General features: G+C 45.9%; 3 protein-coding genes, 1 long non-coding RNA gene, 1 other non-coding gene and 1 pseudogene across 5 annotated transcripts; 5 read left to right on the top strand and 1 right to left on the bottom strand.

Moving 5' to 3' along the window:
- The first annotated feature begins 8,250 nt into the window (after positions 1-8,250).
- LOC142570810 (uncharacterized) lies at positions 8,251-15,964 on the top strand. The gene is made up of 3 exons (XR_012825688.1): positions 8,251-8,288; positions 12,954-13,016; positions 15,930-15,964. It is a non-coding gene; the product is annotated as an uncharacterized LOC142570810 (long non-coding RNA).
- Positions 15,965-36,946: 20,982 nt separating this feature from the next.
- Lipt2 (Lipoyl(octanoyl) transferase 2) lies at positions 36,947-38,453 on the top strand. The gene is made up of 2 exons (XM_075679828.1): positions 36,947-37,526; positions 38,207-38,453. The coding sequence occupies exons 1-2, from the start codon at positions 37,061-37,063 to the stop codon at positions 38,431-38,433; spliced, it is 693 nt and encodes a 230-aa protein (XP_075535943.1). The 5' UTR covers positions 36,947-37,060; the 3' UTR covers positions 38,434-38,453.
- Positions 38,454-40,790: 2,337 nt separating this feature from the next.
- Positions 40,791-118,797, bottom strand: IntS4 (integrator complex subunit 4). Its single transcript, XM_075679827.1, has 20 exons — positions 118,642-118,797; positions 118,421-118,570; positions 107,378-107,656; positions 102,238-102,396; positions 96,575-96,714; positions 95,801-95,921; positions 93,651-93,722; positions 92,953-93,127; positions 92,680-92,885; positions 86,656-86,798; positions 86,479-86,594; positions 86,259-86,392; positions 80,949-81,100; positions 78,731-78,824; positions 76,592-76,672; positions 64,899-65,083; positions 59,835-59,999; positions 55,236-55,404; positions 49,378-49,498; positions 40,791-41,010 (listed from the first exon to the last, which is right to left on the bottom strand). The coding sequence occupies exons 1-20, from the start codon at positions 118,693-118,695 to the stop codon at positions 40,841-40,843; spliced, it is 2,886 nt and encodes a 961-aa protein (XP_075535942.1). The 5' UTR covers positions 118,696-118,797; the 3' UTR covers positions 40,791-40,840.
- On the top strand, positions 80,183-80,254 carry TRNAS-UGA (transfer RNA serine (anticodon UGA)). The gene has a single exon. It is a non-coding gene; the product is annotated as a tRNA-Ser (tRNA).
- LOC142573316 (uncharacterized) lies at positions 82,306-84,589 on the top strand (annotated as a pseudogene).
- A 3,621-nt stretch (positions 118,798-122,418) lies between the features above and the next one.
- Positions 122,419-125,673, top strand: Cse1 (chromosome segregation 1). The gene has a single exon (XM_075679826.1). It carries the CDS (start codon positions 122,500-122,502, stop codon positions 125,410-125,412), a length of 2,913 nt encoding a protein of 970 aa, XP_075535941.1. The 5' UTR covers positions 122,419-122,499; the 3' UTR covers positions 125,413-125,673.
- The last annotated feature ends 18,506 nt before the right edge of the window (positions 125,674-144,179 follow it).

The raw sequence follows: 144,179 nt of genomic DNA, 5'->3' as shown, positions 1-144,179 counted from the left end.
GGATGAATATACTAGATAAAAATATTCGGATCTCAAGCACTGTGTGAATCGGTGTAAGCGAAGTTTTATGTGCTGTTTGCTTTGATTCACGATAATTAGCGGTGACATGTTGTGTTTAATTTCTTCAATGTTTAGTCTTAGACAAGAGTGGTGAATTAATATTAGATGTTGCCTTGCTTTCACCACTGCTTTTTGTCTGCGTAGTGCACAGAACACACAGGGGGAGGTGTTTGCTTGAGTCGTCGTTGTGCGCTATACTTCATAACCTCTGTGAGGTTTGGGTTCCACTATGGCAATAGTATTAAATTTATGGGGCTGCAGAGGCCAAAACAACAATAGGATTATGGGACACGCCGTAATGGCGGACTCCGGATTAATTTTGACACCGGAGTGTTCTTTATCGTGTCCCTAAATGTTAAATCTAAGTGCACGAACGTTCTTCATTTTGCCCCGCCGAAATGCGACTGCAGTGGTCGGGATCATATCCGCGACCTCCAGCAATGCCACAGCCGTAAGGTTACCGCGGTGGGCGCACCAGAGTCGATTTGACGTGTGAACGCTTCCGTGGTGTCGCCTAGACCGTATACGTCTGCTTTAATGCGGCTCCGCTTCTGTACGCCTTGCGTAAGTTGTCGGCTTGACAAATTTACATAGTGTTTATTTTTAAGAAATTGCAGAAACGTACCGTGCCGTACCGTACCTTGAAGCCGTTTGCCCGCAACCACTGTAGTAGCGTTTCCTTGCCTTTTCACGTCACCTTTATCCTTTCCCTAACCCTTGCCCCTTGTATAAGAACTGCGAGGGAAGAGTGGCAAGGCTGTTATTCAATCGTCTGGCGACTGCGTCCGTTCTACCCCCATTCGCTGCCTCCTCTTTCCCCTCTTCCCTACCATTCTATCTAGCTTCCCTCTGGACTTACACGTTAGTAGATAGGTAAGCGCTGCAAGTTCTGCAATGCTTTTGCGAGGGGTCACGGATAATTACAGCTGTCAAAAGGCTAATGTGGTGGCATGCAGGGAACTCCAGAGGGCATTGTGCGCATTCGACGCAACGCAAAGGTCCAAACGAGTTTCTCGCGTCGCCTATCGTCTCTGCCGCGCTCCTGTCATGTATTCACACACTCTGATTCGATCATTTATTACATCTTCTAATAATGAAACAATATCCGCTTGCGGTACTGTTTTAGTTATCTATGCATTCAGATTGCTCCACGCGCAAACAACACAGGGTAAGAAGGAAAACTGTAAGATTATTATTGCAAAATAACGCGCCTATGCCAGCGGAATTTAGAAAAGGAAAGATATGTTGAGGCATCTGTTCTCACTATCTTGTGCATGTGGCATATGAGTGTGCTGGTGTTCGCGAAGACAGCTTCGTATGCAGTGCGTGCTGCCCTCGCTCACTGTTATACGCTACAGCTATATAGCACACAAGATGCCTTCACAGCGAGCCGTCGAGGCAGCATCACACTTCCTTGAAGTCTGCCAGTACCTTTCCTTCTTTCAAAAAAGAAAAAGAAGGAAAACCCTAAGAATAAAAAATCGGCAGGACCCATCTCACGATGCGTTTATCTTGCTTAGTCACGTGTGCTGGACATCGTCAAGGTCCACCATATTTCAAATTATGTACTAGTGGCAGCATTCCGAGCTAATCAGAGAGCGTGCGGCAACCCTCCGTGTCAATAAAAGTTGACAAAATGACAAATTTCACAATATGCCGGATTTTGAGGATGTCTGGTATAGTATAATCAATCTGAAATATCATGTCAGTACGTCCTCTCATGTGTTAGGTCGCACACGTACATGCTTTGGGGTTCGTTAAGATGTGTTCGACCGGGAAGGCCGCAATAATTCGTTTCAACTAGGTGCTGCGGAACAGTCGTATCGAATCGACCTGCATTCAAAAGGGGGAATGATTTCGTTTAACGCTCTAGAATAATATAATACAGTAGTTACAAGAGACGTCATGGAAGGTAAAGCGAATACTTTTCTTCCGCTATTTAACCAGTTTTCATGGTTGGTGGTTGGGCTTCTTTTTGCCACTAGAAAGGCGCCGATGCAAAGGACGCGTGCTCTTACTCTTGCGCGCAACCAAGTTGCAGGGTTTTGCGTTCCTTCAATACGAACCTAGTTTTCAGAAGTTCTCGATATGGAATTCGCAACGGTAACATAAACATTTAATCGAATTTCATTTTATCCAACCTTCAAGGCTGTTCCGGGGATTGTGACTTGGCTTCGTTGTAGCAAGGACCCTGGCTGTAGTTACGATCATCGTTACTGGACTACGTTCAGTTGTTTAACTCTCCGTAGGCGCCGTATATCGCGGGCGCCCTCGAGCCTTGGTTTGCCATCAGAGGGCGGGAGTGCCGCAGGTAGCTCTACTCAGGTGCAGCTCTGCATTGGCGAAGGTGCATGGGTCCTCCGACTGCGCAACTTACGAACGCAGCAAGTGTTTTAACCGATGCGTTATTTAATGTCCTTGTAGTTTTGCGTTTAGCAGATTGATTGAACTTTACGTAGTTGTGAAAATGCTGCTGCGCTCCCCCGGAATGCGCTGTGGAGTCCTTAGTCCAAGGCCGCAGCAGCCCCGGACGTCCACTGCGCTTTACTAATCAGCTCTTGCTGATGGGTAAATGTAAGTAGCTGATTAGTATAAAGCTGTAATCAGCTGTTGCTGATTAGTACTAATTAATTATTAATGCGAACGCATTGTATGATTCATGAGGCGGCATTAGCGCGACCACACAATGGTCCAAAAAGTCAAGGGAGTCCAAGTGAGCCAATCAAGGCAGTTGACGACGCCAGGTAAGGCAAAGTGAATTAGGCGAATTAAGGCAAAGTTAACTAAAATATAGTTAAGGCACTCCAACCCACGACCAGTGGTGGAAGTCGAACCCGTGACCGTTGGTGTTAATTAGGGCGATGTTAATTAATACCAGTTTTTAAATTATAGTTAAGGCACTCGAACCCGGGACCTTTAGTAGGAGTCCAACACAGTGCCTTTGGTGTTCATTAAGGCGAAGTTAATTAAGGGAGAGTGAATTAAGGCGCATATTTAATTACGATAGAGTTTATTATGACACTCGAACTCACGACCACTGGTAGGAGTCGAACCCACTTACTTTCGCGATAATTAAGACGAAGTTAATTAATATTGAGTTAATTAAGGCACTAGCACCCACGATCGTTGGTGAGAGTCGAACCCTCAACCTTTGGTGGTGGCAATGCTTCCGCAGTCATCCACGTAGGGTAACTCTTTCTTTCTTTATTAGAACATAAGATATACACATAAGATATTTCGTCAACGCAGTGCCCCTCGAATTTTCATTATTTGATAATGTAAAAAACAATTAGCTTATTAGTACTAAAGTTGTGTAATCAGCCGTTGTAGCTGTCAGCAGGTCAATCGGGTAAATTACTAGTACTAATGGGTGCTACTCATCAGCAGTTGCAGTGGTCAACAGGTCAATCCCCGCACACTTAAAATAGTAGGAATAAATCCAAGGCACCTTCTCTCGATATACGAGGTGTCCCAGCTAACTTTAGCCAGAGCTTAAAAATATGCGAATGCCACGTAGCTGGCCAAAACCAAGGTAATGCTATTTGCCATCGCTCGGAGATACTCAAATTATTATTTTATCACGCCTAATTAGATAATGAGTCCTAATTATTTAATGAACTTCGCAAATATTATAATTAGATTTAAAGTGTCAATGAGAAAGTTGTAGAGCGCCATGGAAAACTCCCGACACAGATTTTTGTTCCTCAGTACGTGCTACATAAAAGTTTTTCCAAGCGTGAAACCAGCCCGGGAATACATGCTTAAAGTGCCTCGAGGGGCGGGATTCTTTCACACTCGGAAAAACACTTATGTAGCACGTATTGAGGAACAGAAAGGTGTGTCTGGAGTTTTTCATGTCGCGCTACAATTTTACCATTGACACTTATCATATAAATATATATTTCAGAAATTTATGAAATAATTAAGACTGATTACCTAACCAGGCGGAATGAAAAAAAATATTTGAGCATCTCCAAGTGACGGCAAACAACATTACCTTGGTTTTGTTCAGCTATTTGGCATTTGCATATTTTAAAACTCTGGCTAAAGTTAGCTGGGACACCCTGTACATACAAACTGTCAGAACTTCATTTCGAGTTGAAAAAAAAAATGAAGCTAGCGCCATTTCTTTCATCAGAGCACCACATTCACAAGTGCAATGTTAAAACCTACGTGGGCTTTGCTCGCTTGCGAGCATACTTGCGCATTCAAGACAGGTTCTCGCTGCAGAAACGGAGCATAAATATGCATTCGCGTCACCAAATAAAATTGGATGACATGGGCCGTAAACTCGTCAAATTGCACACGGCATTGAAAACGCACAAGAGTGTCGCAAAAAGCATCGAGACCGCGGCAAAATACGCGTGTAATAAACACCGCCAAAACGCGCGAACAGCCGCAGACAGCGCTTCGCCGCCACGTTGCCATACGTTGCTTCGCTGCCCCGTCATAGAATAAGGCCCCTGCAGTCACAGGAGTTTGAAAACTGAACCTAGGACTTTCAAATCTCCCGCAAAAATAAAATGGCGCATTGCAGACAAGCAGCGTCATCTAGTCATCTAGGTTAAAAATAAAGTTGACCATTAGTTGGTAACGTTGGTAGGATGTTGGTAGGCATCATGGAGGAAGAGAAAAGGAAGCATCCTATCAACGCCTCCTCTAGAAAGATGCCTGCGGCGTCGCCCGCTTACCCATTGTAGCCGTCGCGCCTTGAGTTGCGATCGGTTGTCAAGAGATGGCGCCACCTACTTTCCTATCTCCGCCAAGGGGGCTGGGGTGGTGTGGTTAAAGCCCCTCCATACACGTTTCCGCCGACCAGGTTAAGTACCGCCAACTTGCCCTCCTCCTCCACGCTCCTCTCCCACTCACCCCCTTAGCTTCCGGCGCCAAGCGGAACTTACGTAGCTGCAGCTTCCTGTTCCGAGTGGAAGTGACATTTTGTTTTTTAGCGTTGTTTACTTTCGCGTCGCCGGAGAGGCTTTAATTGTATCAGCTGCGGTTGAAACTGTGAATGTGATTCCATTCAAGAACAACCGCCTATTGTAACCAGCAATCTGCTCGTGTTCGCTGCTTCGCGTCAACCTGCGACCGGTTGTGGCACGAGCGACAACGTAGAGTGGAATGTAGTGCCTGGGCGCTTGGAGAACACTGCCGTTTTTCGTGCATTTGGAAAACAGTGACCGCGAACTACTACTTCAGCGGAATACAACAGCTTGTCTCCTTTGCATTCTTCTCATGGTGACTGCCGCAGCTCTACTAAGCACGCGCGGGCGTCTCACCATCGTCTAACAACAGTCAAAGCGGAAATTCCCGCAGCGCAACTCCAGGAAGCGGAAACGCCGGAACCGGAAATTTTTTAAACAGGAAATGCCGGAACTGGAAATACCGGAACCGGATTTGGTGTGAGGAGAAAAGGCGGCGCGCAACAAAGGTTGTCGCTACTTAAGAAAGCGGCGGTGGCGCGTGGATGCAGGGGCTTTAGGTGTGGTGTCGCTGCGGTAGGGGCGGCAGCGCTGCCATGCGGTGATGTGCGCATGCGCGCATGTCTTGCAAACGACCACCGCAAAGATCGCTAGCTACCACCTCAAGTGGAAAGGAGAAAAAGGAGAAAGGTAAGGGCAGCGGGTTTTCCGCGCACGCGGCAGGCATTTTTTGAAAGGAGGCGTTGATCCGGTTGATCCTCGTAAGGAAGGAAACTCAGGAGAGGCCCTACCTCACTCTTTGTGAAGCGAAAGTGAAGCCGAAAGTTGGCGTTGCTCCGCCTACCGGGTCAGTTCTCCTCTCTTGTTTACATTTCTCACGAAACCACGCCGCGCTGCGCGCAACCGTGCTGCTCGGACCCGCGTACTCCACAGCAATACTAAACAATCGTTAGCACGTTAGCATGATTCCGCCAAAGAGGGCAAAATTTCGCGCGGATATTCCTTCGTCCGTTGCCATTGCCGTGGCGCGGTACGGCATCGTAAAGCATCGTAAAGAAAAACTGACGTATCACTAACACAGTTCGGACCCGAAGTTTCTATCGCGCCTACTCTGATAAAACCTTGTACTCCATGTTGCCTTGTACGCATGCGCGGTGTTTTGGAGGGCTATATATGTCGAGTGTTTTTCACCCTCATTAAACAGTTAAAGTAGCGCCCGTGGTGTCGTCGTCTTTCTTCTTGTGTGTGTTGTTTTTTGGCGCAAAATCCTTTCAGTATGCAAGATCACCAACTAGCCCAGCAGTTAACTCTTCTAATGTCTAAGATGCCCTCGGGCGAAAAGAATAAAGCTGTTAAAGAAGCACTTCCTTGGTATCATTCCGATAAGACACAGCGTGATTTTTACCCTTTACAAACGAGGCAGGGTGAAAACCTCGCAGCTCAAAAGAATCAACAAGAGTTATGCATGGAGCAACTAGCAACAGTTAAACATGTGCGAAGCCATGCACAAAATAGATGTAAAGACATGAAGTGTGCGACAGCTGGTGCGATGATTTACCGGGCCACATAAAACCAACCAATTTCAGTTCTTGCAAACTTCAGTAGCTTTAAAACACAACACAATGCGCTCGTGCAGTCGGGCTGCCTAGTTAGCGCAACGCGGTAAAGAAGCGAAAAACAATATAAGCGGCAAACGGCATTCGAAACTTGAGCGAAATGCCGTCTGCATTGCAGACGAAATTCGGCGCTTATGCGTTGTGGAGTCTCTCACACCGTGCTCTTGGGACAAAGGAACGACAACACAGTAGTGCAAACAATCACAAGGGCATTTATTGCACCTTTCATAAATCAATGCCTGCTAGCCGAGTTGCTATCCACAAACATGACGATGGGCGCGCGACAAATCTAGAAGTCTGACTCACCGCGACCGGAAGCGAGCGAATATGTTCGCCCCATGCTGGATCCCAACGCCTGGTCCTTCGCGTGTATGGTCACGCGAATCGTGGCGCGTTCGAAGGCGGCCACGCGAGGCGGTCTCGCAGAAGCATCGGTCGCCGCGCGCACAGCCCGCCGGGGAAGAGGGTCGCTGCACGTGCGGCACGGCACGTCCGTCCTGCTTGCTGTCTCGAACCCCAAGGGAGCAAGCGCCTTCCTTTCGGCGCCCAAGTAACCTCGCCTGTCGGCGGCGTTAGCAGCGCAACACTCGCGCCATCTCTCGCACTGCGCTTCAACCACATCGACCGCCGCTGACGTCACGCAGGCCACGCGGCGAAGTGGGATTACAGGAGACGCGCTATGCGGGAAAAACATCAGGGGACGCGCGAGAGTCGCGCATCCCCACAGCGTCTAACTATGATCGAGTGAAAAAAAACACACACACACACACACACCGACGGAGACAAGGGAAAGGTTGAGAACAAGAAATTTCCCGCCGAAGCGACGATACGTTCTTGTGTTGCTCCCGTTGATGAGGCTTTGCGGGAAATGATTAGAACCGTATCGTCGGCACGTTCTCGCCGGTATTTGAGCACCCCACCGTGCAACAATTCTTTGACACTCCTTGAAGCTTTGCCCACCCCGCACATACGGGGTGGCCTATTTTGCTATGAAAACGTGAATAAGACGGAGAAGCACCGTCAACGACACAACAAACTACGGCGCGCGCCTGGCTCCTCTCCCGTGTGTTCTGCGCAAGGCCGCCACCAGTGGCGCGTCCATCGGTGCGCACTACGCGTATAGTACAGTGCTCTAGAGTATTCTAGAGCACTCGTGATCACACGTCAAAGTGCGCGGCTGGTATTAGCGGTATTAGTGTCCGTGTATCCCCGCTCTGCAGGCAGAGCCACAGCAGGGCAGCTGAACAAGCGCGCCCCGAATAAAAACTACTGCCCTAGCTACTGCAGGAACCAAACGTCTCAGCAAATCTCGATTCTTGCCCCGTGAGCTCGACGCAAGAGGCGACGTGTTGGGCCACCAATGTGCAAAGGGCTGGCTTCTCGGAGCGTTCGCTTGCCAATTGAGGCTGGCTGCGTGGCGTAATGCTCTTTCCTGACTTTTCCTTCCTCCATGATGATGTAGGTAAGTATGGCGTCTTTTGCCGCGCGCGCCTCTAAAGTGGTAATATTGCACTTTAGTAACACCTAACCAACGTAAAAGTAGGCGGGCAAGCCTGTCGATCGCCTGTGCTGCTCATTTTTCCGACCTTAGCAGAAGTGATGACTCGAGTGACCATGTGGGGCCATTAGATCTTGGTTCTGATGGTGACAATGCAGCTCAGCGTCCTGGAATGTCAACAGGTGTTCGCAGGTGAGTTCCGTTTTTGTTTGCGCGTTGTAGTTATACAAACACGCCCTTCATATTTGAAGAGTGGAATTCACTCCCCCACCCCATATGTTTAGGACCTCAACAATGGACAGCCAAGAAAAGTTCCCAAATGAATTGCGTTTTGCCCGTGTCGGCGTAGCGCTGCTGGCTTGGCTGCTGAGCGACTCGCGCCGGTTTTGAAAAGATCTCTCTCTCTCTCTCTCTCTATATATATATATATATATATATATATATATATATATATATATATATATATATATATATATATATATATATATACATACACACTTTTTTCACCACTGAGGTCATAAATTTTGCGTGAGAAGACAAACAAATATGCCTGGATTCACATTTTGGACCGACAGACGTACGCTCGACCTGACAGCTCCCGGGAGCAAGTTCGGTTTATTGGGATTAGCATCTGCATGGATTTGTCCAAGTGCCGCGACTGCACTTACACTAGGAACGACAGGGAGTTCCGCGGCTTTCTTCCACCAATACGCCTGGTAACCGACTGTTCGCGCTATTCGCGTTTTTACACGTATAGCGGAACCGTTTATGACTTTGCAGCTGCTGCAGTTGGAAAGGCCTGCAGGAGATCCCGGCTTCAGAAGCACATAAATCTAGAATCAGTAAATTTATTGTAGCCACAGCGCGACATCTCCGTCGTCTGACATGCCCGATCAGGAATAAGGCAATACATCAGATACAATTGACTACTGGGTGCTGGCAGACTCTAGAAATGGATAGACGTGCACTTCTTTTTTTTTTATTGTCACATCAATTATAGAGGCACTCCAGGCGCATTTCTGCCGTCGGCGTCGCCGTGAGGTTCCTTACAAGGTGCAAGGGCGATAAAATCGTCGCCGCGCGCCGTATGCTGTTCGTGCGAGTGAAAGCTTGCGAGGATGAGCCGGCGAACGCGGTTCAATGGGCGCGGGCCTCATCTTCAAGGTGATCCATAGAGAAATTTCTTTCTCTATGGGTGATCCGCGATGATTGCATGCAGAGTGCGCTTAGTGCCGGTAGCTTCGTGTGCGCAGTGCTTTTTGTTTCGTTCGCGTTGAAGCGAGAGATGCACGAAGGTCAATTCGCTTACTGCTGCCACCGTGATTCCGCACTCACGGATTTTGACACCTAGTTTCTGCACTCGTCGAGCGAGATGCGTTCATGTTTACCTGTGCGCGCGTGACAACGCGTGCTTGCTAATTTAGTTAGAGCCAGCAAATTGGTTTGAACCTATGATAGAAAGTGCAACTGTCTCTATGTGTCTTTCTACGTATCCTCATTCAGTCGCGCGCTTACACATTCTATCATTGTTAATTAGTAAGCGAATGTTTGCAAGTTAATGCGGCCGATAAAACTACTATCCTTACTTCGTATAGCGATCTGCCAACTTGCTATCGCAGTCGGTGTTTCGTCTTTCGGGTGAAACTGCGACTTTTTTGTAACTTGTTTGGGCAGTAACTAGCGTATGTAATGCGTTCCTGTACAAAGTGTTGGGGATCAGAGACCACATTTTCCTAAAATTTGACTGGTTGCCCGGATGTTCGCGTTTGAGTGCCCAGATAACACCTCTGGCTTTTGGTTCAGGTCACATTAAGGTTGCCGACAAAGGGAACTTAAGTTGGTGATTTTTCCACGGTAACGAAACTGCTAGGCGAAGAACGTACTGTGGCACGGGAGCTTTTCTGAAAGTTTCAGATGCTGTTGAGGAGGGAAGGACAGCTCCCCTCTGCCGCCAGCCTCTCTCCCTATGGCGGCTGCAGGAGAGGGCTCCGGCACCACCACATAGTTTAAAAGGGGCTTTAACACGACAGAGGTACTCGTCAATAACTTTGCGCTTTACTAAATTACGTAATGAAGCAACAAATGCTACCTAAATATCATCAGTACAACTAATCTACACCTCAAAGCGCATCATTCCTTTAAAAAAGTGAATAGATTTCTAGAAGCGTTTAGCCATCCACTTGCATTGGCCATCATCGTCTGTAGTCTCTGCAGAAATTTTAAAACCATGTGTTTTCTTTGACCTGCATCCAAAGCTTGGTAAGAAAGTGTTTTTGCATTCCACTGCTGCCAATTTTAAATGATGCAAACTATTTTGTGTTGTTTAATGCCACTCTAATATAGACTGCCAAGACGTGAATACCTTGCATGCAGCATTTTAGTGCATATTAGCACAATTCTAGAGCGGCAGGCATGAACTATAGTTGCAATCAAATTTACAAATAAATGGTTAATTTCTTTTCGCTGGTGCTGCTTTTGTTTCTCGTTTCTCGCGAAGTGTTTGCCCTTGCTTTTGTGCCCATGCATTATTACTGCTTCCAGCATCGGACTTCACGAATGTGAGTCCACAGACAATTTCTTCTTTAATTTACAAGGTGTTTCCGGGCCACTAATACAAAATTGGACACTGAAGAGTACGTTTTCGAGTACCACGCACACATACACACCAGTAGCATTGCCGGCCCACACCAAAAAGAAACCCAGACCCCAAATACTCTTCAGTGGCCTCAACTGAACGACTGTGAACAGCAGTCCTTGTATACAGTCGAACCCACTCATAGCGATACCAGTTTTAACAATATATCGGTAACAACAATGAAAAGCTGCTGCACCGTCAACTTTTGTATGTTTTCCATGGTGGAATAACTCGCTTACTACAATGCCCCGATGTCACATCATCAGTTATAACAATGGAGTCTGGCTGCTGGGTGTCCGAGCCGAAAGGTAGTGAAATGCGAAATCCTTGAAAAGAAAACGAGAAATTCGAGATGCTGCACAATGGCCCGCTGCTCCTCTGCGGCGCGCCTCTCACGCATCGCCCTTCCGCCTAGAGTGCACTAGAATACAGTTTAGTGGTGCGAACGGCAGCGGCGGCGCATGTTTTGCGGTGAAGCGCGCGATGACGAAAAATGTTGTGGCGGCGCTGCGATCGAAGTGGATTAGGGGGAAGTACAGCGGGGAAGTACGAAGAGGGGAAGGACAGCCTCGGAAGTGATAATAAGCGTACTAGTCTACAGTTGGGAGCCCTGCTCAAAAGAGAAATACAGGCAAGTCAAAAAGAGTACGCAAAATTAAATAACGAACAAATAGCGCAAATAGCGGCCGGCATACCCACGAAACCAGAACCTCTTAAAAACTTCTTGAAACGGCTACAAACGGCTATAGACGTATTGGTCTATGATAAGACTGAAAATAGAATTTCTTCTAAACATAACCTCAGCACTTGAAATATGCTAGTATATATTCTATCTGCGGCTAAACCCACTACTGGTGTCACTAGAGTCTATTTTGGTAAACACATTCAGAGTGCCTAACTCAAGAACTTTTCTAGATCTTTTTGTCTAAAAGTGCATAAAATGCCAAACCACGTGTTAAAAGTGCGGTTACCGTCGGCCGTGGGCGTTAGCGAATAAAAAACGCCACAGAAAAATCGAACTCGTTGGAAGCAACATAAGTTAATTGGCTTTAATGTTAAATAATTTCACACCAGGACTTCAACAATCAAGGGCGTGTTATTGTTTTCCATACGGGGCGCGCACATGACGCCTGGAAACCATTCTATGCTCGCCCAGCAGGTATATGACAGCAGCAGGAGCGAAACGCCGGCGTTGCACAGCGGTGTCACAGAGCAACCGCGCTGCTATCACTCTGGCGGCACGATCCAAATTTGTCAGACATCCCATTCCGTGCTGGAAACACTGGGAGGCAGGAAGTTTGAAAAAACGGCCACTGCCGCCCGCAAATGTCTCGTACGTGGGCTCGTTATGCCAGTTGTGCGTCATTCTAAGCCGTTCTGTACATCTATACTGGATATTAACTGGAGTCATTTAGCTGTGCTGATGCTGTTTGCCATGTGTTTTGCATCAGTGCTTCGTGACATCAGCTGTATTGCCTGTTTTCGCCGACGGCTTACTACCACAATGGCGGGATCTGCGTTCGCCGCCTTCGTGTCTCGGTGTGTCTTTGTATACGTCGCACGTTCGGATAACACTTTTTCCGGTAAGTGAAATACATTGCACTTCGTTTTTCGTCAACAATGTGAATATTTCTAGGTGTTACCCGCGACAATTCTTGATAGATGGGCTTTTCTGCCCTGCGAGTTTTCGTCATCTTTACTTTTATACGAGGGTTCTGCTTGTGTTCAGCCTTTCAGCACTACCGCGCTCCACGACTTCCGCAACACCAGTCAGAACTTTGCCCTGCTTGTTAGTCTTTGTGGTTAACGTAGCACGAACCAACCGAAGGAGTGCATTCGAAGACGACGCGCTGGCTGTAATGCTGAACCAGACTGAATTCGCCCTATTTTGTGTCCTTTTGTTCTTGCGTGTGCTCGCGTGTGTGTCCGTGACTATGCAGTTTGTAGCGTTCCCACTTTATAGCAAAACAAAAATATAACTGCAATGTTTACTTCATCTATACAATTCCAATTTAAATCGTCTGCTGATGTACAAATTTCACTTGTTTTGTTCTAAATAAGCAGCAAAACCTTTAACGTAGTAGGTGCTTCATCTGGGAGTGAAATTACGACAGCTTGGCATTTATTAATGAATGACTGTGACTGAGTCACCTTATTTGTAATTGCGAATCTGCCTTTCAACTGACTTGATGCTCTCTTATTTTGTTCCTTTCACTCTATAGACGGCTGGACATCCTTCTTGTACCTTGGCGCTAGCTCGATGACGGGACCTCGTCGTGATCAGTGTAAGCCAATGTACTGTACCCTCTCTGGTCCTCCCAGTGCTTTTTATATGGGTTAAGGCCAGGGAGCGCTTCGTGATAATATAGCTAGTTGGTGTCTCAAAACGGGCATTTTTTGCACTGGTCCTTTATAAGTTGCCACTATTATAACCAATTTCTCAGTGCCAGTGTACATACACAGTTCTACTATTAATTAGTTTTCCCCTAAGCCTTACAAAATTTAACTGTAGGTAGTCATTGCTATGTAAGAACTCGCAAATTAACTGTGTTGTGTCATACAAGTATTCCATACATGAGTAAAAATTTGCTACAGCAGTGTACATTACACCTTGCTTCCCTAGTGCACAAATGTATCCAAGCCAGTATTTGATTAGTTTGGTGTTCTAAATGTTTTCTGTGTGATTTAGTTTCTTTACAAGAATTTACTGTACAGCATCAGCAAGCAGTCTAATTTAAGATTTATGTGTGCTGTAAAAGGTGTGCTTTGCCGCTAGAATTGATAAAACATGGGCCGAGGCTTCCATACAAGGACAAACTTCAATTTCGCTCCACCACCGTCAGCACTTGGTTCGCGCTTGCAAAATGAATCACATCAGGTAGCTTGTGCCAGACTGTTTTTGAACCTTATTGTGACGAGATCACACAGTGATGTGTGGAGGCACCTGCGTCTGAGATATAGATTGTGCTGCAACAGATGTGCGTGTAGAACAGGCATGATGCTGAGGGTTCCAGCAGTTTGCAGAGGTGCTTTTAAAATTTTCCCATTACTGCAATTTTACCTGTGCTGTTTTTTGTCACCTGTTTCAATAATATAATTTGAGGGGTCAGAATTTAGCAATTTATTTGCCCTGGCCCATTAGCCTGCCACATTTGACTTTTTACTAGGTGGGCAATTATACGCCTTTTTGTATGCAGTGGCTTCTCAATTGCGGGTCAACGTAGATGCTCAGAATTACCTCAGGCTATAGATGCACTGATGAATTTGCTACCTATACGAATCGCTTTGCACTTTCTTGCGCAAACAGCATGTTAACACTTCCAAGACAGTGGACAATGTTATCGTTTGATCACATCATGAGATACTTTCAATTTTGTATGACGCATCATTTGTGTGAGGTATTGCCCTAAGCCAATTAGGGTCACATTAAAATATATCAACAAAAGTGTTTGATCCAGCTAGGAGTGTTGCTTTGGAACACTACTTTATCACCAGTCCTCCTTTGCATGCTACCTGCTTACTCTGTACTGCATCATGTTTAAGTTTGAAAGAAAGGCTACAGCTAGGCAGTGTAAAATGCAAAACGGTTCGGACAAATTTTGTAGACGCGTAGGGTACAGCTTAAGTAGAACATTCGCACCACAACTTAAGTGAAGCGTTACGTATTAATGGAGCTACAAGTGATTAGAAGTTACCCTCCTCCCTAGCTATGCTTTTCCTCCTCAACTCGTTCGCCGAACGAGCGGGGCTAAGCTCCGCCTTCACTGGTTCAGCGTCACGATGCGACGTCACATCGTCCACTTCCGGTTGTTTTGGAGCCCGCCGCCGTCCGCGCGAGACCGCTCCGCTAGCCGCTTGGCCGTCGACCCCAAGCGAGAGCTATCGAAGCAGCGTGCGTTGCGAGCATTCTGTCGTAGCGCCGAACGTGTCTTGTATTCCGGTAACCACAGACAAGCTGGTCATTTCGGCAAATGACTGTAGGCATAAACTCAAGCTTATGAAGGAACTTTAGCGTAGACGTACGTGAGCGGCCTGATCGGTCAGCACGGTCCATATACTTGTTGGTGCAGAGCTTAACCAGCCAAACAAAGCGCTAATATTGCTCTAACCAAGTGTAAAACATTTAAAACATTTATAAAAAAGTGTTCATGATTACACTCCTGCGAAAAATACACACCAGCAGCAAAGAAGAATACACTTCGTTGCTGCTACTGTGTATGGTTGAGCTATGTGCCACCAGGTGGCTGCACCGTGCAGACCATTCGCATTTGCTCTTCTGCTCATCTCATGGCTCATCCCGTTACGGCAAAGTCAAGCGGCCAGACTCTGTCCCCTTGCGCTTGCGTTTTCCCTAATACCGGACTCGGGAAACGCTATTGCGTTAGTAATCTTCCGGTGTAAAGTGACGGCCACAAACGCGCAAATCCTGGCGCCGATCGGATAGCGGCAGTCCGATGCGCAGCAGCCAGTTCCCTCGTACGCTGCCTTGCAGAGGGACACGATGTCGCAGCTTGACATATTGCCAGTCGCTACGTTTGCAGTCCACAAGGCAACAAAGTGGAATCATAGTGCTCGCGAAAAGACAGACCGACTCTGACCTCGGAGCTCTCTTCAAAATGGAGTACGTTGTAACACAAGCAGACGACACACGCTGTGTGCCGGAAGTGCTTAAGTGTACTGAAAAATTATTCTTGTGCATTCTCTTTATGTTACTTTCTTTTCATAAAAACAAATTAACTAACATTCCAACTATTACGAAGATCATTTGCTTACCATAAAATTGGAAAAATTATCGATCACGCGCCCTTGTCAGCCAATCGGATAGTTCGCCCCACTGACGTCGTATGGGTAATTTCGGTCATATGGGTAGGGGCGGCTTAAAATTCCGCCGAGCAGTGTGCTGCGATCGGCAGCGATGTACATATTTAAAACCTTATAATAAATTACACGCTTTACGCGGAGCACTTAGATGTGTCAATTAATGATCAGAAGGACCTACTCTAACGACTCAATACGTTTGTAGTAAATCGTCAAAAGCGTTTCAGGGTCCCTTTAAGATACCCGCAATTTAAGAGGAAGGAGTGCTTAAATTTATTTTTAATGCGAGGCAAACTTCTTACTTAGCACATATTGCTAATTCAAGTTCCAATTTCAATATTCCCATTTCCTCCCTCGCCTTTTTCTCCTCTTCTGTGCAGGTATTGCTTGCCTATGTCTACAAGAACCGTCACGCGTGGCCTGTGACAGCAAGCTTTTGTGGGCAGCAAGTGCTCTCCTACGAAAGCTTGCCTGATCTGGCAGCGGCGGCAATCATCTTCAAGATTTATCCATGATCACCTTTGCTGCTATTTGTCACTCTTGTTAATTACACTTTCTGCATCTTTTCTCATTTATTAGGTAATAAAGTATGAGTATGTGACGTGGTGTGAAGTTGTCTTGCTGCATTTTCGCTTGCAGTCATCTTTTATGCATGAAAAGCTCATCGTACAGTTTATGTAAAAAAATAAAAGCATATTATGATTTATCTTTCAGTTCTGGTAACGTGCAACGTACAAGGAATTCACTAATGGACGATATGCCGAAGAACTGGCCAGCATTTCTGCGTGATGCTGTGCAAGCATGTGGCGTAACCTTACAAGAGGCACCCACAAAGTAAGTTACAATTTACTTTTAAATGAAGCATGGACATCAGAAAAAATATATTTATATTGGTAGTTAGAGTGGTTCGCAGAGTGTTTTTCCAGATGTGTACTATCCTTTATTTCTTAACTCACTGCAGCACAGCGTTCTGTTTCGTATACTGGTGTAAGGCTATTGTGCCCCCTGTAGCTGAATACAGGGTGTAATTCTTGCCTGAACTGCAGCATCACTCACAAAATTTTTCTTTGCTAGAAACTATTTCAATTTGGTGGAGACCCAGCAGGGCGAAGTTTTGTCAATAATGACGTGTTTCATGCAGAGATGTTCTTGTTTAGGTCAATGGGCGAACATTGGAACGATATCAGCATACAATAGAGATCTTCTTTTATTTGCAAACTAATTCTGACAGGCGGCATGCGATTGATTGGTCTAATTAAAAAGCACTAATTGACCAATGAGGCTGTACTACACTATTCCCATGGTTCACATCTGGAAAAACTACCTGTGCATCACTCTATCCGACAATATAAATTTTTTTCTGACGTCCATGCCTCGTTTAAAATAAATTGTAACTGTGGGCGAACGTCGGGTTACTGTAACAGCTGCTGCAAAAATTTGAGGGAATGTCTAATAAAAGTCTTCAGTTGTTCTTGTCAAGCTGTCCATTAGCCAACTTTTAGCGTAACGTTAGCAGGGCTTACTGAAGTACTCTAGACGTCCATGGCTACAAAATGTCTTGATCAAGACAGCTACTAGGCTTTTGAATTAGCCGTTCAAGACATGTTTTAGACATCAAATAGCTGCTTGCGTGTTTCGTGGGTAGAGGAAGCAATAGAGAAACATCCCATGGAACTTTGGGATTATAATCACTTAGAACTACTCATTAGTATAAACATAAAAGTAGTAAAACTCAGTTCACTTCCGGCTGATACATAAAACTGGCCCGCGCAACGTTATTAATAACTACCGTCCCATTTCACTAACTTCTGTGTGCAGTAAAGTTATAGAGCATGTTTTATATACTGCAGTAGTCAAACATATAAATAGTAATTCTTTATTTAGCTCAAATCAGCATGGATTTAGACGAGGATTCTCATGCGTCACACATCTATTAGAGTTCACACATGTCTTAGCGGCAGCCCAGGACGACAAATCATCGGTTCACTGTATTTTTCTTGACTTTCAAAGAGCGTTTGGCACCGTTTCACATTACCCGTTACTGCAAAAACTAACCAGTTTTAGTACTAATCCCCATGTTATTGCGTGGATCGCCGAATATTTACGCGAGATGTGGCAATCATCATCATCATCATCAGCCTGGTTACGCCCACTGCTGGGCAAAGGCCTCTCCCATTCTTCTCCAACTTCCCCGGTCATGTACTAATTGTGGCCATGTTGTCCCTGCAAACTTCTTAATCTCATCCGCCCACCTAACTTTCTGCCGCCCTCTGCTACGCTTCCCTTCCCTTGGAATCCAGTCCGTAACCCTTAATGACCATCGGTTATCTTCCCTCCTCATTACATGTCCTGCCCATGCCCCCATTTCTTTTTCTTAATTTCAACTAAGATATCATTAACTCGCGTTTGTTCCCTCACCCAATCGGCTCTTTTCTTATCCCTTAACGTTACACCTATCATTCTTCTTTCCAAAGCTCGTTGCGTCGTTCTCAATTTCAGCAGAACCCTTTTCGTAAGCCTCCAGGTTTCTGCCCCGTACGTGAGGCGGCGATATGTAGTCGTAAACGGCGAACAATCTGCAGTAACTAATGTTACGTCAAGGGTACCTCAGGGATCAGTTCTGGGGCCCCTCCTCTTCCTACTTTATATCAAAGACATCAATGAATTAATTGACAATGACAATGGCATTAATTAATGACATGATGAGTCCCATATTAGGTTATTTGCAGATGACTGTATATTATACCGTAATGTTACATCTGAAAGTGAGTGCTTCGTAATTCAAAATGACTTATATGTCATACACGAGTGGTGTGAGCGATGGGAAATGAAACTGAATCTCGAGAAAACGGTGTGTATGAGGTTCTCAAGAAGAAAAAAATCCAGGAAAATTTGAATACACGATAAACTGCTCTCCAGTAAAAATGGTGTGTAAATATGAATACCTAGGCGTTTACTTTTGCCCCTCTTTATCATGGAATCGGCATGTCGATTATACCGTGGGCAAAGCTTGTCGGAGCTTGGGATGTTTACGACGAAATACACGTGCGTTTCCACAGCAAACCCGGGAGTTACTATATAAATCATATGTAAGATCTGCGCTCGAATACGCGTGCTCTGTGTGGGACCCTTCATCAGTAACTAACAAAGAAAGAATAGAAAAAGTTCAGTCCATGGCGGCAAAATATGTACTAGATATAGCAATGTATGACTCAATTTAGTGCAACTAAATCTAAGGCAATGCTAAACTGGCAATCTCTCCAGCACCGAAGAGCGTCGTTTCGACTGAAGCTTTTACACAGCATATATCACTCTCATACTCGAATTCCGCCTGACGTGTACATAAACTAGCCTCACTACACATCAGCACGCAAAGATCATGAACATAAGATAAGAGAATACAAATGTAATACATCAGCCTTTAGCAGCTCTTTTTTCCCAAGAACCATCAGTCAGTGGAACCGACTTCCTTCCTCAGTTGTAGAAATTTCTTGTCCTACCAAGTTCTTTTCTGCATTAAAAGCAATAGAATCTTTTGATCCCTAAGGCTTGATAAATATCGCGTGTACGTCTAGCAATCATCATGACCTATAAAGAATCCGTTTCAAATGACATTTTCTTTTAGTGCCTCTTTTTTCACCTTGTCGCACTGTATCTTAATCACAGCTTTTTTTTTCGAAACTTATTATTCGCTTTGTTTATTTTTGCTTTTTCATTATGAGTCTTTGTAATCATCGTGCTTTATGTACTTTTTTTTTTTCACATGTGAGATGTGACATCTGCAACCTGCCTGTGTCCGACGTGGCTGCGTGCAACTTGGCTGTGTGCTTCTATGCCGGCGTATAATAATGTGTTGTTCACTTACACAAATTTATGCAAACCTGCAATTTTTATGCTTGCTTTCTCATCTGTATCCCCCCCCCCCCCACTGTAATGCCTGAATGGGCGCTGTGGGTACTAAATAAATAAATAAATAAATAAATAAAAGGACTAAACCGCTGGATGGGAAAGAGGAAGCCACGAAGTTGGTGGAATAAGGAAATGAGGGAGGCCATCGAACAACGACGGTTGGCATCACGGTAACACAGAGAAGCAAAGAGGGTGCAGTTATTCGAAGAGGAAATAGGTCTGAAATTGGTACCTTATCGACAAAAGAAACAACAAGTGGAGGTCCTCGTCCAGGCTAAAATAAAGCAGTCCTCTGATCGTTGGCTGGCTGAAGTTCGCGATGCAACTAAAGGGGGTTCAAGAAAATTCTGGAGCCATATAAGCTGGCTGGGTAAAGCGAATAACAGAAAGAGGGAACAGGTTCACGATGCCGAGGGAAATTGTTTAGAGGGAGATGACGCTGTGAACTACATTGGTTCAGTTATAGCTGAGTCATTTAGGAAAGACGATAGGGTAATCGCCCTAAATGAGGGAGCAACACAGGATAGCACAATAGAAAACAGCTTAGAAGTGACCAATTTTAACTGGAAAAAGGCGGAAGCAAATGTTCCAAAATGCACGTCCGCGGGGATAGACGAAATTCCAATCAAGTTAATTAATGAACCTGGCCCAAGAAGCAAGGAAACGTTGATAAAAGTATTGGAGGCAGTCATAACAAATAAGCAAATTCCGCACAACTGGAAACAGAGTAAAATGAATTTGATTAATAAAAGGAAAGGCGATAAGACGAACATAAAATCCTTCCTACCAATTACGATAACATCAGTTATATGTAGGCTGGCGATGCAGGTGGTGAAATTAAAGATGCAGTCATGGGTAGAAAGTAATAGAATACTCGGAGAACTTCAAGACGGGTTCAGAAGTGGTAGACGCTTAGATGATAGCTTGTTCGGGCTTACCCAGCGCATAGAAATAGCTAAGGCGGAAAATAGACCTCTGTATTTAGCCTTCCTGGACATAAGCGGTGCATACGACAACGTGAACAGGGAACTCCTGTGGAACATATTAAAAGATGAAGGTATCGGTCATGAGGTAATTAATATCCTACAGGAAATATATTGAGAAAATAATGTTGAAATAACATGGGAAGGAATTAAGAGTACGACAACTGTCGAGGTGCACAAAAGATTAAGGCAAGGTTGTCCTCTATCACCGCTGCTGTTCATGCTTTATGTCATAAGTATGGAAAGAAGGCTACAAGGAAGCAATCTAGGATATAATCTTTCGTACAGACTAGGCGGAACGATTGTTGAGCAACGACTACCGGGTTTAATGTATGCGGACGATATTGTACTGTTAGCAGAGAGCCAGGAAGATTTGCAAACTCTGGTTAATTACTGTGGAGACGAAGGAGACAGTCTAGGTTTCAGTTTTAGTGCAGCTAAGTCCGGTGGGATGTTTTTCAACGATACAACTGATCAGGAACTTACAATACAAGGCCATGAAATACCCCAAGTGGCCGAATACAAATATCCCGGGGCATGTATAAACAAAGGGCAGAGGTACACGGAAAAGCACGAACAGTCTCTCATAGCAAAAGGGCGAAGAAATGCCGGGATAATGAAACATAGGGCATCGTGGGGGTACAACAGGTATGAGGTACTGAGAGGTATATGGAAGGGAGTAATGGTGCCGGGGCTTACTTTCGGTATGCGGTCCTGTGCTTAAGGGCAGAAGTTCAGTCGAGACTAGAAGTAAATCAGAGAGCTGTTGGAAGATTAGCACTAGGTGTGCACGGGAAAACCACAAACGAAGCAGTACAGGGGGATATGGGCTGGGCATTGTTTGAAGCACGGGAAGCTCAGAGTAAAATCCTATATGAAAAACGCCTGAGGAAATTGGACGGTAACAGGTGGGCAGCTAAGGTATTTAAATACCTATACAGAAAGAGCGTTGACTCACAATGGCGGAAATGAACTAGGAAGCTAACCAGCTAGTAAGTATGCCAGAGCATTAAACGACAGGTTAAAAACGCGAAAGGTAAAAATTGGATAAATTCAATGGAAAAGAAGCATAGTGTTGAATTATATCGAGACTGGAAACAGCAGATCAGGAGGGAAGCGTTTTATGATAACTCAAGAGGCAGTGCCCTACTCTTTGAAGCTAGGTCAGGATGTCTTAAACGCGGAGCTTTAAAAAGAAGTTAACGAAGAAGAAGACACATGTACTGTGTGTGCTAAATCTGTATAAATAATAGAACACCTCATATTAAAATGTGATGGCATCCATCCCGACGTCGATGCGGGCACAGTCACGCTTCCTGAGGCCCTAGGGTTCAGATATAACAATAGCCATGTAAATAAATATGCAAAAAGCGATTGGAGGTTTGGTGGCTCAAAAGCAGAAAGGTGACAATGTTAAAACTGTAGGAAGACGTATTTAAAGAAAATGGCGAATTTTAATATCTTACAACACAATTAAACAAAAATATAAAGCTGAGCATGGTGGCAACTGCCATCACCCCGCTTCAAAGGGGACGCTCCTACCTTCCACCCACCCATCCATCCATTGGGCCGTATCAAGGTCGCGCCGTTGGAAACTGCTGGCGATACTTCTCGGAAGGCTCATTCGTACTACTTCGCGCGCTGCTGCATGCGTTCACACTATTCAAGCGGTGTTTATAATTGCATATGACATGTATTCTTGCCTTAGGAATAGATGCCTTTCTTTGTCTTCTTTGTTTAATTTTTTTAATGGTGCTTGGTGATTGCGCCTGCATTGCGGCCACAGTGTCGGCTTTCATTCTACTATGTTATTGTAAGGTTCCCTTTGCAGAACATATATTTTTCTTGTTCGTCAAGCAGCATGTATCTCTCGTGTGTATTTTTGCGCATACTGCTTTACATCAGTATGTCTTGGGAAGCGCAGACGGAAAAACATATGTAAGCTTCCTGCTTGCCACTTCCAACAAATAAAATAGATCTGTTCCATCAGGCGCCCTGTACTTACGTTTACGGGAAGTATTCCTACAGAAAAAGAACTAAAAAAAAACAGCACTGCAACATTCTATTCATGTTGCCGTCTTTCTCGCGTAACAGTATGCGGAGTAATTGGCGTACGGCTTCTTTTTTGGCGGTCGGACGTCGGGCGCCGAAAACAGTTTTAGGTAGCCATTATATACGTTAATATTTAGCCCGCAAGCCGTGTAAATTTTTTTTTGTCCAGTCCTTGCTTAACAACAACCAAAAAAAGGCGGCACAGTAGCCTAATTGATGGCTACATATAGTGGATATGGCGTTGCGCTGTTAAACTCAATCTCACGGTTTCAAACCAGGTCGCCGAATTCGATGGGAACGAAATGGAAAAACACTCGTGTACTTCTGTTGAGGTGCACGTTAAAGAACCCCAGGTGGTGAGAACTGTAGAGGCCCGGGTGCCTCATAATCATATCGCCAGACGTAAAACGCGAGAATTTTGTTGAATTAAAAAAAAAGAAGGTAGCATTCGGCTTTTTTCCAGGGGTGTAAACGAAAGAAATTATTCTCGAGTCTGATTTCTGAGAAAAACATGTTACGCTTATCTTATATTTCATACCTAAATGTAATGCCTTTCCCATCTGTACGTTCGCGCAACTAAGCATCTTCTGTATTATAAATTAACGTCTGCTTTCAGTTATCCGGCGCAATATCGTAAGGACAATAACGAAGCAATTAAACAAACGTCATGCCTCACATACACGTGATGTATTTGTAGATGACGCGATATCAATCAAATTTTTTTACGTAGCTTCATCGTGCAAATAGGCGGCTTCTATGGCAAAAATTACGTGTAACATGTAGGAAACAATGTCAAACATAGCTGTTCACCTGGCTAAAATCGTAATTGCTACCGGCCGACAAGAGCTGCGGGCGCACCAAAGAAAGTAAAACCGTAAAAAAATTTTACTGCACAGACTTTCTCCGAGAACAACTGTGCGTCCGCCAGCGCCCGCGCAACGAACGCGTGCCCGCTAGCAGACGAAGCATTTGACAACGACAGCAAAATTTGAAGACGTCATGTTGTATAATTTATGATTCAAATATGTATACGTAGCAAAATTGTGTCAACATAAATTTGCAGTTGAAATAAAGCATAATTATAAGAGCGTACGCGTGCAATCGGTCTCGGCGCCCGCAGCGAAATTACGTTGAATATGCCGCGAAGCGCGTCGCCACCCCAATCCAGTTCGCTCGCAGCGCCCTCGCAAAATTGTTCGACACGCGGAGCCTTAGCGGGAGAGCGCCTTTCGGTCCACTCGACCATTGTCTAGTACACTCCGCTTCCACCCCTACGAGCACGAATGGGCTGCGCCGATAGATGGATGGTTGTTACGAGCGTCCCCTTTGGTACAGTGTATTGTATAGGTGTTCTGTGCTAGTACACGGTACCTTTGGGATAGAGTTTCTGACTACATTACCTAGAGGAAAATCTGGCGCTGCTGCGATGTGGTATGCATGGGAATGCCGGTATCTTGCGACTTCAGATTGGCATCGTTCTCGTAGAGACAGGACACCTTGAAGACGCGCTTGGCAAGTACCATTCCGTCTGCCACAATGATTTATTTTCTACTAAAACAGCACTTAAAAAGTTCTTTTAGCTTTATTATTACGCGAAAACATGTTTTGTTTAACTATGAGAACTTGTTATTGTGTGTATGACTGCGTGTTACGTAAAAAGTATCAGCGGGCCGCTAAAGTTGGAAGACAGACGACAAGGTTCGCGCTCGCTTTGAAACAGTTGGTCTTCTGTTATTGCTTTTCTTCGCTTGGTCATGCATTGTGGGTGAGTAAAGATGTAAGATGTAATATGCGTGAATGGAAACATTTTATGAAGATTTTACTTTGAGAACGCGTTATTTGCGTAGCCATATCCACGTTTTAGACGAAGCCTCGCCCCCCATAGAGTTTCTCACTATAACACCTAGAGGGTAATCTGGCGCCACCGTCTATGGGAGTTTCTTAAGGGGGCACCGTGCCGTCATGGGAATGACGGTATATGTGTCTGCGAGGCTCGTGTTGGCTGGTGTTGTAAGAGACTTCGTCTAAAACGTGGATATGGCTACGCAAATAACGCGTTCTCAAAGTAAAATCTTCATAAAACGTTTCCATTCACGCATATTACATCTTACATCTTTACTCACCCACAATGCATGACCAAGCCGAGAAAAGCAAGAACAGACGACCAACTGTTTCAAAGCGAGCGCGAACCTTGTCATCTGTCTTCCAACTTTAGCGGCCCGCTGATACTTTTTTACGTAACGTGCAGTCATACACACAATAACAAGTTCTCATAGTTAAATAAAACATGTTTTCGCGTAATAATAAAGCTAAAACAGATTTTCACGTGCTGTTTTAGTAGGAAGTGAATCATTGTGACAGACGGAACGGTACTTGCCAAGCTCGTCTTCAAGATGTCCTGTCTCTACGAGAACGATGCCAATCCAAAGTCACAATATACCAGGGGCCGAATCTTATAACGGTTCGGAATACGAACCGTTCGCTTCGCCGCTTACGTCATTAAATGTGCCACTCCCATAGAGTTTCTCACTATTACCTAGAGGGAAATCTGGCGCTGCTGCGCTGTGGTATGCATGGGAATGCCGGTATATTGTGACTTCGGATTGACATCGTTCTCGGAGAGACAGGACACCTTGAAGACACGCCTGGCAAGTACCGTTCAGTCTGTCACAATGATTCATTTACTACTAAAACAGCGCGTAAAAAGCTGTTTTAGCTTTATTATTACACGAAAACATGTTTTGTTTAACTATGAAAACTTGTTATTGCGTGTACGACTATACGTTACGTAAAAAATATCAGCGGGCCGCTAAAGTTGGAAGACAGACGACAAGGTTCGCGCTCGCTCTGAAACAGTTGGTCGTCTGTTCTTGCTTTTCTTCGCTTGGTGATGCAGTGCGGGTGAGTAAAGATGTAATATGCGTGAATGGAAACATTTCATTAAGATTTTACTTTGAGAACGCGTTATTTATGTAGCCATATCCACGTTTTAGACGAAGCCTTTTACAACACCAGCCAACACGAGCCTCGCAGACACATATACCGTCATTCCCATGACGGCACGGTGCCCCCTTAAGAAACTCCCATAGACGGTGGCGCCAGATTTCCCTCTGGGTATTATAGTGAGAAACTCTATGGCCACTCCCAAGCCGGTGGTGGAAGAAGGGGAGGACGCGACCAATAGATGAGAGGGTGCCACCTATGAAGTATACGTCATTATATGACGCTCTAACCGAGGAATTGCAGAATGTTTCTGCTTGCTAAATAAATGTAAAATATAAATTAAATATTATATGCCAAGTTCTGAACTACAAACGAGTGGTGCCTGGCGTTTACGCAATGCAGAAGTAATTTATTAATGTCATTCTTTTCCACTCTCAGCCGACAGGCGGTATAGCAAGCGTAAATACATTACGCTTGCAACGCTATATCGTCTGCTACCAGGAGCTCGCACGATGCACGCAACAGGAACGCACTGCCAGTACTTTTAAGTAGCGAGCGCGACAAAACCGTGAACTGGTTCTTAGGGACACCTTTACTTGCCGACTATATCAATTTTCCTTCTTTTTTTCGCCCTTCGTCATCGGCTCGGACGTGACTCGCTCGCCGCTGCACTGCCGCTATCCCTGCGATCTGTGCCCCACGGCGCGTCGCGTGATAAAAGCAATGGAACTCGTAATCGAACATTACGATACACGGGCCCTGCATTGCCTGCGCGAAGCAAAATCGAAGAGTGTGGTGCTGACGGTGCGCGCTGGGCCGTGAAATTGAGGAACAAAGTGTTGCACTCCCGAACTAGAAAAATAAGGGCAGCCAAATAAGATATCTCCATAATATATCTTCCTATCCTGACTGTATGGTTTGATCAGCCGAACGAAGGAAGCGTTTAACCAGCCTAGTCTGAACCCTTCTGATTGCTGAACGGTGATCTGCGAGCTATTCACGCTGGCGATAGCACGGGGAATTCGATCTCACCTTGCAAATATCCCCTTGGCAGTGGCTTTGAAGCGGAGGTCATGGGAAAGCTGACTCAGCTCTTCTACCGGCCAACACAGTAAGTGCGAGAGCAACTTTGTGGACAGCGTCGGCAGCAGAGATCTAGGTAATTCCGATGAATGCCTCACGTCCGACCGACCTCTGGGAGCTGCAGGCCGGTGGCGATGAACCGCAGCGCGCAATATTCTTTCCTCTGCGTGGAATGACCACTGGTACGCTTGCACCCGAGTCTCCTCCATTTGATAGCGTAGCCTGCAAAAGGTCTACTTAGAAAACCGGCAGGGGCGGTGCAATTCATTATCCTTCATTTCTTCGAACGCGTATTGCACTTCCAGCCGTGGTTGACACAGAAGGAGCAACGCCGCAACGCCAAGCAGACGACGAAGGCAAGTAATAGCCTCCGAAGCAACCAACGCGCGCGCGCGCTACGCCCGCGCGTCTCCGGGGTCGCGCGACCGGCGCGCGCGGCCAGGGTCGCAAGCCCGCAGCCAAGCCCCAGCAACGGAACCCAAAGCGGACTACCAGGCCCCGCACACTCTCAAGTTCAACAAATGGCCACAGAGGGCGAAAAATCAATCGAGGCGTGTTTCAGCGTGAGCGCGCAAGTGGAGTTACTGTAATTTGGTCGAATACTTTAATTTGTGCTTTTTCTGCTAGGGGCGCTGAACATGCTGAATTTTTTACTTTACACAAACCATTGACATAAACAGTCGAGGTGTCTAAGGATGTTTCTTTACCTCAGGCAAATAGGCAGTTGATTTTTTTTAAATTGGATTGTTGAAGCTGCTTTTTAGTCATAGCGTCAAGGTTTTTGTACTTGAATAACCACCGACAGCCGACAGCCTATTGGCATCGATGTGTTTCCTGGCCGTTGGCGTTCGAATACTACGGCGGTAAAACATTTTCGAAAGCATGCTGGTTTCGTCTGCGAGTCATTACATAGACTTGCTGTAAAGAGGTCTACGCTTGGCAAAAAATAGTGCCTCATTTTGTTTAGGCGTTGATTATCATAATGAATGCGGCGGAGGTTGAGGAAGTACGCTTGAAGGTACGTTTTTATGCCGTTGATCTCCATAACACCGTAACTACGCAAATCGATGTCACAGAACACCCGATGCATCATTGTGTGTTCTCCGTCATCGCTTGTTTGCTGTACGCCTACTAATTCTTCATTTCTTCTTCAAGTGTTGTACCCTCCTTTTTTCCTTGTTCTCTTGTGCTTCTCTTACAGTATGTTGTTCCGTCAGCTGTAATGCGCATTTGCAAAACCAATACGTTTGATAAGACGCAGTGGTTATGATAATTTCACTACACATGTAATAAGCTGGCACATATGGTTCAGATACAGATACCTGTATGCGGAGTTGCACGACGTTGATGCGGAGATTAGGATAATTATGACACTCGTAAGGAAGAGGCAGCTGACGGCCGTAAGCTGTTGCGTTCTTTCCGCCAAACTACCCGGCCTGGTAGTGCTGTAAAGATGCTGTATAAAAGTGACACGCGGTGACAGGGAAATTATTATACTTAGCAGCCGGCCGTACGTTTTGTAGCTTAGGTCTTCTTTCTTGTGCGTTTGTGGTACCCTTATTAATGAGCCATTTCTTGACTATGTTCTTGACTATGTAACCGCGTTTGTGTGGATGCGTAGACGTGTGCTTTTTATTGTACTTGTAAAATGAAAATAAAATATTTTCAGGCTTGCTCAATCTTTGGTGTCGTGTGCGTTTATTCCAGTCGAGGCCATCGTGCCACCTGGAAACCGCATTATGTCAGTAGCCCTACACGAAATGCAACAGCTGGAGCGCGGCGGCACAACTCGGGGCAACGGCGGCGTAATAAACGAAAAACCGCTCGGGATGCCCTTAAAAGTCAGTTCAGAGTGTGCCTTAACTCGATATGACTCAGCGCTACATGTATTCTGCTGCGCCTCGATCGTGCTCCCGCCAGTTTGGTTGCTGTGTGGCAAATGTAGCGCCTACATATAAATTTAGGCGCTAGGTTTGCCACATAGCAACTAAACTGGCGGGAGCACGATCGAGGCGCAGCAGCCAGAAACCCAGTAAAGCCACAGAACACCTGGTAAAGCGGCCATCCTGCGCAAAACCCCGTTTCCGTTTCCGGTTGTACAGCGCCACCTGTGGTCGCATACTTTAGTTCACGGCGCCACCGCTACGCTTATTTCCGTAGCACTGTGGAAGGTACAGTTTCCCTTCTCCAAGTTTGTATAGGTGTTCTGTGGGACTACCCCTTCGCGGGTTCCTACGACCGGTTCGCTTTGAAGATGATTGATAGATGCGTGACGTATTCAAAAATTGCGATACCGCCCCGCTGCCTCTGACGACCTCTGACGTAATCAAAATTTTGGCCAATCAGGTGAGGCCATAGGAACGGTTCCCCAACCGAACCGTTATGAGATTCGGCCCCAGCATTCCCGTGCATGGATGGATGGATGGAAGGTAGGAGCGTCCCCTTTGAAACGGGGCGATGGCAGTTGCCACCATGCTCAGATTTTTATTTTGCCTTTTATTTTTATCTGTGTTGTGTGTTATTGAATTTCTCGATTTTCTTTAAATACGTCTTCCTACCCTTTTAACCTTATGTCACCTCTCTGCTTTTGAGCCACCAATCCTCCAATCGCCTTTTGCTAATTTCCACCGCATATTTATTTACATGACTATCATCTCTGAACCCTAGGGCCTCAGGAAGGGTGACTGTGGCCGCATCGACATCGGGATTGATACCATCACATTCTAGTATGAGGTGTTCCATCGTTTCTACATATTTACCACACACAGTACATGTGTCTTCTTCTTCGTTAAATTTCTTTTTATAGCTCCGCGTTCTAAGACATCCTGATCTAGCTTCAAAGAGTAGGGCACTGCCTCTTGAGTTATCATAAAACGCTTCCTTCCTGATCTGCTGTTTCCAGTATCGATATAGTTCTACACTATGCTTCTTTTCCATTGAATTTATCCAATTTTTACCTTCCGCATTTTTAACCTGTCGTTTAATGCTCTGTCCTTTTTCGTCCTCGTGTCTGGCATACTTACTGGTTAGCTTCCTAGTTCTTTTCCGCCATTGTGAGTCAACGCTCTTTCTGTATAGGTATTTAAACACCTTAGCTGCCCACCTGTTATCATCCAATTTCTTCAGACGTTTTTCGTATAGGATTTTACTCTGAGCTTCCCGTGCTTCGAATGATGCCCAGCCCATATCTCCCTGTACTGCTTCGTTTGTGGTTTTCCCGTGGGCACCTAGTGCTAACCTTCCCACAGCTCTCTGATTTACTTCTAGTCTCGACTGAACCTCTGCCCTTAAACACAGGACCGCATTCCCGAAAGTAAGCCCCGGCACCATTACTCCCTTCCAAATGCCCCTCAGTACCTCATACCTGTTGTAACCCCACAATGCCTTATGTTTCATTATCCCGGCATCTCTTCGCCCTTTTGCTATTAGAGACTGTTCGTGCTTTTCCGTGTACATCTGCCCTTTGTTTATCCATACCCCGAGATACTTGTATTCGGCCACTCGGGATATTTCGTGGCCTTGTATTGTAAGCTCCTGATCAGTTGTATCGTTGAAAAACATCCCACCGGACTTAGCTGCACTAAAACTGAAACCTAAACTGTCTCCTTCGTCCCCACAGTAATTAACCAGAGTTTGCAAATCTTCCTGGCTATCTGCTAACAGTACAATATCGTCCGCATACATTAAACCCGGTAGTCGTTGCTCAACAACCTTTTCGCCTAATCTGTACGACAGATTATACCCTAGATTGCTTCGTTGTAACCTTCTTTCCATGCTTATCATATAAAGTACGAACAGCAGCGGTGATAGAGGACAACCTTGCCTTAATCCTTTGTGAACCTCGACAGTTGTCGTACTCTTGATTCCTTCCCATGTTATTTCAACATTATTTTCTCGAAATAGTTCCTGTAGAAAATCAATTACCTCATTACCGATACCTTCAGCTTTTAATATGTTCCACAAGAGTTCCCTGTTCACATTGTCGTATGCACCACTTATGTCCAGGAAGGCTAAATACAGAGGTCTATTTTCCGCCTTAGCTATTTCTATGCACTGGGTAAGCACGAACAGGCTATCATCTAAGCGCCTACCACTTCTGAACCCGTTCTGAAGTTCTCCAAGTATTCTATTACTTTCTACCCATGACTGCATTTTTAATTTCACCGCCTGCATCGCCAGCCTATATATAACTGATGTTATCGTAATTGGTCGGAAAGATTTTATGTTCTTCTTATCACCTTTCCCTTTATAAATCAAATTCATTTTACTCTGTTTCCAGCTGTGCGGAATTTGCTTATTTGTTATGACTGCCTCCAATGCTTTTATCAGCGTTTCCTTGCTTCTTGGGCCAAGTTCATTAATTAACTTGATTGGAATTTCGTCTATCCCCGCGGACGTGCATTTTGGAACATTTGCTTCCGCCTTTTTCCAGTTAAGATTGGTCAATTCTAAGCTGTTTTCTATTATGCTATTCTGTGTTGCTCCCTCACTTGGGGCGATTACCCTATCGTCTTTACTAAATGACTCTGCTATAACTGAACCAATGTAGTTCACAGCATCATCTCCCTCTAAACAATTTCCTTCGGCATCGTGAATCTGTTCCTCTTTTCTGTGATTAGCTTTACCGAGCCAGCTTATATGGTTCCAGAATTTTCTTGACCCCCCTTTAGTTGCATCGCGAACTTCAGCCAGCCAGCGATCAGAGGACTGCTTTATTTTGGCCTGGACGAGGACCTGCACTTGTTGTTTCTTTTGTCGATAATATTCCCATTTTCGGCCTATTTCCTATAACTGCGCCCTCTTTGCTTCTCTGTGTTCCCGAGATTCCCATCGTCGTTGTTCGATGGCCTCTCTAATTTCCTTATTCCACCAACTTCGTGGCTTCCCCTTTCCTCTCCAGCGGTTTACTCCTTTTACCTCTTTTATTTTTGTACTAATGAGTAGTTCTAACTGATTATAATCCCATCTTTCCATGGGATGTTTCTTTATTGCTTCCTCTATGCCAGCCGCTATTTGCGCTATTTGTGCGTCATGTAATTTTGCGTACTCTTTTTGGCTTCCCTGCATTTCTCTTTTGAGTAGGGCTCCCAACTGTAGACTAATACGCTTATGATCACTTCCGAGGCTGTACTTCCCCTCTTCGTCTATTTCCATTATTGCTAGCTTGCTATACAATCCCTGCGACATTAAGCAGTAGTCAATGGTCGTTTGTCTGTTACGGGACTCCCACGTGATTTATCCCTCACACTTAGTTTCTCTATTTACTATAACTAGGTTGTGTCGTTCACAGAAGTCTAGCATCAACTTCCCATTACAATCTGTGTATCCATCCAGATCCTCGATGTGGTCATTCATGTCACCCAGCAGACAAATATCGGCACCTTCTCCAAACTGCTTTATATCGTCATCGAGACACTTCACTAGATCTTTGTTCTCTTGCCTGTATTTGTCCCCTGTCCCTAAATAAACTACTCCTAGCCATGCCTTTTTACCGGCAATTGTACCTGACACCCAGACATGTTCTTTGCAAGTTAACTTTATTCTTTGCCAATTTGTTCCTTGGTGTATGAGCATACCTCCTCCTCCTCCCTTCCTCTCCGTTGTTGTTCTATTGCTCCCTTCCCAGACGTAGCCTTCAATAAGCGGTGGGTCTTCTAGATCCCTGAGGTGTGTTTCGCATAGCGCGTATACACCTACTTCTTCGTCCTTTAACTGCTGTTCTATTTCTAACCACCTTGCTCTCTTTCTACCGCCTTGCATGTTTATGTACCTGATCCTGGTGTTAAATTTATTTGTAGTTTTCTTCCTGGACCTCCTAGTGGCCATTTTATTGGCGTCAGCCTCTAGTGTTGCACTTTTTACATTGTTTCTACCTACCCCTACGCCCTGAGGCGCAGTGGACCCCCTAAAAAAGCTACTGCCCGACCTGCCAGGCGCCAGCCGATCTCGGCTCCTATAGCCTTCCATTAAAGTGGATGCCATCTCGTGTAAAGCCTCCGCCAAAGCCTGCTCTATGCACTTCTCTGTTTATGTCTGCCACTTCAAATCCTTTCTCCTGGCTTAGCTTTCTTATTTCACAATTTACAGCCACAACGTCCTTGGCAATTGCTCCGTTCCTTCCTTGCACCTCCGGCACTGTGCATACCACGATCTGGACTTGCTGTGCTATCGCCCTTAAATCGTCAACTCCCTCCGCTAATCTTTCCACTACTTTTGCAGCTTCACCATTCAACACATCATTTAGCCCCGCCGCTACCACTACCAAATTGCGCTCTGCAACATTCTCAGAAAGCTCGCTTTTTGTTTCTCTCAGTACTGCGTCCATTGTCCTGCCTGGGAACGTCCCGACTGCTACCCGCTTATCACCCTTTGCACGCTCCATTATAGCTCTTTTGCACCTCCTCATATTTGAATCACCACCGATAAGTACTAGGGCATTCTTTCCCTCCCTCCTAACTTCCAGGTTGTGCTTATCATTGACTATGAGCTCATTCCTTGGGGTTAGCTTGTTCCCCTCCTCTCCTCGCGCTCGCTGGCGCCCCTGTGGCTGCAGCGTCGCCTCCCGCGGGGCGTGTTGCGCTGCTTCGCTATAACTACGCCGATTCACCGGCGGCGAGCTGACTACCGCTTGCTCTGCCACCCTGCCCCCGACTTCGCATGTAGGGTCTACCCTACTTTCTGTGCTTTTGCCACCGGCTTGGTGTCCCGATCCATCATTCTCCTCTGCGCTCGTCTCAAGCGCATCGAGACGCCTATGCAGTTCTGCTCTCCTTTCCCTCTCTTCTCCAAGCTCGGCCACGGTTCTTACTAATTGCGCGGCCTGCACCGCTTCCACCTTGACCAACTCGGCGACTTTCGCCTGCAAAGCTAACCGCCTCTCCCGCTCCTCCCTCAGGTCTGCTTTCAGCTCCTCGAACCTGGCTGTCCAATTTCCTTCCAGTTTTTGGACTGCTTCCCTGACCCCTTCGCACAGCCTGCACGTAAAGCTAGACTCCTCCGCGTCTGCTAAGCTTCGCCGAACTCACCCAGGAGGCGGCAGAGAACGCGGCCCAGCTCGCCGACTCCAACTGGGTAGACCGATGCAATACGGCCGCTCGACAAATGTCGAACCGGAGTACATGGCGTCTTTTCCGCGCCCTAATTGATCCTACGAAAACCCGGACAGAAACCCATAAACACCTCCAGCGAGCGATCCACAACTTTAACGGAGACACAGCCGCACTGGCTATCTCCCTCAGAGAGAAATATCTCTCCACACACCAGGATGCCCGAGGTCACGCGTACTCATATGCAGGCTCTGAGAACGCTGAGCTGGATCGACCGTTCCAGCTTCATGACCTCAAAGCGGCACTTGCCAAAATGAAACGAGGAACAGCTCCGGGCAGGGATAAGGTAACGGTAAAACTTCTAGCCAACCTCCCCGAACCAGCCTATGAGCAGCTCCTCACTTACTTTAATGCAATCTGGCAAGGTGACACCCCACTTCCCATTGACTGGAAAACGGCGTTGGTCACCTTCATCCCTAAACCAGGAAAAGCCATAAACACAGACAATCTCCGGCCCATCTCCCTCACCTCTTGTGTGGAAAAGCTGATGGAGTCTATGGTACGGGATAGATTGTCCACCCATCTAGAGACCCAACACATCTTTGCAGACACCATGTACGGCTTCCGCCCACACAGGTCCGCGCAGGATGTCTTACTACAACTTCATACGGAGATTCTCGAGCCAGTCGAACACCCTAGTGACGGTAAGGTCGTCCTTGCGCTAGACCTAAAGGGTGCCTTCGATAACGTCACGCACGAGATCATCCTAACCCACTTATCCCAGGTAGACTGTGGATTCAACACCTTCAACTACATAAAACAATTCCTCACAGACCGCCAAACCTTTATCCGGATACAAGACACGGAACATGGCCCGTACCAGCTCGGTACGCGAGGTACCCCGCAGGGAGCGGTACTCTCACCACTCCTTTTCAATCTGGCCATGATGAAGCTCCCTGCCCTACTGGGTGAGGTCCCAGGCGTGCAGCATGCTCTGTACGCCGATGACATCACATCGTGGGCTACTCACGGATCGGTTGGAGCAATCGAGGCCAACCTGCAGCATGCGGCGGCTATTGTGGACGAATATGCCCGCCGATGCGGCCTGGAATGCTCCCCGACCAAATCGGAATTTGTGCACTTACGACCCAACCCGAAGTGCACCACTAAACTCAACCTATCCCTATGTACAGGCCCCATCCCGGAACGCGACGAGATCCGAGTTTTGGGCCTTTGCATACATAGGAACCGCAAAATTGATACCACTCTTCAAAAGCTCCGTAAGGTGGGGGACCAAGTGGGTCGTATGATCCGCAGGGTGTCCAATAAAAAGGGGGGCTTGCGATGCAAAGACGCTTTGCGGCTAGCGAACGCATTCGTAACCAGCCGAATACTCTACTCGGCGCCCTATCTCCACCTACGCAAATGCGATGAAAACGCCCTTGAGGTGATTTTACGCAAAATCTATAAGAGAGCCCTCGATCTTCCCATAACTACGTCCAACAAACGTCTCCTCGAATTGGGGATGACGAATAGTTTTGGGGAACTACGCGAGGCTCATCTTAACAATCAATTCTTGCGGTTGAGCAAAACACCAGCGGGAAGCCGCCTCTTGTCCCGCTTGCACATCCGATATATAGCCCACACGGAACCCAGAGTCTCACTGCCAGACGCATGGCGTCTCACCTTAAAGGTGAACCCTCTCCCTTACAACGTGACACGAGATACTCACGAGGGCCGCCGCCAAGCGCGCGCTACAAGGATCACCAGAACATATGGAGATCGCCCGGGAGTATTCTATGCGGACGCTGCCGGCCCTCACCACGGGGGTTGGTTTACGGCGGCAGTCGTCCATCAAAACACACCCGTTAATGGTCTCACTTTCCGGGCCCCCAATATTACTTACGCGGAGGAGGTGGCCATCGCACTTGCTGCCGCAGATCCAGCGTCTCGGGTCATCATCACTGATTCGAGGGGTGCTTGCCGCAATATAGAACAAGGCCAAATTCCATATCGGGCCTTCCAAATCCTTAAGAAATGTGAGAACCAGGGATTCCGACCCCGGCGCTCCATTATTTGGGCCCCAGCTCATCAGGGAATAGAGGGGAACGAAGTAGCCGACGCTACAGCCCACGCGCTTCATTTCCGGGCGTCGCCTCTATCACCCGTCGACGAGGTCCCTGAATTCAGACCGGCAATCACCTTTAAAGAAATCGTACAGCTGTATCAGCTTAATCACGGCCGATACTTCCCCCCTTGCAAAGGCCTCAATAAGACGGAGGAGCGCTGGCTTCTCCGTCTCTACACAAATACCGTACTGTGCCCGGCGGTGCTGAAACACTTCAACCCGGCATTTTCGGGCGAGTGCCCGCACTGTGGGGAGGTGTTTGCGGACACATACCACATGGTGTGGGCATGCCCCTCTAACCCTGCTTTCCCCCCAAACCCCCATCCTACCCGAGAGGACTGGGAGGCCACCCTGCTCGGCTGATCAACCCTCCAGGAACAACGTGCCCTGGTGACCCGAGCCAAAGCCGCTGCAGAAGCCACGGGGGTCCCGGACTAGGGACCGCCCCCTAGACTTTGTAAGGGCTGGGCCCTTAGGGCTCAGCTCGCGGCTCTCTTGTAAATAGAAATAAAGTTTGTAACCAACCAACCAACCTGCTAAGCTCTGGAAACTGGTCTCGTTGAGGGAGCACCAGCGCAGGCACTCGTCGCACTGCACTTGCTCCGCGTCCCCTGCGGCCTTCCCTTTCTTTGGTTTCATCGCTAGGCCTACGTCCTTAGGCTCAACGAGCACGTCCGCCAAATCACTTCGAAGAGCTAGCTGAGATAGTTAAATAGGCGTATCAAATAGGTCCCGCCTAGCACCTAGGCCTAACGAGGGAAACCGCCAGACCTAGACAAAGCTGGTACGTTTACCACGCTTACCACGATTTCAAAATTTGCGCTCCTGCTCCATGCAAAATAAAACACTTCAAAAACATCAGCTAATAAGAAGAAAAAAGAGTACTTAGCTACGAACGAAGTCGCTGAAGCCTCGACACAGGAGCGTCCGCACGCCCAATTACTATTTAAATGCAAAAAAAAAATCAGCAAATAAAAACAGAAGCAAGCTCAAAGCATGCACAAAAACTTATGATTTCGTCGTCGCCACGGAGCCCCGAAAAGCACGTCCATCCGCCACAAAATCCAAATCCAAAGACCATACCATACCACAGTGCATACCACAGCGCAGCAGCGCCAGATTTCCCTCTAGGTAATATAGTGAGAAACTCTATGAGCGCTACGAACGCGCCGGCGGAAGCATTCGGCCGCCGCCGGAAGTTGAAAAGGCAACGAGCGCCGCCTCACGGAATTTATGCTGAACTAAGGGAAACGTGGTTACAATGGGAAAGCGAGTGACGCGGTGGGCATCAGGTAAAGGAGGCCAAGGAGGCATTGAGTTAGCACAAGGAGGCATTGGTTAGCATTGCAGCAACCTCGACCCAAATTATGGGTTCGCTACCATTAGTCAAGTTTAAAAACCTTGGCCGCATGGCATTCGCACAAGCTTATCAGATACAGAGCGAAGTGGCGCGTACTTTACTGGAAGAAGTTGCCAGCAATCGTCACGGCACGGCGACGAGAAACACAGTTCTCGTTGTCGAGCACGACCCAGTGTACACCGTGGGAATCCGATCAAAGCAGTACTCGACTGAAGTTGAAGAAAGACTAAAAAAGTTACAAGCCGACTTTGTACGAACAAATCGTGGCGGTCTAGTGACGTTTCACGGGCCAGGTCAGCTTGTTGCCTATCCTGTGCTATACCTCGGCTCGTTCTTCAACGACAAGAGTATGCGCTCGTACGTTCACAGCCTCGAAAGGATGATAATCAACTTCTGTGCGCGTTTCCAGCTTGATGCAAAGACGACAGAGAACACGGGCGTTTGGATCGGAGACAATAAAATTGCTGCTATAGGTAAATCAATTTTATTAGCGTAGTTTTGCAAAATGCAACAAAACTTCACGTCCTGGCCGCCGTTGTACTCTTTAGCGTTGCGAGAGAGAAAATTGATTAGGGAGGTATTAAGTTGACCTAGAAAATGGTCCACATATGCCCTGTGTACCTATCAAATGACAGCCTGTTCTAAAATAGCTGAGTGTCGGGCCAGATTTTTTCTAGTCGGCAGCTACAAACAGCCGTTCACGAGCCAAATCAGATTAAATGTGCCGCTATGCAAAGTGTAGAAGCCATATTGCTGCGAAAACAGCTTGTGCTATGCCTATTGTGATTCGTGACTAGCGGGCACGATCACCGGTTCTTAAGTTGAATACCTGACAAAAAGAACGCGCCTTTTATGTGGAGCGAATTACCATGGACTACTAGAAACATATATTTGATAGCAAACACGAAATTCGGGCCGTACAAAGAGCCTAGGTGTTAAATTAGCCTGCATGAACAAGCAATACCACCAATAGGATCGAGGCCTGTGACATTGCACCAACCAAACTTTTAAGTGTGAAACTAGCATATGCTGCTGCTTAGAATGAGGCTGGAGCAGCTGAAATAATTTTATATCTGCTTTTTGTACTGTACTTAAAATGTGCCAGATTGCATGCTCAGTGCTCTTAGGATACCTTTCACAATGTTCCTTTCAGGTGTCCATGGCAGCAGGTACATCACAACACATGGCATTGCAATCAACTGCAACACAGACCTTAGCTGGTTTGATCACATTGAGCCTTGTGGCATTGCAGACAAGGGAGTGACATCGCTTAGTCAGGAACTTGGGCGACTTGTCACTATCAGCGACGCCTATCCCGTTCTTGTGGCTGCCTTCGAGCAGCAATTTAAATGCACTGCTATTGGAGAAATAAATGGTTAAAGACTTATTTTCCCTTACAATGTGCCTAACATAACGTTGACTGAATTGTGCATCCTGCACCAAGCAGGTTGTCCACACTGTTCGATTTCACAGCACACCCATCCTCACAGAGTAGACAATCGGCCAAGAGACCATCCCAGCATGTTGCTCTACAATAGGCGAGTAACTCCTTAGTGACAGATGGCAACATTTTTTTGTATAACTTGGGTATGGAGCAACCTTTGCAGTGCACTTCCAAGCGAGAAATACTGCAATTGTAAATGAGATGCAACGCTGTGACCAGACAAATGTGTGTCAACTGCCCTATGGGCCCTGTAGGTATCCAAATAAACAAGCAGGTAACCATCTCTGTATGAACCCAATGAAGTGACAAAGGTTGTCCAAAAATGAAATATAGTTGACTTCCATTAATGCAATCCTGAAGAGAGCTATGAAACTGATCCATACTTCCAGACAACTTTCTGTGGCTATGAAGGGAAAGCTATGGAGGCAAAGTGCGCGCAAGTGAGAGCACTTCTGGAAAGGGTCTTGCATTTTAATTCAGGTTAGTTTAGGTTGGGGAAGACAAAACATGAACACCTTATTAGCAACAGTTAAATAAGACTGAACACCCGATTGAGTGAAAAGGTTTGCTTATATTGCAGCTTTTCTCTTCCGTGTCGGGAAACGCAAAATTGTCGCACGGGGAATCTGCGTCGATTCAGCACCTGTTCCGAGTAACCAAAAGCAGTGTCAAACGTTGCCGGATTACTTGCTGCGGTAACACATATGCAGCAGCCACGCACCCGTAGCTTTCCTTTCATAGCCATGAAAAGTTGTCCGCAAGTATAATTATACAGCATGTCGAACTAAATAAATGGCACAAAAAAAAAAATGCAGAAACGCTGTTCACTTGGCAGTAGTAGTAATAGTAGAAAAACTTTATTATATACAGAAACCAGATTGGCTCCTACCCCAGTCCCCTTGAGGAGGTAGGGGGGTGAAAATGGAGTTTGTCCTGCAGGTTGGTGCCCTGATTCAAAGGCCTCACTGGCACGGGACATCTTCTCAGCTCATTAGATCAGTCGTAGCTGATCTTTCAGGGCCGAGCTAGACAGCAGTGCCTCCCAATCTTTCCACGCACATACGCAGTAATTGCCCTAATTTAAAGTTAGCTTTGCCACCATGCATTATGCACTACATACCAAGAAGGGAAAGGTGGCACTGTTACGGGAGACATAGCACATGCTCCTTAATTTACAAATGCACATGCGCCATCTCTGGTCACAGTACGAGCACCGAGAGGCCTAATAAGTTTACAGGAAGGCCTTCAGAGATTTGGATAGACCGCCGCTCTCATCAGATTTAAACGCCCCCTTGAATTTGGGAGAATTTTTATCTTACCGCCTTCATTTTCGCTAGCTTTTCCAAAACAACAATGGTTTTTCTCTGCTTCTCGGTGCACAGCATGTGCACGCACATATAATTACGGAACGCATACAATGTCCAGTTACAGTGACCTCTTTCCGTTCTTCGAATCCTTCACCCCGTAAGAGCTGTATTGCGGCAAAGCTGACCAGTCAAGTTTGAATTGTCCGATGAAGGCCAATTTTTAGATCAAAATAACAGGCGTTTGGCCCATATATGTGTGTGGCCAATGGCCGGGAGCTTCGGTGAGAATCGAATTAGCAGAGGTCTACTGAACGACATGAAACAATGTCAACCAAAGGACCTAAAAGGCTGGCTAATTAGAACGAAAATTACAATGTGCATTATTTTTGTACATGCTTTCACAAATAGCTGAATCACTAAGATGATATGAAGATAAGAACATAAAAACAGATATAATCTTTGATCATAATGGCTATGCAGTGCTCAGCAACAATGGCAATAAGTTATAGGCGGCTGTTCTGAGTGAATGCTTCCGTCAAGGCCACCTGCGACAAGCAAATGAATTTTGCAAGTAATTGTGGAGAGCGAAATTTATTTGCAGAAAGGCAGAGAGGTCGGCCTGAGCTATAACTTGCTCTGACCTGCTACTCTACACTGGGGAAAAGGGACGGGGAGGGAAAGGGCTGATGAATGATGATGGTATAAGGAAGAGATGTATATATACAAATTCAGAGTTGTGGCATCTCTAAAGCTGTGCGTCCAGCCCAGTGGCTTGGAGGAAAGCTATAGCGGCACTTGTTACCAGGGCTGCGCTGTAACAAAAGACCTAAAAGGAATTCTGGAAGCAACAAGGTTAAACATGTGATGGAGCAAAGCAGTGCCAGTGCGGCATTCAACTTTACTGCAGATGAACCAAGCTACACACCAGACAGCACCATTGCAATGCGTGTTCTCTTCCACAACAATGAAGAGCTGTGGACACGGACAAGAAGTGATTTACGTGATAAGATATTTAATCCACAATCTGTACAGTGAATCACAGTCCCCTCTTGATAGGCTTGGGTGCAATATAGACGCGCACAGGCTTGCACAGCTCGATGGTGTGGTCCTCAGAGCGAAGCCCGAGACCTGATCGTTGGGCCCCCTTGCTGTGGACCTCGGTGTCTGCAAAGTCGAGCACCAGACCCATCTCGACATGCAGCGCCTCTGCAGAGAAACATGCCACTTCATTCCTGGATATGGACAGAGCAAGGAATGGGTGCCAAACGCGAACTGTTCTACATGCATGTTCTGTCACTGCCAAGGCCACTCCATCAGTGACACCTTTACAATTGCGCGGCAGGTCTTTTACTGTGTTGGCAGCACTACAATTGTCCAAAGAGCAAAAAGAAATCTTGTTGTTCATCCAAATATTGATACAACAGAAGACTGCACATACAAAAAATAACTGTGGCTCAGAAGAAACATTTTGACATGAAAGTACCAACTAATGTAGGAAACTGGCCTTATTCAAGGAAGGAAGCTTAATATTAAGCACATGCCTTTGGTTGCTCTTTGCATGGCCTGTTGCAGTTTGTGCTTCCTGTCATGACGGTACCAACGTAGAAATGTTAAGAAAGAAAGAAAAAGTTAGGATCAAGGACTTTCCGATTCACCCTCATATGTATTAGCGAGCATGCATTGGCTTATGCATGTTGGAGTTAATGAATAGATTATGACTTATAGTAGTACCACCAGTTTTACTGCTCGCATACATATGGACCGGGCTGTTAATTTTGACGTTATATATAAGCGCTCGGAGTGAACACATGGTGGCTGTTAAGAAAAAAACATAAAAAGAGAACCGTGTGAGTATTCATCGCTGGCCTAAGTGCACTCTACAGTCACATCTTATATGTCATCATCATCATCAATCTATTTTATGTCCACTGCAGGACGAAGGCCTCTCCCTGCGATCTCCAATTACCCCTGTCCTGTGCCAACCGATTCCAACTAGCACCAGCAAATTTCCTCATTTCATAGGACCACCTAGTCTTCTGCCGTCCTCTACTGTGCTTCCCTTCTCTTGGTAACCATTCTGTAACCCTAATACCTTAATGGTCCAATGGTTATCTAACCGGCGCATTACATGACCTGCCCAGCTCCATTTTTTACTCTTGATATCAATTATAATATCGTCTATACCCATTTGCTCTCTGATCCAAACTGTACTCCTTCTGTCTCTTAACATTATGCCTAGCATTCTTCATTCCATTGCTCTATGCACGGTCTTTAACTTGTTGTCAAGCTTCTTTGTCAGTCTCCAAGTCTCTGCCCCAAATGTCAGGACCGGTAAAATGCACTGATTATACACGTTCCTTTTCAATGATAATGCTAAGCTTCCAGTCAGGAGCTGACAATGTCTGCCGTATGCGATCCAACCCATTTTTATTCTTCTATGAATTTCCTTCTCATGGTCAGGGTTCCCTGTGATTAATTGACCTAGGTAAACATACTTTGACTGGCAATCCTGAACTCTTGTACTTTTGCCTGGTTATTCATCATTATCTTTGTCTTCTGCACATTAATCTTCAACGCCACTCTTACACTCTCTCTGTTAAGGTCCTCAACCATTTGTTGTAACTCATCTGCAGTGTTGCTGAATAGAACAATGTCATTGGCAAACCGAAGGTTGCTGAGGTATTTGCCGTCAATACTTAGTCCTAAGCCTTCCCAGTTTAACAGCTTGAATATTTCTTCCAAGCATGCAGTGAATAGCATTGGAGAGATTGTGTCTCCATGTCTGACCCCTTTCTTTATAGGTATCTTCCTACTTTTCTAGCGGAGAATTAAGCTAGCTGTGGAATCTGTGTAGATATTTTCCAGGATATTTATGCAAGTGGTCTGTACTCCTCGATTACGTAATGCCTTTATGACTGCTGGTATCTCTACTGAATCAAATGCTTTTTCGTAATCTATGAAACGATATATAGAGAGGCTTATTGTACTCTGCGGATTTCTCGATAACTTGATTGATGACATGGATGTGATCCGTTGTAGAGTATCCCTTCCTGAAGCCAGCCTGTTCCCTTGGTTGACTAAAGTACAGTGTTGCTCTTATTCTATTGGAGATTATTTTGGTAAATATTTTATATAATACTGGGAGTAAGCTAATGGGCCTATAATTTTTCAATTCTTTAATGTCTCCCTTTTTGTGGATTAGTATAATGTTTGCATTCTTCCAGTTTTCTGGAACCCTTGCAGTCAACAGACACCTTGTATAAAGAGTTGCCAGTTTTCCAAGCAATATGTCTCCTCCATCTTTGTTTAAGTCGACTTATTCCATCTTCTCCTGCCGCTCTTCCTCGCTTCATGTCTTGCAGGGTGCTTCTGACCTCATCGCTAGTTATAGGAGGAGTTTCTGTATCCTGTTCATTACTGTTTGTAATGCGGTATCCTGACTCCTCTGGGTGGTGCACAGGTCAGCATAGAATTCTTCCACTGCTTTTACTATATCTTCGAGATGGTTGATGATATTATCCTGCTTATCTTTTAGTGCATACATCTTGGTTTGTCCTATGCCAAGTTTCCTTCTCACTGATTTCAGGCTGCGTCCATTTCTTACGGCTTCTTCAGTCTTTCTCATGTTATAGTTCCGAATATCACTTATTTTTGGCTTGTTAATCAGGTTTTACAGTTCCGCGAATTCTAGTTTATCTCTTGAGTTGGACACTTTCATTTTTTGTCGTTTCTTTATTTGTGTTACACATTTGTGTTATTCGCAGACTGTAAGACGGAAAGGTTTAGTGATACTTGCTGTGGACTGCACTTGCCAGCGAGATTGTTCGACAAACTCACTAATGTGCAGCCCTAATAAAAGTGTTTTAAGAATAAATAAGAAAATACTAAATGCCAAGTCGGCACTAATCCTAAGACCACTTTTTTGTGATTTGAAGTGCTATGGGCATTCCGAGGACATCATTGAAGCCAAAAGAAACTTGAACCATTCATTTTCAGCACTTGTCCTATTGTCCGGCGCAGAGTCTGCCATTTTGACTCTCTGGATTTTAGATATGTTCCTTGCTTGCATTGGCTGAAAACAAATAGACATGTTAATGAAATTATAGTACAGTTGAAATCGGTGATAATGAAATCCCGCAGCAAAGTTCTCCTGAGAATGAAATGTTTTCATACCCCTGGCTAGTGCCCATAGGATTCAAAGAATTTCGTACCGCTCAGAAATGAAATGCCGCTGTACTACAATCTCGCATCAACGAAATTTGCCGGAACATAACCACGCATATACTCGTGCAAGACTAGCAGGCTCCAAAATGTGCTCAAATGTAATTGCTTTGCACTAAAATTGCATAAAACACCACCACGTTACATTTGCGTGGGTGCCAACCAAGCGCCAGAAGCATGCCACAAGTGATCGCGTGCACTGGAAACACATCATGGCCACCATTTTGTTTGTTGATTGCCCGTTCGAAGCATGCATGTTGCTACCGACATGTGACACAGCTGTGGCACACCCACTGCAGTGCGTAATGCGGGCCTCGGTGAGCAAAATGCAGAAAAAACAAGGAAATTTACGTCCCACCAGCGTGGAATTGTTTACGGTGCTTTATATGGTGGTCGCAGCATGGAGTGCCACGCATCGGGCCGTGATTGAGCGATCGTCCGGGAACACATATTCTTTGCTTCAAGAATGCTGGTTTTAGTGCCATCTGAATGGCATTGCGTGCACTTTTGACGCCAAATGCAAGATTTACATGAAGGGGCTGTGATCATGATCAATTGTCTTCGGGTATCACTTTTGCACTTGGCACCGTACATGTCGGCATGTATGGGCAACAGCGTGCACTGGAGAAACGCTGCTGCATGTGTGAAGCACTCTTGCTCTGCGTCCAGTGCTAAGCTGCATAAAATATTGCAAAAGTAATCGTATCTCCTGCAGCAAATGATTGAGAATACTGCTCCATGGCAGTGCTGCAACTGCTGATTGGAGCATGCGGCGCACTTTGTACTGTTGGCAATGTGGTTCTATATCCTCAAGCCAAGCTTGCCAAAGTAGGCTAATGGAATTTTGACAGTAAGGTTTCGTTCTGCGATGCATTACCCCATCTGTGTTGTTTCATTTAGCATCAACGAAACTCTTGCGAAAGTGAATTTCTTTGTGCTCCCTGCCAACTTCGTTATTGCCAGGTTCAACTCTATTTGTTTTTTATTGCAATGGTTCTGATCAAAATAAGCATTTCTTTTCGTAATAAATCTGCAACTGTTCCTAAAACTGAAAATGCTAAGAATCATACCAAGCCCTATGGTTTCATAGATTGTTGTTGTCATCAAACCCAAGTGACACTTCATTTTGCAGTCTAGCACCATGTCGCCAAAGTGACACTCGGTGAGGCACAGTGCAGTGGCTCAATATGTCACAATATTTGCTCATCTGACTAGGGTACGAGACAACCTGACTTTAAATAACAAACAGTGGTTGACAGCCACAAGTTTTCCAGTACCTGGGCAAGGAAACTACCAGAACTAAATTTTGCATTAAGTAGTAACATTCTCATAAACGGTGATTTCAGCAATAATAGATTTCATCAATATAGCTGCACCCATTTACTGTTGCTATGCTATGTGCTCAGCACAAAACAGCAATTTGTTTCTACAACAAGGCAAGCAGGTCGGTGGCTCAAGCTTTCATACACTGCGCAGCTCCTGTGTGCTTATGCCTTCTCTTGCAGCTGCCATGTGCAAGGGCATTTGTATCAGTGTGCTCGAAGTTTGATCTTATTTTGAGTTTGAGTGATCTTTTTCAAACAGATGTGTAAATTAAATTATGGGGTTTTACGTGCCAAAACCACTTTCTTATTATGAGGCACGCCATAGTGGGGGACTCTGGAAATTAGGACCTCCCGGGGTTCTTTAACGTGTACCTAAATCTAAGTACACACGTGTTTTTGCATTTCTCCCCCACCGAAATGCGGCCACCGTGGTCAGGATTCGATCCCCGCGACCTTGTGCTTAGCAGCCCGTCACAAACAGATGCGTACATCAGAAAGCACAGTTGCTTGATGCCTAGAGGAAAGGAATGCTAAGTAGGTAACCCCAAGAAACAGGTCTCACTGTGAGCATGTGCACATTGCACACAGAAACCCCAGACTTTCTGTTATTTGTACACCTAATTGCATATTTATTGCAGCAAGCTTTTGTTGCTTCCGTGCCATATCAGTCACTATAGTGCTTCCAGTCACTAATAACTGCAACATTATGTTTATACTATGTGGAAAAGCCGTGGCATGCTAGCCAGTCTCCTCTTTAATTCACGCAACCATCACTATTTTCAAGTTTGGGTACTTAGCATTTCAAAGTCTATTCTGGTGTTTGGCAGTTCTGGCTTCATAGGCATCTTCCACCATTTTTTAAAATTTTTTTTCTTAATGTACATCAACAATGTGGTCTTGGGTATGCTGTGATTTCTGGTGATCTGCTTGCTTGAATTTCCAGCACCAACTACGTGCAAAATTTGAACCTTTACTTTCAGCATGGTACTTGCCACAAAATGATATCGCTAAAATGTGCAAGAACTCAAGGCTGCAACAGCCAACTCACAATGATGCTTCCAAGGCTATGCAATATCTTTGTGACTTTGAAAAGCTCCACTCTGCTGCGTAAGACGCTGCCATCTCACACATTGCCACAGCCTCCGAGACTTGGCGGCAGGAGCTCCTATGTGTGCTTCTAAGTTCACAGATCTCAGAGCGAAGACCGCCTTCATCACCCCAGACGGCCTCTACGAGTTCAAGGTTATGCCATTTGGACTGTGCTCGGCGCCTGCAACGTTCCAGCGCGTGATGGACAGGGTTTTAGCAGGATTGAAGTGGCAGACCTGTCTCGTTTACTTGGATGACGTCATTGTCTTTGCCGGAAATTTCGACGATCACCTCAGGCGGCTTGCAACAGTACTAGAGGCCATCAAGTCATCAGGGCTCACTCTGAAGGCAGAAAAGTGCCGCTTTGCTTACGATGAGCTTCTGTTCCTAGGCCACGTCATCAGCAAGTCTGGAGTCCGCCCTGACCCGCAGAAGACAGCTGCCATCGCAAAGTTCCCGTAGCCCATCGACAAGAAGGCAGTGCGTAGATTTCTTGGCATGTGTGCCTACTACAGGCGATTTGTCAAGGACTTTTCACACATCGCTGAGCCGCTGACACAGCTAACTAAATGTGATGTCGAGTTCAAGTGGGCAACGCTGCAGGCCAACGCATTTCAAGAACTCAAACGACGCATGCAGTCGCCGCCCGTACTTGTGCACTTCGACGAGCTCACCGATACTGAAATCCACACTGACGCCAGTAGCCTAGGCCTCGGTGCCGTCCTAGTCCAGAGAAAAGATGGACATGAACACGTGATAGCTTACGCTAACCAGTCGTTGTCAAAAGCTGAAGGCAATTATTCTACAACCGAAAAGGAATGCCTCGCCATCGTTTGGGCTACAGCGAAATTTCGCCCTTACCTATATGGCAGGCCATTCAAAGTGGTCAGCGATCATCACGCATTGCGTTGGCTAGCTAACTTAAAAGACCCTTCAGGACGACTGGCACGGTGGAGCCTCAGACTACACGAATACGACATCACTGTAACATACAAGTCCAGACGAAAACACTCAGATGCCGATTGCCTATCACGCGCCCCCATTGACCCATCGCCGCAAGATGACACGGATGACGACGCCTTCCTTGGAATAATAAGCGCAGAAGACTTCGCCGAACAACAACGAGGGGACCCAGAGCTAAAAGCCCTACTCGAGTATTTGGAAGGGCACACCGACGTTGTCCCTAGGGCATTTAAGCGTGGATTATCTTCATTCACGCTTCAAAACAACCTACTCGTGAAGAAGAACTTCTCATCAGTCCGCACCAACTACCTTCTTGTTGTTCCGTCGGCGCTGCGTCCAGAAGTACATGACGATCCGACCGCTGGTCACCTCAGTTTCTCCCGGACACTATCGAGGATACAAGAAAGGTATGACTGGCCGAACCTAACCGCTGATGTCGCCCGTTACGTCAAGACATGCCGAGACTGTCAGCGACGCAAGACACCACCGACAAGGCCAGCGGGATTACTACAGCCGATCAAGCCTCCTTACCGACCTTTTCAACAGATCGGGATGGACTTGTTAGGACCGTTTCCGACATCAACATCCGGAAATAAGTGGATCGTCATGGCGATGGACTATATCACCCGCTTCGCTGAAACTAAAGCTCTACCGAAAGGCAGCGTAGCCGAAGTGGCGAAATTTTTCGTCGAGAACATCCTGCTGCGACATGGTGCTCCAGAAGTCGTCATCACCGACAGAGGAACGGCTTTTACAGCAGAGCTCACGCAAGCCATTCTACAATACAGCTAGACAAGTCACAGAAGGACAACTGCCTACCATCCGCAGACGAATGGTCTCGCGGAGCGCCTGAACAAGACCCTCGCCGACATGCTAGCAATGTATGTCGACGTCGAGCACAAGACATGGGATGCGGTCCTGCCGTACGTAACATTCGCTTACAACACGGCGGTGCAAGAAACAACGCAGATCACGCCATTTAAGCTGGTTTCCGGCAGGAACCCGACGACGACGCTTGACACCATGCTACCGCACGTCAGTGACGAGGAAAATTTTGACGTCGCTACCTGTCTCCAGCGCGCCGAAGAAGCCCGACAGCTCGCCCGCCAGCGGATCAAGAACCAGCAGAGGACCGACAGCCGACACTACAACCTCCGACGACGCTTCGTCGAGTACCAGCCTGGTGACCGTGTTCGGCTATGGACCCCGATACGCCGACGAGGACTCAGTGAGAAGCTACTGCGACGCTATTTCGGACCCTACAAGGTCATCCGACGCATTGGTGCACTGCACTATGAGGTCGTGCCGGACAGAATTTCACATTCACAGCGGCGCCGCGCACAATCTGAAGTGGCCCACGTGGTGCACCTTAAACCATTTTACGGACGCTGACGAACTTCCTTATTTTGTTGTTTTTCTTTGCTATGAGTGCTTTTTTTTATTACTTTCATTTGTTTGCAGCATCGGGTCGAAGCTCTTTAAGAGGGGGGTAATGACACGTGTACTTATCTTTATCGGGCGACCACGTTTCACCGCCTAATGAATGTTATCGCACAGCGCGAGACGCGCCTACATGTATCCGAAGTTACTGGAAAGTTATCGATGCTTCTATCCGCTTTCTGTTGTCGCCGAACCTTATGTTATCTGATTTCATCGCCTGACGCGAATGGTGTAGAACTTTGTGGAAGGCACGCGGGTCCCAACGATTAGTCTGGAACATTCGACGATTGATGTATATATAAAAGCAGGCGCGCTTGACCCGTTGATCAGATTTTCGATGATCGCCGAGTGTGTTCGCCGCTACCATTGTTCTTTGAGTGTAGCCTGTTTTTGAGGGCACAAGTTAGCCCAATAAAACGCTCGTTTCGTTAATCACAGTTTTGCTTCCTTCTTAACCGTCACTACCATGTGACAATATAAATAAAAAAGAAAACGAAAGTAAGAAGTGCAGAAAAGTGCTGCTTCTTGGTCTCACCTGACCAGACACCATGCGAGAGCAACACAGTTGTATAGAGCCGGTACTTGAGGTCTTCCAGCTGCCTGAAGTCTGCAAGCCGAGGTAGGATAAGCTGTACCTGTTTGTCTGGGTACCTCACCTGCAAGCAAACAGCACGGCATCACTGAATCTTATCACACAACATGCCTTCTTTTCCATAAATGTTGTACCACGTGGAACACCCAGCAAGAAGGAAGCTGTCTGCTCTAAATTCATAGGGATGAGTCTTCTCACAGATCCTGAATAGCCTCGGAACACAGTGACTGTATCTGCACAAGCATAGCATAATAATCTTTTTACAGCATACAGCAATGCTGTGATTGAGACTAGACGCAGTGGAAAATTCCCGCTCTCTAAATGTTTAGGAAAATTCATTGACAGAACCACTGAAGCTAGTGCAGTGAAATTTTTAAATAATGGCGGACATGTCGAGGGCAACGTTAGAAGTGTGTGGGCTGATCAGGCACATAATAGAAAATCACCAAAGCTTCATTACTTGAGCTCTGAGGCTCTCTGGGGTACTCGACGGTGCAAAAGTGCATCGTTTAAGACAGAACATATTAAATATAGCTTGGGAACGAACAATAAGAATCAAAAGAACCAAAGGGTTTTATTTTTTTCCTTAATAGAATAACCAGATGATGCCTGCAGGCAATGAAACCAAGGAAAGCATCATGGAAAATTAACCCATTAGAGCCTAATATACTCTTAAATGTACAGTACCATTTTCATTTGTAAATACAGTTAAACTTCAATATAACGAACTTCAATATAACGAATTTTATTTATATAACAAAGTATTTAACTTTTCAAAACCTCTCGTCCATAGAACCACAACATAACAAAGTGTGTGTGTGTATACGATTTCCATACAATGAATTTTCACTGCCACCGCAAAGGAATGCTGAGACAATAAATGGAAACTTTTGTGGATGCAGATGGCTAAATGATTTAATTAGAAGCGGCTGCTTGCAAACACACCTCTCCAATTGCGTTCTGAAGTGGAGCCCCATCATGTTTCATATAAAGTCCAAGTGCGATAAGATCCTATCACGCCTTGTGCAATGTGTGCTTTAGATGAGAGGAAAGTGTGTGAGGGTGAAACGAGAAAAATGGTGGCTTCACGAGTGCCGCCTTTCCGTACAAGCAAAGAGAAAGAGGGAGAGGTGAACGAGATCGCAGGAACACGATCAAGCACACGCGAAGGGTCGGGAGGGGTAAGTTGGTGTGCGTCTCCACCTTGGTTGCCTATGGCTGTAAACGTGGCTGAGCCTATACGCAGCCTTGCACCCTGCTTGAGAGGTAACCTGCCGCATGTGCAAAGTGTGGGTGTGCCGCGATGACGCGGCATCATGCAGGCAGTCTTCCCGCGCATTTAGTATTCGATGTTGCGTAACCTCGAGTTTCGATGACCCATTAGAGCAAGAGGCAGACAAAAAATTTGCTGCCTGCTGCCTGCACTTTTCATGATAGCATTGTCCCAGTGCAGGCGACGCTATCAGCCGCAGGGGCGGAGTGCATGCGAAAGCGTGGCTCACTTCGCTTACTTGTACCACCGATGCAACGATATCGATGATGTGGCATGAGACCATATCATTTGTCGCCGACTACCATATTTATCAAAATTAATTGCTTTCTCATTCAAATTTGCTTTTTTCAACTGCTCGATAATTCGGAACATTTTGCATCCCCTTTGTGTAAGAAAAATTGGTCAATGACTGTACTTATTTGCATAAAAGGTTGAATTTCAATACAACGAAATTTCAATATAACGATGACAACTGCCAACTTTACTGACTTCATTATGTCAAGGTTTAACTGTAATTAAGGAAGAAACATACAGTGTTTCTTAGTACGCCATTTTCCTAAGAAGGGTCCTGCCAAGATGACCAGATTGTAATTTCTTGTCAGCTGCATGATGTATTTGATCTATTCATAGCCAAACTTGGAGAAGTGCAGAACATAGCAGGTGTTGATGTATATGCATCTTCTCTTTCTTTTTTGTCACGCATAGCATACGTCTTTTTGAAGCTGAAGTTTGTGCATAAGTTTTAGAAAATAATGGCGTAAACGATGAGTGCATGACATTCCATATACAATACATATTTATAGCATCGCAAGAAAATGAATGCTGGTGTACTTTGTAAAGTATGTTGTGCCTATGTGTACGCTAGAGGGGTGTGCTTGTTCCCGAAGAACACAGAATGATTTTAATGCGATGGTTTTAAGGGCCCCGTGTCTCAGAAAATTCAGCATCAGCGTCCCGCATCCAGCGTTGACGGTTTCGGGGATAATCATTCTGAACGACGCACACCTATCCACACAGGCCCTCCGTATAGCGCAAAGACGTTACTGAACTAAGTGAATTTCTCAAAGTAAAATGCGTTAGAAAAATCGTAAAGTATGACTCATGCGCAACCTACAGACATGATAGCATCAGATTATTATTTGAATATAGGAGAAAACATAATTCTGTTACATGGAAACTCACAAACAAAACAAACACAAACCCCTTCTAACGCTATAGCATTTTCCAGCTACCATTCAAGGTCTGTCTTAGTAAGAGTGGCGTGGCCCCTCGGTTCCTTGCGCGCGATCAAGAAAAGAACCGCAAAGCTCCCCTTCATGCATAGCAGTCGCTGCCAGCATCCCCCTGGTAAACATTACGGTTACAAAAGCTGTAGTTGCCGGGAAGTGTGAGAAGCACTCGGGGATCTTTCAATGCTATCATGTTCCACTCTTAAAGGCAAAGCTTAAGCGTCCTCCAAATTATTTGAGCTGTATTTTGACAAAATATTTTTGCTGGCTACAAAAACATCAGGGACCAGTTGCAGGCAAAAAAAATATTAAGGACTACATCAAGATTTCTATTCTTTTTCCTTGTTCATTTCTTGCTGCCGACAAAGATGACGATGCTCTTATCTTTTCAGTGAATAAAATAGTGAGCAGCGTTACAGTAAATTTAGATAAATAAAGAACTATTAGGTGTCATACGAAGATCATTTAAAACAACAGACAATTTATGCAGCATTTTATTACAAATTTGAAAATAAGTGGGAAGAAACAGAGAACAATGAAGACGATGCATATTCCTCTGCCAATCGAGATGAGCTAAGCAATGAAAGTAGGGTAACCCACATTGAGGAACCAAAGAAAGAAACCATCTCATGAAAGTTCAGAAAATTGTAACGAAAATATCACCAAGCAAATAATACGACAGAATTGTAATGCAAGAACTGACTGTCAATGGAGAAGATGCTGCCAGTCTGTTGAATGTTTCAACAACCAATGAATCAAATGCAGATTCATTTTAGTCTTAAATGCCTGTATTCCTCTTAAAATATCATGTCTAGATCTGCCCCAATAATATATTCTGACCGCATGTGCTTCTTAAAGCAACACCAAAGCCCTTCCTCATTACTTTATGAAATCACGCTACACACTTCAATAGTAAAAACACCTCCCAGCAAAAAATATTCCCCACTAAAATGCTAACTTTGCTACCACAATATTATGTGGGCTTGTGTAAAATTTCATTTTATGCTTCATTGCAAGCCTTTATGATTTAGGATGCTCCAAAATATAGCATATACATTTGATGACCTGCACCAGGTTTTACTCCCATAAAGGCTCAGCATACTTTATAAAGCACGCCATTGTTAGTGTTTCAAAGAATAAAGTGCGACTCATGAAACTTTGACAATGCAGTTGCAGTATGAAAAGATAATGTGGTACCAAAAATCAACAAAATTTAACAGGTAGGCTTTTCTTGGGTAGAAGAAAAGACAACTTGCAACTGGTTGGAACCAAACCCACAACGTCCACATGACATGTGCGATGCTCTACCAATAGAGCTACGGCAGCGGTTGTCCCCACGTTCAGTATCTGTGCTGTTTGTGTGTGCATGAATATGAGTTTGCAAGAAGTTCGGCCAGCAAGCCAGCACCACTCATGGAGGTGGATGTGGAACGTCTTTTCAACTGCAGACGTTACAATGTCGCCACAGCCGCGAAAAAATAAGAAAAATGTTAATTTCAGAGCTTAACTCTTTTCCTACCATGGGGAAAATATGTATTTTTTTGTAGCTTACCACCATACAATTCTTTCTGAAAAACTGCTGCACTCTATATTTCATGTAACACATAAACAAACAGCCTAATGAATGAAATGTCCACGCATAAATGTTTCATTAAGATGTATATCATAAAAAGGATATAAATTGCCAGAATCAAGATTGTGGGATAAAATTGATCAAAGTCTGTAAAGACACGCTTGTATCTATTAAGAAAAAAATGTAAAAAGAATTTTGAGATACACAAAATGTCTTGCCGCCAAACAGGCACTGTTTCCAAAGAAATCTAGATTTTCCATTGTACAGGTATTGCACTACAAACATTTAACTGCAAGCACTACAGTTTGGCCTGCCGAGCTGCAGTTGCCGATGTTCTAGGTTGGTTTGCGTCGTCGTCACTCTCAGAGTCGAAGTCAAAGACGAAAACACAGCATCGTCAGTCTTGCCGCTGCTTGATTCCATTGATAAAATCAGCCGCAGATGCAGCTCTGATCCCATGATCAGAGCTGCATCATGAGATCTGTGATCATTCGAAGCATGCGCACTGCTCTCGGAGGCAGTCACTTATTGCTTTCTACTTTGATGATCGCGAAACCTCAGAGAGCATAAAAAATGTGAACTGCTTAGCAAACAAAAATATAGTTTTCCTCCATCACGTCTGATGATGCAGTGTGTCCGTGAACGGCGTGGAAGGTATCAAAAGCAGTGTTTCAAACCACTGATAGCGGGCTAACAATGCCCAATGGGCACATAGGGAAAGAGTTTTAATGAGAATGTTGTCGCAACGCCAGCAATGGCACAACAGGTTCGGCTTGGCGTGGCATGCCAAAACATTGGGAAGGGGATTCAAAGACCATGAAAAAGTTCCAGAGGAACAAGAAACACCTCTTTGTTGAGGAAACGCTCCGAGGCTACAAGATGTGCACTCGGTGTTCTGGAATTGGAGTTGCCATTCTGTAACGTCGTATAACTCGGCTACCTTTCTTTTCCTGCATGCACGATGAAGTACCCTGTGGTATGTCTGGTACTACGTAAGTGAGAAGAATATGGTGAATCGAGGTGTTTGACTTTATGTTACTTACAACCATACGAAGCAAACAGACAACAAAGCCAGGACAAGCATAGGGGAAGTAGCTCAATTGGTTTTATGAACAAGATGTACAGAAAAGCCAGCTTGCTGCTCCCGTAGGGAGCTTATGGACACATGTGCACAGGAGGGGCCATATTTGCAAGGAAGCAAAATGAAGGGCAGTCATACTACTGCAAAGCCCTTCTGTGCCCTCAACTGCATTACTGCCTCAACACACACGAGCACTACAGTTTCATTGGTAGGAATGGTGCAATGCACAGGCGATCTTGAGTGAGTACACCTCGCTAGGCAAAAACATTCTACATATTTTAATCTCAAAGCTAGAGTTCGCATTATCATATCTGAAATTGTTTCTGGGTTGCCACAAGTAAACTAATGGTAATGAAGCAAGAAAGCTACAACATGTCACAGCAGAGAATGTACACTGGCAAGGCTTGTGCTGGAGAGTTTTCAAATTAGAGAAGAAAAAACTTATTGCAATTTAAGAAAGACAGTGAAAGACAGCTTGTGTAAAGCACATAGTCACAAAGGCTGTTATGACAGCTGATTTTACCACAAAAAACAGTAGTTCAATTTTACTGATTAGGAGCGACCAAGACTCCAAAAATATTACTTGATTGCTTCCATAGATACCAAATTCCCAGGCATTTCCCTGCCTTGTTTTTGTGCACTCACCTTTACACGAACATTCCTAATATCTTGGACACTCTCTATCTCGGCATCCAAGGTGATAGCCAGCACAAGACCTGCTGTGAACTTCTGTGGCAGGTCAGTTTCTCCAGCCGGCTCATACAGGACAGCACGTGTTTGCTTAATGCGCTCCAGTCCTGCATTTGGTTGGGCCCTGGGCAACAGATCAATATTCTTGGTGACACAATCTTTTCACAGCTGCCATTTTAGACCGATGTACCAGCCACATTCTTGACTGTATAACAAATGCAATAAGTGGTACAATCTCATACGACAAGTCAGTAATCACTCAGCACTCCAAGAAATGCTTATTGTAAGCACAGACAAGCTACAGATCGGGACCTTGTCTTGGAAGTACAAATGGTTGGTACAATTGGTTAATTAATCTTGAATTATTATCCATTTAAGCAAAATACAAAAAATAGCATGACACACTACATAGTACTAAAGTGAGCAACATGCATTTGGCTGCATTGTGCATCGGCATATTTTTAAGCTCTGGCTAAAGTTAGCTGAAACACTCTGTATATATATATACACACAGTAGAACCTCATTGATAGGTTCCCATCACGTATGTTTGCCTGGCGCAAACATTCGCAATCGAGAACACAATAAATGACCCAATAGAGTTACGCTCATTTTTTACCGGGTCATACAAGTGGCAAAGCTAATTTTGTGTCTAAAATGGAGATGTCGGCTTCAAATTTCGTTTCCCTCTTGGAAGCTTATCTCAACAGCACCTTTGTAACTTTTGAACATGGCATATTTTTGCAGAAAGAGGGCATCTGCGTTGGTTCACGTGTAGCGCCCATTTTATGTGACATCTTTTTATCCTACTTTGACCACGCACTACAATGTGTTTTTACTTCATCTCATCCTAATGTTTTTAAAGTTTTTAGACACGTTGATGATTTTTTTAGTTGTTATTGACAATAGATGCCCCTTGCCATGCCATGAAATGGTTGAGCAGCTTTTAGATGTTTTTAGAGGAAACGCAAAAGGACTTACTTTTACTAACGAGCTTCCGAAGGACAGTTTGTTGCAGTTTTTAGACCTTAACCGAACACTTAAGAGTGATCCTGTTTGCTGTGCGTACCTCCCTCGAGGCAAAAAAGAACTGCTACGATATGACTCAGCACACTCTAAGACTGTGAAGCGTGGAATCGGCTCTGTGCAAGTCATGTGTGCATGTGATGCAGGCGAGTCTTTGCCATCAAATTGAGAGACTTCTAAAAGCAGGCTACCCTCAGTCTGTCTTAAATGCCGTGGTTGAGTCCCTCCTACAGAAGCTAAAAACTACCGCTGCGAGTGGGAAAATGCACTCGAAGGAAAGGGAGCTAGTAAAACCATAAGTAGTACCTTATGTGCACTGTGTGAGCCATAACCTCAAGAAGGTAGCTACCAGATATGGCATTTCAGTTGTCTTTTCGGCTCCCAACAAGTTAGCTCAATTGTGCCCCCGGATCACACGCGAGGGGCCGCAGGGCTGCCAGAAGCAGCACGCCAAACAATTCAGGGACTGTGTTAAAAGGGTGGTCTACGAGATACCCCTAGATTGCGGCAAGTCATACGTCGGACAAACGGGACGTTGTATTAATGACAGACTGAGGGAGCACGCTAATAGTTTCGGTAAGTGTGACAAGGCGCATCTTCCTGCACACTGCGAAGCCTGTCATTGTACGCCATGCTTTGAACAAGTATTGATTCTTGGCAAAAGTAGGGACCAAACTGCAAGGGAGTTCTTGGAAGCATTTTATATTAAAAAGAAATGGTCTGATTGTGTCAGCAATACATCTATCATATTATTACGACATCATCGAGCAATGCTCAAGAGACGAGCTGCCGCGAGAACGACGAAGAAGTTGGTCGGTGCCCTTGGCACGAGCGAGTGTCAGCCTGGCTGCCTTGCTCCACTGTAAATAGCGTGTAAATAGCACCTTTCGTCTGTGTCTTTCCACACGTAACATCTCTGGTGGAGGTCAGCGATCCCCGTCCTCACCATGGAACTCCGAAGTGGTCGGCACACCGAGCTTGTCATCATGCCTTCCGGTGACGAGCCCGCCTCTGCAACAGCTTCGGCTTGTCCGTCTGCTCCAATTGTCACGGTTGCAAAGTTTCGTCCTTACCTTTACGGTCGCACTTTTTCCGAAGTCACTGACCATCATGCTCTCTGCTGGCTCTCATCGCTAAAAGATCCTACAGGCCGGCTCGGTCGATGGGCTTTGAGGCTACAGGAATTTTCATATACCGTGATGTACAAGTCTGGCCACCTGCACCAGGACGCTGACAGTTTGTCGCGTGACCCTGTTGACGACTCTGACTCCTCCAATATTGCCAGTGCTTCTTGCGTATTCTCTGTATCCCAGCTGCTTCATTTCGCCGATGAGCAACGCCGTGATGCCTACATCAGAGCACTCACCGACCATTTTGAACACTCTCCAGCCGATGCTGCTCTACGCCTCTTCGTCCTCCGCAACGGTACTCTGTACCATCGTAACCTTCATCCGGACGGCTCTTGAGTTCCTGCTTGTAATACCTAAACACCTCCACTCCACTGTTCTAGAAGAGCTTCACGACGCACCAACGGCAGAACACCTCGGCGTATCTTGAACCTATGACCGTGTACGTCGCCGTTTTTTCTGGCCAGGCCTTGCCCGTTCCGTACGACGTTACGTCGCCGCTTGTGAACTTTGCCAACGACGCAAGAAGCCTTCCCAGCTCCCAGCTGGTTACCTGCAGCCGCTCGACATCCCTGCCGAGCCCTTCCATCATGTCGGCTTGGACCTTCTCGGCCCATTTCCGGAATCCACATCAGGAAACAAGTGGGTTGCAGTGGCGGCGGACTACGCAACCCGCTACATTGTAACCCGTGCTCTTCCGACCACTTGCGCAACTGATGTTGCGGACTTCCTTCTACATGATATCATTTTGATGCATGGTGCTCCGCGTCAATTGCTTACAGACCGCGGCCGCACCTTTTTGGCCAAAGTCATTGACAACATCATGAGTGCCTGCTCAATACAGCATAAATTTACCACTTCCTAACACCTTAAATGAACGGCCTCACTGAGCGTTTGAACCGCACCCTTACAGATATGCTATCCAAAAACGTTTCAGACGACCACCGTGACTGGGACCTGGCTCTACCTTACATTACCTTTGCATACAACTCTTCCCGTCTCGAAAATACTGGCTTTTCCCCATTTTACCTCTTGTATGGCCGCGAACCAACACTACCACTGGACACTGTGCTTCTGTCCGCCACAGTCTCAACTAGCGATTATGCCCGTGATGCAATCGCCCATGCTGACCATGCTCGCCAACTTGCGCGCGCTCATCTACAAGTGTCTCAAGACAAGCAAAAACAATGCTACGACCTCCGTCACCGTGATGTCCATTTTGTGCCCGGCGCCCTCATGTTGCTTTGGTCACCATCGCGTAAAGTCGGCCTTTGTGAAAAAGTGCTTTCCTGTTACACAGGCCCATATTGCGTGATACGCAAAGTGACCGATGTCACCTATGAAATCGTTCTAGACACGCCCACTACGTCCTCCGCTGTGACAACCAGTGACATTGTCCACGTTGCCCGACTCAAGCCCTACAACTCTCCATGCACCTTGGATATTTAACAGCACCGTGACGGTGCTTTTGCCGCCGGGGGGTAATATTATGACATCATCGAGCGATGCTCAAGAGACGAGCCGCCGCGAGAACGACAAAGAAGTTGGTCGGTGCCCTTGGCACGAGCGAGTGTCAACCTGGCTGCCTGGCTCCACTGTAAATAGCGTGTAAATAGCATCTTTCGTCTGTGTCTTTCCACACGTAACAATATTATATTCCACAGAAATGTGCTGTATCCAAAGTATGTTATCATGACCATGTTGTTCTGTCACACCTTGGCTCCCTGCGCATGAGTGGAAGTTGTCTTTTCTTCTATACGTTTGTTCAGGCTGTCATTAAACAGTTGGTAGTTTGCCGCTTCACTGTCTTCCTTTCTTCTGTCCCTTTTCAAGAAATGTATTTTGCGCCACAAAGTATACCTAGGAAATTTACAATGAGGGGAATGCAGTGCACATGCAACAACTGATTGCTCTATCACCTCAGAGTTGCATAAACTTCCAACATGAAGGGTATCACCTGAGACTGCTCTTTAAAATATATTTGCCTCTGTACAACTGCTTTATTCGGTAGTTTGTAAAAGGAATCCATCATTTTCGCACATTCATGTTCTCAAGAAAATGTGAAGGCCCTAGAGTTGCATGTGAACATGCCTCAATGGTACTCATTCAGCAACTAAAGCTCAACGCAGACAGCCTCCTATGCCGTCAGCAGCTGTCGATGCTGAGGGTTTCCTGTTGTACTCCAACAGCATCCTTGCCCATAGTACACTCTTTCTGCACTGGCAGAAGCTTGCATTAAGAGGCTCGGAATCAAAAGTTAGGAGTGGCTTGACTAGATTGTTTAGGTGGCTCTGGTGCTTACTGTTTGCATCCTTAATGCTATGATTTTTGGACAAAAGAAGTCTTTCTGCTGCAAGTGGCACACCAATAAAGCACAAGCAACAGAGCACAAACAGGACTGACCCGGTTTGAGCAGTGCAGAAGCGTAGTGTGGGGCAGGCGTGCGCCTGAAGCAGGGGCTGCAGCACACGCGCCACAGCACCTGGCTTGGGCTCCTCGAGTGCGTCCACCTCACGGAGCATGGCAGCTGTGAATGCATCTGGCTGGAGGTTGTGCTCCTCCAGGAACCTGCACAGAAAGCACCACCGATGCACTGTAGTTAGGCCACCTCATAGCCTCAGCCAACGCCACCATCTAAACAGTACAGTTAAATTTTCATGTGACTAAGTCAATGTAACAAAACCCTTGACATAACAAAATTGTTTTGCTTTTATTAATGATGTCCATAAAATGCCATATATCTTTAGCCTCAATATAATAAAGTATGTTTATCTGTGATTTCAATGGAACTAAATTTTCACCAATGCTGAATAATAAGAGTGAGGCAATACAGTATAGCCTTGTTAATATGTTTTGGAAAAAAAGAATCACAAGAAAAACGTACGAACTGGGAAAACGTACAATCTAAAGTAACCAAGAAACTTGACAGACTCAACTGTAGTTGACATCTAGGTAACGCGAAGCATCGCATAAATTGTTGTGGCACGAGGCATGAGATGTGGATGCGCATCGTGCTGGTGGGGCTTTGGCCGCCCGAGATGCGTCTGGTTTTCCTATTCCAAATGTAACGCTCACATCGCGCTGCCTGCGGCGTATTTGGGTTATTGCCTACTAAACATGTGCACTATGCTACCAATGGCACCACGTGCTGTGCAACAGATAGGTGAAGATGCTTATTGCAATAGGGTTGGCGACGATAGCTGTGAATGCGGCGTGCAATGACCCAGGAGGAGATTTCCCGATACCGGAATAAGGAACTGAGTGTACATTGGACTTTTCACATGAGATGGACGAACGAGTATTGCAGTGAAGCTGCTGCAGCAGGCGACTACTGTTCTCTAGGGTGCGGGCCTTGCACATTTTCTTGTTTACATAGATACATGGAATCTGGCAACTGGAAAACACATCATACGATCACAGTTTGGCAATGTATTGAATGTTGGTACCGGTAAAAAATAAGTGCAACTCAAGTGGGTAAATTTTTGTTTATCAAGCGCAAATGCTGGTCCCAGGAAAATGTACGTAACAAGATCCTATCATCAATGTGCAACTTATATTGGAACTGCACAGTGGTTGCCAGGTATCATACGGTGTATTTATGTTCAGCTGTTTGCAGACACATAACACATGGAAAGAGTCAAGTGCCAGTATGGGAGTGACAAAAACACGCTCCACAAACGTGGGCAGTATGTACAGAGTGTAGTTCATGTGCAATGCAACAACAACCAATATAGAGTGCAGCAGGCACTTGCCTACAGACAGTGGCTTATTGTCGTTATTCAATTATCAAGAGAAAATTCAGTTGGGGGAAATAAGAAAAAGAAAATAAGTATCCACACTAATATAGAGCCAAATACAGTAGACCGTCAAATTATTCAGCTCAAAAGACCAATTATTCTGACGCCCGTAAAAACAAATGTACTACTAGCAGGGGAAAAAAAAAGAATGTCTTTGTTTATCAAATGGCCAGGAAAGCTTGGGTATGTGGTGGTGCATGCAGATGTTTACATGCGGCAATTTTCACTCGCAGGATGACCGCCGGTTCGCCTACTTTCAATGCACAGCATTTCTCTCTCTCGCATTAGCACAGATAGCAAGTGGGGAGGCGGCAGACGATTCTGAGTGACAAAAATTCGTAACAGGAGACAACGAAGTCGCCCAAGATAGTGTTGATATTTATTACAAGAAATGTTTCAACGTGCTAGACGCACATACAAGCTAATGTGCTCAGTTGGCAGCCCCAGCTTGGCAGGTTTGTTCTATTGGCTTGGCCAGTTACGACTGTATTCACTAGGCCAGAAGTGTATTTCTAGTTTAGAGGAACTGGTGACCGTGGCACCTGTGTTGTCACACTGTCATGCAGGCATAGTCTGAAAGATTGAATGGTGTACTGTGGGGCTGTAGGGCATCTGAAATTTGAGTCACTGTTGTACATTACATATAAGGGTGTGTGAAGAGAGAGTGGTGGTGTAACTGAACCAAGAGGTCCAGGTGAGGCTATGCAAGGCGCAGTTCTTGGAGGTCGCGCGCGCACAGTTGACCGTAGTTGCCAGGGCATACCTGCCAACCTGGCGATATCAAAAAAGCCAACGAGGGGGGGGGGGGGGGGGGGGGGGGTTGCATTTACTGTTTCATTCAACTTCCGGTGGGACCGAGGAGTGTTTGTTCAAACTTTCAGGCAGTGTTCAATGACTCCTTTTGCAGAGATCTTGCAGCAGCAGACTTTGCTCACTTCAAAAATTTGTCGGAGTAGCTTTGCTCAAAACATGGTCCAGACTGATGGGCCTTCACTAGCAGCAGGTGTTGGAGAGTTGTGTTGCACATTGATGAGCGGAATTCATTCCTAGTTTTTCGCGCCGTGCTAAAAATCCTCTCACACTCTGCCTTGTTATGCGATATCATGAGTAAATCGAGCATCACCTTAGCAACTCGGTGAAACATGTTTTCCATCAGTGTTTTTCATTTTTCCAATCATAGACCACTCCCATCATTCCATCAGTCCCATCATTCGTCACTCAGAATGTCCTCTTGAAGATGTCCTCTTGTCCTCTTCTAGTGTGGCAAACTCAGGTCCGAGAGCATGTAAACCGCCCTCAGCAGATTCGTTGGAATCTCAAGGCAGCAGCTGAGGGAAACTCTGAATAAAGAAACGAAGACTCGAGAGCGATTCCTGTGAAATAAATTTTAGGTTGGCCACCTCTGCATTCCTCAGCGTTGCGTCCACATCCATAACGCTTCGCCTCATCGCATTTCGGAAACATTTTCCATAGAAGAGGCCCAACGTGGTCGCTGACACTAAGGGGTAGGCTGCGTTCGACGAGGAACCCCGTAAACAGGCACTCCACAGGTATGACACTGTCGTCGCAGTTGTTCCAGAGAAAGTTGACTATGTTGTCTTGCTGCTCAGCGGTGCGAACATAGCTTTGATGCTTCGCCGTGGAAACGTGCAGCTTCAAGTCATCTTTGCCACCGTGAGACACGCTAACGTCGCATCCATACGTTGTACAAAATGCAAAATGTTCTCCTTTTCTTTATGTCATAAAGCACGGAAATTCAGAAGTGTAAGATGGCAAAAAATTCTGCAAATACCTTTTCTTGGACTTTGATAGCACCATGGCATCAAGCACACGCGGTTTCTAACTTAACATGGTGCACGCACACACGGCCTAGCCAACACTAATCATACACACAAACAGCAGTAACAATGCACCATGGAGGAATGCATGCATGAAATGCAAGAGCTACATTGGCTCTGGCTTTGGTTGGCTTACTAGGCACCGTAGTCGGCTGCTTAGTCGATGATACCGATGGTGCTAGTGCAGCCGTTGTTGGTGATACTGACGATTACGATGTGGCTACAGATTCCGCGGTGCCGGTTTCACAAAAACCATTATTGCGCGAACAGAGACAACTTTTTGGGAGATATAAGACAGTGACCATACAATCGGAAAGTTCAGTAAAAAATCGGGAGTCTCTTGGGCAAATCGGGAGGGTTGGCAGGTATGCCAGAGGAAGGACCGGGTGGTGCAAGTGCGGCGGCGACTGAGGCAAAAAGATGCAGGTGGTGTGAAGTGTGCGTGCTGCGTGTGGTGTGCGCAGATGAGCACCATGTGGACAGCATGGGGGAAGAGTCACGGAGTGTGGTAATAAAGGGAATGTTTGCAATGAACGTGTTGGCCTGTGGTCAATTGTAGCAAGTGGTGGCTCGTCCAGAATTGACCTGGAGGCTGTGAACATGCCCGAAGAGTTGTTGCAGCACCTACTGGGGCAGACCAATGGCTCTGCCATGCAATGTGAGCAAACCGCAGCAGCAATTCGACAAAGACTTATGGTGGCAGAGGCACTGTCGGCGGGTTCTGTGACAACAGCGGCGGCAGTTCAATCATCAGGCAGCACCGCTCGGCGCTCCGCTGGAGGTCAGCTACCAAAATAAAGCAGATTCAATGACATTAAGTCTCCTGTGGAGATTCTGGCCCGACTGGACAATTTTGTTTGGTCAATGCTATCGCTGTAGACAAAAGGCTTACCCACATTGTGCCCATTGCTCTGGAGGGCAGCGCAACGTTATGGCACTTCACGACCACATTTGCATCATGGGAAGAATTTATTGCGGCCTTCATTGAGAATTTATTTTCTATTGTCGGGAATGGTCGTTTGAAACAAGAACTTGAGCTCATGCAGCACCCAGAAACAACAAGCTCGTCACTTTTAAACAACCGTTCAGTAATTCTGCCTGATAGGCATGGGCACCAAGGAGTTCTACCAGCACTACCATTAATCAGACTTTGGGCTACAGTGCATAAATGCACGTGTTGCCGCTGCCGCGTACAGCACCAATAACATACTTGGAACTATTTGCGTCCTTGAGGTCTAAGAAAAGATAAAGAAATTCAAGTTAATATTAATGTTGTCAGATTGCGTAGAATGGTAGGTTGAGAACACATGCAGATGCGCTAGTTTTATTTAAGTCAAATACGCAGGACTGAAAGCCTATCCTTTCTCCATCTCCAATATGTCCAAATCAACAAGCTAATCATTATAAATGGTAAGTGAATATGCAGCAGTATACAAATGCCATGCCAAATAAGTAGAATGAGCGACAACTTCCAGGCATAGGTGGAAGTGTCTACGCTTTTACTGCGGCAAACAGCTTAACAACTTCTCTGCTACAAAGTGCTGCAAGCATAGAGGCTTAAAAGAAAGCTGCCACAAGTTGATTTTTAAGTTTGACAAGCAGTTGGATATGACAGCATTTAGTCAGAGCTGTAATTCCAAATCCTTGGAAGACAACTTACTGCAGTATGGACATTGAACGGACAGCAATGAAAAAAGAAAAACACTGAGACACAGTGCTGTCTTCCAATCATTGTTTACTTGGAAACACACACCCCTTTACAGGACTACCACAATATAGAAAACAAACAAACAAACAAAACATGCAAATGGGTGCTGTGTGCCTTTGCTTACCCCTGGAGGTTTTCGAGCTGCTCGATGAAGGCCTCACAGAGCCCCAATGCTGAGGCATTGCTGCCCCGGATGACAACAACCAGCTGTAGGGCAAGTGCACGCAGGCGCAGCTGCCGCAGGGAGCCTTCTTCTGCTCGCTCAAGGCCAAGGAATTGGTGTTGCAGCACAAACGTCTGCTGCAGAAGCTGCAGACACACCCAACAGTCAGTGTATCTCTCAAACCCTCTCCTACACAAAGCACACATCAATATGGTAACCTATATGATCACATTATTGATCATATTGTTACGAAAGGATGAACGAAGAGAGGAAGAAGAAGATCGGGAGATGCTGGCTGCTGCGAGTTGTTGGTGGTCAGCCATTTTAACTATGCGGACTCATTTTGTATATATATATATATATATTGTAAATATAATCTCCTACACTCCCAACATTCCCGTAACATATTGGTGACAGGTGCAGGGTACCACGGGTGGAAACGGAGCTCCGCAGTGGACGTCGCATCACCGTCCGCACCATGAATGACGGTGAGCACTCAGGATCAACGTCGTTGCTGCCTCCTACGTCACCACCGTATGCTACGTCTACGAAGAGGAGCTAACCAGCTGGGACTAATGCAAAGAGAAAGTGACAGAGTTGTTTGGCAAACCAGCCGGCCATAAAATTGCTGCAAAGCAGGAACTGGCCTCTCGTGCCCAATCCCCCACGGAGTCCTATGTCTCGTACATCCAGGATGTGCTAGCACTTTATCGTAAGGCCAATCACGACATGACAGAAGCTGAGAAGGTCAGGCACATGCTTAAGGGCATTGCTGACGACGCGTTTAATCTGCTCATGTGCAAAAGCTGCTCTGCAGTTGATGCAATCATTAAAGAGTGCCGACAATTCGAGCAGGCCAAAAGCCGACGCGTCTTGCAACCATTCGCCAGACTACACAATACTGCCGAAACGTTGATGTGTGAAGATCAACCCGCCCAGCAGCATGTGTCGCCATCGTTATACGTGAACGTTAGACGTGAACTGGATGCTATGGCGCCCGAAGCTTTCTGTTCGCGTAGCCCTGATGCTACCACATTTTCAGTTCCTCTCATACAAGCCATAGTTCACCAGGAACTTGAAAAAATTGGTTTACATTCTGTGTGTGCTGTCACCCATCCCAGAGCTAACGAACGCCCTTCTACTATTTTCACTCTACCCTGATGCTTCTCTCCTCGTTATCGCAACCCGACTGAGTGGGGAGCTGAGGACAACCAGCCGATATGTTTCACCTGTCGCCGCATTGGTCATGTTGCCTGATACTGTCGAAACTCGTGGCCCTCAACACCTCACATGCCGACCAACCTGAGCCGTTTTAATGGAAATGCCCGCAATGTTTCGCCCAACGCCGAGTCTAACACCGCCGATAGCTCTGCTAGGAACTTGTGGTACAGCCGTTCACCATCGCCGCGTGGACACCAGTCTCGTTCACCGCAAACATGTCGCCCATCTTCCCATTCACCGCAGCCCCGTCGCCTTTCGTCCCCTGTGGCTTTTGACTGCACCCTTTCGGAAAACTAAGAAATGCAGTTCTTGGAGGTGGTGCTGCATTGCCTACTACCTCAGCAAATCCTCTGTCTGTGCCCACAAGGAGAAGCGTAATAGACGTTAAAATAGACGGCGTACCTGTCCAAGCACTCGTCGACACTGGAGCCCAGGCATCTGTGATGAGTACTACCCTACGTAGACGTTTAAAAAGGGTCCTCACCCCAGCAGCTGCCCGAGTGCTTTGCGTGGCCGACGGCGGCGTGCTGGTTGTTCTTGGAATGTGTTCTGCACATTTAATTATAGCCGGCCGCCCTACTTCTGTTCTCTCTGCTGTGATCAACAACTGCCCTCACAACATTATCCTTGGATTGGACTTTTTATCCACTCATTCTGCTCTCATCGACTGCGTGACCAGCGTTCTTCAGTTGGAACTGCCTCAACTCCCCAATGCTCCGAGAACCGCCCCATCGCACTTGTGCTCACTTCACGATGTGCATCTGTCACCCGAGGAAGTTACTTACGCCACCGCCCAGCCACAGGTTCTCGACAGTGAATATGTGCTTCGCCCCATCATCAACGTGCTTTTGAACCGGAACATTGCTGTCCCACATACGTTGGTCACGGTTACTAACAACGACGTCGTTCTACTGCTCCTGAATTTCAGCCTGTGCCCTCAAGTGATTCCGGCCGGCATGTTCTTGGCCAGCATTTCTAGTGGTTCCGAATTTGACTTGAGAGTCTGAATGCCGAAAGTGGCTTATTAGCGCCAATTGCAGCTCACAGCTCTGGTTCCTTAACGGATGACTTCGTGAAAATGATTGCACCTGACCTCACCTCCGCACAGGCCACGGACATACGTCACCTGCTTGAATCGTACAGTGACATCTTTGATTTCGGCGACAGGCCTTTAGGCCAAACATCTGTAGTTCACCACCGTATAAACACTGGAGACACGAATCCTATTTGTCAGCGTCCCTGTTGGGTATCGCATGCTGAACGTCGAGTCATCGAGCCATCAGCCAGCCCTTGGGCTTCGCCTGTCGTCCTTGTGAAAAAGAAAGATGCTACCTGGCGTTTTTGCGTCAACTATCACCACTTAAACAAGATCATGCAAAAAGACACCTACCCACTACTACGCATCGATGACGCCTTCAACTGCTTGCACGGAGCTAAATACTTCTCGTCCATCGATCTTCGATCTGGCTACTGACAGATTTCAGTTGATGAAATGGACCGCGAGAAGACAGCCTTCATCATGCCGGATGGCTTATATCAGTTCAAAGTCATGCCCTTTGGCCTATGCAATGTTCCTGCAACATTTGAACATATGATAGACTCTCTTCTGCGAGGCTACAAATGGACCACCTGTCCTTTTTACCTTGACGACGTTATTGTTTTTTCTCCCATGTTCGGCAGACACCTTACCCGACTCGCTGCATTTCTTGCCGTCTTCCGAAAAGCCGGCCTTAAACTGAACTCCATGAAGTGTCAATTCGGACGCCGTCAGATTACCGTGTTGGGGCACCTCGTTGACGCATCCGGTGTCCAACCAGATCCAGAAAAAGTTTGCGCCGTACGCAGTTTCCCTGCGCCACGTTCTGCTTCTGACGTACGCTGCTTCGTCGGCCTGTGTCCTTACTTTCGCCGTTTCGTCAAAAACTTAGCCGACATTGCTTGGCCTTTGACAGATCTTCTAAAGAAGAACATGCCATTTTCATGAGGCCCGGAGCAGGCTCATGCATTCGCTGCTCTTATCGGGTTTTGACCACACCACCCATACTTGCCCACTTTGATCCTTCTGCACCGACCGAAGTCCACACTGACGCAAGCAGCCATGGCATCGGCGCTGTTCTTGCCCAACAGCAGAATGGCACCAAGTGCGTGATAGCTTACACCAGCCACCTGCTGTCACCTGCCGAGAGAAAGTACTCCATCACCGAGTAGGATTGCTTGGCTTTAGTTTGGGCTGTCGCCAAGTAACAGCCATATTCGTACGGCCGCACGTTTTCGGTTGTTACAGACCACTATGCCCTCTGCTGGCTGTCTTCCCTCCGGGACCCCACAGGACGGTGGTCAATGGGCTTTGCGGCTCCAGGAATTTTCATTCGTTGTCAATTATAAGTCTTGACGTCTGCACAAGGACGCTGACTGCCTCTTCCATCACCCCGTGGATCCCCCTGATCCTCTTGCGCATGATCCGGTGACCTGCGTGAAGGCTTTGACTGACATGACCGACATGCGCGCTGAACAACAACGAGACGCATCCTTACAGTCCATCATTGCCGGAGTGCAATCTGGCAGCACCAACGGCACGTGCTGCATGTTTGTGCTGCATGATGGCATCCTCTACCGTCGCAATATCAACCCTGACGGCTCTGAGTTGCTCCCTGCCCTTCCTCGTCATCTGTGATCCGTCATTCTCGAACAACCTCACGATGCACCGACGGCGGGAAGCCTTGGAGTTTTGCGTACATATGACCGCGTACGATGCCGTTTCTTCTGGCCAGGTCTCTACCGCTCTGTGTGTCATGTCGAAACTTGCGAATTGTGTCAGCACCGGAAGAAACCTCCCCTGTCAGCTGTCGGCCGACTCCATCCAATTGAAGTTCCCTCTGAACCATTCTTTCGCATAGGCCTTAACCTGCTTCGCCCTTTTATGACAACGACTTGAGGGAATAAGTGGATCGCCGTCGCTACTGATTACACGACACACTACGCGACAACAAAGGCGTCGTTGACTAGTTTGCGCTACTGGCATCGCCGATTTTCTCCTTCACGACGTCGTTTTCCAGCACGATGCACCTCGACAGTTACTTACAGACCACGGCCGCTCGTTCTTGTCTCGAGTTGTGGACGACCTCCTCTGCTCTTGTGCCACTGAGCACAAGCTGTCCACCGCCTGCCACCCACAAACGAATGGTCTTAAGGAACGTCTCAACCGAACAATCACAGAGATGCTGTCGATGTACGTTTCCAATGATCACCGCGGCTGGGACGCCACGCTGGCCTACGTGACATTCGCATATAACTCGTCTCGACATGACACTACAGGATATTCACCCTTTTATCTTTTGTATGGTCATGACCCCACATTGCCCTTTGACACCATCCTACCTTCTGTGCCCCACGTTGCTATTGAGCATGCTCACAAAGTCACTGATCGCACTCACATGGCACGTCAAGTCGCCCGATCTCGCTTGTTAGCCCCGCAGCATCTGCAAAAAGAGCGTTACAACCGGTGCCATTATGATGTTCAGTTTGCCCCAGGTGCTTCAATGCTGCTTTGGTCACCAAGTCGTCGGGTCGGGGTATGATCCATCTTCACGTCCGCCGCCTGTTGACGTCGACCAAGTTTCGCGGCTGAAGCCATACTTCGCTCGCAGTTCTTCGACTACCATGTGCCGAGACAGTGCTTCACCACCCGGGGGTCCTTTTACGGAAGGATGAACGAAGAAAGGAAGAAGATCGGGAGACGCTGGCTGCTGCGGGTTATTGGCTGTCAGCCATTTTTAACTACTCGGACTCATTTTGTATATATATATTGTAAATATAATCTTCTACACTCCCAACATCCCCATAACAATATCATATGATCATCAATATGATCCCTACATGCTACAATGAGCAGAGAGGGTACTTGACTGAATTTCACGCCACAGAAATTTGCAATAAGTTACTATTGAAAAATATTGGCAGAAAAAAAAAAAAAACTCAGACGGATATTCATGATGATATGTGCTACGCAGGACTTAAGTGGATGAGGAAACTGCTCCCAAAACTTAATTGGTTAGAGCATCGCACGCGTGATGCGAAGAAGTGGGATCGGCAAGTTGGTTTTTCATCTACTTTCATTGCCACTAATTTACCATTCCTTTATTTCAATTAGTAAGTACAACTAATTTCCCCCATGCTTTTCTTGGTGTCTTTGTTGGCTTCTCATGATATGATTAATAAACATCGGGCCCCTCGGTTAACTCCCCTTCTTTTCGTTCTTAAGTAATGAGAGTCTCGAATCCGGCAACACTAATGCCTTCAGGTAGCACGTGCAGGTTTATTGACTAGTTGCCTTCACCCAGAAAAATCACGTACTCGTGACGCCTGCAACAGAAAGGATGTTTCACATCCATCGCCAAAGCTTGCAAGTGGTGGCGCTCCCAAGTGGTGGCGCTCCCAAGTGGTGGCACTCCCAAGGTTAGTTCTAATAGTAACACATAAATACCCAAGAAAGTGGATGGGGAAACTGCGCCGTGGTAGCTTAATTGGCCAGAGCATCGCACGCGTGATGCGAAGACGTGGAATCGTTGCCCACCTGCGGCAAGTTATTTTTAAAGCGAAAGGTTTACTGGCCGCGAACTTGCGATTTCGCCGTGGCGGTGCTCCGAGGAGGCACATGACGTCACAATGCGTGCCTCGCCGCGGATATTTCTCTCTCTCTCACTCCCTAGTCACTACTGTGCATGCGCCACTAGTAGCACTGAGCCACAGGTGTTCCGCAGCCGCCGTTTGGTATGATGTCACACTGCGTTCGCCTCCGCTCGCTTCGCCAGCTGCATCGCATGCCTGATAACATGTCGGAGGATTGAAAAGGAGAGCTTGCGTGCGCCGCAACCACAGTTGAGGTGGCAGTATGGACGGCGACAATTCTGATAAGCAGGAGGCGGCCTGGAAACGACATTAGAACGAGATGAAGAGGAAACGAATCACCCAGGAACAGGCGAACAGCGTGCCGAACGACTGGCTAAATGCCGCAACATAGCTAGACAACCAGACTAACCTGGACTTGCAATCAAGATTAACCAAGGCTAACCATGCTATGCTTTAGCTTTTGCTACGTATATCCTGGCATAGCCGAGCTAAGCCACTGCCAATTTTTTTCATCCACTTTCATTGCCATTAATTTACCATTTCTTTAATTCAATTGGTAAGTACAACTAATTTCCCCTATGTTTTCCTTGGCGTCTGTTTCTTGGCTTCTCATGATATGAACAATCGTTTCTTGTAACTCATTCCCAGCGTTGCTGAACAGGACAATGTCATCTGAAAACCGAAGGTTGCCGAGATATTTGCCGTTGATCCTTACTCCTAAGCCTTTACAGTTTAATAGCTTGACTACTTCTTCCAAGCAGGCAGTGAATAGCGTCGGAGAGATTGTGTCTCCCTGTCTGACCACTTTCTTTATAGGTATCTTTCTACTTTTCTTGTGGAGAATTAAGGTAGCTGTAGAATCTCTGTAGATATTTTCCAAGATGTTTACGTAAGACTCCTGTGCTCCTTGAATACGTAATGCCTGGATGACTGCTGGTATCTCCACTGAATCAAATGCCTTTTCGTAATCTATGAAAGCCATATAGAGAGGCTGATTGTACTCGGCAGATTTCCCGATTGCCTGATTGATGACATGGATGTGATCCATTGTACAGTATCCCTTCCTGAAACCAGCCTGTTCTCTTGGTTGACTGAAGTCAAGCGTTGCCCTATTCTATTGGTAATTATCTTGGCATATATTTTATACAATAGTGGAAGTACGCTGATGAGCATATAATTTTTCAATTCTTGAACATCTCCCTTTTTGTGGATTAGTATAAGGTCGGCATTCTTCCAATTCTCTGCGACCTTCAAAGTCAGGAGACATTTCGTATAAAAGGCTGCAAGTTTTTCAAGCCTGATGTTTCCTCCATCTTTGATTAAATTGACTGTTATTCCATCTTTTCCTGCCGCGTTTTCTCCTTTCATGTCTTGCAAGCCCCTTCTAACTTCATCGCTAGTTATAGAAGCAGCCTCTGTAACCTGTTCATTAATACTTCGAATGGAGGTATCGTGGTTGCTCCGAGTATCGTACAGGTCAGTATAGAATCCTCTGCTGCTGTTACTATATCTTGAAATTGCTGATGATATTGCGCATTGTGGTGTTGTCTCTCTTCTGTCCTTGTTTGCTGGTGCTAAATATGCTTTCCAAGTGATTTTACCAACATGACTAACAAATGGCAATGCTGATATTACCCTGCTTATCTTTCAATACATACATCTTGGCTTATCCTATGGCAAGTTTTCTTATTTATTTCTTGCTGCATCCATTTTTTACTGCTTCCTACGTCTTTCTTAGATTATAATTTTGAATATCCCTTATTTTCTCCTTGTTGATCCATTTTTACAATTCTGCAAATTCTATCTGATCTCTTGAGTTGGACACTTTTATTCTTTGTCGTTTCTTTATTAGGTGCTTTGTTGCTTGGGAGAGCTTACCATTTGATTGCCTTGATCCATTACTTCCTACTTCAATTGCTGCTTCTGAAGCTAGCCTAGTTACGGTTTCATTCATTACCTCTATGTCATATTAATCTTGCTGTTCTAAGGCTGCATATTTGTTTGCAAGTACTAGCCTGAATTGGTCTGCTTTTACCCTTACTGCCTCTAGGTTGGCCTGTTTCTTCTTGAACAATCTAACTCTTCCTTTCTTCACATTGAGGTGAATCCTAGACCTTACTAACCTATGATCACTGCACTTTCCCCTAAATAACATTTCTACATCCTGCACTATGCTGGGATCGGCAGAAAGTATGAAGTCAAGTTCACTTCTTTCATTTCAGAGATTATGGTGCGCCTTGAAATCACCAACGAGTACAAAAGGTTCAGGCAGCTCACGAACAGATTAGAAACTCTATTCTTTGGAGTCAATAGTTGGCTGGTATGTACACAGATAAGATTCCAACTAGTTTTCCTAACAGTAAGGCTCGAACCGCAACTGCCTCAAGAGGTGTTCGGAGCTCTAAAGCCCTTCATGCTACACTCTTGTCAACTACAATTTCCACACCACCTGACGAGTCCTTACAAAAAATGGCAAATTGCGGTAGAAAGCCTGTCTGTGTAAGATTTAAATGCGTCTCCTGGACACACAGCACCTTTGGATTATATTTACGTGGAAGTTCCTTGACACTGTGAAGGTCACGCAAAAGTCCCCCGACGTCCCATTGTAATATTTGCGTCTCTATATTAAGAAAGGTGTGTATGCTGTGTTCAGAAAGGAAAACTGATTTAGCTTCTAGGGCGCTTACCAGGCTCTGTAATGTAGGGTTTGTCTTTCTTGCCATGGTCCTGAGACTCGCAGCTGTCCTAAGACTCGCAGCGGTCCTTGGGCGTTGGCTGCGCCAGTTGGCCAGGGCTAGCATCCATTGCCTCTTAACCCTTTGAGGGTAGATTTTTTTCGCCATATGCAAACGGCCAGGGTCGATTTTTTTTTATTACAGAATCCGATTCTTCTTAGGAACTTATGTCGAAAAAAATTTACTGTAATTTTTCTAGGGTGACCATAAAGTGAGAAAAAATATTTTGCGTTGGTATATATTCGCTATTCATTCATGAATAACAACAATAAAAAAGGAAATAAACTTATCAGAATTAAAAATTTTATGCATTTTTATGCACATAGTTCAAGGCTTTGAAAATCCGAACATGAGAATAATTCGCAGGCCTCAAATGTTCCTGCTCTTATACTAATACGTACGTCCATAGCATAATCAAACTGCATAGGTGCGCGCACTCAGGAAAACTGTTTGGTTGTGTGCCCATCAAAAAAAGCAACACGTGCGACAAACTTCCGCTAATCTTCATCTTATCGCCAACCAGCTAGGGCAATTCGTTTTCGCCAGTCTTAAAAAAAAAAAGAAAAGAAACGGAAACGCATGCACGTCAGCATCCTTCCTACGCGCACCCTTGTGAGCACTAAACGAGCGAGAAACAAGCCTTTGAACAATTAGGAACGAGATAGCCATCAGTTTCGCAAATGCAAAAAGCCGAAACCGCCCGCGAAACAAAATTTGAACGGCCGCCCGCCCGCCCGCGCGCCAATGCGCGAGTGGTAGTATATAGAAGCGCTGTAGCAAACTAGCACTAAAACAAACCGTGCAACGAAAACCGAGAGAGATAGGCGCACGAAAAAAATTCCCTGTATCCCCACATAGTGGCAGCACATGACAGAAAAGAAAAAGTTAGAAAATTGGCGCGCTTTTTAAACATACAGACGGTGCCGTAAATATACGGCATTGACCATTTTCGGACTTGTTCGCGCATCGTAAATTTACGTCATTGACCGTCAAAGAGTTAAGAGGCACTGAACGTCCGACCTTGTGAGGGGTGTGGTTGTCGTGAAGGCTTCACCTCAAGAGACGAAGCCTTGGAGCCCTCCAATGCTGAGGTCGATGGGCCCTCCTTCACGGATGGTGAAGCAAGCACTGGCTTGCTTCACCATCCCTTGGCCATCCATCCCTTCACCATCACCATCCCTTCACCATCCCCATCCCTTGGCAATGGTGGCTGTGCCACCATCGCCAAGGGGGCTGGTGGCACAGCCGCGGACACACTTTGTGGGCCGGGCTGATGCCATAGTCTGCTGCGACATCGCCCCCCTGCCGCAACAGCATACCTTGTTGTATGGAAAGCAGAAACACATTTTCACGCTTCTTGATAGGAGATGTTTTCTTTTGTTTTTCAAGGTAATTATTTCTTTCTACTTTTTCCAGTTTCACAGGATCGGAAATATGCCGGGTGGTAGCCTTCACAGTTGACACAGTGGGGTGTGCCAGGACCGTTATCGGAAGTGTGGTTTTTTTCCCGACATTTTGCGGAGGCAAGTTGACCTCGGCAGCTTTGCGAGCCGTGGCAGTACTTCTCACACTTGAAACACCAACGAAGCTTAGGATTGTCAGGTTTTATGTGGGTTTTTGTACAAGAAGTCTTGAGGGTTTCTGGCAGCACACTAGAGGCAAATGTAATGATAAAGTGTTTTGTTGGGCTTTCATCATTCTCTCGCCTGATTTTTAGTCTTCTGACCTCAATGACATTCTGGTTTTGTCAGCCTTCCAATAGTTCTGCTTCAGTTAGTTGTAACAAATCCACATCTGAGATAACACTTCGGATTGTGTTCAAGGAAAGATGTGAAGTTACTGTTATCAGAATGTCAGCAAGGGCTGTGAGATTTGCAAGGTTTTCATGCTGCAGCTTGTCACAAACAACCTCAAGGAGGAGGTCGCCACTTGCCATCTTGCTAGCTTTATAGCCTGGTCCAATGGTGTACGTCAGGGATCTAGAAACAAGGAATGGTAATAGAACTCTTACTGATTTTTCGGATTTATTGCTGTGAATAACATGTATAACAGAAATGAGTCTTTGTGTGGGACGGAAAAGTTCAAGGAGCCTTCAGTGCCTATGTGCTTTGCAGCGGTATGATCAGGTAGCAAAGGAAATGGTGCTCCATGCATGTTGGATGTTGTTGCGTCAGCAGCAATGGCAACCACCCACCACGGAGCCCAGCAGGGGGGCGGTGCAAGTTTGACAGAGCAATGAATTGCACATGCCAGCCGTGCATCGCTGCTATAACCCAATGCGCCATACTCAAGGTTAGATACACCGCACCAGGTTAACCCAGGCTGCCTGGAGAGAGAGAAAAATTGGGAAGAGAAGAACTGACAGGACAGAAAAGGTATGTTGGTAGGAAAGCAAAAGATTAAGGAAAGGGACACGAAAAGACGACCAACGATTTTCCCTGGGAGGGTCAGTCCAGGGGTACCATCTATGTGAAGCCTAGGCCAAAGGGGTGTGTTGCCTTCCCCGAGGGGGCCATAAAGGTCCAAACACCCAGCATCGGCTCAAACCTCAGGATCCCCTTTTCCCCGAAAACAGCTAAGCCATGCACGGTTAAGAGTGGGAGGGTCGAACCCCCATGTGCTAGGTTTTGTGGTGTCGCAACACACCAAACACCTGCTGACCCAGATGACCCTGCGGGGAGAAAATATCTGCTGCTGCATTTTGATACAAATGTATTGTAATGTTCAAAAGTATGGCGCCTGTATAGTTGCCTGAATAGGCAGGATCTGCAAAGGAGACATAACTAATGCTTGGCACTGCAACCTCCACATGGTAGAAATGTCACCTCCACTTGAAGAAATGCGAGCTATTCAAAAACACAGCATTTGTTGATGTGCCAGTGTCTGCAGGCAATCAGGGTTTTTCACAGACAGACGCTGAGGAGGAGTAATACCACTAACTGGCTAACACCAGTGAAAGAATCGACACATTGCACACATTTCCTTTCAAAAGCAGTAAAACGAACTCATACAGCACTAAAAGGTCATAAGGGTGCCACATATATCTAGATAATTTAAATGTACACTTGCCTGTTCCAGCAGGGATTTCAGGGCACAGCTCTGCAACGGTGAGGCAGCAGACAGGTTGAGCCAGCTCTTGTTAGACAGGATCTGCAGAAACAAGCACTGGCTTTATCTTGGGGCTCAAGCAGGTTCTTTTGCAGGGTGTAATGAGTCATATAAATTAAGCAGTCTAAATAATTTTAATTCCTAGCATATGATTATTGGCTATTTCTGCTGTGCCTGTCTTTAACAAATAACAACATAAACTGTGCAGGCATGAGCCTGAATGCTCATGTGTAAGGCATGCTGACGATGCCCGAGAGTATAGGAAAGAACAGAGCAGTGACCTAGACACCATTGACAATAACACTTTTGACATTGGACACTTCACTAGCTAAACCAAGTAAAACTCTGTTGTGAGAGCTGCTGAAGCACACAGCTATAAGGAGAAAAGGTGGATTTAAATTTATTGAAAAGTTTTTTGTGTTTGCAACAAAGTGTTGGCACATAAGTGTTTTCTATTCCACCACTGACACCAGCCAGGAACGGAACACTGTGAGGATTGCCACCTGTATCCCTATCACCTTTGTGCAGGTGCTCGCCTAGTCTTTCGTCCCTGCTCCTTTCCCTTACCTCTGTGGGGAGCACACATGACCATTTCCTCCCGTGTACTCATGTAATCGCAGATACAGGAGAGGTGCACTACACCCTCTCCTGGTTCTCCCTTGCTCTCGCGACACACATACCCTCCTTCCCCGCCTCGCGGAAAAGAAAAAGGTATCTAATGCACAAGGAGGATGTTCCTCTCGCAAAGGTAAAAAGCATAGAAATTCAGCAGAGACACTCAAGACTGCTTACGTGAGGGAATGAAAAAGCATTATGATAGTCCCTTCGGTGCTTTTTTCCACACGTTTGTTGTCCGCGCAACATCTTGCATGCATTCTAACTACGCTTCGGTAAGGCCAAATCAAAATGCGCCATGCGTCTCAACCACGACCTACTGTATAAGGGGCGACCTGCGCGTGCGGCGCTGCGCCAGTGCCGCTGATTTGCTTTTGCTTGTGTGGTTTTTTTTAGTTTTCCAAACCGCCGCCATGAACAGTGGCGCTAGTGCTCACCCCCACCTACCCCCAACCCCGTGGCCAGCCGCACGCACGGGCAGCAAGCATTTTCAGCGAGAGCACGAAAAAACGCAAACGCACGCGCGCAAAACAGTCGGTTAGCTGAGTGCTTGGTGATCTGTTGGTGCCGCTAGGTCTTGATTACCAGATTCTATTTCAGTGACACTGTGATTCTCAGCCCCGTGGGCACCAGCTTTCGCGTTTGCGGCTTCTTCATGCACAATGGTTACTCTGCTGCATACCGTTGAAAGTCAAGCGGCCGAGCATCAAGAGGAATTTCATGTCACCATCACAAACAATGTTTGTATATTGCAAACCATGCAAACCAGAAGACGTGCACCGCCAACGAGAGCAATGGCGAAGCTCCAATTGGCCACGTGACGAGCGTGGCCAATTGGAGGCCTCGGAACAGCCTTGAATCATTTGCTTTTTGTGTGCTTGCTTCTGAATAGAGGAGGTGGCTGGCGCAGCAAATTTAAAAATGGAGAAATGCACTTTCCAACACTGGCAAAATGGCGGCGCTCGGTTGCGCCGTTGCGCAGATATTGTGACTTGAAAAACATGATTTTTTTTCAGAATTTCCGCGGAATTTTTTCGTCACGTTGGCTGCTACAAAAATTTTTTTAGCACTTCTACGCGGTTTTCAGCATTCATATTTCGGAATCAGATAAAAAAAGTTATAGAAACGCAATATGCGCTTTGAAAAAAAAGAAACACGATTTTTGGGTCATTTTTCGCTATACGAAAGCAGCGTCCCCCCTTAAGGCAATCACTGGTTGATGCCGGTGATTCCTAGGACCATGTATTATATATTATGTTTGTATGCATATGCGTATTTATTGAGACCTGTGTGTGTGTGTGTTTTTTTTTTAACCATGTTTCTTACACTAGTGCTTTGCTATGTGCCTTTACCTTTGATTTGTGTACCCCACTCCTGCGATAACCCTCTTAGGGTTGCAGTATGTATAAATAAATAAAATAAATAAATAAAAAGCGCAGACGAGAAATTCGGAACATCAGTGCATGATTCAAAACACTAACACACCTTGGCAAAGAGCAGCTGGCATCGCAGGTACAAGCTGGCGCAGCTGGCGGCAGCCGTCAGCTGGGGCTCAATCTCTGCAAGCCTCTGGAGGTCCCTGCTTGGGTAAAGCAAGCACACTTTGAACAAATGCTCACCTCCAAGTTGCCCACATAACTCAAACATAAAGAACCGGTCAAGATCAGAAAACATCAGGACTAGCTGCCAACTAAAGGCTTACTGGAAAAAACACAGTATAATACAAGACAATGTTAATTAAAGGTACATTTACTGCCACTGAAAGCCAGTTAATGGAGTATACCTTGTTTTCTAGTATAGCCACAGAAGGTTGGGAAACACATCTGCCTGTCGTCTTACAAATGAAGAATGCTCCCGAGATTATTACATGACACCTGAACTGGATAAAGAGTAGACACTGGTGCCGTCCACTCGCCTTCTGTGTCCTTGCTTCTTTAGCATAATTTTAAACCCTGTATTCGTACTGCATGCAGCTTCATGTGTCCTAACTAAAATTCTGGTACATGACGGCACTATGGCATTCAATGCCCTGACACATTTTCACAAGGACCAAGTCCTGTGACAATTAGGAAAGTAATATCATGAGAAGCCAACAAACACTGACACCAAGGACAACATAGGGGAAATTAGTTGTGCTTAATAAATGGAATGAAGAAACGATAAATAATGGAAATTAATGTGGATGAAAAAACAACTTGCCGCAGGTGGGAACCGAACCCACAACCTTCGCATTTCGCGTGCGATGCTCTACCAATTGAGCTACCGCGGCGCTGTTTCCCCATCCACTTTGTTGGGTATTTATGTGTACTAGTAAACCCTGGGAGTGTTAGCCAGCGCCACCACTCACAGACCTTGGCGGCCGACGTGGATCGTCCTTGTTGCCTAAGGCGTCACGAGAACGTGATCTTTTTGGGTGAAGGCAACTGGTCAATAAACCCACATATGCTACCTGAAGGCATCAATGTTGCCGGATTCGAGACCCTCGTTATGTAATAAACGAGAAGAAAGGGGGTTAACCGAGGGGCCCGATTTTTATTAGTAATATTACTAATACTAATAAATTACTAATTATTACGTAATTATTAAGTAATATTACTAATACTAATAAATTACTAATTATTACGTAATTATTAAGTAATATTACTAATACTAATAAATTACTAATTACTGATAAAAATCGGGCCCCTCGATTAACCCCCTTTCTTCTCGTTTATTACATAACGAGGGTCTCGAATCCGGCAACATTGATGCCTTCAGGTAGCATATGTGGGTTTATTAACCAGTTGCCTTCACCCAAAAAGATCACGTTCTCGTGACGCCTGCGGCAACAAGGACGTTCCACATCGGCCGCCAAGGTCTGTGAGTGGTGGCGCTGGCTAACACTCCCAGGGTTTACTAGTACACATAAATACCCAACAAAGTGGATGGGGAAACAGCGCCGCGGTAGCTCATTGGTAGAGCATCGCACGTGAAATGCGAAGGTTGTGGGTTCGGTTCCCACCTGCGGCACGTTGTTTTTTCATCCGCTTTAATTTCCATTATTTATCGTTTCTTCATTCCATTTATTAAGCACAACTAATTTCCCCTATGTTGTCCTTGGTGTCAGTGTTTGTTGGCTTCTCATGATATTACTAATAAAAATCGGGCCCGTCGGTTAACCCCCTTTCTTCTCGTTAATTAGGAAAGTAGTTACTTTACGTTTACCGAGAACACATCAACACTTTATGAGCCACTCATGTTTCTATCTCATCTGCTCCAATGTTATCTTTGGTTCCAATTACAAGTGAAATTGTACTGTCTTGACACACTACTATATTAAAAGTGCTTTTAGTTGTTGCCATGCACAATAATGGGAAGACCAACAGATACAGAAAAGACAACAAGAAATTATGGATAGATAGTTGCCTAAAGTGTTGGCAGAAGGGCAGAAGAAGCACTCTTACGTCAGCCAATTCTCTTCTTTAATCTGAGGCATACTGCTTAAGATTACGAAGTCAGGCTGGATCATTTGTATTCAACATGGCAAAGGATAGAGACAATACGCAAAGTGTGCATGTGTTCTCATTTTGTTATGAACACAGTGTTCAGTGTTGAATGCATCCTGCACTGTTACATAAATCTGTCACCAACAGCACCACCTGTGCAGCAGCAGTAAAAGCATGGAGCAATGTTGAGCAAACTAGACTGAAGAGAAGGCACTGACCGAATGGACGTCTCAAGCCACCCCTGCCTGGCCGCAGGGTGCCGGAGTTCAGCTGCACATGCCCGCTCAAGTGCCTGGTGCAGGAAGCTGTGTGACTGTGCCAGGGAGCAAGATGCCAATCCTTCTGAAGGGCTACTCTGCTGATTTGGAAGCTGCAACAGACATGTGCTCCAACATTAGCCTTGTAGTCTTGGTAGGCCAGCTACAGTAGAATGCATGGCTGTTATTCAAAAATGTCAAATTGGTGTCCAGGCCTGAGCTGTAATCAACCCTTACTTCTTGCATTGCAGCTTCTTCCCAGAGCTTTTGCAGGCACTGATATGGCCACACATCTCATGGTTGTAGGCAGTCTTACTCTCTGTTTTCCTTTTTAATTTGCAGCTGTTACGACTGCTCCAGAGGACATGCAGCCATCACCACCTCACTGCTAAGGTCATTTAGCCACTAACTCCAACCAACTAAGATCAGCCAAAGTACAATTATAGTTCCCAGTTAGACAGGAGTCACTGTGTTCACTTTCATACTGTTTTGTTCGTAGAACATGCAAAGATATTTGTTACTAGTCGAGGGACAAAAAAATTTCATCAGAACCCATCACACAATGAATGTTGATGTTACTGTGATTAGCATTGAAGCTATGTAGCAACACACCTTATTGCCCCCACTGAACTGAGTCCTATATGATGAGTGTATGCAGCCATGTTTCTCTCTTGTGCTTATCACTGAACATGAAAAGATCTAGTGGCAGTGCCACGAAATCTGCAAGTGGCACTTGTGTAACATATATATTTGGACAAGATTGTCTCAGTAGATATGTCGGAAGTTTGATTCCACCCAGAACCGAAGAAATTTCAAGTACTTTTTTGTCACTGAAGAGTGGCACATACCCAGTGGCATGTACCCAGTGACCTAAGTTGATGTGAAAGAGATTCACTGAAGAGTGACACATGCAGATTTCGCTTTATCTTCCTTAAGGAGGGTCACAGCCTTTGAACACAGAAAATTGCGAAAAAGTCGATTTTTGGAAAACCACATATTCGGGCAGTATGTCTTGTAGGCTACCATTTCTGTAAACATCAAAGTCTAATTCCTCGCGAAACTATTTCAAGTAAAGTTCATAACGAGCCGTGGCAGCCCTCGAGCGGTGAGAGAGCGCTCAAAATACCCCTACTTGGTGCGGGCGCCGTTTCTCCACCGCTCCCCCAAGTGCTGCCGTTTTGGTGTTGTTTTGTTCATGCATTCTTGTGCTTTTTTTTCCCCGCCACCCACAGCAGCGCGGGAGAGACATAAATCACTCATGATTGAAGGGCTCGTGAGAGCTTTCAAGTTTCCTGTGGCTGAGACACGAAGCTCAGATATGGCGAAGCGCATGCTTCTCAAGGACAAGGGGGACCCCGCGACTCCCATTGGCTGCTGCGTGCGATGAAGTAGTGGTCTCCTGCATAATGCGTCCGGCCGTCATCTGCTTCCGCTCCTCCATTGCCTGCGCCCTTTGTGCGTTCCGCTTGCCATTTTTGCAGCTGTTCGCATATTCTCCAAGTTTCTACCGTCTTTACAAGACGCTTTTCAACCGTCTTTACGAGGCCATTGTTGCGTTTAGCCTGCCGATGCCTGCGCAGTCGGCCACGACCCAAAGAAACTCAAGACGCTACACATGTTCGGTGCAAGGAAGCGTTCTATGAAGCTCGCCCGCATGGCGAAGCTCGCCGCTCGCCCGTGCACCGACGATGATCGCACCGATGGTTCCTGTGGGACAGCTTCTGCTTCACCTACGCAACAGCGAGGTTGCGTCAATGCTTCTAGCAACATGACTCCTGCTCCACCGTTGCAAGAATTTGTCGTGCAAGTGCGCCTGGTGTCTCGTGTTCATCGACAGCGGCTTCCACATCCACTCTTTCATCTGCCTCGGACAGTGCAATCGTGTCGTCCACCGTGTACTTGAAAACACGTTTCCTGATGTGTGAGGAGAAAGAGGTGGTGGATAAAAAACGCACTGCTGTGCAACGAGGACTTGGCGCTATGTCAGCGACGGAGCAAAAATTTCAAGCAATGGAGCGTGATCTTGAAGCTGCCACTGCTACAAGGCGAAAAATTTCTCCTTGTGCAAATGGATGCCCTAGGTGACCTGCTATCCTGGACCCCATGCCAGCGGTGCTTCACAACTGGGATGAAGGTTCAAGGAGGCACCCAACTTGTACTTGCAACAAAGCTTGAGCTGCTATGTTTACATTGTGGAGTAGTTGCAAGCTTGTGGAGTTCTGCTCGTCAGGATGAGTCAGTGGCCTTTGACGTGAATATAAGAGCCATTGTGGCAACAAAACAGATAGAGAAGGGACAAACAGCCCTCAATGACTTTTGGGCAGCAATGAATGTGTCCCATCGTGGCCTGCATCATAAGACTCTTCAGAAGCACTTGAAGAAATTCAAGGAACCGCAGAAACAGTGCATAGACAAGTTCTATGCAGAATCTGCTTCAGCTGCGGGAACCACCTACAAGGAAATGGATCCATATTTCAGCAGGGATATCACAGTAAACTTTGATGGAACATGGCAACAAGCGTGGCCACATGTCCCATATTGGAGTTGGTGCAATAATTGAATATCATACGGGCCTCATCTTGGACGCCATTGTTTTATCGAACCAGTGCCTTGGTTGCCAAGTAGGACCAAAGCCTGGAGAACCAAGCTACACAAGCTGGCAGGAGGATCATATGTGCCAGAAAAACACTGACTCTGGGAAGTCTGGGAGGATGGAGGTTGAGGCAGCTGTCATCCTTTTCTCATGTTCGGTGCCAAAGCACAAGCTCCGTTACACAACGCTCGTGTCTGACAGAGATAGTGCCACCTTCTCTGCCCTTGTGCAAGAAAATGTTTGTGTACTGGTCCCCATTTCGAAAGAGGAATGCCTGAACCACGTCCAGAAGAGGAAGGGGACAGCACTGCGCAACCTTGTGCAGAAAAGTGACAAGGCTTTACGAGGGAAGGGCAGGCTGACAAAGGCCGTCATCGACAAGTTGACCTACTATTATCGCTGGGCCCTACGGAACAATTCCAACAATGTGGCTGCAAAGCAGCGTGCAGTGATGGCATCGTACCACCACATGACATCAACGGACGAGGATCCTCACCACGACTTCTGCCCTGAGGGTACAGACTCGTGGTGTCGTCATAATGCCAGCAAGAGTGATGGTGTGCCACCTCCGAAGCATCGGTACAATCTTCCAGGCTATGTTGCAGAAGCGCTGCTACCTGTTTATGAGCGCCTCTCACAAGCTTCTCTTCTGCAATGCTGCCTGGGAGCAAAGACGCAGAATGCATCAGAATCATTCCACTCCGTGCTGTGGTATCTGATGCCCAAAGAGCAGCATGCGTTGCTGATTGCTGTATAGACAGCACTGCATGAGGCAGTTTTATGATATAATGCCTGTCGCCACAGGGCCACCCAAGAGCTATTTTCATCAATGGGGCTAATACCTGGCCACCTGGCCATTCAACGAGCAGCCGAGAAAGATTCTCTGTGCTTGAAAAAGGCCAAGGAGTGATCGCAAGAGAAGGTGGAAAGGCGGAAAAAGAAGAGGGTGCCTAAGGACATCTCCAGTTATGCTACAGGGTCATTTTAGACCAATATATGTGCCCAAAACTTTCAAAGCTCATTTTCTCAAAATGACTTTTCTTTGGCTGGTGAGGCTGCTTGTTCCAGCCATATCTCTGTAACCGCTCATCAGATTTCCATAAGTTCTTTCTTTATTGTGTATCTGAATAAATTTCTGAGGGCAAGACATGCCCATTTTTTGTAGTATATTGCGTCTGTGATTTGTGATACTTAATCAAAATTTGATAAAATCTTAATCGATAACACTAAATTCGGTGGTCTGCTAAAATTTTTCAGTAAGGAAACTTTAAAAAAAAAGGGCTCTCTTTTGCCCTGAGGTATCCATCTGGGAATCATCATAGTGAGTTTCACAGTTTCAGCACCTTTTGAAAATTCTCCAAGCCTGGAATCAGAAAACCATGTGCACCATTCTTACATATTGCTGTAACTTGAGAACCAGTGAACATAACTGCATGAAATTTTGTAGTTATACTAATGCTTTTGCTATGAGTCTATCCTGAAAATTTCATTAAGATATCTCAATAAACAAGAAGTTGGTATCCAAGGGTAGCTTCCCCCCTTAAAAAAAGAACAGTAACAGTTTTGATTGCCCAATTTATGGCTGATCCCCCAGAGTGGTTGCAACACTTCACTAAGGAACAAGAACAAGAACAGTGGCATATACCCAGTGAGCTAAGTTGGTCGAACAGTTGTTTTCAAATCCTATTCCCTCAACACAGCAGCCCAGTGCTGCACCCATTTAACCATGGACTACCCAGTAACCCACGTCAGCAGGGTAACCCAAGCAGCAGTCACCAGACAGAAAGATAGGCAGAAAGATAGTACTCTAAATGTGCATGAAATTCCTAAAGAATGCTGATCACATTAAAACATAGTGCTATGGAGGTAGCTACGCAGAAAACTGTAACCCCCAGCATGACATACCTTCACATCCCATAATCTGCTGATCTGATGCACGACTGCATTCTTAATGCAATGTAGCAGAATCATCTTCCTAAATCTATACAGCCACCACTTAAGTTGAGCCTGAACGAAGGGCAGTGCATGTCCAGTAGAAGTAGCTATGCAAACAACCAGGAGCCCCCATTTCTACAGATTATGGTTTAACGACAAGTACCACATAGCTGCTCTACCAAATGTACACACTTTGAGAAAGCTAAGCAGCTAGCCAAAGGAAGCTCATATACCTAAAAAAAGTGAGCGCATCTGGTGGGTTACCAGTATTGCTCATATTAAAACACACAAATCTGTACTGACATGGAGGTACTGCAACATAAGGCTGTTGCTACTGCTGATGGCAGTGAAAAAAAGGCCATTTTTTTTATGGGAAGGAAGTGGCAGCATGGATGATAGAGTTGTCTAATATAATTGTGTACTTTATTCTGAGTAAAGCAGTTGCAGCATGACACAACACAGCTGTGGGATGGCAGAAAAATTACAGACAGTGACACAGCAAAGTAAGGTAGAATGAAGACCATTCCAACCATCCATGGTAAAAAATGAGCTCCCAAAAAACTGAACAGGCCACAAATTTGCTCAGACCTAGAGACAGCGTTCTGGTGAGTTGCAGGTAATGCACAAGAGGCACTGGTCCCTGTTGAGAGGTCACGAGTACAGTACCGACTTACTTTTTTACACAGATTGCATCAGTAAACGGAATTGACACAAATGGAAAAGGGCCAGTGAGGAGAACCAACCCTAAGTTGCGGCACCAAGCTGGGGAAGGAATCTTTGAGATACGAGTAGTGCCGCAGCGTGTGCTCCTCAAAAAGTGGCACCATGGTTGGGCACCCCGCTGCTGCATTGAACACCAATATCAGTGTGCTCATGTCTGAAGTGGCAGGTCAAGGGAACTAATGGGTCTCACTAAAGGCCACACTTTCTTAAAGCAACAGAGTTCATTCATTTCAAGGATACAAGCTGGATCTTCCACATCAGGCTCTGGCAGGTCAAAGTATGCATGAATGCCCAGGAGTTCAGGAACCAATGGCAGTGCCAGATATGGGTGTCGTAGCCCCAGCAACCGCAGGCACCTGCAGTTATCATTAGAGGAGCTGTCCTTAAGGCAAACATGAAAATCCGTAAAGGGGCTACCTCCAGAGAGAGCGCTTGTCCTGCGGGTAGCGCTTGAGATTGTCCAGAAGGGCATCCACACATGCCTTGAGGCCTGCCTTTGTTGACAGGCAGCAGCCACCCAGAACTTCATGGAGGGCTTCCCGGATGTCCATCGACGAGTCCTGCAAAGGTGCTGATAGCATTTGCACCTGGATGGCTCAGTTCTACCGTAGACTTCGGTTAATTCGACTCCTGTTAATTTGATTTTTCAGTTAATTCGATCCCAACCCATGGTCCCTGCTGGCGCCAATACATTTCTATGGGCCCAAACTTCCGCTATTTCGATCTCAAAATTGGCCTTCGCTGGATAATTACAACTTGACTAGTCAGCTTCGCCGCAATACAGTTGTGTTAGCCGGTGAAGCGCATGCAATTTATTGCAGTGAAGCATATTAAGAATGAAAAGGGGCCACTATCCCGAGACATAGTAAGCACTTCATAATTATACAGGCATGCACGCGCGATCTTTGGTCACAGTACGACCACAAAATACCTAATAAGCATAGTGGCAGCCATTCAGAGCTCCCTCAGTGATATTGCTGAGCCAATTTGAGCCCTCATTTCGCACGCCATGCGTCTTGTATATGATACCATTAAAGGGGCCTAGTACATGTTCCTTAATTATGTGTGTGCAGACCCACCATGCACCGAGAAACGGAGAAAAACCACCTATGTTTTGGGAAATCTATTGAAAAGGAAGGCGGTAAAATGAAAAACTCAGAACATCGAGGGGGTCTTTAAAGCCAACAAAAGAGTGGGCGTATGTCTAAAACTCTGAAGGCCTGCCAGTAAACTTATTAGGTGCCTTGGTGCTCGTACTGTGACTGGAGATGGCAGATGCGCGTGAGTAAATTAAGGAAAACGAGCTATGTCTAGAAACAATGGCGCCCCCCCCCCCGGATAGCATGCTTCACCGCATACCATGCCAGCATTGCGGCAAAGCTATGTTTAAACCAAATATATTATTAAGTGATTAAATGACATGTTCTGGCATTCTTTTCTGTTTTTTGTTCAATTCGACCCGCCGGATAATTCGACCAGTTTCGTCGGTCACATCAGGATCGAATTAGCGGTAGTCAACTGTAAAGCAACTGCAAACAGCCATTGAGTATGCTGCAAACTCTAAAGCCTAAATTCAAAGTATAAAGCCGATCCCTAAAGACTCATTTCAGCTTACTGCTCACTTCTTAGTGAACATATTCACAAACTTTCTTTGACTCCAGCCTTCACAGCATCTGTTTACAGACCCAAGTAAAAGTACGGTGCTGAAGCAAATCTTCAAAGGGAGCTTTACTGATGATTCCTCAAATGAAGTGTAACACTATAGAGATTTAGAGTAGGGGCCCCAATAGTTTGGGGCCCCAAAGAGCTTTGTGGGTGTTAGCGTTGGGGCATGCAGAAGTGCAGAGTTTTGGAGTAGGGCTTTGCATTTGCAGACAGCATATTGCGCTGACAGCGCCACCATGGCGCCAAAGAAAAGCTATTAGAAATAATTAAATAAAATCTACCATTTTATGATAAGAATAGTAATTTTGACTTTTGTATTTTAGCATTTACTCACAATTTAGAGGTTATTTTATTAGCAGCAAACAATTAGTTACGCTTAGTTTTGAGTAAAGCCCCTGCATCTACACGCCACCGCCGCTTTCTTAAGTAGCGACAACCTTTGTTGTGCGCCGCTTTTCCCCTCACACCAAATCCGGTTCCGGTATTTCCGGTTCCGGCATTTCTGGTTCCGGCGTTTCCGCTTCCTGGAGTTGCGCTGCGGGAATTTTCGCTTTGACTTCTGTTAGACGATGGCTGTGGACGATGGTGCGACGCCTATGCATGCTTAGCAGAGCTGTGGCAGTCACCATAAGAAAAATGCAAAGGGGACAAGCTGTTGTATTCCGCTGAAGTATAGTTCGCGGTTGCCGTTGTCCAAATGCACGAAAAACGTCAGTGGTCTCCAAGTGCCCAGGCGCTACATTCCACTGTACGTTGTCGCTCTTGCCACAACCCGTCGCAGGTTGACGCGAAGCAGCGAGCACGAGCAGATCGCTGGTTACAGTAGGCGGTGGTTCTTGGATGGAATCGCATTCAGTTTCAACCGCAGCTCGTGCAATTAAAGCTTCTCCAGCGGCGCGAAAGTAAACAACGCTAAAAAACAAAGTGTCACTTCCACCCGGAAGAGGAAGCTGCAGCTACGTAAGTTCCGCTTGACGCCGGAAGCTAAGGGGGTGAGTGGGAGAGGAACGTGGTGGAGGTGGGCAGGTTGGCGGTACTTAACCTGGTCGGCGGAAACGTGTATGGAGGGGCTTTAGTTTTGAGTAACCCACTAAGCCATGAAATGAGCCCACGAGCCATGAAATCCACAACTAAATTCAGTATCAGTGGCATCTAATGAATCAATCTTCGTAACAAGCTAGTTGAGAGAAAGCGATAATCACAGTAACTTTTATAAGCTTACGAACTTATAATGTTACCCCGAATAGAGTCCAGTTTGGTGCTAGGTTAGAGCCACTGCTTCGATGCGTGCTGCCATGTTTGTTTACACAAATCTTTTAGGGCAGCTTTTGGGGCTTCCGCTAAATCAGTGAAATAGCATGCCCAACGCAGAACCCAAACGCAGTTTGCATCTCGCACATGGACAGTGGCTTCGACGCTATTTCTCTGGGGCCCCGCACATTTAGGGCCCTTATTCTAAAATCTCTCTCTATAGGTAGAGTCAAGGCATATTCATCATAATGAGGGTTAGTGCACAAACCTTGCAGACAATGTTCTTTGTAGTTAACACTCTACTTCGTAAAAGATAGCATATATGAACACTTGATTGATTGATATGTAGTGTTTTGTGGAATAAAGGCCAAGTATGGCCAAAGAGCATCAGGCAAGTGTTAACGAGTTTGAAATGAACACTTTAATGCTGAACAACATCAATTGTTCCAAGGCAACCTCCCCACTGTGCACATTCATGGTTTGCACATCACAGCAAAGAAGTGTGAAAGGTGTAACGCAAAACCTTTTCACTTCAGCATGAACACCTCCACCCATTGTTTTCCCATCTTTTCTCACCGTTCGTTTTTACTGTCCTTCAACCATATCAGGAAAACACCGCAAATGGCAACAACAGCCTACAGAACTTGACCTCCAGGGGCAAGGTTCTCCCCAGTGATAGCTTTCTGTTTCTATTAAACCAGTTAAGCAGAAATGCTTTATTTTGGAAAATATGCGACTTGCATAGGAGGCTTAAAATGCTAGCGCCCCAACAGGAAAATCAAAAGCATGCTCAGGAGTTATTCAATTAACATTTTCTAGCCAGTTGTCAACGTTTCATGACATAAAAGTTCTGAGTTTCTAATGGAATGGGAGGTGAGAGAGAGCCAGAGCTTCATGTCACGCATGCTTGTCGAGGAAAGGCCTGTTGTCATGCCACCATTTTTCATTCAGCAAACAAGGATCAATGCATTATTTTCCACTTAGGCTGAGTCAAGAAACTTAAATGACTGCATACAATCTTATGCAAAAATTGCAATCCTTTTTGCTTTGCAATACTAACCGAGGACAACATACAGTGCAATGTGGCTCGACATGCTTTCCAGGTCAAAGGTTGTACATTGAAAAAATGTGTGGATATAAAGGCATTCTTTTGTATTAGATGCCCCTTTCAGTTTCTTGTAAAAAGCCCACAATGTTTACCCTGATGTAACAAAAGATATGAAGATGTTTTTCTATGTTCTGGCCCCACTTACAAGTACTTTTATGTATAACTAAAATGTTTTTCTTTAGGCAAAAAAAGTTTCAAAAATATGAGGTGAAATATGTAGGGTCCCAGCATGCAGTATGACAAGGCGCTAGCTCTATCCTTGTGGCCCCAAACAAAATCACCCTGTATGACATAAAATGCAAATGAGATTTCTTCAAGAGAGAAATTTGGTGCTGTGATCATAGGAATCATAGGTGGTACATGTACTTTCCTACAATTCGACGTGCACTCGTTAAGAAAGCACACTGCAGCTTATTTATTGCACTTTGTGGTTCAACTGTGATGAGTGTGGGGGAACCCTTGAAGCCCTGTCTATGATTCACATTCAACTTGGGCCATTTGCCATGCAATCGCTGGGGACACATAGTTCCAACCTTACATCGACAGGCGTGCATTCCCTACAACCACCAATTCCAGCACGATGTGGAGTCTGCTACTTATACGTGCGGCTTGTCCCAAGTCCTTCTGAGGAAGGCGGCCTCCTTTTTTGTGGCGAACATATCTTGGAAGTGTAGCCTAGCGGACTTTCCGGGAGTTTTCACTCGCAGTCTGCGACTGTCACCCTAGTGTCGTAACCTCTGTATTATCATAATAGTTCTGGGGAAACCCGCAAGGTGGAGAGAATTAATAAAGGGAAAATTAGACATCCACCCAAACATAGCTAATTGCTAAAAAGGAAACCCATACAGGTTCCTCGAAAGAAAAGCCTCGCAGTTGAAGAAAAATTCATCCTGGTCCGGGACTCAAACCCGGGACCACCACCATTCCGGGGCAGCTGCTCTACGATCTGAGCCAACCAGGCTGCTAGCAGATGGCACGGTGAAGTCAAATCCATCAACAACTCGAAGCAAAGGCAAGAGTTTGACGTAATAGTTTTGTGGAAGCCCGCAAGGTGGAGAGAAGTAATTAATAAAGGGAAAATTAGACATCCAACCAAACATAGTTAATCGCTCCTTTGTAGCAACTAGCTACATTTAGGTGGATGTCTAATTTTCCCTTTGTTAATTACTTTTCCCCACCTTGCGGGTTTCTGCAGAACTATTAGGTCTAGTATTTGTAGTTTTGTGTTCATAATTTTGTCTGGATTAAAAACTGTCCCCCACTATGTAATACCTTCTGACAAAAAGCCTGTTGGGTATAATTAATTAATAGAGACTGCCATCACTGAGGCAATTTTGTACATGAAACTTAAAATAAATGTAATTCTGTTCTCTTGGCATGCAACATACAAGATGTGAACATCATAGGTAAAACAAAAAAGTAAGCACCGGGAGCTGTATCAGAAAGCTTCAAAAGTTATTCAAAGTGGGGCTAATAATGCTGCATTGTTAGAAAAAAACAGAGAGAGAGAGAGAGAATTTGTGCAGTTCTTGTGCCTCTAAGTGAAGTGCAAAACTGTGCAAAACTTTTAAATACCTTTTTCTCAAAAGGATGGACGGTTGGGTGAGTTGGTATGGTAGCATATTTTTGGTTTGTAGTGTGAAGGGACACAAAGGCTGTGTTCTCAAAACTGTGTTTATAGCATTCTGTTCAGCTCGTGCAGCTGATATCTTCACAACTGCCCAGTCAATTTGAACTCAGTTTCATCAGCCTCTCTGAGCTACACTGCAGGTCAGGACGTTCCGGTTCTCAGTATGACCTTTTTCTGAACTGCAGCCTAAATACTAGGCTTATGTTAATGAAATCTAACCCTGTCAGTTTTTATGTTGTAGTTAAATAAATCTAATGTCACAATCTCCACTATACATTTGGGGACACTGAGTAGTTGCAATAAGTCTTGCATCACATTTTACAACTTCTCCAGATAGAGGCATATTTTGTAAAAATTATTTTCCTCAGTTCCTATTCATTTGTTATCTGCTATGCCAAGTGGTCAATCCCTTCAATAGTGGGGGCGAAGCAAGCCAATAACAAAGGCAAAAAGAATTAAAAATGGAAAGAGTTGTTGCAGAATACAGCTCCAGGCTTTCCAGAATGTTTAGAAAAAATATATATACCCAAGTGCATTTATCTGGAATTGCACATTAGTAAAGCATGTAACAAGTAAGTTCTTGACACAGAATAGCAATGGGAACACAATGCCAATTGAAGGCAGAAGAGGGTGATTTCAACATCTTCAAGAGAAAGTGGTGAGATCATTTTCCATCTCTCTCTCTCTCTGGGCATCATGTCATGTTACAATTGGTGCAGCACTTAGGCCAACTAATAGGCTCATAAAAGAAGGATTCAAACATGTGGCCTCAAGCAGGTTGGTTCACCTCAAGCACAGCAAGGACGGTCTCCAGCTGGTCCTCACGCAGCACAATCTGGTTGCTGATGCGGCCCAAGCACTGAATAGCCTTGAGCCGCACCTCTTCAATCTCGTCATTGAACATGTCCACGATAAAGTCCAGAGACTGGGCCGCAAATGATGGGAATTGGAGGGCCAGCCGACACAGGGAGTCCAGGGATGCCAGCCGTACCTCTGCACAGTACCACAGAGAGCACAGCTAGTCCCCCTGCTGCTATGGGGCTCCCTTGCACATGCTCACCAAGGAACTCATCTTCCAGGCCATGCACGAACGCCCCACAGGCACCTGAGCCCATGAGGCTTACAGTCTGGGCATCCACTTCCTCGCGAGGTGCATCGTCTGCCCACCGTTGGCCTGAGGACCATTCACCGCTCTCATAGCTCTCCCGTTGTCGCTCATGTGCTGACCGCTTACGCTGCACAGTAGAAGGAGAACAAGCAACTTAGCTGGTTTCCCATCTCTTCCCCTTGCAGCCAATTCTAGAAAAAACCTGCAAGCTGTGACTGACTGATAGAATGGCAGACAGATCGACGGATGTATAGATGGACTGATTGACTGCTTTGGTCTAACTTCCCAAAGAAATAAAGGGGCTATGACAAATCAGTTATGCAGAAGCCCGCAAGGTAGAGGAAACTTTATGAAAGGGAAAAATGACATCCAACCGTCTTGAAAGGGGGTTAACCAGGGGCCCGATTTTTATTAATCATATCATGAGAAGCCAACAAACAAAGACAGCAAAGAAAATGTAGGGGAAATTACTTGTACTTACCAATTGAATTAAAGAAACAATAAATTAATGGCAATGAAAGTAGATGAAAAAACAACTTGCCGCAGGTGGGGACGATCCCACATCTTCGCATTACGCATGTGATGCTCTAACCAATTGAGCCGGACTGACGTTGTATCGGGTCAAAAAAAAAAAAAAAAAGAAAGCTCACCCTGAGATTCGACATCAGCTTCTTGTCAAGAGTCTGCTCCAAAAACTGCAGGCTCACGTGGCCCATGGTACCCTGCAACAAGCCTGGTTAGCCAATTTCTAGAAATGTGCCTTGGGATGTTGCTATTCACAATAACATGAACACTTAAAGGCAACTACACTCAATGCATTTTCGGCCCTCTTTACGACTGCAGAGGCAAAGATTCCACTGAATGCATATGGAAGCACTGTTTGAAGGTGGCCCAGACAGGAAAAAACCACACCAAGCACTGCCTAGCCACCACTGGATTGACTGCTTGTCTACCACATATATGTACACATAACAAAGTATGCATGCAAAAAGAATGAGAAAGAACACATAACTTGCATCAAAACGAGTCGTATCTGTCATCTTGAAGTTGCCATTTGTCGCATGATTGTAAGACTTTTTTTTTGTCTTCGTTTTCAGGTGCATATATGCCTAGCTATGTATAGAAAAAACAAATCTGACAAATTTTTTACTGGTATATGTACATATTCCAATGGTAAGCCTGTGTGTGCACTCCTCTGTGCTAACTCATGTCTTAGCACTGTTTATTCGTAAGTCTGTATGAACCAATCAATATGAACGCAAGCTCCTACCAAATTTATTTATGTGATAAATTAGGCCTCTACTAATAAAGGAGTAACATTTTTTTTTCCTGGGATTGCTGCATGAAACTGTTAATTTCCACTTACTCATAGGATTATGACCTGTAGAATAAGTGAACTGTGAAGGTAAAACTGCTACTTCTATGCATACAAGGGCAAGACCACTGCACTCCTTTTACAGTTCATGGTACAATGAAAGCTGTGGCTCTTCACCTAAAGCGTCAATGCTCTGCCCTGTGGCAAGTCATTGTCAGAAGGGGAGCATGAAAAGCAGTATACTGCTATAAGCTCCTGTTCTTTCCAGCTTTTACAACGTTTTTGTTATGAAGGGGCACTGCCCCACAGATCTTCTACAATAATTTTTCAAAAACACCTCTTATCTTGAGGATGAAAAGTAATTCTACTGCAGCCCGTGCAATTCAAACCTGCCGGTTACACCAAGATCCATTGATGATCAGTTCCCAGTGAACTCTCTGAGTAATAAAATAATCTGGATGTGCACACGGTCTTCGAAAAGCACATCTACCCGGATGAAGACATTCTCGTTGCACTGTCACATTATGAAGGAAGTGTTGAGGCTCTTTCTTGCCGCTGCAAGCAATTATCAGTCATGCGATAACAACGGCAGTAGCTCTCACGCAGATTTTGTACAGAATAGAAATGTGGGTTACAGATTTCTTCAATAAATACACATCGATAAAGTAAGCATTTCTTTCTCGTTAAAGTTACATTCAAATTAAATTTAGGTGTTTTACATGCAAAAACACAATATGATTTTAAGGCACACCGTAGTGGGGTAGTCCAGATTAAATCTGACCACCCAGGGTTTTTTAACATGGACACAATGCAATGCACCATGGGCATTGTTGCCTTTTGCCCCTATCGAAATGCCAACCACCAGGATCTGGTCCGATGCCCTCTGGCTTAGCAGCGCAATGCCACAGCAACTATGCCACCACAGTGGGTTTATTTATTTATTCATTTATTTTGTTTGTTTGTTGATACATACGAAAATTCAACATTTGGTTAATTCTGGCATTTTTTTTCTTGTCTCATGAAATTCGAAGCAACGAGGTTTTACTGTAACGAGGTATGACCAAGGACGCAGAGCAAGTGGACAATCTCATGATGTGCTGAAATCAGCCAGTGAGACAAAGTGCATAAAGCTGAAAGGTATGCTACTTGAATTAGATAATCGCAAAGCATTTTTAGCAGTGCGAACACCACTTACGACTTGTGACTTACGACTTGTAAGACAAAATGTTGGGCAGGTGCTGTCCTGATGTATCGCTCCTCAATACTGGTAAAAAAAACTTTCACAATAAGCTCTGCAAGCTGCAAGACTTTCTCAGGGTAAAAATAAAAAAATAAATGTTCTCTCATATATAACAAATCATGCACAAACACTGGTTGTTTTGCACAGTAAATAAATTTCCTGTAAGACAACTAAATGTTTGCGCATAATGTTTGCATAGCACTGCTTGCCCTGCTGATTTCATGAGCATGCCCAAGATTCCTCACCATCAGCAAGGCTGCTTCAATGCGCACACACATGGAGAGATCGCCGACCATCTGGCAGATCTTGGCAAAAGCATCGTCTGCTAGTCGGATTTGCTCCTGGCTGTTTCGTACCTGCACAAGGCTGCCCCACAGAAACACCACCCAATCAAATAACATACGACAAGAACGCAGTGTTCCCTATCCACCACACCAATGGCTTGTTGCTTCACACTTCAAGCCTATAGGGCAATCTCTCGCTCAACAAAAAGACAGTACTAGCTCGTAGGACAAAATAGCCCTCATTTTGCATCAGGCAGAGTTATTAGTTAAATTATGTTGTAGCTGAATTAAGATTGTATGTAAGGACCTTTCTTACCCTTAATGTTTTTATTATGCAGCAGTGTCCATGTAATCAGTGCCATTATATTCAGATATACTGCCATTTGCTATACGTGACTCATGAAGGGGACAACATTTTGGACATTATACAAATATAGATAACCCATTTAAAATCGAAACAGTGTTGTCTGTCACCTAAAGCTTTCCTGTCTCTTATGTCACAATTCATTGCATCTGGGCTACAAAGTGTACCACAACACATTTTATACTCTGCTGGTAGGCAACCTCAGCTTAGAGTGCAGCAGGAACTTTTTCAATGGCTAACAGAAACAGTGCTTCATGTCAGTGTCACACATGTTAGCATGCTGCATAGTGATATGCACCAGAAGTAAGTGGAGTGTTTGGCACAAGTTATGTCCGGCACAAGGATAAGCACTGCCTCAGGCAAACACTCACTTGTTTCCATATGCATGGCTTATCACTTGCACCAGCTTCAGGGCAGCTATCCGCACACTTTCGTAGTCATCGGTCAATGCAGTCGTCACATGTTCATACAGGCTCACATCCAGCTTCAGGCCCCGATCATGAAGACGGTACTGCAGAAGATTAGTGTTCGACGAAAGCCCCTCTGATCAGGATGGAACATGGTGAAAAGGTGGGCAAAACCTGGGGCACTACACCGACCAAAGTAAATTTAAAAGAAAAGAAGACGTTTCGGCTCACAAATGGGAGCCTTGTTCACAGGTAAAAGAAGCAAATGTGTTCGAGCAGTTCGACTTGAACACATGATGGCAGGCACTGATGGCAGATTACCATTGCTCCTGTTCAGAGTGTGCGGTGTAGTCTGTGACTATGCAGCACACATGATAACGTATATTGGCGGAACTGGGGACTTTGAAAGATGTCTTAAGCAGCATGATTATGACGTGAGAAAAGAAAATGTGAAATTCAGTGCTTTGGCTGAGCATGCCACTTTAAGTGGCCATGCAATCGAGTCGGGGAAGGCACGTGTCCGTGTCAGGGAAAAAGGGCTATACTGATGCCTTTATCTTGAGTCACTCCTGATTCAGACTACTTCGCACACTCTGAACAGGAGCGATAGCAATCTACCATCAATGTCTGCGCACTGCCTGTGTCACACGTTCAAGCCTATTTAAGTGAACTGCTCAGACACATTTGTTTCTTTTACCTGTAAACAAGGCTCCTGTGTAGCCGAAAACTCTTCTTTTCTTTTAAATTTACTTTGGTTGACACAGTGCCCCGGCTTTTGCCTACCTTCTCAGCACAGTACTGCAGAATTAAAATAAACAGCACAGGAAGCTATCATTAGATGAGAAGCATCTTGATGTGGCTGCTATGACACTTGTTCAGTGGCCACCCTGAACACAATATGATAACGAGGCAGGACGTAGTGGGGAGCTCCAAATTAATTTCGACCACTTGGGGCTCTTTAACCCTTTCAGGGTCAATGATGTAAATATACAGCACTGCGAACAAGTCAAAAATGGTCGATGCCGTATATTTACAGCGCCGTCTGTACATTTAAAAAGCACGACAATTTCCAAAGTTTTTCTTTCCTGGCATGTGCTGTCATTATGTGGGAACACAGGAAATCTTTTTCTTGTGCCTCCCTATCTCGGTTTTCGTTGCATGGTCTGTTTTAGAGCTAGTTTGCTCCGGCGCGTCTACATACTACCGCTCGCGCATTGGTGTGCGCGCAGTCGGGCTACGGTTTGGGTTTTGTTGCATGGGTGGTTTCGGCTTCTTGCGCTCGGACAACTGATAGCTATCTCGTTTAATCGCTCAAAGGGCGACCGCCTGTTTCTCACTCGTTTAGTGCTCACAGGGGTGCACATAGGAAGGATGCCACCGTGCATGCGTTTCCTTTTCCATTTATTTTTTTTTTTTCTTTTTTGAGACTCGCGAAAACTAATTGCCTCTGGTTGGCAATAAGATGAAGATTAGCGGAAGTTTGTCACATGTTTTGCTTTTTTTGATGGGCACACAACCACACAGTTTTCTTGAGTGTGCTCACTTACACAGTTCAATTACGCTATGGACGTAAATATTAGCGTAAGAGCAGGAACATTTCAAACTTGCAAAATATTCTTGTGTGCACATTTTCTAAGCCTTGAAAACTATGTGTATAACAATGCATCAAATTTTTATTTGTTATAAGTTTATTTTCTTTTTTATTGTTGTTATTCATGAATAAGGAGTGCATATATACCAACGCAAAATATTTATTTATCATGGCCACCCTAGATAAATTATGGTAAATTTTTTTCGATATAGGTTTCTCAGAAGAATTGGAATCTGCAATAAAAAAAAAATTGACCCTGAAAGAGTTAATGTACACCCAATGTATGGTACACAAGCGTTTTTGCACTTCACTCCTATATAAGTGTAAATGCCGTAACCGGGATTTGATCCCGTGACCTGGGCTTAGCAGCACAAAGCTGAAGCTACTATGCCACCACGACAGGTGATCATTTATAGTTCGGTACTCCTTCACAGCAGCAGTGTAATTTCGTTATATTGAGGTTCAATATACATGATGTTCTATGGACAATAAATTATGAAAAGTTAACTACTTTGTTATATTGAAAATTGTTATATTGAAGTTTTTCTAAATTGAGGTTTAACTGTACTGGGATTTACAATGGACACACTGCAACCCTGGATGGTCAAGGAACTTGTTTACAGTTGAACAACACAGGCAATGCAAGCAAGCATAAAAGTAGGGTATTCAATATGAATCTGTATTATGGCCTCCCTCATTAGTGCGTAGTTATATTGTTCATACTGTGGCCTCCCTTAAAGTTAATTGTACAGTTATACTGTTCACTCTGCCAGCATGAAACTGTTTTCCGAAAAGCAGAAGGTATTCATGCTAGTAAAAGAGCCAGGAGAGTGTGTTCATCTTCCACCAACAGCATGGATACTGCATCGACCCATCGCACAGTAACCAAATGGCACACCGATCTGGCACCGAGCCATCAAGTGAAAAAAGCAAGCACGCAAAATGTTCTAAAGTGAGTTGCATGAGAATCAAACTAAGCACCACAAGCAACGTGCGAACCTTGAAAGTAATGCCATACAAAGCAACAACAACAATTTGCCATCTCTGCATGTACATCTCTGCATGTGAGTAAAGAACAGCCCCAAAAATGTTTTCATTGGTTGCCATAGCTTTTCATCTGCACCAGTCTCTGCCAAAGCACAAAAGAAAAAGAGTGACATGCCAGTTTCAAGATTACTTTGATAAGCATATTACAGGATGCAGTGTTTTCTATATAGCAAGTGGAGTCAACTAGGCCACAAGGCTTAATTAGGCTGGTGCTAGTAGAGGCTGCAGAACTTTTTAATTGAACTTTTGAGTTGAGAGTTTCGCTTTACCATCCCTGCTACAAAGGATATCAGTAATAGTAGTAGTATTATTCAACCAACTTGGGCACAACTACAGTACAAAAGCTTACAAAACCAAACCTTGCTATAACAAAACAGATTATAACAAACAAATGGATAACCTGAAGTAATAATATCCCCACTTGAAATTACCATCAAAATCTACACAGTTACTAAACAACAACAACATGCATTTAAAATCTCATTTTAATGAGGCAAAGAGTATCCACTCAAAAACAGCAAAGAAAATACAAAATCTGAAGATTGCAACACTGTGCCAGCACACTCACAAAACAATGTAAGAACCTGTTGCACTCCTACATTTGCATCTAAGATAATGGCAGCAACGAATTAGCATTAACAGCCGCATTAAAGAAAGAAGTCATCACGCTGATGACTCGGCAAAAAATGTTGCAGTTCTTTGGCATTGGCTGCTGAATTTTGCATAGGCCCATACACTCTGGAAACTCACTGCAACACTTTAGCCCTTCAAAGGGTAACATTGGATATGAGGCCGGACAACTAAGTCATGAATATAACGAAGTAACTTTGGCTACTTATCCAACTTTGTTATACTGAGGTTTTACTGTGGCTTCTCTCTAACTGTGACAAAATGGCTTAACCATTGTGATAAAGGGTACCAGGGAGATAAGGATAAAAAGATGCCACAGCAGCAGCAGGATTGAGAAAGAGCACCTTCTCTTATTATCCACACACTGGCAAAATTCACATTGACAAGGATGGCAATATGGGTTTGTTGGTTGGTCATCACAGAATGGTATCTGGCATAGTGCAGCAAAACATGAACATGAGAAGAAATGACAGTGCTTGTATTTGTCTGTCGTTTCTTCTTGTATCCATGTTATGCTACACTATGCCAGATACTAAAACCCACGTCATTCTCATTGGCACTACCCTCATTATTTCTTTGAACCCAAGTAAAGAATGGCAAGGACTACTGGCATCATGGTGCTGCATCATGGCGATATAAAGAAGTCGTACTTGCAGCGAAAAACTTTGTTAAATTGCAAATTACAATGAATCAGGGCCTTAGTGTCCCAGCAGTAAAAATAATTTCACAAGTTCCCAGAACATATAGTGGATAGCGTCTTGTGAGTAAGCACTTATAAATATATTTTCACAAGGAGGCTGGACCATAATTATGTGATTATAAGCGCAGGCACGTGCAGTGCAGATTGTGCCTATAGCAACGAATCAGCGTGGCTCACAGCATCAAAGACTCGAGGTGGCCCATCGAGCAGCACTGTAAATCTTGAATGCCATGGTTGACTGCGCTTAATGGCAGGAGCTATCATTTAAAATTGAAAGCAAAAGTGTAAACAGATTAAGGTTATTCATCCTCCCCTGTGAAAAGAAAGTTGCAGCTCTGGGCAAAAGGCGAAGCATTGATAAAAGGCTTGTAGTTTTATCATGTTAATTGCAATAAACATATGGTTACTAATTAAATTAACAAGCATAGTATCACATGCACACAGGCAAGCATAAACAGATATTTCACTCAATGGCCGTGAGCACTTGCTGTCACTATGCTGGCATGAAGAGCACCGGCAACAGGGAATATAACGCTTCGTGCTGACTTTCGCTCCACTGCGTTTTGGAACAGTGAGATTGTGCAACCTCCAACACTAGGCCTGCTTGGAAAACAGGGTATGTCAAAGGAACAAGCCACCTCAGCTCGCCTTTATCCTTTGTACCCACCGCAGATTACTTCCATGATCATAAAGCTTCTTGAAAACCCAAGTGTGCCACTATTGCTTTCCACTTTATGTGATGTTCTAGCTCTATGCTGATTAATCTTGCCAAAGGTAAGTCTGCCAACAGGTGAAACAATATAGGAGCACTGTGAAAAATGCCATCACAATGAAACGAAATATATGCTGAGTGAGTCTTTCTTTAACAGGTCCCGCCTATAATTTGATGGCAGGAAAAAAAAGCAACAATAGTACATGAGCAGACGTCTTTCTAATTTAGCTGAGACATTCAGGAATTTCCAGATAGTTGAAACACTAATGACCGGTACAAGAAAAGCAGGATAGCACGAATAGCAGGATACATCGTGTACTATTCCTTAAATTACATGCTTTTGCTTTGCACCTCCCCAAGCATGTATCAATTTCTGAGGGTGCCATAAAAAAAAAAATAAGTCAAATGATTGCTTTAATAAACATGATGAAAGTGTGTGCAGCTGTGGTACACCTCTCTGATATCAAGGAAGTGTGCTGACCAAAGGCTGTGTACAAGGGGGACATATCAATAAAAACACAATGTGAAGAAGACAACACAGGACTTTAAGAAAGCTAAAATGTGCCTACCTTCATGCTCAGTGAGAATTTCTCTGGGTAAGCCTTCTAGTTGTGGCCAGCAGAGCCTCCCTGGCAGTAGGTTTGTCAACAGAGCCGTACTGTCCATTGGTCACTCTCCACAATAGTTTTGAACGACTAAATTTCATGACAAAAATTTATTAGCCTTGCAACACTGCTGTTGCCCGCCCTTTAATTTGTCTCGAGAACTATATGTGACAGGCAAATAAATTAGATAACATGTGTTTCTTCCAGACATTTTGTTTGTCATGTCCATTCTGCTGGTTTAGGCAACTGGAACAATCTTAACAGTAATAGACTGAGGGCAACTGATTTAGAAAGCAACCTCATCTGTGGTCATCGCTGAAGCCAACTGAACTGTGCCCTTACCATGGCCTGGAAGGCTGCTGTGCGAACGCGAGGATCCTGATGGCGGCTGTAATCGCTGAGCAACGACGACAGGGCCTCAGGTCGGCCATCCGTGGGGAGCAGGTCACTCAGCAGGCGCAAGCATTTGCACTGCACTCTGTGGTTTCCATCTAACAGTGCCTGCAGCATCAGGCAAGGCTCAGTGTAGCGCATAACAAGTCAGCCCAACAGCTGACAAACATCAGTCCCGAATGAGTATGTCAATGAAGGGAGCGAGACTACCCACAAGTGTGAGCCACTAAACACTAAAGGGATACCAAAGGAGAACACAGTATTTACTTTCCCAAACATTAACTCCATTAGCATCGTTAGCTTGCTCACGTTTTGCACCGTGCTTCAAAGTATAATAAATATAATATAATAATGTTCCTCTGGGCGCTTCTGATAGGCCTCAGTCTCTTCCACACTCAATGCATGCTATGTAGTGGCGGAGCCAAGAATATTTTTTTAGGACTGCTTGCACTTGACCAAGGGAATACGGGGGAGGGCAGGTGGGTGTTGTCACATGTCGTTTTATGTCGGGTATGCTGTTACCAAAAAAATTCGGAAGGGGGTCATGTGTTTGGTGTGCTTCTTCGGCTGGCTACACTGCCAACGCTTTGGCCCGATTTGGCTGGTTGGTTGGTTGGTTGGGCTTTATGAATGGCTCATACCCACTATGAAAGACTGGCCAAGAACTACATGAGTTACTATGGAGATAACTGCCCACATAAAAAAATAATGCTAATGAGAAATTTTCTATATTAAAAGATAGTAAACTAACAATGTGTAAAGAATTTACCCATAAAATCATCCTCATTCAGAAATAAATCTCACAATGGCTGCACAGACATCCCTATTGCAATGTCTTAAAGAGGAGGGACCCAAAGACAGAATATCAGGAATCGAAAGGTTCAATCGAATACCATGAAATGGTCCTTCTGAAAGATTTTTTGTTAATGATATTTGTTCACTTCACCTTTTTCACACACTCTACAACTTCTGTTGTCCACTTCCTGCCATCTCTGAAGCAGAATGCTCCACATTAAGTGCATGCTCAGGCACCGGTTTCTTCACTTCACAACATCCTCAGACTCAGTTGCGTCTATGGCCGACTTCACTTCCTGCCACTAGTTGTGCTTGTCTATACCCAGTGGCACATACCCATTCCAGAGCACTGGCCAGAAATATCACTTTTACTGTGAGCCACTCTTGCCATGAGAAGTAGCTTAATAGGCCGGAAAAGATGCAAGCACGAAAGACGGGTGGCGATGCTGCCTTCAAGTTTTTGCACCAGCTCACTATGGCATCATGCATTTTGGCAGAGTCTGCTCAGGTCCAGCTAATTTTTTTATTGTTAAAGATGGACTAGTATTATATTTTCTGGCATATAAGTCGCACTTTTGTGTCTTTTGTGTATAAGTCGCACTTTGCCTCATCCTCCAATGCAGTCAAAGAGTCCAGCCATGGCCAGCAGCATCGCTGGGTTACAGTCACAGCGGTTAAAGAACTTGTGCGTGACATTGTAAGTATCCTTAAGCACACTGCTGGCATCGCCACTATGCCGTGGCATGCTTGGGCCGAACACACGAACACCGATAACACCAAGCACCACGCCTTGAACCAGTCTGAAACACATAAAAAAGCAAAATGGCAACCGGTAGACGTAGGCAGTGCAACTCCTGCTGGACTGTTGAGACTTCACATAGTACACTTTAACTTCTCATACGAGTGACTGATGATGATGATGATGATGATGATGATGATGATGATGATGAAAATTTTTTTTTAACAAGCAGATGTTGGACACCAGAGAGTAACAACGAAAAATTGTGGTGCCTTTTTCCTATTTGTTGTATTAGTTCAGTGAGCTTAAAGTCCTAGTTAAAGAAGAAAAAGAACTACACCATAATAGCAAACTAGTATGCGTGGTCCTCAATCACAGAGCACCTATATCACAGACGCCACGATGGCAGCCTTTGCTGCAGCCACCACGCTGCAGTAGCCATGCTGAATACATGAAGAGCCCTCAGAGCTGACATCTGTCAGTCGCTGCTGTTAAAATAAGATTTCATTTCTTTCAGAATGCTGCTATGCACAGTTCCTTGTACTCATGAAAAAAGCTGTGCATATTTGTCGCGCTAGCGTGCTTGGTTTTATGCATAAGTAAGGCACACTAACAAAAATTTCGGAAAGAAACTTCATGTTATGCACCAGAAAACACAGCATATGTTATTCTAAAGAGCCAGAGACTGAACCAAAGTATATGTAGGCATGGTACCGAAACTCCCATAGAAGCCTAAGTGTCCTGCAATGGCAGCATGGGGATAAAGCCCCTCAATGATTAAAAGTTAACGCCATCTCTGCCGCCCTCCCCACTACGCACTTGTTTCTGCTCACGATATCTTGCCCCTCGATGGTGGCCCCCTCTAATCCGATGAATCGATGAATCACATCTGAATAGAACAATGTCATCGGCAAACCGAAGGTTGCCGAGGTATTCGTGGTCGATCCTTACTCCCAAACCTTCCCAGTTTAATAGCTTGAATACTTCTTCCAAGCACGTTGTGAATAGCATTGGAGAGATTGTGTCGCCTTGTCTGGCCCCTTTCTTTATTGAGGTATATTCCTACTTTTCTTGTGTAGAATTAAGGTGGCTGTGGAATCTCTGTAGATATTTTCCAGAATATTTATGTAAGCGGTCTCTACTCCTTAAATATGCAATGCCTCTATGACTGCTGGTATCTCTAAAGAATCAAATGCTCTTTCGTAATCTATGAAAGCCATATAGAGAGGCTTACTGTACACTGTGGATTTCTTGATAACCTGATTAATGACATGGATGTGATCCATTGTACAGTATCCCTTCCTGAAACCTGCCTGTTCGCTTGGTTGACTGAAGTCTAGTATTGCCCTTATTCTATTGGAGATTATTTTGGTAAATATTTTATATAATACTGGGAGTAAGCTAAGCTAATGGACCTATAATATTTCATTTCTTTAATGTCTCCCTTTTTGTGGATTAGTATAATGTTTGCATTCCCTCCAGTTTTCTGGGAACCTTGCAGTTGATAGACACTTTGTATAGAGATTATGTCTCCTCCATCTTTGATTAAATAGACTGTTATTCCATCTTCTCCTACCACTTTTCCCTGTTTCATGTCTTGTAAGGCCCTTCTGACCTCATCTCTAGTTATAGGAGGAGTTTCTGTATCCTGTTCATTACTTTTTCGAATTCTCCTTCGAATTCGAGTTCTCCTGAGTCCTCTGGGTACGGTACAGGTCAGTATAGAACTCTTCCGCTGCTTTTATTATACCTTCGAGATTGCTGATGATATTACCCTGCTTATCTTTCAGTGCATACATCTTGGTTTGTCCTATGCCAAGTTTCCTTCTCAATGATTTCAGGCTGCGTCCATTTTTTATGGCTTCTTCAGTCTTTCTCATGTTATAATTTCGAACATACCTTATTTTCGCCTTGTTGATCAGTTTTTACAGCTCTGCAAATTTTATCTATCTCTTGAGTTGGACACATTCATTCTTTGTCATTTCTTTATTCGGTCCTTTGTTACTTGGGAGAGCCTCCCACTTTAATTGCAGCCTCTGAAGCCAGCCTCGTTACGGTTTCATTCATTACCTCTATGTCATCATCATCATCTCTCTGTTCTAAGGCTGCATATTTGTTTGCAAGCACCAGACTAAATTTGTCTGCTTTTACCCTTACTGCCTCTAAGTTGACCTGTTTCCTCTTGATGAATTGTACTCTTTCTCTCTCCAAATTGAGTTGAATCCTAGCCCTCAGTAACTTATGATCACTGCACTTTACCTTACCTATCACTTCTACATCCTGCATATGCTGGGATCGGCAGAAAGTATGAAATGAATTTAATTTCTTGTTTCACCATTAGGGCTTTTCCAGATCTACTTTCTGTTGCTACGTTTCCTGAAAAAGGTGTTTGTTATTCTCAGCTTATTTCTTTCTGCGAATTCTATGAGCATCTTTCCCCTAGCGTTTCTAGAATCAACGCTGTAGTTGCCAATTGCCTGTCCACCTGCCAGCTTTTTCCCTGCTTTTGCTTTGAAGTCACCCATTACTACTCTATACCGAGTTTTTGCTTTTCTCATCACTGACTCAAAATCTTCATAAAGCTGATCTACTTCCTCATCGTCGTGACTGGATGTTGGAGCGTAGGCTTGTACTACCTTTAATCTATACCTCTTATGAATTTTGATTATGACTACTGCTACCCTCTCATTAGTGCTGTAGAATTCGTCGATGTTGCCAGCTATGTCCTTATGGATTAGGAATCCTACCTCGTATTGCTTCTTATCTGGGAGACCTCTATAGCAGAAGACATGGCCGTTATTTAGCAATGTATAAGCCTCACCAGTTCTTCTAATCTCACTAATGCCGATAATATCCCAAACAACGTCTGATAGTTCTTCAAAGAGTCCTGCTAAGCTAGCCTCACTCGACAGAATTTGGCTGCTAAAGGTTGACAGGGTTAGTTTCCATTGGCGGCCTGTCCAGACCCAGAGATTCTTAGCACCCTCTACTGCGTTGCAGGTCTGACCGCCGCCTTGGTCAGGTGCTCCGCAGCTTCTGGGGACTGAGGGCTGTGGTTTAATTGTAGATTTCATCAGGGACGTTGTGGCTGAACAATACACCAGGGAGGCCAATTCCTGTTGTGGTGAGGGAGTGTCTTTGTTCAAGCTTAGTGGGCCTTCCTAATTTGGTTGTACAGTAAAACCTAGTTAAACCGTACCCACTTAAACAGTAGTTTCGTTTTAAAAGTAGTAAAGTCAAATCCCCGACTCAGTGGCCATTAAACATAATGTGTTTTGTATCCGCATAAACCGTACCAGCTTATTGCGTACGTATCGCTTAACACGCAGTGTTTCCACTTTTCGTCGAGCAAACATGGCGATGCGTCGTCTCCATCGGGCGGCCCGGCAGAACAACAAGCCTCAGAAATCAGCACAACGGCCTCCAAGCGCCCTGTGCGTTTGTGCATTAAGCCACATCAACATCAACATCATTTCGGCGCCATGCTATATGCCGTGCCAGAGAGCGTTGTGCTCTCTATTTATGCTCTCACAAGTAATTCGAGGGCCTGCCTACCTGCCTGGCCAGCTGGCTGGCCTTGTGCTGGACACGCTTGTCGCTGGACGCCTGCAGGCCAACACAGTGCAGTGAATCAACCAGGGCAGCTAATACGGCATGTGAGGTCTCTGTGCGAAGCAGTGCAGCAAGGTCCTCAAGTGCTGCTGCAGGTTCGGGGGCACCCTGCCGACACACCAGCTGGCCCAGCACCGAGGACAGCTTGGCACGAGCTGTTGTCTCCTTCTCGTTGGAGAAGTGCTCCAGCAAATACTTGTACACATTCTGCACCTCTTCTGACTGCAGCAACAAAGGGCTATATTACAGCAATTACACATTCCTAATTGTCCTGAATATGTCTTAACTGACATGGAATACGGCCTGGATTGGCCTAGGGTCATCATTATCAGTGTACATTTTGGCAGACTGCATAGCCTTCCTTAAAAAAAAAAGAAAAATCTGCAGTGCTTCAGCAAGAAAATTAAACCATATGCACACAGGCTCACATCGATATATCTAGAGCCTGCTAGAGAAACACTGCTTTGGTGAGCAGTGTACCTTTACACATTAACATTTAATCACCACCGAGTCATCAGTGGTGATTACTCAATGTCCTTTACTCAATGCATGCGATTTACAATGTACGCATTGTGTAACTGCTAGGCATTGCTAAATGCAAGAAGCACACTCATATGAGCTATCACTAAATATATCATGTTTGCTAAGCATGTTCATGAATGGCACTCGAAGTGAGCACGTAAAGGACCCCGAGTTTTTTCTGTCCATGATTCGCTATACAAGTACAAATCCCAATTCCTCCCATGACCTCCACTGCTTTAAGCCACAAGCTGCTTTCATTCAAACAGCCTCCTCTATACAGAGTAAGTTATTCAGGATAATGCAGAGGGAACACTCCACATCTCTGTCTTTTCCTTTAGTCCAAGCAAAGACAAAGGGAAGAGATGGTGACACACGTAGCTTTGGCTTTCCCCAGCTTTTTCATTGAGATAGCAATTATATGGACACGACAAGTGCATTTCTGCTGTCAGTGCCGCCGTGAGGTTCTGTATAAAGTCCAAGGGCGAAAAATTGTCACTGCACGCTGTATGGGCAAGTGAAAGCATGCAAGGGTGAGCCGACGATCATGGCTCAATGTCACACATGAAAGGGGGGAAGGCGGGGAGGAAGCGCGCCGTCTTCTATCGTGCGTGAGGCTCTAAGGGGCACGTTCTACTCCGGGAGGCTCGTGTGGCTGCATGCACCCGCCCGGGCCACTGTATATTGAAAGCCATCTGTGCCGGGGACAGAGTCTGCTGTGCGCTGTGTTTTCACAGCTTAGCTCACGATGATGCAAGAGGCAGCACGAAGGTCAATTCGTTTGCTGCTGCTACCACGCTTCTTCACTCCAGCATTCTGACAGCAAGTTCCTGCGGTCATAGAGTATGATGTGTTCATGTTTGCTTGCATGTGCGTGACACCCTGCTTGTTAATTTAGTTAGTATGCCTATGCTTACAAGTTTATATGGCAAGTTTATATATAAAACTACTATTCTTACTTCATATAGCTGTCCACTAATTTGCTATCGCAATCGATGCTTCGCCTTTCGGGCAAAACTTTGGCTTTTTATTGACATGAACCTTGCACTATTATATAGGGTCACCATCCCACCCTCAACACATTTACACATCAATCTCCCCAAAGTTCCATTTCTTCTTCTAATAGTACAATTGGTGGCTTTGGCACATAAAATTCACTAAGCCTAGCTCTCATTTTCACCTCAGACGCAGCTGGCCAGACAGGGGTGGCAACAGTTTAGCAACTCGCTGAACGGGACCCTAAGTACGGCCAAAACGTGGCGCATCCTCAGGGCCCTAATGGACCCTAGCAAGAACAAGTCCGAAAGCGGCAAATCGATCCAAAGACTGGTCCACCAGTACGAAGGTTCCGAAGAGCAGCTCCTGAAAGAAGTCCGAGAAAAATGCTACGGGAAAGACCAAATCGAAGGTTACAAAGGAGATTATCTCGGTGAGGAAAACCCGAAAATGAACCGACCCATCACGAGAGAGGAGGTCACCAAGGCCGTGAGAGCGGCCACCAAGAATACAGCGGCGGGAGCGGACAAGATTCGAAACTCGCTCATAAGAAACCTAAGCGACGAGGCAGTCGATCAGGTGACGTCGTACCTCAACACGCTCTGGCAAGAGGGGAAGGTACCGGCGGAATGGAAACACGCCATCGTGGTCATGATACCCAAGCCGGGCAAGAAACTACAGATCGAGAATCTCAGGCCGATCTCGCTTACGTCGTGCCTGGGAAAACTGTATGACAGAATAGTCACCAAAAGGATCCAGCAGCACCTGGAGAACGGGAGGTGGTACCCTGACAGCATGTATGGCTTCAGGGCCAACCTATCGACGCAGGACGTTCTCCTGCAACTCAAAGAGGAGGTACTCGACACAATGCCCAAGGCGGGTGAAAACGTTGTGATGGCGCTCGACATCAAAGGCGCCTTCGACAACGTCAGCCACGCGGCCATAATGGAGGGCCTCAACAACACCAACTGCGGAAGGAAAGTACACGACTACGTCAAGGACTTCCTAACCGACAGAACGGCAACGGTAGGGCTGGGGGAGTTGAGAAGCGACACCTTCTCCACACCATGTAGAGGCACACCCCAAGGCTCCGTGATATCGCCCGTGCTATTTAATGTGGCGATGATCGGCCTGGCAAAACGACTCGGCGAGATTCATGGCATCCAACACGCGATGTACGCGGACGACGTCACGGTTTGGGTCACGCAAGGTTCACTGGGAGAAAAACAAGAGAAACTACAAGAGGCTGCGCGCTGTGTCGAAAAGTACACCAGAGAGAGGGGACTGGTATGCTCCACAGAAAAATCCGAATTACTGAGAGTAGGTAGACACCCCACCCAAGCAACGCTGGAAGTAACGCTTGATGGTCAAAACATCCCGGAAAAGAATATGATCAAAATCCTGGGCATGTGGCTACAGGGCAGCAGAAAATGCAGCCACACCATCAGCCTGCTGAGCAAAGTGACGGAGCAGGTGGGCCGGATGATCAACAGGGTCTCCCAAAAAAGATACGGCATGAAAGAGGAAGACACACTCAAACTCGTCGGCAGCCTGGTCGTCAGCCGAGTCATCTACTCGCTACCGTACCACGCGATGACCAAAGGAGAGAGGGAACAGGCGGACACGATAATCAGGAAAGCATACAAGACGGCTCTCCATCTGCCAAAAAACACTTCAAACGAAAAACTGCTCCAACTGGGCATCAGCAACACTTTCAGCGAACTGGCGGAAGTCCTGCTTGAAACGCAAAAAGCCAGACTCAAAAGCACCCCTGCAGGGAGAGCGCTCCTGACTAGGCTGGGACGGGACACGAGTGGACACGTAGATAGATACGCAGACGTGCCCGACTGCTTAAGAAAAACAATAAGCGTTAGGCCAGTACCTAAGAACATGGACCCCAACCTCCACGAGGGCAGAAGGCAGGCGCGAGCCGAATACGTGGAAAAGACACTCGCGCTACTAGAGAACACGGTGTACACGGATGCTGCCACGTACCCGCGAGAAGGGAAGCGCACGGCCACGGCGGTGGTGGTGGACGGTGAAGGGAATCTGATCACATGTGCGACGGTAAAGGCAACCGACACAGCGGAGGCCGAAGAAATTGCCGTGGCGCTGGCGGCAGTAGAAGGATATAGGACAGGCAGGCCTCTAAACATCTTAACAGACTCAAAGGAAGCGTGCAGAAATTACACGAGGGGCAGGATTAGCAAAGCCGCCCTCAGAATTCTTGGCGGAGCCAACTTCGCCGAGAGGAATGTTACGCACAAGTTAATTTGGATTCCGGCCCACGCAGGCATACAGGGTAACGAAAGGGCAGACAGCCTAGCTCGAGAGACCACGTGCCGAGCAGAGCAGTTGCGCGCCCCGGAGTATCACCCACACGCTTGTGAGGGAGGATACACAGAAATCTTAAACTTATACAGAGGGACGAGAGCGAAATATCCCCCACCCCACAAAGCTCTAACGCAGGAGGAAGCAACGAGTTGGCGCAGATTGCAGACAAAGTCCTTCCCAAATTTATACATCCTGAACAAAATGTACCCAACACAATACAGAGACACCTGCCCATGGTGCGGGGCCACACCCACACTATACCATGTCACATGGGAATGTAAACACAATAAATCATTCCACCAACACAATAACCCGAGTGCGGAGCAATGGGAGAGTCGGCTTACCAGCTGCGAGCTCACGGCCCAAAGGGCCTTAGTGCAGCACACTAGTCAGGTAGCTAGGCTCAGTGGAGCCCTGGAATAGGGGCCCACCCTTGCTGGAAGAGGCTCCAAGTCGCCGGCGCCCAAGACGCCCGAGACCTCGAGACGCTAAATCCTTGAAGGAACCACAATAAAGTTTCTCTCTCTCTCTCTCTCTCTCTCCGATGAGATATGGCTTTTTCCAATAATACTAGTTTCATAAAAATCTGGTTGACAACTTCCCACTTTGCAATGAATATATAAAAGCTACCACTCATTTTGCCGAAGATGCTGCAATGCTCACCAAGGTGAATGTTCCTGCATCTACCTGTTTGGCCCACACAGGCACAGACACAAAACAGGACATGATAAATGGCATGCTCTTCACAACCCAAAAAACATGTTTTCGTGAGCGTTGTCACAACTAGTGGAACAAGAAAACCTGGTGAGGCAGCACAGCCCCTGCAGCTCATTGGGCACGAAACATACCACCTTCACGTCAAAGTGCAGCACTGCTTTTAAACCGAAACTTTTGTTGCCTATTCCGCCCACTTTGCGGGTGCTGGGACCTGGACTTCCAAGAACACACAAACACATTGCAGACTGTCATATGGCCCGCTACCAATTCCATCCCTACCAGTGTGCTACCTACAACATAAGTGCTTGTGTTACCTTCTTCCTATCTGTCTTCATCTTGCTTCACTGTCTCGCACTTCAGAAGCCAGGCAACATCAACTAGCCCAACATTACAGGCTGCTCTCCTACTTGTCTTGTGGGACCCAGGGCAACCAGAGTAATTAAAAAAAAAATAAACAGAGAAGTGAAAAAGTCATAAAGAGGAGTCGAAACCGAACCAAGGCAAACCAAGCAGCTGAGTGTGGAGGTCAGCTACAATACTCCCAAGTCACAACTGAGATATGTCCGTCTTCTCGTTCAAAGTCCAGAATCTTCATTGTCAAGCCATTGAAGCTGATCATGCGATACCCAAAATCGACATCTTCACACTGTCAGGGACTTGGAAGTGCGGATCTCTAGTCCACTGCTGGTTTAAAGAAGTGTGAGTGTGCTAGGTATGTTGGCATGGCAATTTACAAGGATGACGCTGCCACATATCATACAGTAAACCTGGTAAAGTTCTTGCTACCACCAAAAAAGAGGTCAATTGCATCCTCACTGACAGCTTGGGCAACATGTAAATTTTATTTTGGCCACCCCACGATCAGTCCACTAGCAATGCACTTTGTCCTGCGCTTTCTTTAGTTCAGTCAACCATAAAAGTTTACGGACCATGGGATCTCGAAAAGCGTTAAATTTCTGAGCAGCCTGTAAATGTAGCAAGTAAAACCAAACACCACTACGTTTCTCACATACACTAGCAGCAGCTGGAAATATAAACACCAGGATCCTTTGTGAGGCTGCCGAGATTTTAAGCTTTTTCTGATTCCTTGGTCCATAAAATTTTGTGGGCCATGATCACTGGCTACATCAAAAAGTACAACAAAATACTGCCATTGGTCTTCAAAGGAGACTTTAACACTGACCTACAAAAACTGGTGGTTACCAACATTCAATAGAGATCTTTCTGGCATTCTCTTTTAATTTTTCTTTGAAGTCGTGAGAAATGCAGAGAATATATGGGATCATTGTAACTTTTTCTTTCTTTTTTTTCTTGGTCACAGGTGAAGCCAGTGTGATGTTTCTCACATTTACTTTTTGAAAGGACTTTAACAAGTATATGGTCAGGATATCTTGCAACCACTAGTTGCCTCCGTTTTGTAAGCAAAGGAACAGCAATGACATGCAAACAAGGCTCTTGCAGAGCATTCGTGAAACATATTTAAATGGCTCTTTTTATAACTTTTGATTTTGCTTGTAGCAGCATCAGCGTCAAGGAAGATGAGGAGAATGGGGGCTGGCTAGAGACAGGCCATTGCCTAGGAGCAAAGAGGGTGTGTGGCTGAAGAATGACTGTCACCTAGGGCATTTTGCTCAGTAAAAAATACGCTCTTGTTTATTGTGGCTTATTGTCATCACTGATTCTGCCCGCCACATGCTCAGTGAAATGACAGCAAGGGCTTGTTGGCCCTTGGCTCGTACCTACAGCATGTCGGGTCATCATGAAGAAAGAATCTGATATCAAAAAAGCTAATACTTCCATGGTCAGGCATCTAATGTGTTACTTTGGATGGGGCTCAGCTTGTCTTGACATTGGTTAGTATGTTGGCAGTTTCAGATTCAAAGGAAACAAAACGGCAGTCAAGAAATAATCAATATTTATCAATGTATATAAAAACCATACTTGCATATGACTAGTCAAGGCAAGAAGAAATTTCTTTGTCAAGTTGAGCTAAGAGAAAGTGACTAAGAACTAGTGCTAAACATGATTGAATCAACACAACTTGCTTTTTCAGGTAACACCTGCTATCCTACTCTATAAAAGGTGTCAAAAGGTGAAGGTTGTCAAAAATTTCAGCACTTCAGAAATAGACAGAGACACAATACAAACATATTAAAAACATTTATCTCAATAAAATATTCTAATGAAGAAAAATTAACTACAAAGTAAATTCCCACACACTAAACTCTACACACATACGCATGAAAACTTCCCAAATATTGTATATTTTGGAATATTTATATACAGGGTGTCTCAGCTAACTTGAGCCAAGTATTAAAAAACATAGGGGCTACACATGTTGAATTGCCACAGCATTGTTCTGAGCCATATGCAGCACGTCATAATACTTTTTTCAATATGCCAAGTTGGCAAATTAACAAACATTGCTTAATTAACTTTTAAAATATTTACTCTAGTGAAAGATCTTCAGCACAAAAGTTGTAGTGCTTGTTCAGAAACATCGGATTACTTAATCTATACAAAGATAACTGCGCTGTTAGATTTTTTTCGTCTTTCTATAAAGTGCGCAATATTCAAAGAATAACACATGGCTGCCGGCTAACGCGCCACGCTCTTAGTGTCCTCAATTGCAAGTTGAACAAATTAGCAAAGGCTGCTCCGTGCACAGAGATCGATTGAACGGGCTGTCGGTGACTGCGATGGACCGGAGGCAGCATGGCTTTTATCTGTCTTTCATCACATTGTCAGCCTCGCCCCTTCTATTGCCTTTCTTCATTGGACCAAAAAGAAAAGAAAAAAAAAGAAAGCCTGCACTGTGTCAAATGCTACCTTCGGTCCCATATCGCATTCGCACGTGGCAGCTGCTTTTTCGTTGAAGTGTTTTTCTTAAAGCGGTACGCTCCTTATGTCACTAACGTCCATCGCAGTCACCGACAGCCTGTTCAATCCATCTCTGTGTGCAGAGTAGCCTTTGCTAATTCGTTCAACTTACATTTGAGGGCACTAAAAGCGCAACGCATTAGCCAGCAGTCACGTGGTGTTTTTTAAATTTCGTGCACTTTAAAGAAGGGCTGAAATAAACAGGGCAGTTATCTTTGCACAGATGAAATAATCTGATGTCTCTGAACAAGCGCTACAACTTTTGTATTGAAGATCTTTTGCTAGAGTTCATATTTAAAAAAGTTAATTAAGCGATTCTGTGTCAATTACTCACCTTGGCGGATTAAAGAAAAATATCATGACATGCTCCATATGGCTTAGAACAATACTGTGGCAATTTGACACGCCTAGCGCCTATGTTTTTTTTTTTTTAATGCTTGGCCTAAGTTAAAGGGAAGCTGAAAGCTTTTCCAGAAAAAATGAGTGAAGAGCAGCACGCCGTGGTTTTCAACCCTCTGAATTCGAATATCGCATTGAAATTGAGCTTAAGAAAGCGCAAACATATTTTATTTCGACGAAAAGTGCAGCAGCAGACACGCCCAGCTCGCGCGCCTCGTTTCCGCCTGTGATTGGTCGGGCGCCTCGTGACGTCAACAATGGTGTTCATCCAGACCGACTGCTGCCGCTACACACGAAGCACGGTGCAAAGTAGCTTGGTGGTGTTTTGCTGAGACGGTCATGGAAATTTTCGAGAGTTTGCATTTCTCTGAGGAGTTCGGCGTTAAGTCCAAACTCTACGAGAGTGATTTTGCGCGCGACGGTGATAGGCGACGGCTTCGAGCGACAAAACGGGCCGTCGCTTGAACAAATCGCTCGGTGTTGTCGCTCGATTGCTCGTTTCTAGAAATCTGGAACTCATCGCTCGTCGCCCGGAAATGCTATGAGCGACTAGCCAATTGTGCGAAGCCGAAACTGGATGTACATAACTCAAATACTACTGTTTTTCGCACGGAACAAGCAAACTATTGAATTTTACACGTGCAAGAATAAGAACCTAGTGCAAGACCTTCAGAAATATTTTGTGCTCCTTCTTCAGTAAAATACATCAACTTAAGTTGATAAAGCATGCGTCACGCTAGTTTCCGCGCGTATATTGCTGCCCTCATACCGGGAAGACGTTGCTCAAAGCCGTCGCTCGCATGGAGTTCGGCTTGCAGACGACGAGTGAACGCGACAGCCATCGCCTCGCTTGTAGTGCTGTCGCTGTCGCGTGCAAGATCACTTGTAAGGGGTTTATACTTGTACATACTACACATACGTACATACTTGTACATACTACATGTACGAGCCGATTGCGAAGAGCCAGCCTCTCCAAGAAGCAAAAAATGCTGGTGCTAGCACTGCTTTCCACGCGAACGAAGGCGAAGTGTTAGCATTTCCTTGCATTGGAAATGTTCTTTGGCGAGTATGTATTTTGCTAAGCTGCATTCAGCGTTCCAGTGAGTACGTTTCCGGGCAAATAACTGTAGTGTTATGTTCCTGCATGCCTCCTCGTAGAACGTAAGCGGTGATGCGATCTTAAGCATTTGTGCGCTGCCCCAAAGCTGTCGGCAATCTACACAGATGGTTTAAACGCGGGAAAAGTTTACCGGCTGTTGTAGCACGTGTGGTATAGAACCTTCATCAGCGCGCCATCCGCACGCTACTCGTAACCGGCGAATTCCGTCGGCTACGTGAGATGGTCGGTTTCTTACGTGTGCGAGAGAAGGGGGAGCGCAGCATCTTGGCGTGAGCAGGCTTTCCAACACATGAAAACTTTACGCTTGCACTGCGTTATGGTAGCTGCATGCAGGCTGTTTCACAACACACGTGCGAATAGAAAATTCACAGCGCTTGGCGATGAAACCTGCGTCAAGGGTGGGCGATAAACATGCACCTTCCGTTCAGCGTGCTATTTTTTTTTTTTTTAGGAGAACCCAAAGCACGCATTATTGATAAACTCCGATAGTAATCGTCACGGAAGTGGTTAGAGCACAACACTGTTGTTCTTGAGCGCTTGAAGTTGTTTCGCTTCACAGCAGCCTCCCACTTAGCTGAAAGCTTCTTGTCTTGCAGGAACTAATGGAACATCGGAACATCGTCGCGGCCGCTGGTGTTCGTGCAAGCGTAGGCTGCACAGAACGCCGGCATGATCGGCCTACAAGTTCAATTGATGCTGCGCACGTCAACTACCACTCCTATATACACACAAATAAAGGAATGTAGGGTCGAGCAAAGCAGATTAGGACGGCATGCACGCAGAAATAAGCCCGGTCAGGCACGGTCGCGGAGACTGCGAAGGAGCGGAACATCAGTGTTGACGTCACTAAGGCACGGTTTCCAGTCTCCGCTCGCATCGTCAGCGTCAGCAGCAGCGCGCGGCGCTCGACGGGGGGCGGAGCTACAGCGCAATTTTAACCAACGATTGCGTCGCTTTTAAGTGAAAAATCCCCCCCCAAAATTTTACCTTCATGGTTTATAAGGTTCCCGCATCCGTATATGAGCATCTTATTGAATTTGACAGACTCTTCAGCTTCCCTTTAAGTGAAACACCCTGTATAATAGGATGGTAACCTAGAGATGGACTGTAACAGGATATTAGTTACTGTTCTTAACAAAAAGCTGAGCAAGAAGCAGGGCCTTGAATTCATTGAGGATGAAAGGAAGCATGTCCATTTTGTGCTTTGCCGGTCACTTACCAACTTAGGCTAAGCAGTTCTAAAACACCTTCATTCACAACACTGGCTATGCTCGTGAAGCCAAGGCAGCAAACCTATTCATGCATTCTTTGACACATGCCAATAACCCAGAATGTGGCTATGAATAGTGTGTAGAGAATGTGCTGGTTGCACTATATAATGGCACAAGGCACACATAATTAGACAACAGTTGAAGATTGGCTCCTTGGGCAACGTCGATCACCATTCGACGTTCGCTACCGTTTTTACCTTGTTCTCGTTTTGCTCATCGTTTCGAAACCCACAAGTGCGGCATGGAGGGCTCTGTTGACCGGCGTTCCCGCAGCGCCGCTTGGGCAGCGCATCACGCCAATAGGAGCGCCGCCGTAATGCGCTGCACCACTTGCGGCTACTGCTTTACGTTACAGGAAACCTTCAGAAGGCGCGTCCCAACTTCAACCAGTTTATGCATTCGCAACTTGAACCAGTTCTGATCTCAGCTGAGCTACGACTGGAAATAACATTTATAAACCATTCTGACATGAAGCAGCTGGGCAGTTTCATTCTGACAACGAATATACGACGTGCATCATTTCCAAACGCGCATTCGGCATATTCAAAAAACAAGACGCGCGATCTTCGAGCAGCTGTTTTATGGTGAATTCGCCCAATTGCATCGGCGCGCACCGGTGCGATTCGCCGAATTTGTCATTACACTTGCCGGTGTGAACACAAAATGTTACTGCGACGCGAAGCCAGTTATTACAGAAACGTACAGTACGTGTACTGCAACCAGTCGCGTGAGCTTTAGTGGTTGTAGTACCTGTGTCGGCAGGCACTCCGATAACTGAATCAGCATCATGATCACATCCGACGAGCTGCCTGACTGCAGAACTTCGGCGACATCGACAGTCCTTTGGGGTGCCGGCTTCTTGGATATGCATAACTTTTTCAGTGGTTTAGGCGGCTCCTCCTGGACAAAAGTGAAAAGACCATGTCAAGCAAAACATGCACTTCCGTCCGAAACCCACACAATGAGCTTACTTGCAGAACTTGACTAAACTCGGCTAATGCTCGTTTCTTCAATACGGCGGCCATGGTCTCCGGTTTTCACACAGTTTTCAGGTTTTCATATCATAACTTCACGGCCACGCTCGCAACTGCAACCATCACAACAGAGGTAATGTCGGTAATGTCATATCTCTAGAGCCTTTTTGTAGGTAACTCCATAGAGTTTCCCATAGAGTTTCTCACTACATTACCTAGAGGGAAATCTGGCGCTGCTGCGCTGCGGTATGCATGGGAATGCCGGTATATTGTGACTTCAGATTGGCATCGTTCTCGGATAGACAGGACACCTTGAAGACGCGCTTGGCAAATATCGTTCCGTCTGTCAAAATGATTCACTTTCTACTAAAACAGCACGTGAAAAGCTGTTTTAGCTTTATTATTACGCAAAAACATGTTTTGTTTAACTATGAGAACTTGTTATTGTGTGTACGACTACATGTTACGTAAAAAGTATCAGCGTGCCGCTAAAGTTGGAGGACAGACGACAAAGTTCGCGCTCGCTTTGAAACAGTTGGCCGTCTGTTCTTGCTTTTCTTCGCTTGGTCATGCATTGTGGGTGAGTAAAGATGTAATATGTGTGAATGGAAGCCTTTTATGAAGATTTTACTTTGAGAGCGCGTTATTTGCGTAGCCATAGCCACGTTTTAGACGAAGCCTTTTACAACACCAGCCAACACGAGCCTCGCAGACACATATACCGTCATTCCCATGACGGCACGGTGCCCCCTTAAAGGGACACTAAAGGTTACCAGAAACTCAAGTTAAAGTGGTAGAGCAATGTTCTAGAACGTCTAAGGCGTCAATATAATCGCGAACAGAGCTTTAGTAACCGAGAAATTGAGTTAAATGCATGACACGATTTGAGACCCCCCAGCGACATTCCGGTACTAGCCCGATGACGAAAGGACTCCTCATAATTTGTGTTACTAATACTCAGCTACTCGTATTAAAAATATCATTTCATTCGATTATAAGACGAAAAAAAATGCTACTTGTCTACGCCTATTCGATTCTAAGAATAAATAACATTTTGACGTTACCCTTCAGTAATATGGGTGTTCGAAAGGTTTCGTTTTCGCTCGACTCTGCGCGCTCGACTCTGCGCCGCGCACGCTTTGGAGTTTCAGTAGTTTCGTTATCGCGTCGTGCTGTGAGGGTTCTGCTGGCTCGCGAAACTTTCATTTGGAACAAGCAGCGAGAATGCCACGTCCATGTGATGTCGTGGGAAGCCCTCGTTGCTTTCCCGCTCCGGAGAGCCGGTGTCGAGGCCGCCGTCGTAGTACGCAACGACGCCGGCAGTGCGAGCCCTCAGCAGCAGGTCGCGCTCGTCGGTGCTCAAATCGCTGAAGTTGAGCCCATCATCGCGAGCCAATCTGTCGGTGTCAGGGTCCATTGCGACGAGCGTCGAAGTTAGCGTCATAGAATGAAGTACCAGCTTATGGGCGTCTTGCGCTGGAGTTTGAGGTATAGTAGCGGCGCCTGGTGGCGGTGCGGGAAACGACATCTGGGTCGTGCCAGCTTGGGTCGTATTGAGCCCTGGCTGTGGCGAAGCACGTTTCTAGGCCGAGTTTTGCGTCGATTCGCACATTTTTATGCCCTGTTGCGAGTGCGAAAAGGCTCGTCGCTTCTCATAGACCACGCCGACCACGCTGCGAGCTCGCCGCAGCCTATAGTTTAACGAAAACGGACTTTCCGTGTGCCGTGGGACGTAATTCGTTTCTCCTTCAGCTAGCCACCATACTCCCGCTTTGGCTCTGCTGTCGGCTCTGTCTTGGCTCTGTTTCTGGCCGCGCGTTCGCGTTTTGCGCAGAAAAGCCGTAGCGCCGTCTGCGGACGCCGTTCTACTCACCGATGGCGCAACGTCACTATGAGACCACGATGTCAGTACTCCTCGATCGGAGGGCGGGCGATTTGAACTGCGCTAGAGGTACGCGGACGCTTCAGAACGCATTTTCTCTTAAAATAAGTCTCTCCTTGGCACGAAACAAGCGTTTCGAGGTTTCTGTGATGGTATTTCAACAGTCCACGTTGACTTAATAGTAACCTTTAGTGTCCCTTTAAGAGGAAGCTTTAGCTCGGGTGCTCCTATCTAAATACATGTGAAAGGAGAATTCGTTTTTCTCGGCAACCACTGCACCAAATTTGACGAGGTTTGTTGCATTTAAAAGACAAACCTAAAATTTAGTGACTGTTGGTTTCGAATTTTTCAGTTAGGTCGTCAATTTTTTATCATAAATTGGCAAAAATCGAAAATTTTCAAAAAATGAGACTATCAAGTTTACAACTCTGTAACTCAGCAATGAAAGATGATATCACAATTCTGTGAATTGCATCTAATAGTACATCTAAAGCGGACAAAATTGATATGTTACACATGAATATAAAAAAAATTTAATCATAGGAAAATACAACTTTTGCAAAACCGTTGTAACCAACATAACAAATTCACGTAAGATGTAAAATGACATATTGAATTTGTCCGCTTTGAATGATCTAATGGATGCCGTTTACAGAACCGCGATATCAGTTCTTGATGCAGAGCTATGAATTTGTAAACTTCGTGCTTCTATTTTTTTTGAACGGTCAAATATTTGAAAATCATTTTAAGAAAATTCAAGCTCTAAATCGAAATTTGGCTTGCAGCAGTCACTAGAATTTAACTTTCTCTTTCAAATGCAACAAATTTCATCAAGATCTGTCCAGGGGTTATCTCATAAAAACGTTTTTGCGTTTTACATGTATTTGAATAGGCCGCGTCGGAGTTGGGCCCGAGCTAAAGCTTCCTCTTAAGAAATTCCCATAGGCGGTGGCGCCAGATTACCCTCTAGGTGTTATAGTGAGAAACTCTATGATGGATCCCCCTTCTCCAGCACGCCTGGTCTAGTTCGCCCCTTTCGCCGCTAGGGAAAGAACATACGAGCAGAGTGGCGCTAGTTATAACCAGTTCGCTGTCGTCTGCTTCTGCGATTTGTTCAGCGCTTGCCTTGACATTTCGGCAGGCACAAAGCGCTTGTATTGGCGGTAAATGAATAAATTCACAAATATACAAAAGAAAACATATTTGCAAATGCTTTGCGTTTGAATAGTAAAACTAGAAGAGGAGGAGTGGTGTAAGAAATGTAAACAACGAGCATAGGTGGCAGCTGCAATGCTAGATCGACGGCATAAATTTCCCTTTCCTAACCTCCGTAAGAGATTGGAAAAATTGTCAGCACGGTGCCCCCTTAAGAAACTCCCATAGACGGTGGCGCCAGATTACCCTCTAGGTGTTATAGTGAGAAACTCTATGTATGCAGGCATTAGCATGCATCAAAGAAACCTATACACGGCCTATATATTTTTTTCAATGCCTGCTCAGTAACGCCATAACTGGGGGGCGCTAATTTCTTAATAGCCCATGTTTTTTTTTTTTTTTTTTTTTTAGCAGAGAGAAAGGTTTTAGAATCAAAGAAGCGGCAGCAACGCTTTTTGAAAGTTGTCCTTGTCCTAACGACAATAGAAAATGTATGAAATTCCATAAATTGCAACAAACCTTAACGAATGTTTGAGAATGTGGGGCCGCCGCAGCTGCTTACTGACGAGCTCGAATAAGCAAGCATGCAAAAATTACGCCAGAACATTTGCCAAAATAAAGAGGGCATAGAGTTAGTAGAACAACTAGTAACTCTATGAAAGAGGGCGATGTAGCGTGCTGTCCTCTTGCGTCAAATATAAAAACTGCACAAGGGAACGAGGGTAACGTATCTTTAGGATGGAACTGAGGGCGAGAGTTCAAATCCGTCATTTAAAGCGAGGTTTGCCGGCAAGTGAATGCCTACCACTTAATACAAAATGGAAATAACCGACAACAATTTGAGCACGCTCGCCTCATACCTCCAGCAAACGCTTCAGGTGGACGTGACGACTCGTCGTAATGCGGAGAAATTTCTTGAGACGATAGAGGTGAACCAAAATTACCCTGTTTTGTTGCTGCACCTCGTGGACAAAGCTGACATCGACATGGTGATTCGTGTGGCCGGTGCGATTGCATTCAAGAATTATGTGAAGCGTCACTGGGCGGTTCCCGAAGACGGCGCTGACCGAGTGCACCCTAGCGACCGCAGTGCCGTTAAAGAGATGATCGTGGGCCTTATGCTGCGCAGCCCTGAGCAGCTGCAGAAACAGCTCAGCGACGCCGTCAGCATCATCGGCCGTGAAGACTTCCCAGCTCGTTGGCCGAACCTGCTGCCTGAAATGATTACCCATTTCCAGAGCGGCGAATTCCACATCATTAATGGGGTGCTGCGAACTGCGCATTCTCTCTTCAAGCGCTACCGCTACGAGTTCAAGTCGCAGGAGTTATGGACCGAAATCAAGCACGTCTTGGACAACTTTGCAAAACCGTTTACAGACCTGTTCGTGGCTACCATGGAGCTGGCCAAGACTCATGCCAACAACCCGACTGCGCTCAAGGTCATATTTAGTTCTTTGGTGCTCATAGCGAAAGTATTCTACAGCCTTAACTATCAAGACCTGCCAGAGATATTCGAGGACAACATGAACATCTGGATGTCACATTTCCTCACTTTGCTGACTGCTGACAACAAGGTGCTGCAGACTGATGAAGATGAAGAGGCAGGACTGCTGGAACAGCTGAAGTCCCAAATCTGTGACAATGTTGGTCTCTATGCCCAGAAATATGACGAAGAGTTCCAGACGTATTTGCCTGGCTTTGTAACCGCCGTTTGGCACCTTCTGACGACAACCGGACCGCAGGCCAAGTATGACATTCTCGTTAGCAATGCCATCCACTTTCTTTCAGCTGTTGCAGAGAGGCCCCACTACAAGCAGCTATTTGAAGATGCTAATGTTCTCGGCTCAATTTGCGAGAAAGTTATCATACCAAACATGGAGTTCCGCACAAGTGATGAAGAATTGTTTGAAGATAATCCAGAAGAGTATGTCCGCAAGGACATTGAAGGGTCTGACATCGACACACGGCGTCGTGCTGCCTGCGACTTAGTTCGTGCACTGTCAAAGCACTTCGAACAGAAGATCACTGAGACATTCTCCCAGTATATTACAGCCATGCTGCAACTTTTTGCTAAAGAACCAGCACGAAACTGGAAGAACAAAGATGTTGCTATCTACCTTGTCACCTCAATGGCTGTCAAGGCACAAACTGCAAAACTGGGTACCACACAGACCAGCTCACTTGTCAATGTGGTTGACTTCTACCAGGAATTTATTGCCCCTGACCTTCATAATGAGAACCTGACTGAGTTTCCAGTACTGAAAGCTGATGCAATCAAGTACCTAATGGTGTTCCGGAACCAGCTGCCTAAGCATATGATTCTTCAAAGTCTGCCCCATGTGGTCCGCTTGTTTCTTGCACCAAGTTATGTGGTTCACACTTATGCTGCTAGTGCTGTTGACAAGTTCTTCACCATGAAAGATCCGCACGGGAAGGCCGTGATTGTTGCCGCTGACATAGGGCATATCTCAGAACAGCTATTGAAAAACCTTTTCCAGTCTTTTGCTCATCCAGGCTCTGCTGAGAATGAATACATAATGAAAGCAGTGATGCGCACATTCTCCCTTCTGCAGGAGAGTGTATTGCCTTACCTCAGTCAGGTGCTTCCAATGCTTACGGCCAAACTCGTGCAGGCTAGCAAGAATCCCTCAAAACCTCATTTCAACCACTTCCTCTTTGAGACACTCAGCTTGTCCATAAGGATTGCCTGTGGAAAAGACCCATCGGCAGTGACAGGCTTTGAGAGCAGCCTGTTTCCTGTGTTCCAGGATATTCTTCAGCAAGATGTGCAGGAATTTGTCCCCTATGTTTTTCAGCTGCTTTCTCTCATGCTGGAATGCCACACTTCACCTGTGCCTGACCCATACATGGCACTATTTCCGTGCTTGCTTGCTCCTGTGCTTTGGGAACGGCCAGGAAACATCCACCCACTGGTTCGTTTGCTGCAGGCATTCGTTGAGCGGGGTGCTGCACAAATTCTGGCTGCTGATCGTCTGATGGGTGTACTGGGCGTCTTCCAGAAGCTTATTGCATCCAAGACCAATGATCATGAAGGATTCTACATTGTGCAGAGCATCCTTGAGCACATGAGCTCAGATGCCGTGGGCCAGTACATAAAGCAAATTTTCCTGCTGCTCTTCCAGCGTCTGCAAAGCTCTAAGACGACGAAATTTGTGCGAGGACTGCTTGTCTTCTTTAGCTTGTATGTGTACCGGTATGGCGCACCTGCCCTCATCTCCACTGTGGACAGTATCCAAGCTAAGATGTTTGGCATGGTTCTTGAGAGGCTCGTGATCAGTGATGTCCAGAAAGTCACAGGCCAGTTGGAACGAAAAATTTGTGCTGTAGGCATCACCAAGCTCCTTACAGAGGCCCCTGCCCTCATTGATGGGGAATACTCACACTTTTGGGGCCCTCTGCTACAGGCACTGATTGACCTCTTTGAACTGCCTGAAGATGACAGCGTGCCAGACGATGAACACTTTGTCGAGATCGAGGACACTCCTGGCTACCAAACAGCTTACTCGCAACTGATCTTTGCAGGCAAGAAGGAGCATGACCCATTCAAGGGAAGTATCCCTGATGCACGGTTGCATCTTGTGCAGAGCCTGCAGAAACTTTCAGCCGCCTGTCCTGGCCGCTTGGCACCTCTCATCAACACTTCACTGCAGCCAGCAGCCAACAACTTTCTGCAGCGCTACTTTCAGATGGCCAATGTGCAGCTCCTGTGAACATTGGCCTTCCTTTTATGTGTGTGGCTTCTGTACAAGAAGGTTAGCTATGTCAACTGGAATGTGACCTGCTTAGCACTGACTGCAGCTTAGCAGAGTTTGCCACAGTCCTCACGGTCCTGTTGCAAAATATGTGAAGCCCAATTTCCACTTGTGAATGTACGTAACACCATGTACTTCATTGGGCTGGACTGTTGTTAATAATGTAAGAACCTTACATCTTTTTTGTTTCTGTATGAAATAGAAAGTGTCCAAACATTTTTTAGTTTGTGCTTAATTGGTAAATGAAACACAGGCCACATTGCAAAATCTACTTATGAAAATTATAAGTTTTCATTAATGAAAATGAGAATTTGATGACAGAATGCAGAGAACAATGCGGTCTTCCAAGTAATGTAGCCCATAGCAGAATGTGTCTGGCCAGACGTAAATTAACCAGTTTTGTGGTAGACTAAAAGCAAACACTTAGACCTGCAGGCAATATGAAGTATCTCTGAGTTGTCTCCCATTTTGTGACTGCTGCAGGCCAGCAAATTAGTGTAGCGAAAAGTGCCTATAAAATGGCAATGCTCCGAGCAAAAGAACTAATACTATTGAAAGAAAGTGTGCAGCAAGAAAATTTTTTTTTATGCACAACAGTTACCCAATCCTTTCATTCTTGGAGCGAATGCCACAACTGCATATTTGGTGCCATTAAATGCCATGAGGACAATGCTTACGGCAAGTTTCATATTTAAATTTGTAAAATAAACTGTTTAGGAATGCTAACAATTGCATTAAAAATATGAGTGCATATTTTAAACAGATATTGCTTTTTTGCCTGCGCATGCTTGTGTGTGTAGAATAATGCTGATTGCATGTGTACTTTTGAGGATGTCTAAATGAAAATTTCAGCTTAGTGGCTTCCAATGTATGAAAAAAATTACTTCTTTCAATGGTTGCATATTAGTTCAATCACCTGAACATGCTTATAAACGAACAATGGTAATAAGAATGCATTTGCTGGTGCACCAACTCTTTAGAAATTGGTGCTGACAGACATCTCTTTACCGAAAACGTACAGTGCGCGCCACTGCGCGTGGTCGCCACAATGGAGTCTCCCGAACCGGCTTCTTGCATGAAAGGTAGGCAAAACGCTGACAGCAAACTATGCGAAATATGTTCTTATGGTGTCTGCATAACCACCATCATCAGCCTGGTTATGCCCACTGCAGGGCAAAAGCCTCTCCCATGCTTCTCCAACAACCCCGGTCATGTACTAATTGTGGCCATGTCGTCCTTCCAAACTTCTTAATCTCATCAGCCCACCTAACTTTCTGCCGCCCCCTGCTACACTTCCCTTCCCTTGGAATCCAGTCCGTAACCCCTAATGGCCATCGGTTATCTTCCCTCCGCATTACATGTCCTGCCCATGCCCCATTTCTTTTTCTTGATTTCAGCTAAGATGCCATTAACTCACGTTTGTTCCCCCACCCAATCTGCTCTTTTCTTATCCCTTAAAGTTACACCATCATTCTTTCCATAGCTCGTTGCGTCGTCCTCAATTTAAGTAGAACCCTTTTCGTAAGCCTCCAGGTTTCTACCCGTAGGTGAGTACTGGTAAGACACAGCTTTTCTCTTGAGGGATAATGGCAACCTGCTGTTCATGATCTAAGAATGCCTGCCAAACGCACCCAGCCCATTCTTATTCTTCTGATTATTTCCGTCTCACGATTCGGATCCACGGTCACTACCTGCCCTAAGTAGATGGATTGCCTTACCACTTCCAGTGCCTCGCTACCTATTGTAAATTGCTGTTCTCGTCCAAGACTGTTAAACATTACATTAGTTTTCTGCAGATTAATTTTTAGACCCACTCTTCTGCTTTGCCTCTCCAGGTCAGTGAGCATGCATTGCAATTGGTCCCGAGTTACTAAGCAAGGCAATATCATCAGCGAATCTCAAGTTGCTAAGGTATTCTCCATGAACTTTTATCCCCGATTCTTCCCACTCCAAGTCTCTGAATACCTCCTGTAAACACGCTGTGAATAGCATAGGAGAGATCGTATCTCCCTGCCTGACGCCTTTCTTTATTGGGATTTTGTTGCTTTCTTTATGGAGGACTATGATGGCTGTGGAACCGCTATAGATATCTTTCAGTATATTTATATATAGCTCGGCTACACCCTGATTCCGTAATGCCTCCATGACTGCTGAGGTTTCAACAGAATCAAATGCTTTCTCGTAATCAATGAAGGTTATATATGAGGGTTCGTTATATTCCGCACATTTCTCTATCACCTGATTGATAGTGTGAATATGGTCTATTGTTGAGTAGCCTTTACGGAATCCTGCCTGGTGCTTTGGTTGACAGAAGTCTAAGGTGTTCCTGATTCTGTTTGCGATTACCTTCGTAAATACTTTGTAGGCAACGGACAGTAAGCTGATTGGTCTATAATTCTTCAAGTCTTTGGCGTCCCCTTTCTTATGGATTAGGATTATGTTAGCATTCTTCCAAGATTCCGGTACGCTCGAGGTCATGAGGCATTGTGTATACAGGGTGGCCAGTTTCTCGAGAACAATCTGCCCACTATCCTTCAACAAATCTGCTGTTACCTGATCCTCCCCAGCGGCCTTCCACCTTTGCATAGCTCCCAAGGCTTTCTTTACTTCTTCCGGCGTTACCTGTGGGATTTCAAACTCCTCTAGACTATTCTCTTTTCCATTATCCTCGTGGGTGCCACTGGTACTGTATAAATCACTATAGAACTCCTCAGCCACTTGAACTATCTCATCCATATTAGTAATGATATTGCCGGCTTTGTCTCTTAACGCATACATCTGATTCTTGCCAATTCCTAGTTTCTTCTTTACTGCTTTTAGGCTTCCTCCGTTCCTGAGAGCATGTTCAATTCTATCCATATTATACTTCCTTAAGTCAGCTGTCTTACGCTTGTTGATTAACTTCGAAAGTTCCGCCAGTTCTATTCTAGCTGTAGGGTTGGAGGCTTTCATACATTGGCGTTTCTTGATCAGATCTTTCGTCTCCTGCGATAGCTTACTGGCATCCTGTCTAATGGAGTTACCACCGACTTCTATTGCACACTCCTTAATGATGCCCACAAGATTGTCGTTAATTGCTTCAACACTAAGGTCCTCTTCCTGAGTTAAAGCCGAATACCTGTTCTGTAGCTTGATCTGAAATTCCTCTATTTTCCCTCTTACCGCTAACTCATCGATCGGCTTATGTACCAGTTTCTTCCGTTCCTCCCTCATGTCTAGGCTAATTCGAGTTCTGACCATCCTATGGTCACTGCAGCGCACCTTGCTGAGCACGTCCACATCTTGTATGATGCCAGGGTTAGCGCAGAGTATGAAGTCTATTTCATTTCTAGTCTCGCCGTTCGGGCTCCCCCACATCTGCTTTCGACTATCTCGATTGCGGAAGAAGGTATTCATTATCCGCATGTTATTTTGTTCTGCAAACTCTAATAACTCTCCCCTGTTATTCCTAGAGCCTATGCCATATTCCCCCACTGGTTTGTCTCCAGCCTGGTTCTTGCCTACCGTGGCATTGAAGTTGCCCATCAGTACAGTGTATTTTGTTTTCACTCTACCTATCGCCGATTCCACGTCTTCATAGAAGTTTTCGACTTCCTGGTCATCATGACTGGATGTAGGGGCGTAGACCTGTACAACCTTCATTTTGTACCTCTTATTAAGTTTCACAACAAGACCTGCCACCCTCTCATTAATGCTATAGAATTCCTGCATGTTACCAGCTATATTCTTATTAATTAGAAATCCGACTCCTAGTTCTCGTCTCTCCGCTAAGCCCCGGTAGCATGGGACGTGCCCGCTTTTTAACACTGTATATGCTTTTTTTGGCCTCCTAACTTCACTGAGCCCTATTATATCCTATTTACTGCCCTCTAATTCCTCCAATTGCACTAACCTTCACCGACACAAATTGGGATGCTATTCTGCCCTTCATAACCTATGCCCACACTACCGCCACTCAGAGCACCACTGGCTTTTCACCCTTTTTCTTATTGTACCGCCGGCACCTGTTGCACACAAGCGACACAATCTTTCCGTAACAGCCAGATGTGCCAAAGAGTGTCACGATCTCGCGCGGGTCTTTACTTCAAATGGCCAAGAGTGTCAGAACAGCATTCGCGGTGACACCACTTCTATGCCCACATTCCTCCTCAGAATGCTTGTCTGGCTCTCGGTTCCTTCCACTGCACCTGGGCTCTCATCAAAACTACTGCCCAAGCATGAAGTGAGCCACGCAGCGACCTAACAGCTTGTCACTATGAGTAGGTCTTAGTAGGTCTTGAGGTGGTTGACACTGACAATGTCTCGTCCATGATGGCGCATGTCCGAAGACTGTTCAATGGGCTCAATCACGTAATTGACCAGACATGTGTGTATGATGACGCAGTAGGGGCCTTCATACTTGGGCAGTAGTTTTGATGAGAGCCCAGGTCACGGAGCAAGAAACATTTAGGAGAGGAAACTCCGCTGTTTGCGGCGACCAGAAATAGTCACAAGCCCGCGGAGCCGTTATCGTGCTGGCGGCCTGGAAAGAAATTACCACCGTTGAGAGCGCGGCGGTGCCCGGGCGCTGCATTCTTTTTCCGCCGCGGCTTCTACGACGCGCCGCATGGCGCCGTCACTGTATATGGCCCCGTCAGCACATACAACAATTGTGACTTTATCTGGTCGCCCGCGCTCGCTTGCGCTGACGGGAGTTTCACCTCCTAAATGTCTTACTCCGTGGCCCAGGTGCAGTGGAAGGAACCGAGAGCCAGACAAGCATTCTGAGGAGGAATGTGGGCATAGAAGTGGATTCACCGCGAATGCTGTTCTGACACTCTTGGCCATTTGAAGTAAAGACCCGCGCGAGATTGCGACACTCTTTGGCACGTCCGGCTGTGGCAGATTCATCTGGCTTTTACGGAAAGATTGTGTCAATTGTGTGCAACAGGTGCCAGCGATACAATAAGAAAAAGGGTGAAAAGCCAGTGGTGCTCTGAGTGGCGGTATTGTGGGCATAGGTTACGAAGGGCAGAATAGCATCCCAATTTGTGTCGGTGGAGGTTACGTACATTGCAAGTATGTCGCCAAGCATACAGTTAAAGCGTTCTGTGAGGCCATCGGTCTGCGAATGGTAAGCAGTAGTTGTGCGGTGCACAACGTGGCACTCTTTGAGGATGGCTTCGATGACTTCCAACAAGAAGACACGTCTGTGATCGCTGAGCAACTTCTGTGGTGGACCATGATGCAGTATGAAGCAGGAAGGAGGGAACATCTTGCACTGTAGCCGTTGGGAAAGCGGCAGTTTCGACGTATCATGTGAGGTGGTCAACAGCTGCGATGGCCTAGCGGTTACCAGCAGGTGTGAGGGGTAGTGGCCCGTACAAATCGATGCCAACGCGCCCCAACGAAAGTGCTTCATCACATTTCTTGTACTTTCAGAATCGTGAAAACCGTACAGCTGCTCAACAATTTAAATTTAGGAATGTTCAAATCTTCAATGAGTTTTGTCAAGTTTACAGAATGTAAACTCCTTGCAAGAAGTCTTTACAGGAACGTCAAGATACAAGAATATTGTCTATTTCATTCCCAGCATACTTGGAAAGTGCCTATCCAGACACTCACGGAAAACAGGGGGAAGGCGGGAGATGGAAATTCAAGACGATGAGCAAAACAAGAACAAGATAATCATCTTTCACCTTTTTCTCGTTTAGCTATCCAGACACTTGAAATATATGCCTGATGTAAAACATTCTGACAACAAAACAATGAAAAAAGTGAACCCGCTACGTGAAGGCAAACTCGCACTGCAAGGGCAGACATCCAGCCATCTACCATTTAACTCGTTTTACTAAAACACTTTACAAGTGTTTTAACATGTTTGCAAAACATTTTAAATATCAATTTTTAATCAGTGCAATTGACTTTGATGCACTATCTTCACCTGCACAATTGTGCACATAGTTCCTGAAAGGGTTAAACATATAGGTTATGGGGTACTCGCTTGCAGGACTAGCAAGCACAGTACACATTATATTGTTCTGCGTGCACACTACTTGATGTCGGAGCACACCTGCTAGCATGCAGGATGTCTCCTTAAATACCATCCATCTTCCCTAGACCACTTTCTGGGAAACACGTGATGTCATAATCAGCCAGTCTGGTGGTCTGTAGGTGTCGCACAACTGCATCTCCAAGAAGAAGGTCAGTGCAAAACACACACGCTTCCCCTGAGATGATTGTGGAAAGGAGGAAGAGAGTACAACAAACATTGTTCCAGTGCTGACACAGGAGAGGTCAATGTCACATGCAAGAAGCCACTTCTTGACTGGTTGAATGGGTTGGCATTATGAACATTTGGCAATGTCAATTAACAGCCTCTGTGGTAGGCTTGTTCTGCTTTCTCAACATTTACATACCCCTTTTACCATTCGTTGTGGTGGAATTTTTCACAGCAGTCCAGGGAAACATCCTGTCATCTTGTTCCAATTATACATGCTGCCAATTGACTTGCACTGAATGACACATAGGCTTCAAAAGACGAGCTTCACATTGACTTTGTGGGCAAGTCAATTGGATAGAACAGAAATGCGCCCTCCCGTGGGAGTGCTGAATTTGTCAGCAACTCGGTGCCCACGTTGGCTCAGTGGATTATAGTTCATGTCATCATTAATGACGCGGGCATTCTCCCTCTGACTAATGTGCCAAATGTAACACTTTGAGCATCAGTTATAAGCTAAGAAGTTGTTCATTTGTGATACTATGGTTCAGTCATGGCATGTAGAAAAGAAATAGACTTTAATAGAGCAGCTAACAATGTGGCAATGACAAAGTGGCTGGCATGACAACACAGCTGCGAAAACAGTGACATGACAAAGCTTCTTTGGCATCTAAGACAATGATCACACAGAATTCCCATCTCTTAGAGAGCCTTTCAATGCATCAAGAAGAGCAACTTCTTAAACGACTCTTAGAGTTCCTGTTGGGTTCCAACTGACTCCCCTGTTTTGGCAGTAAATCCACTTGCCTGGATTTACTGATATGTTTAACATGGACCACCTGTAGTGCACGTCTTACGATGGAGCTGTCCAGCTCTCCAAAGTGTAGGGTAGGGAAAGTGGGATGCCTGAGCTAACTAAAAGCAAACTAAAAAATTTAGGCATTCTTAGTGACTACGGACTGCAAGGGTAATCTGCCACATACTTGATATGCCAGCTTGCCATGTCATTCTCAATGTGGTGCCAGATAGCATTATAGGGGAGTGCAAGTGCTTGTGCTTGGTAGATTAGTGCAGTGTCCTCTCTATTGTGTGTTTGTGATTTGTGTGGTAACGAGTACAGTCGAAGCCAATTATAACAATATTCAAGTTCCATGAAATTTTCATCGTTATAACCAATAATTCTTATAGCTGGGTTGCATGAGGAGGGCCCCACCACCTGGCTCCATCCATCTGTTGATTATATTCACTTGTTTAACTGCTTCCTGGGCGCTCCGCTCGCGTCTAATAAGCCGTGGCTTTCGGCACTGCTATAACAACTGCAGTGAGCGCTTCGATCGCGTTTAACAAGCCGTGGCTTTTGGCACTGCTATAACAACTGGCAAGCGATATGCAAACACCGCTGAGGCATCCCTTTGGTAGCCCCAAAAGGGGCCTTTTAAAATATGCGAGAAGGTTCCAACTTCTCTCTGGACAGAGACTTTGGCGAGGCGGAAATCTGGGCCACTTTGCAAAAGCTCAGCAGCAAGTCAACCCCGAGACCAGACGGCGTAACTAATAAGACCCTTCGTAACTTGGACAACGAGACCATCTCCGAACTGACCAAGAACATTAGCGATTGGTGGACCCGAGGATGCATCCCCGACCAGTGGAAAAGTGCAAAAATGGTGCTTATTCACAAACCAGAAAAAACCCCTGATCTCGCCAACGTTCAGCCAATATCTCTTACGTCGTGCGTCGGCAAGTTGATGGAGCACGCCTTCTTCACCCGGATCAACGCACACTTGGGCAACGTCGAAGCGTATCCGGACACCATGCTCGGGTTTCGAGCTCATCTCTCCATGCAGGATGCAATGTTGCAAATTAAACATCAGGTACTCGACAACACGACAAGAGGTACCAGGGCCATTCTAGGATTAGACCTCAAGAAAGCCTTCGACAACACAGCCATACTATGCAGCATTGCCACACTCAATCTAGGAAACTGAGCATACAGCTATGTTCAGGATTTCCTCACAAACAGGAAAGTCTCCTTAACCCTGGGCGAACTCGCATACGAAGACAGGAACATGAGCAGCGTCGGCACCCCGCAAGGCTCGGTCATCTCGCCGATGCTCTTTAATCTCATTATGATCGGCCTCCCTGAGCGCCTCAACGTCATCGAGGGAGTGCATCACACAATATACGTGGACGACATTATGATCTGGGTGTGCGAGAGAAGCGACAGAGAAATTGAACAGTGGTTACAGACCGCGGTCGAGGTGGTAGAAGAGTACCTCGTCGGAACTGGTCTCGTCTGCTCGCCAGAAAAATCGGAATTCCTCCTCTACCGCCTGATGCTTAGGGGAAGGTCCCCAAGGCTTACATCCAGCATGCTGCATACGAATAAATTTGCATACGCACCAAAGACGGACAAGAAATACCCAGGGTGAAGCAGATTAAGGTGCTAGGACTCATCATAGCATCGAACGGCACCAACGGAGAAATGGTCTGGCATTTGGAGACTAAAATCACGAACACGACGAGACTCGTCAGAAGAATCACCAACAGACACCAGGGTATGAGGGAGGCCAGTGTCGTCAGACTCATACATTGCTTCGTTATTAGCCATATTACCTACGTGGCCGCCTACCACACAACTGGTATGCGGCCGAATATGCCAAACTGAACACCCTCATTAGGCGAGCACACAAGATGGCACTGGGTGTTCCAGACAGCACAAGCACGCAACTTCTGCTACAGCTGGCCGTCCACAACACGCTTGAAGACTTAATTGAGGCACACCAAATCTCGTAACTCGAGAGACTAGCAAAGACACGAATAGGCAGGAGCATTCTGGACAAACTCAGAATAAGTTATCACAAGCAGCACGGCGACAAGAGATCCATTCCAAGCGCGATCAGGGTAAAGCTGCAGGCGGCTAATCTACCCAAAAACATGAACCCCAAATTCAATCAGGGTCGAAGAGAGAGCAGAGCCAAGGCTTTATTACAAGCCTTCGGTAGGGACATGAAGCGCTGTTCGTAGATGCTGCAGTATACGAGGATCGACGTGCTTTCCCAGTGGCAGTCCGACACTACCGACAATACCGACAAACAATTGGTCAGTTCTTGTAGTATACATGGCAAACACCCTGAGGTAGCGGAAGAGGGGGCGATAGCCCTATCCATCGTTAACCCCAGTTGCAGATACGTACTCAGTGACTCGCCTACAGCGGTCATAAACTATGCACAAGGCAGAATTTCGCCGAAGGCAGAGGCTATACTCAAAGCCAACGTGAACTATGTCACCTCCGACGAGACGGAGGAACGAAACATGATATGGTTCCCGGCTCACATGTCCCCCGACACCCCCGTACCCAACCTCAACAAGGAGGTCCACCGCGTAGCGCGAGGTCTCGCATTCTGCACCCACAAAGAAGGATCCTCATTTGGGGTTGGAAATCCAACGGAGGCATGGACAGAGAGGGACAGAATGACCAGGTACTGTGATATATCAGACAATTTTATCGAAACTCCAGGCGTGTTTATCCACCCTCTAACCCCAAACTCGACAGGGCCCAAGCGGTAGACTGGAGGCAGTTCCAAACCAAGACCTTCCCCAACCCCGTCCATCTCAGGAGGATATATCCAGACATCTATTCAGACGATAACTGCAAACTATGCAGCAGGGCTCGCGCATCTCTTAGACACATTCTCTGGGAATGTGAGGTTATATGCAGAAAAAAATGCAGGCCATGAGTCGGCAGCGTCAGAGCGTGCTGAGCAGAAGCACGGCCGCGGTCGAGCACAGCCTGGATTAGCCGGAGCCACGCAGTCAGATGGATCGCGTTTGCAGTTTGTTTTCCTTTTTAAACCTTATGTGCGTGTTTCACTGTCAAGAGATAACGAAATGCAGAGCTCATATTCCGAAGAAATGGGGATCATGTGCAGTAATGGGATGAGGTACAGGAATAAATGAACTGTTTGGCATAATTAGGGGTCAAATAAAAATTGGTAAGCCTTTGTTTTCTTCCTTTCTCAAGGCGATATATTGAATGCTAACAAAATTTCCCCGATGCCCTAATAACGGCAGCAACTTGACATTCAGGGAGTATATGGGTCACATGATTTGTTACGTGCAGCACATTTTTCTTGTAGGTTAATTGTGTGTTTTGAAAATATCCATGGAATAGCCATTTTCTTCCCAATTTTTATGCGTCATACGCCCGAGATGTATTTGGTTTTCCAGATCCCCAGGGGGAATAAAGCGAAACACATTGTTTATATTTGCTTGGATTAGGAAATATGTTATCGGTTGCCTATACATAGTATGCACGTGTCGTCACATCCGCTGCCGTCGTCAGCTTCCACACTACCGTCCGCCGTTTTGGGGTACCTTATTATGGTGGCTAGCTAGCCACCATAACCTTATCAACAGGCACGCGCTATAGTGCCTAGAATATACCAGCTATGGACAAGAACGGCACCGAGAGCGGCGCTGCTGCGCCGGCGTTGAGAGCGCCGCATGCGAAGCAAAATTCTTATAGCGGGTGGTACCCCTCTCCCATCTCTCGTTCGCACCGCCTTGATTGCCTCCTGCACTGCGCGTGTTTGGGCACGTTTCGTGCCGCGCGCGGTGTGTGCCTACGTGTGTGCGCGTGGACATTTCATTCGAAGGGCGATTTACAGTCTGTTTCACATTTAGGGAAACTCGGAGCGCATTGCATCGCGATGCGGCGAGCGCTTGAGTGAGGCGGCGGCAGCAGCTCGCGCAGCTGCTCGAGGGGCGGGATCTTGAACGGCGTCGTCTGCTACGGCGGCGCGCGCTGGCCGCATTGTCGGGAAGCGTTCTACTGTCAGTTGCAGGGCGCCGATCTCATGGTTACTGCGTGAAATGAGCCGGTATTCTTTACTAAGCGTTGTGCGACGCCCACTGATACGCCTCGAATATAAGTTCATCGCTGAAAGGTGCAGGGCAGTCTTAGACGACGTACTGATTCCATACATTCTTGACGGCCCGTTTCTGGAAGGCGACTGTATATTCTAACGCGATAGGTCGCCGATCCACACTGCTCCTGTTGTGCAAGAACTGCCGGAAGAGCGCGCAGTCACTCTCTTGGAGTGGCCGCCTCAATCCCCGCGCGCCAACATCATTTAAAATGTCTGGGGCTCGTTGAAAGTATCACTGGCGCAACATCCCCTCTATCAGTCGCCCCCGAGGATAGGCTTCGATCCACCATTGTCAGCGACTGAGACGTGTTGCGAATGAAGACATCCCTGATCAAGTCATTCTACACTTCACTGCCTTCCAGGATGAGCGCTGTCATCGCTGCCGCTGGGGACATGACGAGATAACTGAAGTTCCGAGCATGACGTGTCCGATTCACCGCCGGCGGGCAGGGTCTGCCTGGTGTAGTGAATGATTGTCGAGAAAAATCACTTCCGGCTCATTGTCTTAACCTAAAACATTTCTTTAATCGTATCCGTTTGTTTCATCGTGTTCGACCCCCATAGTTATCATTGTTGAGTGCTTTGTTTTGCTTTCGAGTAAACAAAGACTGAGCACGTTCCGCGCACATCTTGGTGCGTCTTGTCACTGCTTATTACGGTAGCACACACAGTGAAGAAATATACGTGCACGCGCTCAGTACCCCGGCCTTTCGAAAGAACAAACGAAGCATGCTGTCAAAAGAAGTTTGTGGAACTCCATTATCGCCAATGCCTTCATTGCCTTGGAGTTTGCCTTCGCACAACGTTTAGTAAAGAATATAAGCTCAGCTCCCGCAGTACCGATGAAATCGGTGCACTGCCCCTGACAGTAGCACGCTTCCCGACAATGCGGCCAGCGCGCGCCGCCGTAGCAGACGACGCAGATCACGACTCCGCCCCTCGAGCGTCTGCGCCTGCTCGAGCTGCTGCCACCGCACGACTCCATTTCTTGCCGCATCGCGATGCAATACGTTCCGAGTTTTCCCCTAAGTGTGAAACAGACTGTACACGCTTCTATTTTCCTTTAAGAAGATCGATACGATTGACGATTATTTTTATGGCTGCAAAAGGGCAGCGTCTGTTTAACCGTGTAAGTGACGCTGAGCAGGTAATTGTAAACGACATCGTATGTGCCGCTGGAAAAATCGTCAGCACATACGATGCGGCACATACAAGCTAAAGTCATTTTTGCAGTGTCTCACAATGTTTGCTACAAATCCGTGTTGTCTCTGATGGCGACAACGGACTTCCATCGACACTGTGCGGAAATAAAAAAATATATCGCTGCATAGCACAAGTACGACATGCGCACACAACTTTAACTAGTACGTCCCCTACAATATGGAATAGAGGCAGCAATGTAGACAGCTTGGCCATATTTTAACACTGCCCAAGAGACGGAAGTTGAAAGTATTAGTAATCATTCCTGCTTCAGCAATGCCGTCGCGACCAAGACGCGGGCGTGTATCGTCCAGTAAGTCGATCGAGCGATGCAGTGGTGAAGCGGGAATGAACTCCGGTAATGTTCAATGCATCGTGCATGTATTCAATTTCTCGGCACGCGTGAACTTCGGCCACTGCTAGCGCATACAACAGAAGTGGTTTCCATTTTTTGGCAGCGCACACACAAACGAAACACGAGAAAGAAGACAAGACAAGCGCTCCTCGAACAACTCAAAGTTTTTATATGAATAAAAGAATTATGTACCGAGTAATCTTTAAATTCATGTGGGTTACATATAAAAACCGTCATACACTCAGGAGTGATTAATGAACGCGCTCGCTTCGTTTGCCAGTTGTTTACTTCACTCGGTGCACCGCAGTAATCCATGTCTGTCGTCTGCTTTTTTCGTACCATTTTCTTGTGAATCGGCAGAATTTCACTGGTGACATCAACCCTTTCGTGCTTACATTGCTGTCGTGAGAGTTAATCGGGTCATCCGAAGAGGCGCCGTCGCAAACAAGAGACGTTTCGCGCGCAGCGCAAACTGAACGCGGGCGCGACCGCGAGCGGGAGCGTTCTCTTTCAAGACCGGCCTTCATCTGTTGCATATGAGGCCGTTCTCTTTCGCGTGGGCTGCTCGGGTGTAGGCTGCTCGTAGAGATACTGCGGAAAATGCGACAAAAGATTGTGGATACCAGTGGCGTAGAAAACAGAGGGGGGGGGAGGGGGGGGGGCCCGGCTGCAAGGGGCCAGTGTGTGTGTGTGGGGGGGGGGGGGGTGTCATACGCCTGAAGACGCCCCTCTTTCCGCCGGCTTGACTGGGCGCAAATGGCAAAGAATGCTCCGGTATCCAGTAGCCCATGCAAGCTCATGTACCCGATGCGTTGCGCCGAAGAATTGTCGGCTGCAGCTCTATCAACACCTCACGAAATAATTGCACGAACGTGCGGGATAAAAATTTTAATTCGCAAAATGGTCGCTAAACTATTCGCCTTAGCGGAACGTTTCATGTGGGGTGTGCTCATATGCGTTCATGCTGGGAGCAGGAGTCGCTAAACATACGTACAGTGAGGCGTTGTAAGGCGTTGAGGCTCTTAGAAACTCTATGGGCTCTTTGGTCCCTCTTCCGTACAGAACGCGCTGCGAAGACGAACAAAGACAGCAGCAAGAGGGCGTTCAACGAGCGCGCCCGGCTCTCGCGCTTACGGCGAAGCGTTCGTTGAGAGCGACGTTGCATAAGTGCGGCCGTCAAAAGTCGCGAATGGGATTCTCTGGATCGTCTTCAGACTCGGTGCGGCCGAAGAGTTTGGCGGCGTATGACTCGGCAGGCTGTATTTAGTCGCGGGCGCCGCGATGTTCAGCTCGCTTCAACTTCCCCTCTCCCGCTCGCTCCGAGAAGCCGCTGCAAAACTTTCCGTTATGTTTCACGCTTTCCTCCTTACCCTCGAAAGTTTAAGGAAACTTGTTCTTGTGTGACTTCATGTCACAAGTACAGTGTCTGTGTCAGCTGCACAGAATTTTACAAAAAAAACGTGAATTTTGTAAGGATATTTCCCGTATTCTATGAAACTATGTGTCTTTAACTGGGAATTCGGTAGCGTGAAAAATATGGCAGATAAGTAATAACCATATCCTCAATAATCCCTCAATTAGTACTTATAGAGGACGCACTTCAATTCCAGAATTGAGGACTCAGTCATATTATTAACTCAACAAACGCTTCTTAAACAAAATCGGTTTGGGTGCTACAACATACAGTACTTTGGCACCGCGGGCGGCGCCCAGTATGGCAGTAGCGAAAGAAATATGAAATAGTGGACCAGTGAGGTTGATCACTCAACCCTCTCCATTGCGAGTGCGGACCAACAGGTTTCGCTGGCACGGGCTTCATCGCGTTCTTTTTTTAATGGTAACGCCAAGAACCGACGCGAAGCGTGCTCTATTCTGTTCCCAATCTTTTGGTGGTACCGCAGCTCGGATAATCACGTTTGTCCGTATAGCAGCAAATAAAAACAAGGCTTTGTTGATCAGAATGAAGAGAACTCGTAATTGTCATAACATTGGCGCCCGCGCAGCAGGGAGGCAGGTGGTGTTTTCCGTTTTTCTAATATGGTGAGATCAGCGTCACTCAGACACAATTTAATTTTCGTTTTCGTTCAGGGCTGCCCACAGCCAAAGTACTGCGGGCCATAGTACCTACGACAATTTTTGTGAAGTTTTTGTTGGGCAAGATATGAATGTCGGCCTTCAATTTTGCAAATGAAATGTTGCCGCTAAAATTGGTAGTTAAAACTTTATAATTTTTTTTTACTTGTGACGGGGCCCGTATTTGCCACGATGCCGCATTTGTATTGGTTGCCAAGCCTTACAGTCTGACAGAAGATGTGCACATGCGCTTATCACAAGTTATTAGTGCAGCACCCTGTGTTATTTAGCGCAGAAAAAACAGCGTATACCGGCCTCGAGCTGCACCACTGGAAAAGCTGGCGCCACCGTCGGCGTGACGTGGCATGAGGGATCGCATGGACATAGCGGCCGCGTCGGCTGCTTCGGGAGCGCCGAAGCGAGCGGAAAACTAGAGTTTAAGTTCCCTCGTACGCTGCGGTCCTCATTTAGTGGCGAGATTCTCCCGCTTGGAGTGTCTCCTTTACAACGATTGAAAGCACTACAATAGGTAGTGGTTGCCTTTGAAGGCGCGCAACACGGTAGGCTACTGCTCGGTGCCGCAGTGCCGGACGTACGCAACAGAGCCCGGTGTCAGCCTTATTCATACGTAGGCGCAGGACAAGAAGCTGCGTGAAGCTTGGCTCGCGAAACATAAAACCGGCAAACAATCATCGGCTACGACTCGGGTATGCAGCAAGCACAGACGCGAGGAAGATTTCTGCTACGGCGCCGGGTCTGCGATGTTGGAAAAACGCGCAATGAGACGCTCGCCCTTGACCGCTGCCCGACTTATGCCGTGACGGTTTGGTCTATGAACTTGTCGATGCTATAGATACTGGCAAGTTCACTGGAGGGGAAAGGGAGCGGTAAGAAGCACATTAAAAAAAAAGCATGGCATATGGTCATGTTTGCGTTATGAATTAATGCACTGGATTACAAAAAAAAAAAAAGAAGCAGCGAGAAATCGCACGCTGAGAACACTGATAAACATATAGCGCGACGCAACTCGAGAAATAATATTGAAACGTCCAAGAATTTAGAAAAAAAAACATTGAATCGTCGCGACGGCACATCACAGTCCCCGTAGGCGTCGAAGTCTCTACAATGAAATTATTTTTGAGCAGCTCTGATGGCGCCCACGCAACAACGGTTGCTTGTATACTGTCAAATGCTCATATTCTACGGTCTAAAGCTCATGGCACGGGAAGAAAACGCGCACGCGGCGAAAGCGAAACAGTGCGCGGACAAGCGTGCAGACGCGCAGTCGGCCGCTGCGAAGCTGTGCGATCGCTACATTGAGGCTTCATTCTATTACGCTCTATTTAGTTATAGAAACACTATAAGAACATATTTCACATAGTTTGCTCTCAGCGTTTGCCTACCTTTCACGCAAGAAGCCGGTTCGGGAGACTCCATCGCGGCGACTGCGCACAGTGGCGTTCACTGTACGTATTCGGTAAAGAGATAGCTTCTGTAAACTGTTCTGTGCTTTCAGTTTGCCCAAGATTATTATTTAGACAGTAAAAAAAAACTTCTCTCGTTTCGAAAGTACTTACAGAAATGTCCGGGAGAGCTCCCGCGTGGTTTTCAGTGAGCGCTGACAGCAAAACCTATGAGGAGAGCGCCGCGTGATCCTTGATGCTACGCCAGCGAGGCGCTTCCGATAGATGGCGACTCTGTAACTCCTCGCCGCCAAATACCTCCTGCATTCGCGATCAGTGGGAAAGGAAGTGAAGGAGAGGGGGACCCAGGGGACGTGCGCGGTATCCAAGGCGTCTGTACTGGTGCCCGGAAATTGTCGATATCCTCGCCTTCCTCGACTACAAAAGGGGAGGGGGGTGGGGGTGACAGAAGACCTATGGGCCCCGGGTACCCGATGACCTAGCTACGCCACTGGTGGATACCGCATCAGACTGAATCGTAGGCTTTCCATGCTGTGTAGATACTTCCTGGCCTTCGATAATATGCACATAATGCCTCAATACGTACTTTGCATCAAAGTGTAGCTCACAAATGGAGTCGGTGACTTCCAAAGGGCCGATCGGTGCGTTGAAGATGAGCGGGAGCTCAATCTTCAGGCTTGAAGATTAAGCGCCACATTAAAATCTGGCTTATCGCAGGATGGGATGTTAATCCTCACCAATTAAATCCTTAATATACATGCAGTGGAAGAGGAACACAAAACCTAGAGAAAACTAGTGCGTTTTGGTCCCATTGCTGCCCAGAAATTTTTGACGCCTTCATTTTTCTGCGCCCGTATTTGTTTGCAAGGAACTCCGAAGGAGCGAGAGTTTGGCTTGACCTTTCAATCTACTGTATACGGTTTTGGAACCCGCTATACAACAGTAGTTCTTTCGTCGAGGTGTGCTCATTCTCTCATTCTTCGAACACTCTGCCAAGCCGCCGAGTTACGAAACAAACCATAGACATATGCGAGGACGTCTGCGCGCGTAAACATCGTGCAGACAGCGTCGTTTGACGGAAGCGAGGGAGCTCAATTCATGGCAAAGCAGTAATCTTATTGTATTCTTTTTTCTCACACATACTAGGAACAAAAATGGACGAAACAAACACAACCACGACGGTGTGTTCAGTAGACGACGGCGCGTCGAGCAGACGACAGCTTGGCGCCGCCGTAACCACCGTCGGCAGGCGTGGATCCGCTGGGCCGCCGAGGCACCGGATTGGCGGAAACGTTAGAAGGAGGAGGAGCTTTAAGAAAAAGGCGACTGCAGCGCCGCCGCAAATTTTTTTGCTTTTTTGCTTCACTCTCGCCGTTTGCCGTGGCCTCCGATGGCCTCCGTTGGCCTCCGTTGGACTCACTCCCCCATTCTAGGACACTCTAGTGCTAAAGCCCCTATGGGCTTTGTCTAGTGCGAGCCATAGCAACGCATCCGTGTAGCAACGCTTCCTTTAAGTTTCTCACTATGTTATAGTGATAAACGAGAAGAAAGGGGGTTAACCGAGGGGCCCGATTTTTATTAATCATATCATAAGAAGCCAACAAACACTGACACCAAGGACAACATAGGGGAAATTACTTGTGCTTAATAAAATGGAATAATGAAACGATGAATTAATGGGAATTAAAGTGGATGAAAAAACAACTTGCCGCAGGTGGGAACCGAACCCACAACCTTCGCATTTCGCTTCTTATGATATGTTACAGTGAGAAACTCTATGCGTGCGAGTGGATGCGAGACAGTGTTCCACGAGCAATTTGAGTGCCATGCTGGGATCTGCGCGGTTGGCGCAGTCCATTCGTGTTTCGGAGCGTGGCGCGGCGTAAGGCTATGGGGCATAGAGTTTCCTACAAAAATTTTGTAGGAAACTCTGTGCTTCCCATAATTCCCATGTTGGTACAACCGCTCCCATTGCAGCTCCCGTAGACACTAGCGCCAGAGTTCCCTCTAGTAATTTTTGTCACCCTCGCGGTCGGCAGCATGACATCCGACGAACATACACTAGGAAGCACCGGCACTCCTCAAGGATCGGTCATATCCCCGCTCCTTTTCAACCTCGTGATGCTGGGTCTCCCGGCCTACCTCGACGAGATCGATGGCCTCCATCACGCCTTGTATGCAGATGACATCACCCTGTGGGTCAACAAGGGCAGTGACGGTCAGATAGAATGCACCTTACAAGCAGCGGTCTCTGTAGTCGAAACCTACCTCCAAGACACAGGTCTCCGTCTATCTCCACTGAAATCGGAGCTGCTCGTCTACCGCTCGCGCCGCCGGCCCAAGCCTACAGCCGAATCGCGCCAATGTGACGACATAATCCTCTATACGCAAGACGGCTCCTGCATTCCCCGAGTCCCGAAGATACGCCAACGGGTCAAACGTAGCAGCTATTCGCAAAATCGAAGGCAAGGTTACAGCGGCTACCCATCTGATCAAACGCATTACAAACAAGCACACGGGCATGAAGGAGGACAGTGTCATGCGCC

This window comes from Dermacentor variabilis, chromosome 2 (assembly GCF_050947875.1).
Source record: "Dermacentor variabilis isolate Ectoservices chromosome 2, ASM5094787v1, whole genome shotgun sequence".
In the NCBI taxonomy this organism is placed as follows: domain Eukaryota; kingdom Metazoa; phylum Arthropoda; class Arachnida; order Ixodida; family Ixodidae; genus Dermacentor; species Dermacentor variabilis.
This window is presented reverse-complemented; position numbering and strand designations above follow the sequence as displayed.

What these genes read in the sequence shown, in the direction of transcription:
- IntS4 (XM_075679827.1), bottom strand. Translation starts at nt 118,695, where the DNA reads ATGGCCGCCGTATTGAAGAAACGAGCATTAGCCGAGTTTAGTCAAGTT. An exon ending in CGGAGTGCCTGCCGACACAG is followed by an intron (nt 107,657 to 118,420) that starts GTACTACAACCA and finishes TTGTTGCTGCAG; the next exon opens with TCAGAAGAGGTGCAGAATGT. An exon ending in TTGAAGCAGCCTTGCTGATG is followed by an intron (nt 93,723 to 95,800) that starts GTGAGGAATCTT and finishes GGCTTGTTGCAG; the next exon opens with GGTACCATGGGCCACGTGAG.
- Lipt2 (XM_075679828.1), top strand. Translation starts at nt 37,061, where the DNA reads ATGGGTTCGCTACCATTAGTCAAGTTTAAAAACCTTGGCCGCATGGCA. An exon ending in CAATAAAATTGCTGCTATAG is followed by an intron (nt 37,527 to 38,206) that starts GTAAATCAATTT and finishes TGTTCCTTTCAG; the next exon opens with GTGTCCATGGCAGCAGGTAC.
- Cse1 (XM_075679826.1), top strand. Translation starts at nt 122,500, where the DNA reads ATGGAAATAACCGACAACAATTTGAGCACGCTCGCCTCATACCTCCAG.